Source organism: Diadema setosum, chromosome 12 (assembly GCF_964275005.1).
Source record: "Diadema setosum chromosome 12, eeDiaSeto1, whole genome shotgun sequence".
Lineage (NCBI taxonomy): Eukaryota > Metazoa > Echinodermata > Echinoidea > Diadematoida > Diadematidae > Diadema > Diadema setosum.
In genome coordinates this window covers 23,648,494-23,792,672 of record NC_092696.1, presented here as the reverse complement: position 1 = coordinate 23,792,672, position 144,179 = coordinate 23,648,494, and the positions used below count along the sequence as shown (strand labels likewise).

Here is a 144,179-nt window from a genome sequence, read left to right as displayed (position 1 = left end):
GGAATAAGGAGGTCCGGCTCGAGTTGCAGAGACAAGGTCAAACTGCGCAGTGCGCTGCGCAATGGCAAAGGATGATCTGAGCCAGAATCAGCGTTGCGAAAGCCCGCATGAACGCTCTTCCACTGAGACCGTGATTTGAAACGCCGTTTTGAATCATGATTCATGTTTGTGATTCTGGCTATGAAATTCGCATGAACGCGGCCTAAGACGCCGTAACAAAACTTGGAGGCTGTCTGTAGCAGGACGCGATTGAAAATATTGATAGTCTAGCCTGACCAGACCCTGTGACAGCAGCCTCTCTGAAAGCTATGATGTATGTTCATCGGGGCGAGGACTGGAATGAACAAGGCTAGAATGTGAAGGGGGGAAAACAGGAGAATGTATCATGTACCCAAGGCAAATGGGGCTGCCGTGGCCGCCGGGAACATGGTGTAAACGCAGCTTTAAAGTTTTGGTGCAGCCATCTCTGGATGAGAAGACTACAACCCTTCTAGGCCTACACAATTCTCGCTATTGCCAATGACGTAAAAAGTACCCGGATGTTGATTTAAGCGTCATTTACGGTGCATTATGGGATAGTCCGGTAGCAAAGTCACTTCCGTTCGTACGCGCGTGATACGTGACTAATGCTATTTACACACACAACCGACTGTATTCTATGTGCACTTCCTGTTTTCTCGACTTGAATTACAGCTTTAATATGATTTGAAATTTCTCCATTCTTAAGAAATTGCTGTTAATACGACTATTGGTTGTTGCTGCGAAGCTGCCATGTGTTGTTCGCACGACAATAAATGAAAAAAATCTGCAGAAATAGGACCCTTACTGCCATGCGAGACGTGACGTGGCCACGTGGGTGAAGTTTGTGGGTGACTCCACAGCGCAGTACGTGCACGCGTGACTTACTAGTAGTGGTAGTACTAGTAGGCCTAGTGCCTACATACAATACTTACTTGGAAGAAGTTGCTTCGGAGACAGGATTAGTTCGAGATCATGGTTCGTTCCCGATTGTGTTCGCGACAATTCGATAGAGAACAAATAAAAACTAGAAATGTCGCTATGGCGACTGATGCCTCCGCCAAAATGCATGATTCTCCCAATAGGCATATAGTACAATGTCTTCACAATGTGTGATCCATGACAGTTTCACATAACTGCCAAATATTGAAATGACATGTTTGTCAGAAATGTCTTGAACTGGGTTTGCTATAATTTTCTAAGAGTGCAGGTACACATATTTGGGGAATTTTGGGGAAGTTTATGCATTGAGTAATTTCCAAGGTATGAAGAAAGAGTGTGATGATGGTACATAATAGATTTGTTGTTGTTGTTGTTGTTGTTGTTTTTTTTTTTGGGGGGGGGAGGGGCATTGAAACCTGGCCTTTGACCCTTAACCTTTGACCTTCTGGCTGGAAATTTCCCAGAGAATCTCCATTAGGTAATGCATGCACACCAAGTCTAAAAAAATACCTTTGGGCATTGCATAGATATGGGGGAAATTGCAACATTTGTAGCATTTGACCTTGACCTTTTGACCTTTGACCTCTTGCCAATGTCACTAAAATCTACTCAACTAATTGTCCCATCATACATCATCCTTGGACCAAGTTTGGTGAAAGCTGCTTCATCCAGTTTTGAGTTATCACGTAAACAGATAAATTTTAGGATTTGACCTTGATCTTTGACCTTTGACCTGTTTGATTTCACTGAAAAACTAATCAAGTAATTGTCCCATCATACATCATCCTCCAACAAAGTTTGGTGAAATTTGCTCCATCCAGTCTTGAGTTATCGCGTAAACGGATACAATTTCATGATTTGACCTTGACCTTTGGGTAATCGTGTAGAAATGCACACCTACCGTTCGCTTCGCTGTTTGTCAATCAAATTTTGTGCAGCTATTGGAGATGCTAAATTGAACCATATCAGAGAGTTTTCATGGAATTAGAAGGCCGAAAAGGTAAGAAAAATGAGAAATCGGAGTTGAAAAGTACGTCGGTCGCGACCATAGTCTCCGACGTATTACTAGTGCACCGATTTCGCAGAGAACGATGTCAACGATTATAATCGATTCTGGTAGTCTCTAATTAGCCGCTTACTAACAATATCGAACTCGACTCCTGCAATACGTGTAGCCCCAAGGCCCTACTTTCTTTTTCGTATTTTTTTTTTCTTATTGTTAGCTCACCCGAGTCGAAGCAGGGAGGCGTGGGACCACCTCCCTGGTCGAAGGCTCAAGTGAGCTATTGTGATAGTTCTTTGTTTTCATTGCCACTATCATGATTACCACTGTTCAAATTATTGATACGATTATTCATACCAGGATTAAGACATCGATCCTTTCTTTAAAAATTGTGGCAAGTATTGATTTTATCATGAAAAAAGTTGATAATAATTTAGATTAAATTATTTAATTTGAATAGTATTGAAGGGAATAGAATGTGGTTGAAGGAAAAGTGGAAGAAAAAGGTTGGGCTATTAGGGAGAGAGAAAGAGAGAGAAAAGAAGATGAGAAGGAAGTTGAATTCAAAGGGGATTTGTTTCTAGTAATTTTCATTATTCATAGGCCTAATTTAATAAATTAATGAGAATAGTATTACAAAAAGTGTATGTTATACAATCATGTATTACTATTCTGGACTTCTCATAAAGTGCTCATTTTACCTAAAAAGAAACAGAATATTGAAATTGAAATGGTAATATGTTTTCGATTGATAAGTTCAACTTACAGTAGAAAGTAATTGTTTTTATGATAGTATTTATTTTTCCATTTCATTTTTTTATTATGTATACAAAAACAGCAACCCAGTATTTGCTTTTGTTTTGTAGAAATCCATTTTATTGTGCAATATTCATGATGGATAATTCCCATTTTTTCATATATCTTTTACTGTTTTGTACACATATTATCCGTCCATCATTTAGTCAGCGAAAAATGTTGACAGATATACAGTCACATGCAGGAGAAAATTAACTAAAACAATAAAAAAGAAAAAAAAACAGACGCATCAAGATCACTTTCTTTTTTCCACATTATACTGTCGAGCCGACGTAATTATTGTGGTTAAACACCAAACAAGCGGCTGTATTACAGACTACAACGATCGATTATTCTCGTTATATCGCTCTTTCACATAATCGATCATCCATCATGCTACGCTCGCAATCATATGCTAACAACGACAGTCGTCGATCGGCGTACTTTCGAGTCAAAATTAGCTACTTTTCTTCTGTAATTGACTATGAAATTTCATGAAACTGTCAGATATGGTCCATCTTGACATTTCTGATAGCCACAAGAAATTTTCATTGACAAATTAAGGAAGGAAATGGTAGGTGTGCATGGTGTGCATTTCTACATGATCCGACCTTTGACCTTTGACCTTTAGCCGATTTCACCCAAAATCTAATCAAATAATTGCCCCATCATACTTCATACTTGGACCAAGTTTGGTAAAATTCCAGTAAATATTACTCAAGTTATCGCGTAAACGAAAGCGGACGGACGTACGGACGGACAACCCGAAAACATAATGCCTCCGGCACCACTTTGTGGTGGAGGCATAAAAAAAAGATGGGCATTCCACGACGATATCCAGGTGGGTGAATATACGGACGTACGGACGGACGTACGGACGGACGGACGGACAACCCGAAAACATAATGATAATGATAATGAATAACATTTATATAGCGCTTAATACTGATGTTTCTAAGCGCATCAAATCGGGGAATAATAATATATATAACGTAAAAACAAAATACAGCATTATGTACATATTATGATAACGACAGCAACAACAACAACAGCAAGATTAAGGTTGTGTAAACAGATGAGTTTTCAACAATGACTTAAACCTATCAACATTTTCAGCGTTACGAATATAAAAAGGGAGTTCATTCCAAAGAAGTGGGGAAATAACTGAAAAGGCCCTATCACCATAACGTGTACAGGTGCGGGGACCACGTGATAATTGGAGAGCAGAGGAAGAACGAAGAGAACGGGTTGAAGTGGAGGAGCGGAAGGAAATTAGATCTTTAAGATAAGATGGGGCAAGATTATTACATATCTTGTAAACAATAAGGAGGATTTTAAAAGTGATACGTTGATGGATGGGGAGCCAGTGGAGGGATTGGAGAACTGGAGTAATGTGGTCAGATCTTTTTGTAAGGGTCACAAGCCTAGCAGCTGTATTTTGAATTCTTTGAAGTGGTGCAGTACTTGAAGCAGGGAGACCAACAAGAAGGGAATTGCAGTAGTCAAGATGAGAGGAAACAAATGCGTGAATGAGACGTTCTGTGGAAGACTGATCCAATAATTTACGTATTTTACCAATTTTACAAATACCCCAAGCAGCAGAACGACATGAATTCTTAATATGTTGTTGAAAGTTCAGATGCTTATCTACAATAACTCCGAGATCTCTGACGGACTGAGAGATGGGGATAGTACTATCTTCAAAGGAAAATTCTGTTAGAGAGCTACCCCGCCTGAACTGAGAATGAACATACAAAAATTCCGATTTAACACAATTCAATTTCAAATAATTATCGTGAGACCATTGCTTGATATCATCAACGCATCTACTAAGTTTGCAGAGTGCTTCGACTTGGGTATTTGGTTGTATGATTATGTAGATTTGAGTATCGTCGGCATACATAACATGTAAAATATCGTTATGAGAGTTGATTACTGAAGACAGAGGGGCTGTGTATAGAAGAAATAGTAAAGGACCAACCACAGACCCCTGGGGGACACCATGTCTAAGAGGGAACGACTGAGAAAATGCACCGTTCACAGTAACCATCTGGTGGCGGTCGTGTAAGTAAGATGCAATCCATCTCAAGACTGTTCCCGTTAGACCAAAATTAGTCTCCAATCTGTTAAGGAGAATTTCATGATTGATAGTATCAAACGCAGCAGAATAATCTAAAAGCAGAAGAGCAACTTCATGGCCTTTGTCTACTGCTAAGAGGAGGTCATTGAGTACCTTCAATAAGGCGGTTTCGGTGGAGTGGAAGTGTCTGTAGGCAGACTGATTACTAGGAAACAACTGGTGTTCATCAAGATGATCTCTGAGTTGGCGAGCAACCACTTTCTCAAGAACTTTACCAAGAAAAGACAGATTAGCAATAGGGCGAAAATTATTCAAATCATTACGGTCTAAACTGGGTTTCTTTAGAAAGGGCAATATGAGCGACCTTTTGAAGTGCTTAGGAACTACGCCTGATGACAACGAGAGATTCAGAATGTGAGTTATTGCAGGAAGAAATTCATCTAGACACTCTTTTAGTAGCCATGTGGGGAGAGGATCAAGAGAACAAGACTTGGACGGAAGAGAATTGATGAGACGTTTCATTTGTGACTCAGTGACTAAACCAAACTCAGAAAATACACACTCAGTGTTTAAATTTATGCGAGAGGAATTAGAGAGAGAGATTTCAGGAGACACCGGGAATGAAGATGCAATGGTACTAATCTTGTTGTCGAAAAACTCAGCAAACTGATTGGCAAGTGCAGGATTTGAAGTATGGTCAGGAAGAGAAGAATCTGGATGTGCAATTGTGAGTCTTTTGATGATGTTGAAAAGTTGTTTGGTGTCTGCAGCAGCAATCTCCTTTCTTAGGTGCCTTGACTTGGCGTCAGCAAGGTGGCTGTAGTAGGACTCACACTCTTGCCGATACAGCTCTCTGTCAATGCAAAGACCAGACTTGATCATGCGGCGCTCTGCACGGCGTCTACGCTTCTTAGCCTCCTTCACTTCTGTCGTGTACCAGGGATTATTTGGCCGCACTGTTACAGATCTAGTCTTGAGCGGAGCGTACTTATCAAGAAGTCTTGTTACATGAGAGTAACAAGACTCCGGCACCACTTCGTGGCGGAGGCATAAAAAAAAGATGGGCATTCCATGACGATATCCAGGTGGGTGAATATTTTCCAGCATATTTTCAGCGTATGCAGAGATGACTGATCTGTGATGTGCACATCGCATGATCAAGCAGTACGCTGTACCAGTATGTGTTAGCTTTTGCGTGCAGTGGTGCATGCTAATGCAAGTTAAGGCCGGCCGCCGGCCTCATAGGGCAATGCATGCGGGGACTACAGTGTACGAGTATGACAGGCCTGGCCACTCGCTGGCTCGGGCGGTACAGCCGCCTATATACTGTACTAGTATCCGTGGTTGGCGCGGCGCTATAGGTAAGGTACACGTACGCGCACGCTGGCGCTGTGCAAATTATGCCCCGCGCCGGAAGTGCCCTTGCTACGAAGTGCACTTAATCTTGACGAAAAAGCCACATCCGGGTACTTTTTACGTCATTGGCGATAGCGAGAATTGCAGGCATAAATTGTAATAATGTATGGTATGATGAATACTTGTCAAGAAAAAAGTTCCCAAATGATGGGGACTGTAAACAGTCATGGAACAGAGTATCTGGGGTGAGTCTGGGGTGACTCTGACGATAAAATTGTGTCAAAAAAGGACATTGGTGGACTTCATTAGTTCTGGCGCAATTAGGTTTCTCTCTGCTTCCAATCTATGGAGGATGCTGTTGAGTTGCCGCTTGCGGAACTTCAGCTTTGTTGCCTGAATAATGCCCTGATGCATGGGTTGGGTGACTGAAGTCATATTTGAGGCCCACTCACTGGCATCATCCTAGCTGTTGTATCCTTAAACCATTCATATACAATGGCAATGAGTTCTTCATTTCCAGTCTTCCTCAGTTTCCATTTCATATCATGAGGAGCATTGTTTTCATACTACTCAATCCACTCTCGTTTCCTCTTGATGATGCTGGAAATCTGCGTCTTGCCGCATGGGTGTCCCTTAGAAGTCAACATTTCTGTGATTGCACGAGCACTCATGCATTGTTTTTTATGCACGCTGATGACTTCAATTTTCTTATCTAATGAGAGCTGGTTTCTCGATTTTCCTGGGTTAGCTTTTGAAGCCATCGCTGTTAAATTTGCTGTAAATTTGGTGAAAGTGTTCAAATTGAGGGTCTGAATACAGAGGTTTAATGCCTGCTGTCAGTAACATCCATCAATAGCAAGGTAAGAATGAAGCTTGCATGTGAGCGCAAACTTCCTCATGAAAAAAAAAATGAATTGCGCATGCACTGAATCCACGCAAAACATGATTGCTGCACCGAATGCGTACGCGCATCCACGGTTACTGCCCTGCATCCAGGCACCTGAATTTGTTCGATCATAGTGCTAAAATCTTTACTACACGTATGTAAGCACATGCATACGCGGCCAGCGGCCAGCGGCCAGCGGCACACGGCCACAGTGCCGTGAAAAAGGTAGGCGTTTACGTGGTAATGTTCACTGAGATCTCTATGTAAAGATCTGTGGGCAATGTTAGCAGAGACGATCGACCAACTTTATTTGTTTTTATAGCCATTAAAGTATGATTTTATCAATGTAATAGGTCACTAAAAATCATTAAATAATCATAACTGTCTACAATTATTTTATGTTTGATTATCTCATCGCTAATATTTGCAAAACTGTTTTTTATAACATAACTTTTATACATTGTATTGTTACCAATCAATAACCCGGATCTTCCATTCATTCTGTGTATGTAGTACACGTTACGTATGGATTGGTGTAGCGCTCTCATTGTGTACAACAATGCAGCGTTCCTCATCCGCAAGAACTGGCTTAGTTTGCAAAGGCCTTTAAATGCTTATTTTTATGAGTTTGTGATCCATTTTCAAGGTATTTATGGGCATTCTTTCGTAGAGAAAAGATGTCTCTTTTACTGAAGAGCTGTAAATCACGCAACTGGAGAATCGTAGTGCGGTACAATGGTATTACTAACCGTTGTGTGCAGATCTAAACTGCTGAAGGGATATCAATCTGGTGGCCGCTGGCCGCGTTAGACAGATGGCCATTGTGTACGATAACAATAGCATGGCTATATTTACCGGAGGACATTTTTGTGGCCGCTATGTCCGTTCTACAGAGATGGCCGCTACTGCAGATTTGACTGTACATGTTATTGCAAGTACTGATTTTATTATGTTGACTTTGAATGAGATTGGAAATTAAATTGTGTTTATCATCCAAGACAGTGTCAGTAGCTTGCAGTGAGTGAAAGCATGAGCAAGTATGTGTTTAAAACTGATGTATCTTACATACACAAAAATGAAGGAAAATTGGCGTTGGGATCGTTATCGCTGCACTGATTTATGCCAGCGCTGATGATGATGACAAAATAGTCACCACAACAACATTGCACAACTGTATGATAATGGACATGAGATGGCGCTACACAACACCGTAGCCCGGGTTATGACGGTACCCCGGGGTATAAATCACATGCAAAATTGTTATCTTGGTAACCATGTGAAACCGTTGCACAATACCAGGCAGTGGTCTGAAAGCACCCTATTCAACCTGTTCCTTTGAGGGATGTAATGCTGACAAGTCTGGCTCTGTGCTGTTCGCGCTGAATTGTTCTTGCAATTTCGGCTTCTCATACGTAGGCTAGTATTAGCGCATCAAACATAGCAATGATCGTGTGTTAAATGTATGCGCGCGCGCAGTATATAGTAGTGTGATTTTTGGCCTTCCATACTGGGCTAGAAAGATGGCGCACGAACCGACGGTTTGCTCGTTTGTGCTTCTGGCAATTATGGAGCAATTATGTAAGATTATCTCATGATAATCACAGAATTCCGGATGGAAGTCCTTCATCTGATGGTTCTGCGTAAAGTTTGTAGCTATTATTTTGATGACAGTTCTCGATAAAAGAAGATTTGAATGCTTTTTGTCTGTCCAGATTTCATGAACGGTCTAGCGTAAGTAACGCTAGTGTAGGTTATGTATGGTGCATATTGATATAGCGCAGGACTGACTACTACGCATTGTGTACTGTACGTTGCGTGTAAAGTTACTGTAGTTGTAGCGCCGTAGACTCACATTGGCTCTCTGTGCTATCACTTGGCCGTGAGCTGATATGACGTGTAAACCAGTATTCAGAACTTGGTTTATATGGTGGTAATACATTCAGAATTAATTCACAACTCCTGTAAGATAGAGTTTGATTCATACAGTCGAGTACTTTAGTTTGTTGAGTAAGACTTCCAGGTGAAGATTCAAAAGTAGATATGAGGTTGGATTCGATACTAGTAATGATGAAGATTAGTGATAATTTTGCTCTGTGGACAGTTTCAGTCTAAATATTGCATTTAGACGTCAGGATGAATAAAAGACTGTCTTTTGTGTTTTTGTGTTTTGACATAAGTGCTTTACGTATTACATTCACAAGTATGTCGTCCTATAACGGTATCGTGTAGGCTGAAATATTTTTACATTTTTATGTGATATGAAGTGTACGTTATTATAGCATCTTAAGCAGCTCTGGCTTAAGGGAAAGTATTATTTACCTTGCTTAGATGTATGAAGGCAAGCGTATAGTGCCACAAGTAGGTATATAATGTGTGATGTAAGTTATTTTGGATTTTCCATACAAACCTTTGCAATTTATTGCATCACTTCACAGCTTGGGACAGGATCACAATCCGAATGCATTCAGAAGGGTAAAGCTTCTAGGCTTGGAAGATCACAAGTCTCTAAGTCTGGTATAGGGTCTTTACATATATATTACAGCCTCTAAACAATATATATATATATATATTTTTTTTTTGGTTGATATTGCAACAGTGTACAAAGTGTATTAACATTGCTATAGTGTAACAGTGGATGGATAATGACATTACAAAGCTGCCATTTCATGATGTGTAGTGAATACATGCATGGATACAAAATGTGTATGTATAATGATGCAGCACAAGACAGTGTACTATTGTTTGTTCAGAAGAAGCAAACTTTTTTGTGTGTTAATGGAGAATTATATACATACATTCAACCTATATTGTGATCCAAGAAATGTATGTTTGATATCTTTATAAAGTGTATCATTCATTGTTTCACTTACAGTTTTACCGTTTCACATACATGCGCACACTCACCTGGGCTTGCGCATAGACAGCAAGGAGGAGAATTGATTAAAGACAAAGAGTGCAACGTTCGACTCGACTGTCTGCAATTTTATTCTTGTTGTGCATGTGTATACGGTTGGCTGACTGGATAGGATCTAGTGCTACCTGTACCTAGAAATCCAAGGCCAGCATAGGCTCCATCACCTTTCATAAACACATATACCTGGTGTCCCAAAAAAAGGGGAACGGTGGATTTTCAGTACCTTTTGTTCTAAAAGTGATATATTTTTTGACATCATTAGAAAGAGCATCTTCTGCAGAAGACAATGATGCCAAAATCATTAAATTTGGTTCAGTACTTTTTATTCTACGCCAATTTCGGAAAATGCAGTCATTTTCAAATTTCGCCGGATTTTTGCAACTTATGAGATAATAATTTGAGTGCGACACGCGATCCATACGGTGAATATTGTGTAAGCTCGGTGATCCATGTCAACAAAAGATACAGCTTTCACATTGGGCACGGGCCAGGAAAAAACTGTGTGTGTGTGTCTGTGTGTGTGTGCGCGCCAAATATGAAAGCGTTATCTTTTGTTGACATGGATCAACGAGCTTACACAATTCACCGTATGGAACGCGTGTCGCACCCAAATTACTATCTCATAAGTCACAAAAAAATTGAAAATGACTGCATTTACAGAAATTGGCGTAGAATAAAAAGTACTGAACCAAATGTAATGATTTTGGTATCATGGTCTTCTGCGGAAGATGCTCTTTCTAATGATGTCAAAAAAATATCACTTTTAGAACGAAAGGTACTGAAAATCCACAATTCCGCTTTTTTTGGGACACCCGGTATTATCCACCCCCTCCCCCCCCCCCCCCCCCCCCCCCACAATACAGGGCATGATCTGGTAAACATCTTGCTTTTGGTGACTTTGAGATATTCGCATTTGAAGTTTATTTATGCTTGCTGATTTTCATATGAGTGATTTACATAACTTGAAAAATTTGTGTACAAAAGGGAACTGATATGTAACTCAAAACACAACTATACATATCACATAGGTCTACAGCCTCTAAAGAGATATTTTACAGTTTTTTCAAGAGATATGTAATTTTATAGAATGGGTAGCGAGAATCCTGCGATCTCATTGGTCGAGAGCTATGTGTTGATTTTGTACTGATTTCTGTTGATTTTTTGCACTAAGCAAGCGTTCGCGCACTCAGTACGAGACGCCTATTGCCTAAAACAATCATGCATCAGTTTTTACTGGATGCATGATTCTGAAGAAAAACCATGAGTCCTGTAAAAAAAAAACTGATGCATGGTTTTCGGGCTCTTGTCTACGGCAAGCCAAAAGGAAATGCATCCAGTAAATTTGTCATCGGGTAACACAATTTAAAAATGGGTTTTTGGCAAGAAAATTACCCATTCTATAACACAGATGACGCACATGTCTTTTCGTGCATCAGGCGGAATATAGTGTGCATGCGGTAACTATGGAATTTAACTTAAAGCATTCCATTTAGCATTCCATAGTTACCTTATGCACACAATTCCGAGTGACGCACTCAGACCTGTGCATCATTTGTATATACTGTCAGATCAATGCAGGCATAATCACCAGCATAATGATCTGGAAAATCTATGTACATACTTTTGACATACTTTTTGTCAGATCACACCCGATCATTGCCATATTATGCAAGCGCTTGCGTCTGGCTTTAAAGGGGAAGTCCGGACGATTATCAGCCGTTTCCCGTGTAAAGAACAATATTTCATGAATCTCTCACCCTTTTCCCGACGAGAAAAGACCATCAGATACATTTACTATGATTTTTTTGAAAAATAAGGTAATTCTTCATGTTCGAATCCGTCGCGAGCAGCCCTTCGTACTATCTGTCCCAGTATGCATTGCGCGTGACGTCACAGACTCACTTTCCCCAGCGGAGTACCGCGAGCACAGCCCAGCTACGCATCGATCTCCCATTGCACTGCTGACTGCGGCGTGGTATCTGCATGCCTGCTGAGGCTGCCTAGTTGGTGCTACCGCAAGAGTCCGTACACTGTTTTAGGAGTGCTGTTGCCAAATGCTGTATTCCTTTATTCAAATGATCTTCGGTATATATCTATATAAAATCCCTCAAAGATTAATGTAAAATAGTCGCAATGTTATAACATTTTCATTTTATTGAAATATTATATGTATTGTAATACTGCCGTACTTATTAGTGTCCACCCCATCATTTACAAATCATTGGCTATTGTTGTCATCAGAGTGATCAGACATACATTTACGTCTGCTGCTGCCAAATGCTATCACAATCCGCGATCGTTTTTTTCAACTTCTGAGTGTAAACAATCTGAAATCAGTCTGTCAATTTCAGAATTATTGCCTCTCTTGTTGTTCGAGACTGTTGAGTATGTCTGACGGTGGTAAATTACGACAGTATAACTTGAACCGCGGAAGAAACGCCAGCACCAGCGTCATCATAGTACCGCCGCCGGTAACTGCGACCAGCAGCCCCATACACATAGCATAATAGGACTGCGTACTGTAGCATTCAGGATCATGATCGGGTAGCATCGCGGATAAATATCAACTTAGAATCGAAATATTTCTTCAATTTTAAGACTTAAAAGTAAAGTATTGACAACAGGCTTTGGGCAACGTTTGGTTCTGCCAATAGTCCTTTTCTGTTCAAATTGATGACTTAATGTGACTCGGTCGAGAGGAACCTTGGAGAGCTACACTGAATTATTGACGGCCAGCACAGGCGCACACACAAAGAGACATCTCTGTGCGCACACATCTCCGGTTATGCGCTGGCCGTCAATTCAGTGTTGCTCTCCCAGGTTCCTCTCGACTGAGTCACATTAAGTCATTAATTAGAACAGAAAGGGACTATTGGCAGAACCAAGCGTTGCCCGAAGCCTGTTGTCAATACTTCAACTTCACTGGTAAGTCTTCAAATTGAAGAAATTTTTCGATTTTAAGTTGATATTTATCCGCGATACTACCTTATCTTGATCCTGAATGCTACAGTGCGCAGCCCCATTAGGCCAAAAAAAAAAAAAATTGTTGCATTGGCGTAACCCGCCCGACCCTAAAAATTCCGCCGACCCCATGTTTTTTTATTATTTTTTTGCTATCGATATCAAATATCTTGTTGATTGCGATCGCGATCGCACAAACCCGGAAGTGGAAACGGCTCTGGGGATATCGGATGTACGAGGGAGAGATCTAGCGCCTCGCATAAGCCTTCCTTGATCAGTACGTCATCTGTTTCCAACACGGACACGTACTCTAACAAGATTTATTCAGTGTAATTACGTAGCATTCAGACTGCGATGTATTGTGCACAGTTTTGCCATAGGTTTCTTGTGTGGAGAACTTACACGAATCTGTATATGTGGGACTGTAATAGAGATCGCCGTGTGCGATGAAAAGATCGTACATATGGGTCAATTTGCATCTATCTTATCTAAGTCAAAATAGTAAAATATGAAGTGAAAACATTCAGGATAGGGATTTCAACATCTTTAAATTCTGTGAAGGGGTATAATTCCAGTAATATCGGCCTCATAAATGTTTTGTAGAATAGATGAACACAGCACATTCGGTGCAGCAGTTGTAACTGTTTACTGAGCTGAGCACGAGTTTTACACGTAAAATGCAGGTAGCAAAAAAAAAAAAAAAAAAAAAAAAAAAAAAAAAATCCCCTCCCCGTTAAAGATTGTGGGACTGTAGAATGTTACGTGATGATCAATCGTGCCTTTCGCAATCATATTTTCCAACAAGCTGCATGAGATTCAATCTAGTGTGGAAGATCAGTGTGGCCCAATGTGTCAATTATTGATAACTGATTATGAAACTAGAAATGTCGCTATGGCGACTGGTATGCCTCTGCAAAAATGCACGATTCTCCTAATAGGTCTATAGTACATGTGGACCATGTGTGATTACATTTTCACAAAATTGGCAAAATATTAAAATGACATGTTCGTCACAAATGTGTTGAATGTTCACCTTCCTTGACCTAGGTTTAATTGGATGAATGGGAGAGCATGTTTCCACACTCCAGTGGAAACAACAAATTCTAAGCTCAGCGCAGCGGTGCCGTCCCTTGAAGGAACTGTCTACAAAAATTGCGACAGATCCAATTTCGCTTGACACCAGTTTCCTCTAAGAAACAAAAGGGACAGCAGTAATTTCGGGACCCCACAAATGGCACTGAACATTGTTTATGCACGAGGAAGCAACATACGCCAGCACAGCCAGTTCTGCAAGCCGCCCAGTGCTGATACGCTGCTGACCCCTGGCCCGGACATCGGTGAGTGAGACGCGCCGCCGACCTCGACTGCGGTTATCCTCTGATGTTACATGTGCGGCTCGTTGCTCGGCGTGTTTTTTTTTTTCTATAGTCAATTGAACAGCGTCAGAAATCTATAATCATATACGCAGATTATAACGGCTAAAACGGCTCTTATAATTCCAAGATTCTCTACAATATGGGGCACACGTGCCTAGTTGCCCAGTTCAGTTGTGTCTCGAGAATGTACTTGTTGTTAAAATGCTGTTTCTAAACAATCCTTCTGCATTTAGCAAACTTGACTGGTGATGAAAGGTTGGTTACACCCCATATGCCTTTTATCTAAGACTATCAATTTTTACCAGTACTTCTGACATTTTTATCTGTGGCATTTTGACCACTGACAACTTTACCTCCGACATTTTTACCTCTGGCATTTCTACTTGACATTTTTACCTCTGACATTTTTACTTCTGGCATTTTTACCTCTTTGACATTTTACCTCTGACATTTTTACCTCTGACATTTTTACTTCTGACACCTCTGACAATTTTACCTCTGACATTTTTACTTCTGACATTTTTACCTCTGACATTATTCCACCGAACCGTATGACAACCCGGTTTGATCACCAGATGTTCTGGCAATAAATTACATTCAAAAGGTAATATCACTAGCTTTTGTTTATTTTGTTTGAGTACAAAAAAAGGCGAGTCCATACGTGAGGGTCGGGGCTGACATGTTTGTCCCCGGCATGTCTGAGCATGTGAACATTTACACCCCCACCACGGCCTCAACACTAAGTATCCTCAAAAACACATACAGAAAAATAACAAAGCTGAGAGTCTCTGTACGTGCCAATGCAGTGACTAAATGTACAGTTACAGGGGTTGAATGCAAGTGCCTACTTGCCAGAATTCAGACACCAACAGGCGCTGCAACATCCCTGATGAAACCTTGCACCAACGAGTGAGCACTGCGCATTTTTCAGCGGCCTTATACGCGCACCGACATGGAACGCGCATAGCACGTGTCCCGATTCTGGAGAGGCCGGATGGATTCTGGTGGATTATGAAGGTGATAATATTTTGAGATTTTATAAAATTCAATGATGTGTTCAACAAAATCAACACTGAGGTAAAAGAAGTTCAATATACATGTATTTAACATAGATTCTACACGCTTCTATAATAAATTACTTGTACTTTCTTTGTTGTAATCATGATTTTGTATGTAGGGGCAAGCATGGTATTACCGGACGCATGGTATTACCGGACACGCACATTTTTGCGTACTAATGACATTCTGTACACGCGAGACTTCGTAGATTAGCCTCACAGAACTTTGTGTGGAACGAAATCGCAAAAAACGCCACATAAAAATGTAAAAACACGAAAAAATTCACATTTTACCTCAAATTTATAGTTGAGTGACCCGCACCTCGTCATAGTTAATATTCATGCATGTTTGAATCACATTTCGCGACTGAAATTCTATGAAATCCCACTCACATACAGGAAAAATGCTGAAGATTCTACTTACAACCAAAAGTTCACTGATCAATATCGGAAATTTGTAGCTATCGTCCTCAAACGCGAACGATGCAGAATAGTAGTGCGCTAAGGGGCACGCCACTCATCGCCCGCGCGTGCAGCTCCCATAGACAAAGCACGTATACTCTAACCAGTTGTCGATTTCTCACCAGGTTTTATTGCGTGAACTGTTCGAAATGGTCAAGACAGACATTTTACTGTAAAATACGAAATTTGAGCCTCATTTGCCGATTTTTTTTTTGTCATCCGCTCGGTGAGAATGTATACGGTGATTTGTTGGATGAATTGTGATTCTGGTGCAAGGATTACAATTTTTGTAGGTACGAAAGACCTCGATTATTCGATTACGAAAATCGCGTCCGGTAATACAATGCGATTTTGCACCGCGCAAAAACCCACTATTTTTAGAGGGGTATGTTTGAAGCATATTTTCTAAAAACTGGAACGAAGAATTGACATAAGTTGGCTGAATTCGTAATTTCCATGAGTCTGTGAATAAGTGGTGTTATTTTTAGCCGAAATTTCATTCTATGAGTACGGAATTCAAAGCCACAAAGAAAAGCGTCCAGTAATAGGATGTGCCACCCTATCAACATTTGAGCTGAACAAATACTGCAGAAAAGCTTAAGTGTCCAAAAACTGGTGACCCGGTTTCTACAAGTGTAATTCTAACGTCAGTTCAGGAGTTCTAACTAGTCAGACTAGTCTATCTACATTCATGACAGTAGAATCTAGATAGGCCCTAGAAGTAAATTAGGTTTCTACCAGAAAATTATTAATGTAAGTTTATCTAAAATTAACGAGATTCTGATTCATATTTTGTCCCAACAGTTAGAAACCTAGATTCACTTTGCCCTGCCCTGAAAGAGAACAGTCTAGACTGTCTATATTATAGATCTCAGACTCCAAGCCCAAGCATTTAACATTAAAAAGCAGAAGGGTCTTCTTATTCCATTTACTACGTAAACTTTTTACTTTGTAGATAGAGATTGTCTAACTGTTACATATTAAATCACGATAATTACCTGTCAATCTTATATATCACCGCAGCTTAGTCCTTCTTCACCTACGAGTCGCAAGACGGAATACAGAGCACCAGAGTGCAGAGGCAAGATATAGAAACCTCTAGATGAATACAGTTGTCTGAAGATGTACCCGAATGTGGCATGTAGCCGTAGGTCATTCATTCCATCGTACGATGCATGCATGCGGTACAAGCGGTATACATACGACGACAGTGCGCAGACACTTTCTGGAGTAGAACACTATTCGTCCTCCAAGGAGCCGAGACCTCTTCTCACTACACACTATGCATACGAGGGGGTACCTTCCACTACATTAGATGCCTTTAATAAACTTTCCCAGAAGAAAAATCCGTACACAACAGAGCTTAAAAACTAATCAATGTGAAGACGCTGTGTACGACTGAAAGAACAGCTGACGACTACAGTCATTCTTCCCCGTCAATAGCATAGAACATGGGTGCCGACGATTAGGTTCCTACTCTTGAATGCAAAACTAAAGTGAAGGATCAGCCGCACTGTGCCGTGCACTATCACAGCTCAGCAGCAACGAGCGTACAAACCTTTGCTGATAATCTTCATCAGGCATGAGCGAGCATACTACGAGGTGTATTATATCACCGAGAGATGGCGCTGCTTTTTATAGAACTTGTCTTGGTTCTGCTGGAATACTTGTATTTTGCCTTCATGGTAACTTCTTAAAAACATAAAGGAGAGATTTGGGGTTCATCAAAATAGTCCTGATAAGGACTTGAGGCTGAGAGAGAAGAAATGAGGAAAGTGAAAAAAAAGGATGAAAAAAAAAAAGGAAGAAATGGGTGAGTAGAATGTTATTTTGCTGGAAACTAGTGAAATATGAAAAGGACAGATCACCATGTCGATGGGCCTGTTTTTTGTTTTTGTTTTGTTTTGTTTTTAAATCAGGGCTTTCCACATGGCTATCATATTTTGTCTTCCACGGACTTCACCGATAACTTAAGAAAGCTAATAATACGCAACGGCCCTTTGGACTATCCACTCGAGTGCCGTAGGCCTATATATCCACACGTTGTTCCGTCCTCTCAGGACTTGTTTGAAAAGATTTTATTTTCTGCATTTCATATTTTCTTTCAGAATAACAAAAATAACAAAGGCAGGTTCAATTACACAAATACAATTCTGAAAATTATTGACATATTACAGAGTAAGTCATATTTTGTATGTAAAGACAAATGAAACGTTAAATAACATACAAAATGTTTATATGGCCAATAATGACTTAATTCACAGTACAATTTATAATGTATACATATGATGCAGAGGGCCGCCGTTATAAGCCGTGCTTGAACAGACAGACAGCCAGAGTTAAACTTCACCATAGCGGACAGGAAAATGACAAACATAATTGTATTTGGATACCAAACCTGGAATATTGTAAAATATACTTTAAACCTGGATGATGCCGATAAAGTAGGCCTATAGGAGTTTTCCTCATTGTCAGAATATGGTAGTATAGGCCTAGACATACCAGCGAGAAAGTCACGTGTCATGAATAGATACTCACCCCGGATGACCAAGGAGACTACTACATTAACTTAAAGACAATGAGACAAGTTGACAGAAACAGCTAAAAAGATATGCATGTATGTTAACATTTTGTATGACAAGGATAAAATTGCAATTGTATTTTAAAAAGCGTGCATGATCATCCCATTATAACTCCGAATAAGAGCTGCAACAAAGGATTATTACATCAAGTATGACGAATAATGGGAAGAACATAAGACGTTAAGAAACGAATTTAGGCCTACTTCGGTGATTAGGAAATCAAAAAAGAATAACGTTAAAAAAAAAAGAGGTTTGTAGACCGATCTCTGTTCCTATAATCAAACCATGGGATGTATTGAAGGAACCGAGTCCTCATCAGACTGAATTCTATGTCTGCATTGAGATCAGTAGAGCAGACCTAGTAAGTTATTCGATTCAGTTGATAATAACATTAAATAAGCTAATGGTTATTTTGCAAATATCGACGCAAATCTAGCATCACGAATTCCTCATGTGCAACAGTGTATCTTAAATGAAGTTCAAAACAACTAGTTTGGCCCTACTTATAGTCATCTGAGGATTCAAAGCCAAAAAGTCAACTGGTCCACCAGATACGGACATGTAAGTATCAGCTAATATTTTACGATAATATTCGTGTGGTATGTATATTCATAAGTTGACTTATAATTCGATCACCAATTGTCAGAGAGTATCATCCCTTATCCTCGGAAATGTGCAAAAATGATACCAATCTCAAAATCTGATGGAGACAATTCCCTCGCTAGCAACGATAGGCCGATTTCAGTTCTTTCAACTCTCTCTGAAAAAGTCTGGAAAAGATTCTGCAGTACAACTGTCTAAAACAGCTACTTAAAACATAACAACATATAAACCCAGGAATAGGCTGAATTCAGGGCAAGACACTCAACTGTCACATCATTGTTAAGGCCACTGATGACTGGTATCGGGCCGTAGATGACGGTTGCTATAATGTCGTCAGTCTTGATTGACCTATATGTAAAGCGTTAAAGACTGTGGATAGAACTTTTTTTTTTCAGAAGCTTTAGTTTAACGAAGGATGTTTACAAATGCTCTCTGAAGGGACGACATTTTTGTAATGAGATTTAAACTCGTCGAGATCACAATTACAGCATACCATAACACATGGTGTACCACAGAGCTCTTTTTTTTTTTTTTTTTTGGCCCGCTGTTATTCAGTGTTTGATGATTTGATTTCTTCAATAAACATGCAAAATGATTCGGTGTTGTATTGCTCGTGGAAAAGTCTAAGTCAAATAGACTGTCCGTAAATCCTGAGTTGCACAACACTTATAACATAAGTGGATGTGTTTAAAGAAGATAAAGTGTTGATTGTGAAAGAAAAAAATATGTTATTTGGTTCTCGATATAACCTTAGTAAAATTAATAAATTGAAATTGTATATTTCTGGAAAAAGACACAGAACAGAAGGATACTGCAAAAGATAATAATAATAATAATAATGATAATAATAATGATAATAATAATAATAATGATGATAATAGTAATAGTAATAATAATAATAATAATAATAATAATAACAACAATAATAATGATAACAATAATAGAGAGACACTTACAAAGCGCATATACACATTACGTATAGTGTAACCTATAAACAACAGAGTATCAAAGACGATATTAATGAACAATAAAAAAAAAAAAATATATATATATACATATACTCTGTAAATGTAACCGAGGGAAATTTTTCTTCTAATTTTAAGCGAAACGTGTACGAGTGAAATTTCACACTTTTTTTAAAGCTAATGCTGGGTCCCTGGGGTCTTCCACGAGCCGACTTGTACCATGAAATTCTTTTCGCTCTTTGAAAAGGGGCTGTTTGTTGTGACGCTTGTCTGATGAGAATTCTCATTTCACTCGGTGTGGAGAGTGAATAATGAAGCACATGCGCATATCGCACAGGTTGACGGGTTTCTCACTTTGATTTTGGTTTCGATGTCGCCAGCTTGTGTTTCCTTTTTAGAAAATCACTCTTTTCTATCGCTTCATCTATTCCTAATTACCATTGCATTATGCTTTTCGTTATATAATTATCTGTGTATTTATTTCGTATTATGTTTTATGACTTTACTTGTATTTTCAAATTGTTCAACAGTATCAATTGACAAAAGACTCTGCATGATGTGTTACTTTTTGTGTGATGAAAATAAAGTATAACTGAAATTGAAAATAAAGGAGGAAAATGCAGACTCCTAGACAAAACATCCACTTTCCCAGAATTGACTTACTGACTGAATCCGCATTGCTTATTGCAACCATATGACAACCCACTTCATTTAAGGTAGTGATGTACAATAAAGATTGATTTAATATTTTCTCATGTTTCACCTCAGATTTTGATTTCATATAGGTCTGCTGATGTGCCGCTACACAGATCAGTATGGAGTTGAAATTGATCAATCCCAGAAACGACTCAAAATTCCTTTCAAGCTGGGGATATAACAGTGCTTAAGAATCTGTAGCAGCACGTACCCCGTTAGTTTGACAATAAGTCCCCGGCCGAGAGAGGGAGCTATTCCAATCGGTATTTTAATCATGTTAATCATTTTAATCATCTTTTGTATTTATCTCAGTCAATCTATTTAAAATGAATGGAATATCCTGTGTTTTGCTTTGCCCGCTCCATATACTGGTTCCTTTTCTCTGATCGTCATTATTAAAGCTTAATTATCTGGTTATGAATCTCCATTTGCCTATGACCCAGAGAGATATTAGTTCTCATGATGTTTATAACTGGTGAATAGATTACATTTTGAAGATTTTGTAATTCCATCACCTCTCATATTTCTTGTACAGTGTATTTGTTTTAGATAAAATCTTTATTCAGACTGGTGACTGAATCATGTCAAGTGTGTACAATTTATTAATGTTCAATCTATATTTTGCACAAACCTTTTTGTTGTCCGTCAAACAGTGTAATATAGATATTTTGTGTCACTACAATGTAACAATGTTGATTGGTCTGAATAAAGGCTATAAAAAGCGTCAAAAAAAAAAAAAAAAAAGATGTTACTCTCTCCGGACGCTCTCCCGATGGCAAAAAGAAACAAAAGAGGTAATTTTCGCTGACCAGTCTTTTGACCACGGTTATGTAAAAAGGAACACGTAAGCTTATCCCATAATACTTGCCACGTAGCCCCTTTTCCCAACATTAACCGTGGACTTAGCTCTAACTCACACTCTGGCTCCTCAACCTCCAAAGGAGATGGACATAAGCCCATCGCTCTCCTGCGTCCACTACAAAAAGGAGATGCAATTTTCCAGAGTCAATTCCATTCCTTGTTAAGGCAGTTTTGTTATCATTCTTGAGGTTCATACATGTATGCACCACATCGGTGAGGTGCTTAGTTCCAGCAACGTTTAAATGGTATTGGAACAATTATTACGGAGGAGGATTTGCCTTCCTGTCACACATGTGGACGCTGAGGCAATTGCATCAGAGATCGACTCGCATCTCCTCTCATTCGTCAATCCCGTCGTCAATGACTGAGGGTGAACTTTATCCATTTCCAGCTCACGACGAATTAGCGTGAATGTGAATCTCAAAGATGGGATCGCATCATTAACATCGCATTAGTGTCAGCGCTATGTGAGTTCCAGACGACGACCCGTTCCAGACAGTACACGTCAGCATCTCGGCCCGGAGCTCGTCGGTGGCAGTACGCACTGCAGTTCGCGATCGCGATCGAGGCCACCTTGGAGAGTGACGTGGCCAAAATATTTCACCAAGGCGACCTGGGACTCTACTCGGACTGTCGCGGTGGTTCGTACCTTGTGCACCTACATGTATTTGTAATTACCGCTCCTTTACTGTATAATCAACTCACTGATTAATCAATAACTCTGTTGAAAGCACCTGTAGAGCCCACTAATGTCAAAATCGACCACCAATGTCAAAACAACCACTAATGTCATAACACGTCGACGACAACTTCATAACAACCACTAAATGTCATAACACGTCGACGACTATGTCATAACAACCACTAATGTCATAACACGTCGACGACAACTTCATAACAACCACTAATGTCATAACACGTCGACGACTATGTCATAACAACCACTAATGTCATATTCAGGCGCGGTGGAGCACCCCAATTATCTCGCAGAAATCCATCGGCAGCCGAGCCTCATTTGCATAAAGTAGGCCTAAACAACATGTACTCGCGTAGTTGAGAAAAAGTAAACAACTTCTCAAGCTAATAACAATTTAAGGAAACCTATTTTCGGATTAAAATTGAGTTAGTTTGAATTTGAAAACATGTCCGAATATGCACATATAACATATGAAAGGATTTGACAATGATAAAATGTGAAATTTTAGCGAAAACCTGGCGAGCAAAATTACCAAAAATATGCCTCGAAAATCATCCTAAATTTCACAAAGTGTGATTGCGGAACCAAAGCGCCATTCGAACAAAGTACACCGAAATTTATTTATCTGCTTGCATTTTAAATGTCATACCGTGATATTCCCGGCCATGGTTGTGTCGGAAAAAAACAGAAGGTGATGTCAAAAATGACACGAACGCAAAGCGTACAGGTCGGTCCCATATATATATAATCGCGTGACTGTAGCGTTGCATGTCACAGCACACACAACGCTTTGCTGCATGCAGCGTGCGCGGCAGCAGCTCAGCAGTCACCGCCGTGCGACATCACTCAGCAAAATTGACTGCGTCACATGCAAACCAACAATGAGCACGAAATCCTGAATTTCACGTACCACGCATACGGGAAAAGAAATGACGTCATTTTCAATTGTTTCGCTTACTACAATTTTCTATTCCAAACCCTGTAGAAACATGTTGATTTCTCAAAAAGTACAGGTGGAACCAAGCGAAAACTTTCACCATATATGGATTGAGGCCTGACAAACTTATGTTGCCAATTTCGGACACATTGGAGCCCGGCCATAGTCCAGTCGAAAAAAACCCAGAGAGCATGTTTTGCGAGAGGTCATTTTCAAAACGCTTTATTATCTCAAGTTCTAGTGCAGCAAATTTCATAATTTTTTCATCAAAAGGAAGGTTTTTAAAAACTTAGATAGTGTGGGAAGTTTGAGTTTACTAGCGGCACGCATAGCGGCACAAGGAGAAGGTAAAGATTTGACTTTTTCATGCACACAGTTTCGGGCAGCCGTGGATGCCCGTTGGAAATTCAAATAGAACGGGGCGATAATGAGATGCAAATTGGGGTGCTCCACCGCGCCTGTATTACGTCGACGACAGATGTCATAATAGTAGAGCAGATAAGCAGAAGAATTGTGCAAAATTCGACTAAAGCATGAAACTTTCACCATTGTTAGTACATGCTGTAAGATTAATTTTAAGATCGGGAGGTAAGTCTGAATTGACCTCTGATGACCTCCAGAGGTCAATGACCTCAAAATGTAAGAAAATTGATATTTTGCGTCATTGGTTAATGATAAACACAGTAATGATGTACTAAAACTGATTTTTTTTCCACAGTGAAATTGTCTTTATGTTCAGTAGAGCCTTGACAGGTTTCTACCTTTGACCTCTGACGACCTCTAGAGGTCAATGACCTCAAAATGTCAGAAAATTGATATTTTGCGTCACTAGTTAATGATTGACACGGTAATGGTGTACTAAAACTAAATTTTGTTACAGTGTAATTGTTCTCATGCTCCACAGAGCCCTGACATATTTTTACCTTTGACCTCTGATGACCTCCAGAGGTCAATGACCTCAAAATGTCAGAAAATTGATATTTCAATGCGTCACTCGTAACTGAAACACGATAATTATGTACTAAAAACTAATTTTTGTAAGTGGAATTGCCTCAATGTTCCACAGAGCCTTTCAAGTGAGGTATCTACCTTTGACCTTTGATGACCTCAGATGACCTATGATGAGGTCAATGACCTCAAAATATCAGAACATTGATATTTGGTGCAATTGGTTGATGATAAACATGATTAAGATGTCATATTCATTTGTATTATAATTGAATTGTTTTCCTATTGCACAGAGCAAGAGAAATTACTCATGTGTCTCTACCTTTGGCCTGAGGAAGGTGACAGGTCAATGACTTCAAAATATCAGAATATTGATATTTTATGTATAGTCAGTGGTCAACTTATACCCGATGTACAATCATGCATTATGCTATTAGCATTTATACTATAATAGAAGAATCTTGTCATTCCATGGAACATTGGTCACTACCCTGTGCATTATATCCAACTTTGACCTCTCAGGACAATGAGAGGTCACTGACCTTTTAGAATATCAGAATATGTGTAGGCTTACCTTATTGATGTTTGGTTTCATTGGTTTACTCGTAAATGCTTAATCATGTACAAATCACATCTTGACGTTTTGATCAAAGTATGTATGCATATTCCACAGAGCATTGGTTTATAGTAAAAGGTCTCTGGAATGTGAGAGGTCAGTTACTTCAGAAATAAAGCTTAAGTGTCTTGAGTGATGGCAGTGACCTTAAATATAAATCTTATGTTTGGTCTAGTTATGTACAATGTAGACTAGCAAATATAGGTAAATTATTATTTAATGATTTTTAATTATTGGCAAATGGCCATTATCTCGACACTCGAGGAAAGCAAGGCCCACGAGACTGACATACATCAGAGCCTTTAGTCTATTCAGTGTAGGTCTCATAGACCTTTTCCCCCATGTGTCAGACTCATTATGGGACTGGTTTGCCTAAAGTGTCAAGCTCATGGGCAATATTTGCATAGTTTCCAGCTGGTGGCCTGTATTGGCCAGTGTCAAGCTGGTGGGTTGTTACAGTATGACTGAGATGAATGACTCATGGTCCTGCGATGGAGTATACAGTCCACAGCTGCGACATCATGGACAATTTTGAAAACTTCGACATACTGTGAGGCCCAACATGCATTCCACATGAAGCAATCCTGTGTTTTGCAACCAGCTATTGCCATCTGAGACCTACCCAGGGAATAGATAAGCATTCGTTGCAAACCATGGAGAAAGCGGATTGTGCAAAATATTTTAAAGTCTACTCCAATAGGAAGCTCAGCTGGAATCACATCGCCACAGCAGCTTAAAAAGGCTATACTTCAACCAACGACTTTCTCCAGACGAAGATATCATAAAGAAGATATCATAAAAAAAAAAAATACAATGGCAATCCCTATAAGAAAGTACAGCACAGGCAAATTCAGCGATGATGTTCTGCATCAAGAACTCCACAATACCCACTCCACAGGAAGTTGTGGCTCCATTGCCGCATTCTTCAAAAAGGGCCAATGACCAGAAATGTCAGGCATCATTTGCAAGAACACAAAGTAGGCCTACTCCAAAAAAGTTTTTTTTTTTTTTTTTTTTTTTTTTTTTGGAAGTCGCTACCTCTTTGAAACACTTCGGAGAGAGATACTCAATATCTAGTTCTATTAAAGATACAGATGTCTGTCTTTGTTCTTGTTTTTATTTGTTGGTTTTTTGTTGTTTTTTGTTTTTTTGCTGCATATAGCTCCTTGGATACCTTTTTTTAACCAATTAAGAAAAGGCTCCACGGCAAATTAAACAAGATTACACAGTATAATAAACAAGAAGAAGAAGAAGAAGAAGAAAAAGAAGAAGAAGAAGTAGAAGTAGAAAGAGAAGAGGAAAAGAGATCTGCTGTCAATGATGCAGAGCCAATAGCAATCAGTTCCATGGTAGATCTTAGTCGGCACTGCAAAGGTTCGGATGTCTCTGTTGGCAAAGGATATTCTAAAGCTCCAAGTAAGTCCTTGGGGTGGTTTACATTGTCTGGGCATAGAGGGTTGGGTTGGGTCTATGAGGATATGATGCTTTGTTATAACAATTCGGTCTGAGATATCTTTTTTTTTAATGTTTGTTTGACCATCCGGCATGGATCTCCAACACAAAAGAATGGTAATGTGTTAGACCCAGTCATCACTATGTTTTTTTCAATAGATTTTGATATTACAGTGTAATTGAGAAAAAAAAGTAACCTCTCATTTTCCTAGATGGAAGTCAAAATTGAACAGTGTGTGGAATACTCTGCATACAATTTTGGACTCACACACACATACACAAAATGCATTTTTTTTTGTTGGTATATTATTTCATAAACAGCTGGCCATTACAAACCAATGAGACCAGACATCAATATTCTTACATTTCGATGCATATTTTTCAATATCCTCCAGATGTCATAGGATAATCGCTAATGTTCATGTGAAATGAGTACACGCTTTTTGAGTTGCTCACTTTTATTGCTATAGAAATACACAATATGTGCATCATGTCAATCATTCAATAATGTATAAGTTTCATTTTCAGTCTTGGATTATTTTTTTCTACGTGTACAAATAGAATCATGGCAAAGTGAACAACTTTCATATCAAAATATAAACGAGAATACTAAAAAAAGAAATAGATGTAATAACGTGCAAAGCAAATACCAGGCCTACATCATCTTAACGTATACAGATGAAGGAAATCACCTTATTGATAAACAGTTTACTTGACTGGGATAGCACCCTGTATTTCCTGAGATGCAGATTTTTTTCTTCATTTTTTTGACAGAAAATAAATTGTCTGAACATTTCACCTATAGTATGCACCAGGTTAAAAGGCAACACCTCCTTTGCATACCCCCTCCCCCACATTATCTTTCATTAGGTCCCCTTCCATATACACTTAGTGCTTTTGAGATTAACCATTTTTGTTTCTATATAATCAAAAAGTATGTACTAGATGTTTAATTTCAGTTCCAAAATATTAAAGAAACTCCCTCTTGTTGGAGGGGGTAGAGTATCTTTCAATTAACTCTTCCCTCCTCGGTTTCTACCATTAGATTAATGCCAAGCTCCCTCGCATGGGAAGGGTTGGGGGACAGCCCCCTTTACCACCCTCTCGCTATATCAATCTCCCCTCCATGCATTGATTATGGCTACACATTTGGGGATGGACATTTTTTTTCTTCAAAATGGTAGTTCAACCAAGAATGAGTGGCACGAGATCATTGAATTGCAAACAAAAGAATGCAAAAGCTCCATAATGTGGGAGGGGGATACCTCCACTCACATTCTTCTGTCGATTGGTCTCCCTCCATAGATGGCTGACTTACTACATCTTTCTGATACAAATTTATTCCTTCAAAAGTGCATGTGTGTCAGATCGTTGAATCTCATTTCTCAAAATACAAGAGCTCTCTCGAATGGGAGTGGAATACCCAACCCTCGCCAACGCTGCCCTTACTGGGTTCCCATCCATATAGACTTTGTACACTTTGGCGATCCATAATTTTCCAAATACATTGTATTCCCCAAAACGTATGCATCAGATTAAAAAAAAAAAAATAAAAACTCCATCTTCGGGGGGGGGGGGGGGGGGAGGAATGAGATGCGCCCACACTCCATCAGCTTCCACATGACGCACGCGTTAAACAAGAGCTTCACTAAATCACAGATTTCAGGTCTATAACTGCAAAAATCCAATCCCCCACCCACACCCTCTCCCTCCCCCTCCGCTCCACTCATTTGCACCATGGACTTATGCTTATTGCAATATCAATATTAATATCCTCACATTTCACTAGAGGTCTTTGACCTTGTGTGATTTTCATAGGTGAAAGGTAATGGCTCGTTAATAAGCAGCTAGGGCCTACGAGTGCTCTCTAGAACATCATCATGTTTACCATTGATGATGCCAAACTATTCTGATACTTTGAGGTCATTGACCTCTCGAGATCATCAGAAGTCAAAGGCAGAAACTCGTCTGTGTGCCTTGGAATATGAAGATAATGTCACTGTTGTCACAATGCGACCAGTTTACCCCCACCCTTCCTCCTCTCATTTGCATTAGGATCATGCCTGCTCACATCTTAGCTTTATTTCGAACACATTAGATAGGGACTATTATAAGGAATAGGATAAGGTACCAGTCTGACTAGCGGGTCAATAACACATAGCCCAGGGTTTTAGCATAGTTCAGACAGGTGGGTTTAATTGGGTAGGATGCAAAATCTTTTGTGTTTGTGTATGCAAGTGAGTATGAGAGTGCCCAGTTATGAGAGAGAGTGTGTGAGAGTAGACAGATGATACCAAGAGCTCCTTGCAGAAGGACGAAAAGCTGAGGAGCTGCAACCCAGGCTCCTGTGTAGCTATAGGGAATTGGGAAGGCACTGAGGCTGAGGCACGCCCTAATTCGCAAGTTGGTTTTAGCATGGCTGGCAAAACCACAGATTTGCAGGCAGCGTGACTTCTGGCAGCACAGGCCAGGAGGAGCCCATTTCAGCGCAACTTTTGGCAGCACAGGTCAGGAGAAGCCCCCAACTTCCCCCAGCTCGACTCACCCCTTCCATGAACTGGATGAGCTGGGCTTATGAGCTGAGCTCACGACAAAGCTCACGACAAACGTCTAGCCCGCATCGCTATATAACGCGACATCCTGCACTCATCAATCCCGAGCTGCTATTCAGCACGCAGCATCCCCGGCACTCGGCATCACGCCACCCGCCAAACACTCGTCGACATTCGGCATCTGTCGGCGTCGTTCGTCTCGGAGCCCCGTCTTCGGACCTACTCACCGTCTTCGTCCTCCGGTGTGACGCACCTGCCCGTCGTCCGCTCTCCCGCGAGTAAGACCCTTGGACGCCCCAACTTTGTGAACTTCACGCGAGTGAACTGAAGGACTCGGTAGCTCGATCCGCACACCCCCCCCCCTTTCCAGGTGCTATTTAACTATTTAAATCCCATGATTGGGTGTATGTCTGCCACAATGTGATTTGGTAGGACAGTGATTTTTGCAGCAATACTGTTCGTTTATGTAACCCTTTGAATTGTTCATTTTTTGTACTACTTGATTTTTATTTCATTTTGACGAGCCGGAAAGCACCGAGCTTCGTCAATAATAAACAATTTATTTCACGGAATATATTTGTGCAACGCCGCCTTTCTTCGGAGTTTATAATCTATACCATTATACCACTGTAACAGGACTTAATCTATCGTCAGCCAGACTACTCAGGGCCAAGAGCTGACATAAATGGCGACCACGAAGGGACTTTTTCTTTTGATAGGTTAGGTTGAAATATAGTTTGGTGTAGTTAGCAAGTTTTGTATGTGTTATCAATTCTCATGCAATGCTATACCCATGTTATATGCAATTCTCATGCAATGTTATATTCTATGCTGTATAGGTAATTCTGCATGGTAACAGTGTGTCAAGTGGGGAAAAGGAGGCTTCATCAGCTGTGCCTGTCTTCACTTCAATTCTGTGCAGCGCGAAATTTATTTTGGTAAGTGTGCAAACTTATCCTCAGTGCCTTACAGTATGGAACGTGATAAATTCATTGCACAGGGAAAAGAATTTGGGTTTAGTGGCAGTGAGTTGAAGGAGTATGTTGATGAGTGCATTAAGGAAGCCAGAGATGAGAGAGCAGAAACTAGGCGAGCTGAGACAGATGCTAGGAAAGAACAAGCAGACTTGATAGCCCAACAAATCAAACTAGAGGAATTGAGGAATGCTAATGGGATGGGACACAGGCCCAAGGTTGGGAATAAACCGAGCATTCCCCCTCTGCCCGTTTTTCAAGAAGGAAAGGATGACATAGATAGTTACCTTTGTCGGTTTGAAAGACATGCATCCTGTGTTGGATGGGATAAGGAAGATTGGGCGCTAGCACTGTCAGCTTTGTTATCTGGTAAGGCCCTTGACATTGTCTCTAGGCTTACATCAGAGCAGGTGCAGGACTATGAGATTGTAAAATCGTCCTTGTTGAAAGGTTATGACCTCACCCAAGAAGGTTATAGGTTAAAGCAGTCTAAACTCCGCCAGGGTGAAACATTTGTGCAGTATGCTTCCCGAGTCGAAAAGTATTTGGATAGATGGATTGAGCTTAGTCCATACAATGATGATGTTCAGGGACTTAAAGCTTTGTTGATCCAAGACCAAGTATTTGATGCATGTAGCAAGGAGTTACTGATGTTTGTCAAAGAACGTCAGCCCAGGAATCTGACAGAGGTTCTATCACTTGCTGATCAGTATCGGGATGCCCACATGGACCCTAGGATTAGGAGGATGAAAGACAAGCCCATTCATTCTAGTGGAGCCCAGCAATCCAGTTCATACACTGCTAATACAACTAACAGTGGTACTAACAAACCTAATTCCTCCCCAGGAGCAGTACCATTTAGAGGAAAGTCTGGTCAATCTCAGTCACCCATGAAAAGGTCAATGAAATGTTTCAATTGTTCTCAATTTGGTCACTCCTCTTGGAATTGTCCAGATAAGAAAGGTCGACAGGAGAAGGGTGCGAGTTTCACAGAGGGCAAGCCAGCAGCAGGTCATCCCCAGGACATGGGACCCGCTGAGCCACGACGCAAGGAGCCCAGTGAGACAACCCACCTGCCGGAACAGACGGGGATGTGCCTCATCGTGGAGCCCTCACCTATCGTGAGGGAGAATCTCACTGACAATGGAGCTGCAGTGAAATTGGCAACTGGTGGCACACTTCCTGTACTGTCAGCGGCTGCGTGTGGATCACGCGGAGATGCTATGCCAGTGTGCCAAGGCATGGTGAATAGGCGGCGTGTGGAGGTACTTCGCGACTCGGGTTGTTCAACCGTTGTTGTGCGACGCAACCTTGTGTTGGAGGAGCAATTCACTGGTGAGCAGAGGACCTGTGTGTTGATCGATGGAACAGCGAGGACATACCCCGTCGCAATTGTTGAGGTAGACACACCATACCTAACGGGCACACTTGAAGCGTTGTGTATGGATTCGCCTGTTTATGATCTCATCCTCGGAAATGTGAATGGAGTCCGCGAACCAACGAATCCAGATGAGAAATGGGAGCCAGAAAGTCATCAGGCCAGTGCAGTGGAAACCAGAGGACAAAAGAGGCAAGCAAAGCGTGCACAACCGGCCCTTTTAGTGCCTGAACCACTGGAAAGCATTGTGTCAGTGGATGGCTTGGTGCAGGCTCAGAAGGACGACGAGTCGTTGAAATCGCTGAGAAACCTTGCGGAACTCGGGGATCAACGTGTGACAAAGCAAGGCAACACTACGTCGTTCGTGTACAAGAGCAATGTGCTCTACAGGAAATTCCTTGACGTAACCCCAGGATCAGATGTGGTGATGCAAGTCGTTGTGCCATCAAAGTTTCGGAATCAGGTCATGAAGCTGGCACACGAATCCATTTTTGGAGGTCATCTGGGAAACAAGAAGACCTGTGACCGGATTCAGTCCAACTTCTTTTGGCCTGGGATGCATGCCGATGTGGGACGGTACTGCCGTTCGTGTGGGCCATGTCAGCGAACCGCTCCAAAAGGTAAAGTAACAAAGGTGCCCCTAGGATCAACCCCCCTCATCGATGAGCCGTTTAGACGGGTTGCTCTCGACATCATTGGACCAATTGAGCCTGCAACCGGAAAAGGGAATCGCTTTATCCTCACTGTAGTTGATTATGCCACGCGATACCCGGAAGCGGTAGCTCTACGCCGGATTGACACACAGACAGTCGCCGAAGCATTGGTCAACATCTACTCGCGCGTCGGAATTCCACGTGAAGTGCTAACAGACCGCGGAAGCCAGTTTACATCGGATGTCATGAAAGAAGTTAGCCGCCTGCTCTCCATCCGGCAGATGACAACTACACCCTATCATCCGCAATGCAACGGCTTGGTCGAGCGCTTTAACGGTACGTTAAAGGCCATGCTTCGCAAAATGTGTGAAGAGAAGCCCAAAGACTGGGACAGGTATGTCAACCCCCTACTTTTTGCCTACAGGGAGTCGGTTCAAGAGAGCACAGGATTCTCACCCTTCGAACTTCTATTTGGAAGGACGGTTCGAGGTCCTCTCACTATTCTTCGTGAGCTGTGGACAGGAGAGGTGGAGGAACCAGAGACCAAGACAACGTATCAATACGTTCTCGACTTGAAGGACCGGTTGGAGGCAACATGTAAACTTGCCCAAGAGAATCTCGGCCTGTCAGCCGAGAAGTACAGAAAGCAGTACAACCGGAAAGCGAAGCATCGGAAGTTCGAAGTTGGTGATGAGGTCCTGCTCCTACTGCCAAGTGACCGCAACAAATTGCTCATGCACTGGCAGGGACCATTCAAGGTAGTTCAGCGAGTGGGATACCTGGACTACAAGATCGATATGGACGGAAAGGTAAAGACCTTTCACGCCAATCTTCTGAAAAGGTTCTTCAGAAGAGATAACCTCGACGAAAATGATGTCGCTTGCGTCTCAGTCGTGGATGACGGCACGATGGATGAGGACGATGGGGAGAACATCCAGCCTACAGCTAGGAACAACCTACTGCATCTACCAACATTAACCCCCACTGAATCGATCCAAGACGTGCAGATTAATCCCGAACTGGATGAAGGTCAGCGCGGGACTATTAACTCTGTGCTGGAAGAGTATCAGGAGACCCTGACTGACATGCCTGGATTAACAACTCTGGGAAAGCACGACATCAAGCTACTGAGCAAAGAACCGATCAAGAGCAAACCCTACCCACTACCCCACGCACTGCGAGGTGAAGTCACAAAGGAGGTGAAGAAAATGATTGACCTCGGAGTTGTAGAGCCATCTTTGTCACCGTATGCATCTCCTATAGTCATGGTCAAAAAGAAGGATGGCTCCATCCGGTTTTGCTGTGACTATAGGAAGCTGAACCAAGTCACAGTGACGGATGCAGAACCGCTCCCCGATCAAGAGGAAATCTTCGCAAAGCTGGCTAATGACATGTACTTCACAAAGATCGACTTAGCAAAAGGGTATTGGCAGGTGCCGCTCACAGAGAATGCCAAGGAACTCACAGCCTTCGTGACCTCAGATGGCTTGTACCAATTTTCGACAATGCCGTTCGGGTTGGTAAATGCGCCAGCAAGCTTCAGTCGCATAATGAGGGACTTACTCCGTGGCCTGAGTAATGTGGATAACTTCATAGATGATATCCTGATCCACACGGCTACATTCGAGGAGCACATCGTCACTCTAAAGGAGGTACTGAGGAGACTGAGGCAGGCGAACCTGACGGCAAGACCGACCAAGTGCTTCATCGGGTACCAGAGCGTCGAATTTCTTGGTCACTGTGTAGGACAAGGCGAGCTTCGACCAGTCCAAGACAAGGTAAAAGCCGTCCAAAATGCACCACGACCGAGGACAAAGAAGCAGCTCCGCTCCTTTTTGGGCCTTGTCGGGTACTACCGACGATTCATCCCGAACTTCGCCGCGATAGCCGCCCCATTGACGGATCGCACAAAGAAAGGAGAGCCCACAGTCATTGGATGGGGAGACGCGGAGGAGATGGCCTTCAACACGCTAAAGAAGAAGCTAGAGAAGGAGCCCATCCTCCATCTTCCTGACTTGGATGCACCCTTCATTTTGAGGACAGACGCCTCTGACATTGGCCTGGGAGCTATCCTCCTACAAGAACGAGATGGAAGGAAATTCCCAGTCGCCTACGCCAGTAGGAAGCTCCTCCCAAGAGAACAGCGCTACTCCGTAATGGAAAGGGAGTGCCTAGCCATCATATGGGCAACACAGAAGTTTGAGGCCTATCTGTTTGGTAAGCACTTCGAACTCGAAACTGACCACCAACCTCTCAAGTGTATCGCACGATCGAAAGTGGCAAACGCCAGAATCCTACGATGGGCGCTAGCTCTTCAGCCATATCGATTCACCATCACTGCGATCAAGAGTAGCGAGAATGTAGGTGCTGATTACCTCAGCAGGATCCCTGAAACCTGAACTTAGGACTGTCGCCTAAGCAGGGAGACCTGTTTTCCCTTTCTTTCAGATATATTGACACTGAATTTCCACCCCAATGTGTATTTCACAGGAGAAAGCCACTCCGCTAACACAAACTAATGATTTTATTATGTTCTAATTTACTAATGTTTCTCCCTTTTTTGAAATTATAAAAATTTCTTGAAGGAGGGGGAGATATGTCAGCTCTTGGCCCTGAGTAGTCTGGCTGACGATAGATTAAGTCCTGTTACAGTGGTATAATGGTATAGATTATAAACTCCGAAGAAAGGCGGCGTTGCACAAATATATTCCGTGAAATAAATTGTTTATTATTGACGAAGCTCGGTGCTTTCCGGCTCGTCAAAATGAAATAAAAATCAAGTAGTACAAAAAATGAACAATTCAAAGGGTTACATAAACGAACAGTATTGCTGCAAAAATCACTGTCCTACCAAATCACATTGTGGCAGACATACACCCAATCATGGGATTTAAATAGTTAAATAGCACCTGGAAAGGGGGGGGGGGGTGTGCGGATCGAGCTACCGAGTCCTTCAGTTCACTCGCGTGAAGTTCACAAAGTTGGGGCGTCCAAGGGTCTTACTCGCGGGAGAGCGGACGACGGGCAGGTGCGTCACACCGGAGGACGAAGACGGTGAGTAGGTCCGAAGACGGGGCTCCGAGACGAACGACGCCGACAGATGCCGAATGTCGACGAGTGTTTGGCGGGTGGCGTGATGCCGAGTGCCGGGGATGCTGCGTGCTGAATAGCAGCTCGGGATTGATGAGTGCAGGATGTCGCGTTATATAGCGATGCGGGCTAGACGTTTGTCGTGAGCTTTGTCGTGAGCTCAGCTCATAAGCCCAGCTCATCCAGTTCATGGAAGGGGTGAGTCGAGCTGGGGGAAGTTGGGGGCTTCTCCTGACCTGTGCTGCCAAAAGTTGCGCTGAAATGGGCTCCTCCTGGCCTGTGCTGCCAGAAGTCACGCTGCCTGCAAATCTGTGGTTTTGCCAGCCATGCTAAAACCAACTTGCGAATTAGGGCGTGCCTCAGCCTCAGTGCCTTCCCAATTCCCTATAGCTACACAGGAGCCTGGGTTGCAGCTCCTCAGCTTTTCGTCCTTCTGCAAGGAGCTCTTGGTATCATCTGTCTACTCTCACACACTCTCTCTCATAACTGGGCACTCTCATACTCACTTGCATACACAAACACAAAAGATTTTGCATCCTACCCAATTAAACCCACCTGTCTGAACTATGCTAAAACCCTGGGCTATGTGTTATTGACCCGCTAGTCAGACTGGTACCTTATCCTATTCCTTATAATAGTCCCTATCTAATGTGTTCGAAATAAAGCTAAGATGTGAGCAGGCATGATCCTAATGCAAATGAGAGGAGGAAGGGTGGGGGTAAACTGGTCGCATTGTGACAACTGTAAAACAGATATGCTTGTTTTGTACATCTTTACCATGTTTGACCTTTGACCAATGATGTCATAGCTCAATATTTTGATATTCTGAGGTCATTGACCTCTCAAGGTCAACAGAGGTCAAAGGTAGAAACCTGTCTGCTCTTTAGAACATGAAGACAATTTCATTGTAAGACAGATATGCTTGTTTTGTACACCTTAATGTTTACCATTAGCCAATGACATCACAGATCAATATATTTGCTCTAAAGGTCATCAGGGGTCGAAGGTAAAAACCTGTCAATGCTCTGTGGAATTAGAAAACGGTTTCCCTGAAGTATAGATGCATGTTTAGTGCATCATAACCACATATATCATTCACAAATGTCTAAAAACTTCGATATTCTGATATTTAAAGTTCGTTGACCTCTGGAGGTCATCAGAGGTCAAAGGTAAAGACCTGTCAGTGCTCTGTTGAATCTGAAAATGATTTTTCTGTAGTATAAATGCATGTTTAGTGCAACATAACCACATCTATCATTCACAAATGTCTCCAAACATCAATATTCTGATATCTAAAGTTCATTGACCTCTGGAGGTCATCAGAGGTCAAATCAGACTTACCTCCCCATTTTAGAATAAATCTTATGGTATGTACTAACACTGGTGAAAGTTTCATGCTTTAGTCAAATTTTGCACAATTCTCGTAATTTTGGCTTAACCGCTCTACTATAATGACCACTAACAGGGGCCGATCCAGAAATTCTGTAAAGGGGGGGGGGGGGGGGGGCGGGGAACGTGACTAATATTTCTGGTGCCACTTCCGGGTTTCATTTCGTTTTTTTTTTCTTTTTATTTCTTTTGTTTTTAACGAAAAATAAAGGGGGGGGGGGTGGGCCGGTTGCGCCCCCTCTGGATCCGCCACTGCACTAATGTCATAACATGTCGACGACAAATCATGCCAAAATCGGATTAACCACTAATGTCATAACACGTCGACGACAAGTGTCAAAATTTCCATTTTTACTGCAAATGTCATAACACGTCGACGACAAATAATGTCAAAATCGGATTAACCACAAATGTCATAACACGTCGACGACAAATGTGAACATTTCCAAATTTACTGCAAATGTCCTAACGCGTCACAAGGGCGGATCCAGGAATTCCGTAAAGGGGAGGCGCCTTTACAAAATCAAATGCTCGCGAGACCCCCCCCCCCATTTTCTTATTTTTATTTCTGTTGCGTTAACAAAATATAGAGAGGGGGCACCAGAGGGAGATGCGCCCCCTTCTCGATCCGCGATTGCGTCAACCGCAAATGTCAAAATTGGATTAATCACAAATGTCATTACGTCGACCACAAAAATGTCATAACGCGTCACAGGGGCGGATCCAGGAATTGCGTAAAGGAGAGGCGCCTTTACAAACTCAAAGGCCAGCGAAACACCTCCCCTTTCTTTTTTCTTTTGTTTTAACAAAAACAGAGACGGGGAGGGGCCGCCGCGCCCCCCTCTAGATCCGCCACTGCGTCAACCACAAGTTAATGTCAAAACCCATTGTTTGCATTACAGAGGCGGATCCAGGAATTCCGTAAAAGGGAGGCGCGTTTACAAAGTCAAAGGCTTTCACACCCCCTCCCCATTTTTTCTTTTTATTTCTGTTGTTCAAAAAAAAATAGAAGGGGGGCACCATAGAGGGATGCGTGCCCTCTCCATCCATGTTAACCACAAATGTCAAAACCCATTGTTTGCATTAATACTTGCATTTCTTTTTTTTTGAAACATAAATAAAAAGAAAAAAAAAATTGGGGGTGCAGTAGCCTTTAATTTTGTAAAGAAGCCTCCCCTTTACGGAATTCTTGGATCCTCCCCTATAATGTAAGCAATGAGTTTTGACATTTTGTGGCTGACGCAATCGCGGATCGAGAAGGGGGCGCATGCCCCTCTGGTGCCCCCCTCTCTTTTTTCTTTAGTTAAAACAATAGAAAAAATATGAAAAAAAAATGGGGGTGGGGTGCGGCAGTTCTAATTTTGTAAAGGCGCCTCCCCTTTACGAAACTCCTGGATCCGCCCCTTGGACGCGTTATGACATTTGCAGTAAGTTTGGAAATGTTGACATTTGCGGTTGACGCAATCGCGGATCGAGAGGGGGCGCATCCCCCTCTGATGCCCCTCTCTATATTTTGTTAACGCAACAGAAATAAAAATAAGAAAATGGGGGGGGGGGGGGGGAGGGAGGGTCTCGCCAGCCTTTGATTTTGTAAAGGCGCTTCCCCTTTACGGAATTCATGGATCCTCCCCTGTGACGCGTTATGACATTTGCAGTAAATTTTGAAATTTTGACATTTGTCGTCGACGTGTTATGACATTTGTGGTTAATCCGATTTTGACATTTGTCGTCGACGTGTTGTGACATTAGTGGTCATTATGACATTTGTCGTCGACGTGTTATGACATTAGTGGTTGTTATGACATTTGTCGTCGATGTGTTATGACATTAGTGGTTGTTTTGACGTTAGTGGTCGATTTTGACATTAGGGGGCTCTACAGCACCCCATAATTATTACCTGCGTGTGATACATAATGTACACGACAATAAAACGTGTATGTTAATAATTGAACGTAATATTCAATTGTCAACGACTGTTATTAGTAAATCGAGTGGAGTCATAGCTCAGGAAGTTGGAATATGGCTGTATAGTATGATGAGAGTGTGTTTGGTGCGCAATCCTGTTACATAACGATAATAACATCTTGTCACATATAACGTCACGAGGCCTACCTTCCAGCAAATGTTTCCCAGTAGGTAGCCCAGACTGAGGGCCTCATCTCACTGATTGTGCCACGGATCTAGGTGAGCGTAGCCTCATAACAAATTGAAATGATATGATTTAGTCACTAGCATCACAACAAAAACAACAAAAACATTGAACCATTTTCACTTAACAAGAGAAAGAGGATACTGAAAATCAGTTTCCCATCCTCACACCCATACACAAGTACGACAATCCCATGCATGTACTTGTTCTCCACTTGCAGAATGTGACCTGAGTTGTTCAACTTCTATATGTTTTGTTGGATTAAACACATAATATGTATCTGGGTTCATGTACATGGAAAAAATACACGTAACAAAAAATGTTCGTGAAAACAGAGAATACCCCACATGAATTAATTGCAAGGAAGACTGTATACTGAGTTTGTTGCCTGTCTTTCTTCTGTACTGTACTAATTTATTTCATGTGCAGATTAGTAATTTCCTCCATTGGCCATGTTAATGATCTTATGAATGCCTTTCTTTCTATCTCCCTCTCCCAAATTATTGTGCTTCCGAGATTGACTGTTGCCCATTACAGTAGAATGTTTGGCAGGCTTTGAAAGCATTTGGATTTTATGTGAATTTTAGGAGACCAAGGAGCATCGGTGCTGTTGACAAAACTTCTGCCAACATCCTGCATCAAGACAGGAAGGAAAGAGTAAGGAGCCAACAATTGACAGCGCGCTCCTGCATCTCTTTGAAGAAAAATCTGTGAGTTCATTCACTGTCTTCCCTGTGACATTAAAGGACAAGTTCACCTTCATAGACATGTGGGTTGAGTGAATGCAGCAATATTAGTTGAACACATCAGTGAGAGTTTGAGGAGAATCGGACAATCCCTTCGAAAGTTACGAATTTTTGAAGTTTCTGCTCACTAAAGACTGGATGAGAAGACTACTATAGCTTGTGATGTCACATGTGTACAACGATATAAAGAAAGAATAGAGAAAATTCAACATATTTTCACTTTTCTCGCACAACAAAAAGAACACTCGACTTCTCTCTTTTAGTAGGCAGGAGGAATAATATTACCCTTAACATTTGTCAGTAACAAGTCGAAGAAATGTGCACTTTATTCAACAAGTGAAGTTTTGTGAAATTCTCTCTTTATTTTCTTTATATCGTTGTACGCATATGACATCATACACTGTAGTAGTCTTCTCATCCAGCAGTGACTGCGCAGATACTTTAAAAATTCATAAATTTTGAACGGATTGTCCGATTTTCCCCAAACTTTCACTGATGTGTGTTACTAATATTGTTGCATTCACTCAATCCACATGTATATGAAGGTGGACTTGTCCTTTACCTACTATACGACTGTTGTTCTGAGTAATAAGAAACGTATGGCTCTTTAAAAATATCCAATTATTTTTACAGATGTTCTGAAGTATATTGTCTCACAGGCACATTGACGACTGTACATCGTTATCACATTCTATATTTTTACAATTATGTTCTAGTAACACCTTTCTATGCCTTGAAATCATGGCATCATACGTAAGAATATTAATGCAAATCTCTATTCATACACATTTTTTTCCCCTTGGTGGTAGAAACAATTATATTATTCAAAGTTTGTTTACAAGACATGGGAATAGTCCATTAAATTTACCAAATTGTGTTTCAAATTAAGATTACACAAGTAAATAATAATTATCATCTAACAATGTACGCTTTCTTGTGATGATCCAGTGTCATACAACTTAAACGAGAAAAAGAAAAAATAAATTTCAGAACTCTGGAGTTGCATATTTTCATGTTTTCATTTATATTGTTATACTCTATTATTTAGTCTCGGTACAGATAAAGATGCAGCAGCACAAGAGGACCAAGAGTTTTGCCAGCCCTTCTTGCTGTTTCTTGCTGGTGGGCAGGAGCAACAACGGTATTCAATTTTTGTTGACCAATCTTGGAGAGGAAGACATCTTTCAGGCTTTGGATCACCTGTTCACAAAGTCTTCTACACTTTCAATATGGAATTCCCAACAATAGGCTTTTCGATCACAGACTCTCGACATTTTCATATCCTTCATCTATGAATCCCCGTTGATATCAAGTTACCGGTGAGAACGTGTTTGTTTGTTCATTTCCATCTGAGAAGATGACGGGATAGCCCATATTCAGCTACGTTAGCTGGTCTTCCATGGGGTCCAGTTGGATGTGAGCGTGTCACAGCCAGATCGGCCAGATGATAGAGGTCAACAAAGGCACGTAATCATAATCATGTATGTCTTGTGACTCTGTTACTTGGATTTTCTCTTCTCCAGTTTTCTTCACAATCCACAAAATGTGTGATGACAAACATCTATTTTGGTGTCGGAATATGTATTCTGAAAGTGGTTTTCAATCTTGATCACTGAATGTTTGGATAGATGATCTCAATGCTTTATAAAATGTCTTTAATTTTGATACACTTGTACATGTGTTACGGCACATTTTGGTGAATTTACCAAAATGTGCAGGACATTGACGGCACATTTTGATAACTTTCTGCTCCTCCACAATCATCACAAAAACAAATTGTAAGTGCAGTTGGTTTTTGTCACCACCGAATGAGTTCGGCAGCCTAAACATGCTAAAGGCCGTGTCACACCTTTCCGGGCAAGCTACGCGGGCTTGTTGCGAGTAAGGTTTTCCCAGCACGCAGGAAAACTATCTCGCCCGTAGTTGCCCGGGGCTGCACACGCAAGTCCGATTTACCCGCAGCCAAAGATGTGACACGGCCTGTAAGGCCGTGTCACACCTTTCTGGGCAAGCTACGCGGGCTTGTTGCGAGTAGGGATTTTTTTTTTTTTTTCAGCACGCAGGAAAATGTTCTGCTGGCGGACAAGAATGTTTACGAGTTTCGCACTTGTGTCTTATTTGCTAGACGCGTGCTACTTACCGTCTACTTGCGTGTATTCCGTTTGACCCGCGTGAGAATTTTGAAACCGATCCGTTTTCTGTTACGAGCGACTTTAGGGTACTGCGAAGTACCTACGTTGGAGTTGTCTGCAAGGTGCTGCCGGTAAGGGTCTCCTACTGGTGTTCTGCGTGTACCCCCGCAACTCACTCATAACATATTTTGAACATGCTCAAGGCCTTGTCAAACTTCCCTGGGGAAGTTGATTTGCTACCCGGAGGATCTCCGCAGTTGGTCCGCACCTGACAGTTGGTCCGCACCTAGCGCGTATCTCGCCTGTATTTGCCCGGAGGTGCGCACGCAAGTCCGATTTACCCGCAGCTAAATTTACAGCATGAAAAAAGAAGAAGAAAAAAAAAACAACAACTTTTTTTTTTTTTTTTTTCCGGGTGAGTCGTGGGAATTGCCGCAGAGGTACACGCAGAACGCCAGTAGGAGGCCCTTAGTGGCAGCACCTCGCAGGCAACTCCCACGCATGTATTTCGCAGTCCCCGTATGCGGCCAAATTAATGACATTCTGTGGTACTTCTGCCATTCCTTCAGAAGAATTCCTTCACTGAGTTGTCAGCCCCACGCACCTGGCACGCATGTCACACAGCATACCCGCACGAAAAGCTATCGCAAAAGCTTAATCGAGCCTTCAGCTCGGGTGAGCTAAATAAGTGTCTTGCCTGTCTTTACTGCTGCAGCAGGACCATATCACCTTCACTCCTTGACCGTATTACAGATCTCAAGTCCATCCATGGGTTTTTAGTTCCACTCTTAACTGCACATTTTGGTAACAGTTGATCCCGTCAGGTAGGCTCCTATAGGTGACTATCGCCACATTTTGGTAAATTACCAAAATGTGCAGTTACCAAAATGTGCCGTAACAACATGTATGTTGTTGTATTTTTGTACACATGAATTTAAGGATATTGCATTCTTTGAGTAATGTTCACATGGATTTATATGTACTTAGCAATTTAAACTCTAACATTTCCTTCATATAATCTATGTATTTAGACATTTAGATTTCCTTTGCAAATTCCAGCAAATTGGCAAAGTTCTTCAAGTAGGATGATGTGATTGACTTAGGCAAATAAATTTTTGTATACAAGGGAGAAAAATAGAATATTAATGTACTTTTTTCCGTAGTATAATCATACAAAATAATGGTTCAATAAATTTAGACAGTTACCAGTAACTTTCTAGACCAGAACTAATGAAATTCACCTCAATTCCGTGTTTCCCACTAAGATAACAAAAAAAAAAAATAAAATAAAATAAAGTAAAACAAAATAAGAATAAAATTAAATTGTTTAAAAAGTTCAAAAAAATGCACAGTGCACTTCTGTTATAACGAATACAGTTTTAACGAAATTCCGATTACAACGAAGTAAAAATTCAGGCCTCAACATTATCCGGTGTCTGTTCTTTATTTTGTTCTGTTATAACGAGATTTCGATATAACGAAAGAAAACTGCCGTTTACGAGGACTTCGTTATAACGGGATTCCACTGTGTACATGAATTATTCTAATTGCTATGGTCAAAAATGATATAGCCCTATGCTGCAATTGAGGAATGGTGGCAATTTGACACGTTACTGTTGCTGTAAAATTCATTGTCTTGTTCGTGTATGTGCATTTTATGCAGTTATTTCAGTCTTGTCCATCGAAGAGATAGAATGATCCAAAACATACACATATTTCAGCTCTTTCAAATCAGGGGGTTGCATTGGTAATTAAGGCTTTTGAAACACCCGCCAAATTTCAGTGTCTGTACGCCGCCATGATAATTAGAGTAATTGCTAAGTATTGTATCGTTGTCACGAAGAAATTTACCCATATCTCTTCGACAGATGTCTCTATTACTCAGCGACTCATTTATTTGTGAATTCTTAAGTGCGTACATGCACTCCTTGTATTCCAAGTTTGGTTTTCAATACTGCACATATACAGACGAATAGATGTACCCGCATCCTATTTGCATTTCAGGTTTTAATGTCATCAGATCTGATTTATTATTCGCTTAGTTTGGAATTGCCCTCAAACACAGAATGTTATTAAATTTGTTAAATATTGTACAATATTTCACCTGTTCAATTGTCTAATATTTGACGAAATTAGATGCAAATAGTTAAATATTTGATCAAAAGGCCACTATTGGAAATGTATTCACATTGTTTATGGATGTTTCATTTCCATGAACTTACAGGAACTTTAAATGCTTGAAGCCACTCTGCATAATACATATTAGTATTTGTTGTGAACAATATCTCCGACATACCAACAAGTTTACTCTAATCCCATCTTGTCCGTATCAATTTGATCTAAATACATATTATGTACTATTCCGTCTAAATTGAAATACAATGTAATTTTGGTCTAATCATACTAGCGGTCTATACCCATTCGGTCGGATGCACGTCACTAGACCGACACCCATGAGTCATGCAGCCCAGGAGTCATAAATCCTTCGAGTCATACTGCCCTATAACTACACAGCCCACGAGTGAAACATTAAGTAAACAAAGCCGATGAGTTCGACATCAAGTAAAATGGGCCCACGAGTTATAAGGTCCACCAGTAGGACACTAGGAAATTAAACCCACGAGACCGACACTCGGCAAATAAGGCCCATTTTGTTCGACACTAGGTAAACAAGGCCCATGGGTTAGACACTACGCAAAACAGGCCCACGAATTCGACACTACGCAAAAAAAAAAAAAAAAAAAGACTCACGAGACTGACACTAAGCAGATAAGGCCCATGTGAGTGCGACAGGATAAAGCGCCATCTTTAAACCAACTAAAAAATGTACAGGGTGTCCCGATAATGGCATAAGGAAGAAATAAGTGCGGGCAGAGGGGGAGGGGCTTCGACCGTTACTGTAACCATGCTCTAACGGGCGCTAGAATGTTACCATGGCCGCAAGCAGCGGCACTTTTCCTCCCTCATCCCCCTGAATTTTCAAGAACTTTAGGCCTATTTGTGTGTGTGTTTGTGTGTGTGTGTGTTTGTGTGTGTGTAAAAATTAACAAATTCACTAAAACTGTGCACCAGATCTGTCTACTTCTGTTCCAAAAGTGCAAAAGCACCCTAGATTGGGTATTAAATCTTCGCGATCTTTGCTTACCTCCCCCCCCAAAAAAACAAAAAACAAAAAACAACAACAACAAACAATTCTGTATACGGCCATGGTTATTATAGTCAAGTGGGATTTTTTTTTCGAAAATTTTCATTGCTAGTGGCGTTTTAGATCAAAAGTTGGATATCGCATTCGAGTATTCGAGAATGCTGATTAAAAACAAACAAACAAACAAAAGAAAAAAAAAACGATTCCCAAGCGAAATTATCACTGCAAGCCCATCTAATTTGTGTAAACAAAATGGCTGCCATATTATTATTTATTTTTTAAATTCTTGTAGGCTATTACTTCTCGGAAATTCTCGACAGACCCGACAAATTAACACTGATACACTATATCTCTCATTGTTCAAATTACTCATGACACCTATTGATAACTTGTCTTTTTCGATCTATCAGAATATTAAAAGTTGTCTATAGTGACTATATAGCAAATTTTGTTGCGCTAGTTTTAAAAAAGATCATAATGAAATGAAAATGATGCCTTCACCGCCCATTACTAGTATTTTTGAAGAGGTAGAGGACTACTAGTATCCCCCAGCAAGCGCGCCGGAACACTTCTGGTTTTTTGGGGGCAAAATCTCAACGGGGGCACATTATGTGACGATGTGAGATCCTCGCCTCGGCACGGGAGCGAAGCGAGCGAGGGGGGGGGGGGGGGTGGCAAGGGGGATTACCCCCCCCCCCCTGTAGGGAGCTTTTGTAAAACAGGGTACAAAAGTCGCGTTTATAGACCATTTAAAAGCAAATTTCTAAGGAATTAAACATAGTGAAAAATAATCAGTGCGAAGGGCTATGATTATTACAACTGTACATCGGGAGTACATAATAATGTGATGGTGTGAGATCCTCGGCGAGGGTGTGGGATGGGGGACCCCCTCCCACGTTAGGGACTTTTTGTAAAAACAGAGTATAAAAGTCGCGTTTATAGAGAATTTACAGCAAATTTCTAGGGAATTAACATATTGAAAAAATCAGTTGGAAGGACTATGATCATAACATACGGGAGTACATTAATAATGTGATGATGCGAGATCCTCGGCGAGAGACCGAGCGGGGGGAGGGTTTGGGAGGGGGGACACCCCCTCCCACGGTAGGGACTTTTTGTAAAAACAGAGTATAAAAGTCGCGTTTATAGAACATTTAAACGCAAATTTCTAGGGAATTAACATTTTGAAAAAAAAAATCAGTCGGAAGGACTATGATCTTAACATACGGGTGTATATTATGTGATGGTGTGAGATCCTCTTCGAGGGAGCGAAGCGACCGAGCGGGGGAGGGTGTGGGAGGGGGATACCCCCTCCCACGGTAGGGACTTTCTGTAAAAACAGAGTATAAAAGTCGCTTTTATAGAGCATTTTAAATTAAATTTTTGAGGAATTAAACACAGTAAATGAAATGACTGCGAAGGACTATGATAATAACTTATGAAGACTTTTCATTCTATACTATGAGTACGGGCAGAACGAGCGAGCCACTTTCACTTTGCAATTAATCTGAAATGTACTCATTAAAAGCTTAAACATGATCGCATCGTTCGAACAATAAAAAAGTATTTTTATACTGCTAGAAAGTAAAGAAGAAAATGAAAATGTAAGGTTTACTAAAGGTATGTTTCAGCGAGCACACTCGAGGATACGAGGCTACCATCTATACACTAAATTTACTCATAAGTTACTATTAGTGTATAGATACAATAATGTATGTTGTTAGTGTATTATAATTTTCGCCCCTTACGGGGCGAAAACTCTTGCATTTTCAGTTATGAAATTACAACATTTAGAACATTTAGACAAGAAAAATGCCTTTATTGTTCATTTTGGTCTTCGAATCAGTGATTAATTATTTGTTACAGGGGGCACTTGGGGGGGGGGGGGGGGAGGCAAAAACTCGTTTTGCCCCCCCCCCCAACATTTTGTTTGGGGGGGGGGGGGGGGGCAAGTGCCACCCCTGCCCCCCCCCCCCCGCTTCCGGCGCCCTTGTCCCCCAGTCGTCCCTTCCCGCAAGACATGTATACGCTTACTCAGAAAAAAAAAATGAAATGATGTGCAATTCAGATCAGCCTACTTGGAAAAATAGTGAAATGAAGAAGACGGGAAAATGTTTCACAAAATGGTTCAAGTCGAATGCCCACCTGCTTCGCTTTACATGATCCGGAGGAGGTGTAATCATTAACGAAAGTGTATTGTCACAAATGTACACACAAGCAGTTATGTACATGTATCAAGGCTGTATGCATGGTTGTTTTAGTGTGTATGTACACAGGGTGACCAGATTAATGGAGAACATTCTATATGATATTAGATATAGTACATACAGGCTGACCAGATCAGTGGAGAATTTTCTACGTGGTATACAATGTAGCTTCAGTACATGTATGCATGTGACAGGAAATACATTATAGCTCACTCAATCTAGAAGGATTTAACCCATTCCAGAAAATTCTGGGAAGTGCTTACATATTTGGATGAGTGAGGCACTGTCCCTGTAGCCCAATGTGATTGGTAGTTAATTTTGGCAATGATGTTATTCACATTGTTAGGCAGTGAGTCATCCAGGATTCCTGGAATTTGGACTTGCTAGTATGTTCAGGTATGTGACCCCAGGTTGGAGAAAATTACAGAATGTACTAGAAAGGGGTGAATGGATAGTATATAAGCTGGAGAAATTCTGCAGTAGGCAGAGTACCCAACACCTCTGCTCTGAGAGTTACGTCACTTCTGGCTCTGAAGCGACTTGTTATAGTCAGTCCTGTGTTACCTGCTGACCTGCTATACAAACTGTGTTTGTGGAGATAAGGCCTGGGAGACATTTTGCCTGCAGAGAATTAATTTGCCTACATTGGAGAGAGACTCCATATTTTAGTGTCAACGGACATTATTACGGCAAAGCTGTGACGGGCTGGATTCCTTGCTGGACATTATAAAGTGAATCATCATTCAACGCATCAACTGGACGGGGTCGTCATAACATTTGGATTCTGCCCGTTTCCTGTGGATTCTGCACGTTTCGCTGTGGACATATATCCTGGATTTTTACCCCGGATTAATACCGAGGATTATCACAACCTGCGCCTTTGGATTTACGTCTGAGGTATCATTCATCGGTGCATCGCGGATCATTCATCTGTGCATCGAACATCGTATCTGGACACTGTCAAAGGATTACTTGCTTTCAAATTTGGCTGTACTACGTGTAAGTGATTCCACTACCGATTTATAATTGTTTCTATTGATCATTATTGTACTGATGTGAAAACCGATTACGAGTCTGTATCCACAATATCACTGTTAATAAACCGCCTGAACATTAGTTGATTGTTTCTTTTGTGCAATCATTCTCAGAGTGATTTTGGTCGTAACAGTATATTTAGTGTGAAATTCGCAGCAGACAATGAAAGCGTCTATCAAGATATTTGTAATGATTCAGGAAAATAAGATGTGTCCATGTAAATAGCTAGCTATTCCTTTAAAATCTACCGTACCAAAAATCTCATTACACACTCAGCAAAAAAGAAAAAAGAAAAAAAAAGAAAAAAAAAAGAAAAAGAAAAAAAAAGAAAAAAAGAAAAAGAAAGTAAACACTCTTTCAAGTTTATATTACTCATAGAATATTGGCTAAACGTTAATGCATTATATACCACATGAAAAGTAATTTAATTGGCTATCAACCTGGTAGTTCAATAAAAAAAAACGGAAACTTTACACACAAGTGAACACCTTTGTTTTTCTCTTCCAAGGCACAAGAGTAAAAATTGCAAAAATGAACAAGTTGTCATTCATGCATAATTACTCTCCCAAGTAACAATAAGAACAAAAGACAAATTTGACACAACAAAAAATATGAATTAAGTTGCAAAAATAAACCTATGATCTTTATATGATATGATATCTTAGAAGCCCAAATGATCAGTAAAAGGCTAAAAATAATGGAGGGAAATGAAGAATCTTCTGTCAAATCCAAATTCAAATGAAATGAGAGAAGCAATATGAACAAAAATGGTACAAATTTGAATTCATTTCTCAAATTAGGAAAATTGTAATATTTGGTCCTTGAATTTGTCTCATGAATTCTTTAATTACAAAATTAAAGAAATGCTCATTTGCTCATTTAATCATCTTTGTGCCCTCATTCCATATGTCATTTGAAGTTTGAGTTTACAGAAAATTCTTATTTTCCTCCTTTAATTTCCCACTTTGATTTTGTTTGAGGTTACAAGGAGATGAAGAGAACAAAAACCCATCTTTTTGCTATTTCATTCATGTCTCTCACAGTGTTAAACTAGTCTTTTGTTGTCATTGTTACCTAGAAAAGCATTTGCAAATGAAAGACAACACCAATTTTTGCAATTTTTACTTTCGTGCCTTGGAGGACAAACAACAAATGTGTTTACTAATGTGTGAAGTTTCCTGTTAAATTGACCTACAAGATTTATAGCCAATTAAGTAACCTTTAATATGGTATATAATACATTGATTTTCATTGAAATCTTCTACGAAAAATATGAACTCAAAAAGGTGTTTACTTTTTTTTTTTTTGCTGTATATATATAAACCTTCCTCATTATTACTGAGGGGGTGCTTGTATTTCTGCATCATTTGCTCTTTCAATGATGTGTCCAAACAAAAGTCATATGAAAATACTTACTTGTGTACAATATAACAGTAACCCTTGTAGTGAGCTGCAGTGGCAATGCAAGTTCTACACAATGTCCCCAAAGCACATGATACATGTACTCTTATTCTATATTCTACTCTCTATATATGCTCCCTATATTACAGTGAGTGACTAAGGACAATTTCAGTGGCAAGATGGCTGCAAATATGGTGGACATCAAGAGAAGTCCTTGTGGCTTTAATAGTGAATAAGCCTGGGTTCTCACTAATGAAGTCCATGGTTCAAGTTTGTCTGTGCCCTATGCAAGGCATTTTGTTCTCATTGCCTACTGCTTCTGCTGGGACTTCAAGCTGTTGATCCCTTGGGAATGTCCACATAGATATTGAGTGTTTCTTTCAGTGGTTACATGAAATAAATATTCTAACAAAAAATGGATCCAGCAATGGGAGATATCTACTCCTCACGATTGATGTTGCTGGTATTGTTTTGTGATTTGTTGTATTTCTTGCTTGGCCAAGTAAGTTGAACTTTGTGTATTCTTCATTCCACAGAAGCAAGATATTGTATGGTGGTACATGCACTATAACAAGCATTTGCATGCTTTCATCATTGTATGTATAAAAAATTCCACCTTTACGGTATTTTTCCTCCAATTTTTGTTTTTCTTTCACATAAATATGCATATGCAACCAACACAGTCATGTTAGGTGGAAGTATTTTTACCAAGAAAACTCTTCCCAACCTAGTATAAAGGTACTGTACTCATGAATATGGACAGTGTACAGACTGCCCTATCGCAAATTAAAGCCTGTTGCAAGTGCAGCTTATATAAAAATCCAGACATTTTAAATATCCCTGACAACTTGTGATCTGTAGCTTGAGCAGGTGAGACAAGGTTATAGTCTGTATATGAAGGGATTTTTACATACAATTATACAAACACAAACATGCAAACACACACACATATGCACACAATTATTCTGTTACAATCACAAACCCCAAGCAACTGCCATTGTCTCATATACTGTTACATTGCATCAGATACATGTACACATAATTATTTTCTCCTTTTCTTGGAGATACAGTATTGTGTATTTTACAGATGTTGACTGGTATTGGAAGGAACACACAGAGAGGGCCAGTCTGAAGATTTAGAAATGCTATTGAGGAATGTTCATATTAAAGTCCTTCAACTTTGTCTCTGGAATTTGATCATTCATAAAACAGAAAGCCCTGATGTCAGAATATATTACCTACCAACAACAAATATTTTGCCAACAATAAACATTTGGCCAATGACAGAATCCATTATCTCCATATTTCCTAGAAAATGAACTTTAAGTGTGTAATGCATACTTTTCCCAGTAATTTTCTGTGATAGCCATTTTCACACCATCAACAATACCTCGGTATGTAAAATCAAGGAGGTACGGTAAAATGCAGCTTCTGTTGTTTACAGATTTGCACCTCAGCGAGTACCAAAAGTTGTGAACCTTTTACACTCCATTAAAACACAAATGTATGTTTCACAAATCATCAGACACTCGGGGGTTTTTAGCTCACCTGAGCCAAAGGCTCAAGTGAACTATTGCAATCGCCCTTCGTCCGGCGTCCGTCGTGGGTAAACTTTTTACATTTTCATCTTCTTTGTGAAAATCCCCAAGACCGATTTTCATCAAACTTGGCAGGTAGCATCCCTAGGGGGTTAGGAACTCAATTTGTTAAAATGGGCACCATGCCCCACCCAGGGGGCCCCCGGGGGGGGGGGGGGGGGGCAAACCCCCCAAAATTAAGGAATCTGTAAAAATCTCCTTCTCTAGAACCAGAAGTGATAGAGCTAAGTTAATACTATGAGTTAGTACATTGATGACTGTAGTTTCAAGTTTGTTCATGGCAGAATCAGGGGTGCCCCCCTTGGGACCCAGGGGAGGGTGTGGGGAGGGGTCCTAATGGGGCCTAAATTGTACATTTTCATCTTCTTGAGAACCCCATGACCCATTTTCACCAAACTTGACAGGTAGCATCCCTAGGGGGGGAGGATCTCAATTTGTTAAAATGGGCATCATGCGATTGATGCCCCACCCAGGGGGCCCCCAGGGGGGCTCAAACCCCCCAAAATGAAGGAATCTTTAAAAATCTTCTTTAGAATCAGAAGTTATAGAGCTAAGATAGTACTATGAGTGAGTACATTAATGACTGTAGTTTCAAGTTTGTTCATAGCAGATCAAGGGGTTCCCCTCTTGGGGGCAGGGGTTGGGAAGGTCCAAATGGGGGCCTGAATTGTACATTTTCATCTTCTTCCTGAAAACCTCACGATGGATTTTCGTCAAACTTGGCAGGTAGCATCCCAAGGGGGTCAGGATCTCAATTTATCAAAATGGGCACCATGCCCCATCCAGAGGGCCCCAGGGGGCCCCCAATCCCCCCCCCCAAATTAAGTAATCTTAAAAAATTTGGGCCCTTATTGTACATTTTCATCTTCTACTTGAGAATGCCTGGTCAAATTTTAGTAGAGCTGTGAATAATTTAGATTAGTGACTGCGTGAAAGGTGAACTTGCGATACTCAGGTGAGCGCTAGACCCACGGGTCTCTTGTTGCTTTGTAGATTAAAATACAATTGTTCTAGCATTTGATATCATTTGCCATTTGTTCACTTGAAAATGTAGTACCATGGTTACAAATAGTCAGCTATCATGTGATCACTATTGTTTCATTGCAGAGGTGTTTTTTTGGTGGAAAAACAATATTTCCATCTTTCCTGCTATAGACAATTTGGGAAAACAGTATTTTCCATGAAGCCTACTTTTGGCAACCCCCCCCCCCCCAAAAAAAAAAAAAAAATGTACAGCAATACTAAATGGTATCTCAGTAAATTGCTTTTCATCTCTCTTGCTTTCCATTGATTTTGAAGAAGCCTTGTACAATTTAGATTTAACAACACACAGTACAATTTGTCAGTACACGAGATGTGTTCAATTGGTTGCTTTGCTTTGTTTTGTTTTCTGCACATGTAACATTTCAAAATGGCTGGTGGCAGTACATATAGCTTTGTCATTTTTCTAACAATATTTTCTTCAATGCACGCAGCATTAATACTAAGTATTTTTAATGGCTGTCTAAAAAATGGGGAAAAAAAGGTAGAAGTTGTTGAAATGAAATACATTCTATTTTAAATAACATTTACAACCAATTAATCAAAATCCTGTATTCAGGACTTCCATCATATCTTTAACTTCAGTAAAACTCCGGTTTGTAACTTCAAAAGTGACCTCACTCGCTCTGCAGAAGAGACTTGAATATAACTGTTTGAAAACAAAGAATAAGTGCAATGCAGATTTATTCATTATCCAACATTAAGCAAAGAATTATAATTTACAGAAATTTGTCACTCATACAATTTGAGAAGTTCTTGGCTATTTACAATGAGTTGCCTTCTCAAATGAAAATTTGCCAACTATAAAGCAGTTCAATGCTTCTATATGTCAATATCTTTTCAGTAAGAGTAATTTGTGAAATCAGACACCAGCTGAAAGGAACCCCTAGTCCTTAGACTCACAAGGGAAAAAATTAAGACATCAATATTTGTATTTTGCTTCTGAAAAGTGCCTTTCATGAGAAAAGAGAGACTGTGTAGTTGGTAATTTTGAACAAGAGGTGTCTCAATTCCCCCTCAAAAAGTAGGAAATTAACTAAAAAAGAAAAAAAAAATGCTTCAGGACAAAATTCAACAACACACATTTTACCCTGCAACTGAAGCATAAACTTTCAATTTATAAACTATGACTTGTTACCTCTGATTATGAGATAATCACTTCAACCATATAGATGGCAACTTCATCATGAATTTGTGTGTCTTTTTTCATTCTCATTACTGAGCTCTGTTAAACACAACAATTGATACAACAGTGTAGAGACGTACAGTATTCACTTTGCTTAATGGTGACAAAGAAACATACACTTTACTCAATTTTTTTTTTCTTGAAAGCATTTGTTTTTTTTTTCACTCAACTTTGACCATAACTTTTTCATGTAAATGCATATGTATGCATATGTATAACAGACATTTGTTGAGTCATTGTTTCTCATTACAATGAGTCTATCCCTCTTGCACTGTCAATGGTCCCTGGAAATAATGGCTTTTAGTGCCAATCCAAGTTTGCTCACATGATTTCATAATCCACATCAAGGTTGAACACACAACACACGAAAACCTACCAGAATTGATGCTCTGTTCAAGTCTTGATGTTTTCCTCTTTTTAAAAAAAAAATGATCTTACCTCTTCTCTATGGATTTAACTAATGCCAGGTTGACTGAAATCAAGTCTCTCAAAATGCTTCACAACACAATCGCCCTAAATGGAAAAGCTACAAACTTGACAAAAATCTAAGAAAGTGTAAGTTCAGTTGCAGCTTTCTTTGGGTACCACAAATGAGGCAACAGATGCACTGTACAAACTGCTTCTGGTGTCGGAGTCATTCGACCATAGGCCTACAATGTGTGGTAACTACTTTACATTAAAGAGTAGCACTTTTTTTTTTTTTTTGGGGGGGGGGGGTGAAAAGTTTGGTAGCTTGGTTGAAAGAATACTACATTTTAGCAAACTTTCTGTTCCTGAATAATCATGCTATCATTTCACAAGCTCCAATAAAAAAAAAGGAGAAATACAGTTATCTATATACAAAAAATATGGTCATATTTCACAGAAACGCAGAAGAAAAACTCATACTGTACTAGCCCACACTTTTAAATCCAACTGACTTTAGAAAAAGCAATGATATAAAATAAAGTTCATTTGACATGACATGCTTACAGCATCCCTATGATTTAACAAGATATCATTCACCTTCAATCAAACAATTAAGTATGGCGTCTCAGACTGACACATGATCTAGTGATTTCAGGTAAGGCAAGTTGGAGAAATATCTGACATACTCATTTTAAATATGTTGCATCATCAGAAAGAATGCCATGATTCAGTCGACCACTTTCAGAGAAATCACTTCTTTCCCCTCAGAACAGAACTATGCCCATAGAATGCTTTCAAATAAGCATTCAAGAATAACTGTTTTGTACTGTTGCGAAGGGCTCCAGCATACCGTATGTAGATACTATGTATTTTCCCATTTTCAGAACACACTGATGTTCATAAATTAACAACACACTAACACATTGCCTCCTGGAACAGAAATGTAATGTACCCCATCTCCAAGGTGAGAAATTGCTACCTAACTACTTGAAAAGGGATAATACTGATTTCTCATTCCGTAGATGTAGTTCTTGATCTTGAATTTAACCACCGAGATCGCTCTACGAACTTTGATTAGCAAACTATCAGACACAAAAAATATGTGGTGAATGCAGTAATTAAACAAAATATTCAATGTCTTGACACACGAAACAATATTATCAATCAATCCAGCATCACCATTGTTAATAAAGACTAGTACCTAGGCATGGTTTTGTATGCTATCTCCCATGATAATGAGTAGAGATTCTAGCCTGACAGGTGTCTTCATCTTCATGCCTTTCAACAAGAAACTCACAGGACATGGTCACTTAGTGAATCACATCAAACATCTGCTTGATATGGAGCTAACGAAGTGTTCAAAGCACTATTTTTATAAAGTCAATATCCCTTCTTATTTGTTTATTTTCTCTTGTCATGTTTTCCCCCTTAGATTCTAAGGTTATATTTATTTCCATCATTTCATGTGGGATTGTCAACCAAACACATAGTCCTATTGATTCTACTTCATGCCCACATCAATCTAGCTAAAACATCATGAAGACCAAGTTCTTTTGCAAACTTCATTGTACACTACACAAACAACACAGCTGAGGCTTCATCCTGGATTTAAGTTTCCTCTCTCTTCTGACTTATTTTTCTTGGATGTTCATTTTGCTAAGAGTCCTTTTTTTAATGGCCAGAATCACATGATCCGCATTTGTCCAGATTTGTGTAGCTAAATGTATACATTGGGTTCACAAACATTAACTGAATCATTTATCCTCAAAACATTGACATTTCACACAGAAATACAGAAGTTCATTTCATTTTTTCATCCCAACATAAGACGAAAATATGACCTGACACTGACACACTTTATTTCATTCAAAAATTGAGAGGACATTGCAAGTAGGAATCCCCAAGTGAAGAAACATAAAACCATCCATCATGAAGATCTTAGTGACAAACTTGTACTCTGCTTGAAAAACGATAGCACTTACATAAATACAGGGATGCAAACCATGTACCTGCATTGCAGAATTCTGAGGGCTGAAAAGGTATATTTTTCGTTAAAAATAAAGTATTTTCACCTTTCCTGCAATGTGTAGTAATACAATTTGGGAATAACAGTATTTTTGGCAAAAACAACAACAGCAACAGTACAGAATACTGCAAAAAAAAGTAACAGTTGGCATCTCTGAATATAGCCATCAGAAACATTACATTAGCAAAGGAAAATATTTCCACATTACAAGAAAAAAACAACAACAAGCAAACAGAATTTACACTGATTTTAAAATATTGACTACACATTGGCAAGCAACAAACTTCTGAACGTGGCTCATACTCCATCAATGTTGCAGTCTGAATAAAAGATGTGAATAAAAACAAAATGTTCTTGAAATGTCCCTTCTCACAACAAAAGCATGAATATTCTATGTGATGAATCCATACTTGTTGATCTTGAGCTGGTGAGTTTGTGCTGTGTACCAGAAAGAAAAGCAATAACGGAAGACAGTCTATTCCGATGCTCTGTAAGCTTACAGCTGGAACTTCTAATTCACATGTGTCTCCTACTGAACATTGGATTTCCTCTTCAGTCTCTCTCTCCAGTCACCCTGAATTTCCTCAAAGTTGGCATTGAATTTCGTCTTGCCCCTGTAACGAGAATGATGTACAAAGGAGGAAAGATTCTTTTTCAATAAAAGTAATAAAAACCATCATTGATCTCTTTTCCAAACTGAGCTTGTTGGTTTCCAAATCTTGGGTAAGCTTGGTTGTATTTGAGTGTCTCTAACAATAAGATTTGCACCACAATATGTTCAAATGTCCTATGAAATAATGGCTTATGGGTGTATTTAAAAAAAAAAACCACAACATTTAAATATCTGTTGTTGCTTTCTGAAATAAAGTGCTCTTTCAATCTTAAGGGTACATTTTTCTAATAATCTGATTAGTGTGTCTGAGTGCATTACTGCAAAGTTTGCACAAAATCTTTCAAAGATTATAGATATCATCTTGTGAATACCTTATAACCGGACAACAGCTTATGTGAACCGAGTCTTCTTCATGTATCAAACAAAATTGAGGCAACGATTAAAGCCAGTAAGAAAGAGAAAAATAAAAATAACTATAACTATCACTTATTGTGATTAATATACTCCCATCTACAACTGAGGGAATTAGCTCAACCAGGATTATTTTTTTAAAAAACTTTTTACTGGCACTGCACTGTTCAACAGTGAATAAATGTATTGCTCACTGTTAGTCACATGTCCCACATCTCAAGTCAAGTGTTCAAAAACTGACTGAGCAAGATAAATAAAGTGATGATTTCTATGGTTTTCATTAAAAACTGTGTTACCATGGCGACACAATGTTGGACATTAGGAAAAAATGAAGTTTGCACAACTATATATATCATAGCTGTCGCATGTGCCAAATTTCAAGCCAAATGCTAAAAGGCTGAGGGGCTTAGTTAAATTCACAATATTAGTGTATCATTTTCATTCAAAATATACTGTTACCATGGCAACACATTTTCAACACTGACAAAAGATTTTCTGGCACATCTAGGTAATGTAGAGGTAACATGTGCCAAATTTGAAGCCAAAATGCTCTAAAACAGAGAGCGTCAGGAGAATCGAAATGTTTGTATGATTTTCATTCACAATGCACTGTTACCATGGCAACACATTGTTCAACAATGATGAAATATGAAGTTTGCATATCTCTGTACTATACTGGTTGCATGTGCCAAATTTTAAGCCAAATGCTCAAAGACTGAGGAACTAGCTGAATCCAAATATCTTTGCATGATTTTCATTCAAAATATGCTGTTACCATGGCAACACATTGATCAACAATGACAAAAGATTACGTACAGTTAAACTCGCCTAAGTCGACATCGCATATGTCAAATAATCGCGCAAGTCGATAATTTTAAAAAGTCCTGATTTTTCCCCATTGACTTACGTGTATTAATTCACTCATAAGTCGAATTTTTTAAGTCGAATACTCGCTTAAGTCGATGAAATTCTAAGAACACTTTCACGGAAAAACCATTGAATTCACTGTGCCTAAGTCGAATAAGATTTTATTGTGTAATAAATCACTGTCAAAATCACGAGACGCCAGTTTTTGTTTACATACAGTATATACCAAAAGAAACTGCGTAAACAAACATTAACGTTTCATTAACGCAAGCGGTTTCACCTGAATCGTTAGTAACGCAAACTAATGATCGGGAAAATTAACGTTTCGGTAGCAACGATGAGTAACGATCCCTAGCGCAAATTAACCATGTTTCGTTAACATTAACGATAGGTAACGCAAGAACTCGCGCGAGATTTTGGTTTTGTAACGAGACCTGGTGAAAGGACGACGTAGCCCCTGCCGAGTGTAGCGATCTATGCCTTATATTTAGCGGAGTCTTTTCGCGAATCGAATCACGATTTCGCGAATGGTTAATTTGCGACCGGGGTCACCAAAAACGCACGCCGGGCCACCAAAAAAGCCGAATGTTTGCCTTCAGTTTTGGAAATGAAGCGGTAACAATCGGTTCCATAAGATGCTGAATAAATGTCAGATGTTTGCTCTTTTAATTTTGGAAATGAATAACGGTAATATTCGATTCCGTATAATACTAAAATAAATGTCGGATGTTTGCTTATACTTTTGGAATGTCAGAGATTTGATTTTGCGTTCGGAAATGAATAAGGATAAAAAAAAAAGTATCCGGAAGATGCTGAAATAAATGTCGAATGTTTGCTTTGACGTTCGGATATGAAAAATAATGATGTTCAACTCCATACGATGATAAAATAAATGCCGGATGTTTACTTTTACGTTCGAAAGTAAATAACAATTACATTCAGCTCCGGAAGATGCTAAAGTAAATGTCGAATTATCCCTTTGACGTTCGGAAATGAATAACAATAATAATCAACTTTGTACGATGATGAAATAAATGTCGGATGTTTACTTTTACGTTCAAAAGTAAATAACATTAACATTCAGCTCCGGAAGATGCTAAAGTAAATGTCGAATTATCCCTTTGACGTTCGGAAATGAATAACAATAATAATCAACTTCGTACGACAATGAGATAAATGTCGGGTGTTTGCTTTTACTTTCGAAAGTAAATAGCAATAACATTCGGCTCCAGAAGATGCTAAAATAAATGTCAGATGATTGTTTTTACGTTCGTAAGTGAATAGCAGTAATATTCTTCTCCATACGATGCTAAATAACTGTCGGATGTTTGCTTTTAAATTTCGAAATGAATAACAGTAACATTTAGCTGCGTTTGATGGTAAAGTTAATGTTTGATATTTGCTTTAACGTTCGGAAATAAATAACAATAGTATTCAACTCCGTCCGATGATAAAATGAATGTCTTATGTTTGCTTTTATGTTTGAAAGTAAATAGCAGTAACATTCAGCTCCGGAAGATGCTAAAATAAATTTTGAATGTTTGCTTTGGCGTTCGGAAATGAATAACTATAGTATTCAACTCAGTGCGATGATGAAATAATTGCCGAAAGTTCGCTTTTACGTTCGAAGGTAAATAGCATGTAACATTCGACTTCTGAAGATGCCAAAATAAATGTCAGATGATTCATTTCACTTTCGGAAGTGGACAGCAGTAACATTCGGCTCCTTACGACCATAAAATAAATGTCGGGTGTTTGCTTTTGAATTTGGAGATCGAATAACGGTAATATTCTGCTCCGTACGATGCTAAAATAAGTAACAGATTGTTTCTTTTACATTTGGAAATGATTAACGGTATCAATCGGCTCATTTAGATGATGAAATAAAAAGCGGATGTTTGCTTTCAAGTTCGGAAATGAATAAGGATGATATTCAGCTCCGTAAGATCCTGAATGAATGTCGGTTGCTTGTTTTTACATTTGAAAATGATTAACGGCAACATTCGGCTCCGGAAGGTGTTAAAATACTTGTAAATGGTGGATGATTGCTTTTACAATCAGAAATAGATAACGGTAACTTTCGGACCGAACGTAGGACCAATTTAGTTTTGCTTGTTTTTTTTTTTTTTTGTTCGGGCCACCAAAAAATAAAAATCAATCATTTTGGGGCCACCAAAATAAAAGTTAGTGTGGAGCCCTGGCCTGCATCAATGTGGATAAAGTGTCTTGCTGAAGGGCAAATATCGGGCACACCGCTCCAGTTCTCGGCTCCAGAGTAGACAACATACATGTACATTATACATATGTACGTGTGGTGTAACTTTAAGTCGATTTTTCTCGACTTACGTACAAGTCGAAACTCGCCTAAGTCGATGTGTTTTGCTCAGTCCCGAGAAGATCGACTTATGCGAGTTTAACTGTATGCACATCTACGTACCATAGTGATCAGGTGCGCCAAATTTCAAGCCAAATGCTCAAAGACTGAGGGAACTAGCTGAATCCAAAATATCTTTAAATGTTTTTTGGTGAAAAAATGCTGTTACCATGGCAACGTATTGTTCAACACTAATGACAGATTAAGCTTGCACATCTATATGCTATTGTGGTCACATGTGCCAAATTTCCAGCCAAATGCTCAAAGACTGAGGGAGTTAACTGAATCCACAATATTTTTGCATGATTTTCATTCAAAATATGCTGTTACCATGGCAACACATTGATCAACAATGAAAAAAGATTACGTATGCACATTGAGGTACTATAGTGGTCGCATGTGCCAAATTTCAAGCTAAATGCTCAAAGACTGAGGTAGTTACCTGAATCCACAATATTTTTGTATGCATTTTAGTGAAAATATGCTGTTACCATGGCAACACATTGCTCAACACTGATGAAAGATCAAGTTTGCACGTATATCTCATATATGCTATAGTGGTCACATGTGCCAAAATTTCAAGCCAAATGCTCAAAGATTGAGGGAGTTAACTGAATCCACAATATTTTTGTATGATTTTTATTCAAAATATGCAGTTACCATGGCAACACATTGATCATCACTGACGAAAGATTACGTTTACACATCTGCGTACCACAGTGGTCATGTGTGCCAAATTTCAAGCTAAATGCTCACAGACTAAGGGAGTTAGCTGAATCCACAATAATGCTTTTTGGTAAAAAAAAGCTGTTACCATGGCAACGCATTGTTCACCACTGACGAAAGATTAAGTTTGCACATCTATAATACAAACATATTATACTTTAATGGCCATGTGAGCCAAATTTCAAGTCAAATGCTCTAAGACTGAGGGAGTTAACCAAATCCACAATATTTTCGTATGATTTTCATTCAAACTTTGCTGTTACCATGGCAACGTATTGATCAACAATGACGTAAGAGTAATTATGCACATCTACGTACCATAGTGGTCACATGTGCCAATTTTCAAGCCAAATGCTTGAAAACTGAAGGAGTTAGGTTAATCCACATATTTTTGTATGATTGGTAAAAAAAAACTGCTGTTGGCAACAGATTCATTAATGCACACATCAAATGTGTTTTGCACAACCAATACATTACATTGATCGCATATCCCAAATTCAAACTGAATTGCTACAAAACTGAGAGAGTAGTTTGATCCACAACATTTTGTAAGATTTTTATGAAAATCTGCCGTTGACATGGCAACGCATTATGAAATACTCATGAAAAAGGTGTCTTGCACATCTGCCTGTGATAGCAGTCAAACATGCCAAATTTGAAGTTTTTTGCTCAAGAAATGAGAAAGTAGTTCGATCCTCAAGTTTTTCACGAAAATTTGCCGTTGCCATGGCAACGCATTATGCGATACTAACAAAAAAGGTGGCTTGCACATCTACCTTTTATAGTGGTCACACATGCCAAATTTGGGGTCAATTGCTCAAAAAATGAGAGTAGTTCGATCCACAACATTTTGTATGATTTTTTAAAAATTTGCCATTGCCATGACAACTCATTATGCAATACTTACAAAAAAGGTGTTTTGCACATCTTCCTTTGATAGTGGTCACACATGCTAAATTTGGGGTTAATTGCTCAAAAAATGAGAGTAGTTTGATCCACACCTTTTTTAATGAAAATATGCCGTTGTCATGGCAACGCTTTTTAATGAAAATATGCCGTTGTCATGGCAACGCATTATGCGATACTAACGAAAATGGTGTCTTGCACATCTACTTTTGATAGTAGTCACACATGCTAAACTTGGGGTCAATTGCTCAAAAAATGAGAGAGGATTTCGATCCACAAGATTTTGCAACGGACCGACCGCTCGACCACCCGCCCGACTGCTGTCTGACCGACCGACCGGCCACCCAACCTCAGAGTGATTCCTATATACCCCCCCTACACACTATGTGTGGGTGGGGGTATAATAAGCTTAGGAAGCATAACAATGGTTAATCTACAAACAAATCTTTTCAGGCAAAAGCTGGACAATATCATCACCTAATTACTGTCGACTCACCAATGGACATTCACAGAAATTATGAAACTAAGAGATGCTGCCTTCCAAGTTATGTTTCTTCCATGGTACAACTTAACCATCTTCTATGCCTCCACCCTTTCATAATTGTTCTTAAAATCTGACTTGTCTTAAGCAATCTTGACTATGCCATACACAGGCACTGGGTCTAGGGCAATTACCCCCTGGACAATTACCCTAGACCCTTTCCCTGGCCCTAATCCTAATCCTGAACCTAATCCTAACCCTAACTCAAACTCTAACCCTAATCTTTACTCTAACCTTATCACTAACCAGTATCTAGGCAGGGGGTAATTGTCCTGATACGCAGGCACCATCAATGAATACCCCTAACCATTATCCTCACTCAGAATGAAATTTCAGCTTATAAACTGACAATAATTGTAACATGGCAATATGGTAATGAAGGAGCTGTCTCTTACTTTAAAAGTTGTTCCTTCTTCCACTCTGCAATCATCTTCTGGTTCCTGGTCTCCACATCTTCCTCTTCTTCTGATTCACTCTCCTCCATCTCCTTCTCTTGCTCCTCCTTGATCTGAGCCCACTTGGAGACCAGTGAGTGTGGCAGCTTACTCTTCACTGACTTGCTCTATTAACAGTCATGTCACAAAACACAATCATGATGTCAACCAATAACTGTGACTTTCTTCAGGTGAGTGATTCACTAAGTGTCATTTAACCTTATCCAAACTACAATCAATCCACTCTCAATGTACACAAACTACTATCAGATATGTGCACTTCTACAGTGCATTGCATGTCATAATTTAACTTGAAATGTCGCTATGGCGACTGGTATGCCTCCGCCATAATGCATGGTTCTCCTAATATGTCTGTAGTACAATGTCTTGACAATGTGTGATGCCAGTTTCACATAATGGGCAAAATATTAAAATGACAGGTTTGTCACAAATGTGTTGAATGTTCACTTTCCTTGAACTAGGTTCAAATGGATGAATGGCTATATTGTCTAAGAGTGCATGTATTTGGGGATTTGAGGTTTTTTACTTGACTTTTGATCCTTTCATAAGTTTCTGCATTGCGTAATTTTCAAGGTATGGAGAAAAAGTGTGATTTCAGTATTAAATAGAAAAACATTAGCATTTTAACCTGGCCTTTGACCCTTGACCTTTGACCCTGTAACCCTAAAATTCCCAAGAGAATCACTGTCAGGTAGAACATGCATAAATATGTACTAAGATTCATGATGATACATTGAGTCACTTTCGAGACATGGAGGAAGAACTGAAATTTAGCACTTTCACTTGACCTTTTGACCTTTTGGCAAGAAACCTCCCAGAGAATCTCTTTTGGGTAATACATAATGTATACATTAAGTTTCAAGAAAAATCCTGCAAGAATTGCATTAATATGAGAGAAAAAGTGAAATTTTTAGGAGTTGACCTTGACCTTTGATCCATGACCCCTAAATTCCCTAGATAATCACTGCCAGTCAGTACATGCATATGTATTAAGTTCCAGGAAGTTACCTTGAACCATTTGTGAGATATGAAGAAAAAAGTGAAATGTTAACATTTTCACTTGACTTTTTGACCTCATGACCAAAAACTCTGGAGAATCTTCTCTCTGGAGAATCTTTATTGGGTAGAACATGTATACACTACGTTTCAAGAAAATACCTTCAGGCATTGCATAGATATGGGGGAAATAGTGAAATTTGAGCATTTGACCTTGACCTTTTGACCTGGAGCATGTGCACCCAAAAGTTGATAGGCACAACTTCGCCCACTCATACATATACATGCCAAGTTTCATTAGGATACCTCCAATGGTTTTTTAGTAACGCTGTCCACAAAATTGATTACGGACAGAAGGACAAATGGAAGGACGGACAGACGGACAACCCAAAATCGTAATGCCTCCAGCGACACTTTGTGGCGGGGCCACAAAAATAGGACCTTAAAGGTACAGTTTACCTTTGGGAACAGTGATTTAAAAAATTTTTGAGATATCACATTTGATGCATATGTGTAGGTCTGTTGTATCACAAAACATTCTACCACATAAAATTTTTGTAATAAAGCCTAAAATATATGGAGATATCGGTATTTTTCTCATTAAAACATACTGTAGACGGTTTAGTCTGTACTTTGTAAATTTTTACAATGGTTGTTTCTATCTCTAACTCACTTTTTAGAACTATTTTAAAGCACTAAAGCTTTTTTTGTTTCATCTGCAAATGGTAAATTATGCCTTTAATCTCTGAACACCTGCCCACTCTCAAGTTTGTCCCAATCTATTCAATCGACTGCCTTTAACAAGCACCAAACTGATCAATTTACTTTTATCATTTTTGTCTTGTATGAATAGAGTTATTACAAGAATTTCCCATGACTATCTGAATATTGCCCATGACCCTATTTCTGCTCCAAATTTTTGTTAAAGTGGAAATAATTCCCATATAATACTTTCCCCATCAGAATCATTCCATTAGAATAATAAACTATGAGCTCCCAGAGTAAGAAACATTTAGAACAAATTTATATTTTCTTTTCTTTACTCCCAGATTTGATGTTTTTCATGCAGTGATTCTTGTACATCTAAAACACCACCTAAATATGTATTCTGATCAAGAAAGAAAGAATACGTAAAAAATCATGGGAAGGTACCTCTTTTTCCTTCTTTCGCTTCTTTTTGACCTTGGATTTGGATGGAGGTGCTGCTGGCACAGTCTTTGAGGCTTGCAGTGTGGCATCTGATGTTAGAGTGGCCCTGGTAGGTGGTGCAGAGAGGATGGCTGCACTAGCAATCACCGGTCCACTCCTAGTGGCTGCTGGCGCCGAGTATAACACCTGAGGTTTGCCAATAACAGTGCCAGCATTCTCCTTGGCCACAGTGGGTGGTGGAAGTGGAGGCTGAGTGGGGAGGTCCATGCCGGGTAAGGGGGCAAGGAAGGGTGGAGGGGTGAGAGGGCGGGACGGGTCTGTATCATCTGGAGGTGGAGCTGGTGGAGTGCTTGGTGGGGGACTAGGGGGTAAGGGAGGGAGGGGAGGTTCTTCACCTGGTGGTGGGGGTGGAGGTGGGCCCTCTGGCAAAGGAGGGGGAGGGAGTGGCGATTGTCTATCATCAGAAGGCATTGGTGGTGGAGGGGGCTGATCAGGAGGCAACTCTGGGAGCTGGATTTCTGATGGTTTGGGGACCGCTTGTGCAGTGTCTGCATAATAAACATTGAAAAAGAAGATAAGCGTCACATCACTTATTCAGGAACAAACAACTGAGCCCTACTCACACATGGTGTGTATTTGCATATTTTATCACACTGCCATTAATACCTTTCACAATTTTGTATTTAATTTGACCATGCATTTGCAAAAAGAGATCAAGATGTGTAAATTGGTCCCCAATTTGATCCCAGAAATATAAATGAATAAATACATAAATAAATAAATAAATAAATATATATATATATATATATATATATATATATATATATATAATGATACTTGTAGTCTGTGTGTTGGTACCAGTATAGACTAGAAATGTTGCTATGGTGACTGGTATGCCTCCGCCATAATGCATGGTTCTCCTAATAGGTCTATAGTACATGTGGACAATGTGTGATTACATTTTCACAAAATTGGCAAAATATTAAAATGACAAGTTTGTCACAAATGTGTTAAATGTTCACCTACCTTGACCTAGGTTTAATTGGATGAATAGGAGAGCATGTATTTGGAGATTTAAGAACTTTACCTTGACTTTGATTCATTCATAAGCTTATGCACTGAGTAAGTTTCAAGGTATGGAGAAAAAGTGCAATTTCTGTATTGAATAGTAAATTGTTGCCATTTTCATCTGGCCTTTGACCATAAAATTCATATTAAGATAATTACTGTCAGACAGAACATGCATAAATATGTAGTGAGTTTCAAGATAACTTGAACCATTTCCTAGATATGGAGGAAACAGCTAGTTCAGCACTTTCACTTGATCTTTGACCTTTTGACCTTTGAGGCAAAAAAGAAAAAGAAAAAAAATTAACAGAGAATCTCTATTGGGTTATACATGCATACACCAAGTGTAAAAAAGATAATCCTGCTGGCATTGCATAAATATGAGGGAAATAGTAAAATGTTGAAGTGTTGCCCTTGACCTTTGACCCCATGAACCCTAGATTCTCTAGATGATCACTGCCAGTCAGTATGTGTATATGTTCCATGAAGATACCTTGAACAATTTCCAAGGTACAGAGAAAAAAGTGAATTTTTAATATTTTTACTTGACCTTTTGACCTTTGACCTCATGACCCCAAACTTTCACCAGAGAATCTTAATTGGGTAATACATGTATACACTAAGTTTCAAGAAAATATCTTCAGGCAATGCATAGATATGGAGGAAATAGTGAAATTTTATGTATTTGACCTTGACCTTTTGAACTTTGACCTTGAGCATGTGGACCCAAAAGTTGATAGGCACAACTTCACCACCTAAGACACATACATACCAAGTTTCATTAGGATACCTCAAAAGGTTTTTTAGTTACGCTTGCCACAAAATTCATTACGGACGGACGGACGGACAACCCGAAAACATAATGCCTCCGGCACCACTTCGTGGCGGAGGCATGAAAAGATGAAAAAGTAGAGTGGTAATGCATTTTGACAGTCCAACAGTGCTATTTATTCAGACCAAATTTTCGACGAATACATTCGTCTTCCTCAGGGTCGACAATGACAATTCTGAAAGTAAACAAGGTGACTCTATTCTCTATATAATAATACATAAGTGGTAACCATATGAATGTTTATGGCAACACGCGTGTGGTATCTAAGAAGAGGCATAGTGCGCGTCTTATTAGCATGTGCACTTGCAGTCGAGGACAATAGTGTGATTATGACGTAATGATAATTACAATAAATAATGTGGCAACCACATGAATATGTATGCGTAACCAAGCAGATCATCAAAACAAGTAAGTTATAAGTGTATCATACTAATGTTTTTGTATGATACACTACTACTTACTCTTAGCATTACCTTATCTCTATTACTTCTGAACTGGTTCTCGAGAAGGTTTTTACAGATTCTTTTAGAAAAGGGGCTTTTACAAAAGTAATGTGATGGTGTACAGCCTTTGCCTTCCAGGAGATATAACTCACAGAAATGACTTCATAGCACTTTGTGACATTCAGAAAATAACAAACTTGTATGCTGCAAGCCAATTTTTGGAGAAGGTCACAACATGAGTGAACATGCAATGGTGTCAAGGTAGGAAATCAAAATCTCAAAGCTGGTCCAATAATCCTAGAACAAGGCAAGTGCCGAAATGTGTCTTGCCCACAAATGTACCACAACACATTTGTAAAAATCAAACTTTGATTGTTATAAAGTGGAATAAAGGCAAAGTGTTAGTACAACAAGAGCTTTGTAACTTAAGCCTAACTTACCTGGGGGGGGGGGGGGCCATAATGGCCCCCCCCTCGATGAATTCCGCGACCATTCCGGCGCACAAAATTTTTTGACTGCGCCGTTCGCTGACTTTTTAATTTCAAGTCTCGCGCAACTTTTGAGACCAAATTTGTCGCGCCCGGGCATACCGTTCCAAAGCCACGCCCCTTCGAAAAACTTTCGTCAACCCCAAAATTGCTCAAAAACGTGATTTTGTGTACAAAGTCAATACAAATTGTGTTTTTTCAATTAATTCATATAAAGATTCATATTCTTAATTTTAATGGCTGAAATCAATTTATTTTAGTACAATCATGCTTCAAAAAATGTGTGTGACAAATTCCGCTGAAAAAACAACAAAAACAAAAGTTCAAAAAAACAAAGAAATACATAAAGAATTCATAAAACAATAAAAAACATAAGAAATTAATTTTGATACTGAAATTTTTTTTTACGCACAAATGTTCGGAATGTCACTAGGAATATTTACACCAAAAATCAGCATTCCATAAGCTTTTATAAGCCAATTACAGATGAAAATTAGTTTTCTTTTGCATATATTTGCATAATTAATTGATTTAAAATAGAAAATGCAAATTTTTTTGAAAATTTAACTTAACAGTCTTGTAGATTACATCCGGCTTTATCTTCATGCAAAATTTTGCGGCGATCGCGCGATCAACGGCCTAGATCTGAAGGGGGGGCCATAATGGGCCCCCCCCCGGAATTCAAGCTCGCTAAATAGCCCAGGTAAGTTAGGGTTAACATTGGCCCCTTAACCCTAACTAGGCCGGGGGGGGGGGGGGGCCTCCGAGGCCCCCCCCTCGACGTTCCGCGCGATGTATCGCTAACGCGAAAAGCTATTGCCGCGACGTTTCATGACTTTCTTCTTTCAAGTCTCCCGCATCTTTTGACACCAAATTTGCGATGCCCGGGCGCGCGGTTCCGAAGTTGCGCATAAATATGTATGTGCATGTCAGACCAAAAATTGCTCAAAAACGTGAATTCGTGTACAATTTCAATGCAAACTGTGCTTTCAGGCAAATTTCATAAAAGCATGATTATTTTGGGGTTTTATTGATCGAAATCAATTCATAACATATTTTCTTCTTCGGAACAATGTCGCGGACAAGTTTCATCGAAAAAACAATGAAAAACATAAAGTCGAAAAAACAAAGAAATACATAAGAAATTCAAAAAACAATAAAATACTTGAGAAATTTTTTCTAATGGCGCAATTTTTTTCTCTTATATTTGCTCAGGACACTAAAAAGAATATTTGCACAAAAAATGTGCCCATTTCGAGCTTTATTTAGTGATTTATACCAAATTGTCTTATTTCATGCATCATTATGCATAAATTAGCATAATACAGTAAACCTCGCATGAGTCGAAGCTCTCGGGACTGACAAAAATGCGTCGACTTAAGTGAAATTCGACTCTCGCGAGAGTCGATTTTTTTTCGACTCACAGTTATGTACATGTATTATAATACATTTGCATGCATGTGTGTGTGTGTGTGTGTGCGTGCGTGTGTGTGTTTGCATTCAAATTTGTCTGTTCTTGAAGATAATGTTCTTATTTTGTTCTAAATTGAACATAAAATTTGTATCAATACTAGTAGTTAAACGTAGTTCTGAGAATGTCTGCGCTAATGTGGCAATGTGCATGTGCTATGTCTATGGTGCAACATAGGTAGCCATCTCTGTCAACCTACCCTGAGACAAACACTCTCTCAGGCCCATCCCACCTCCATTGAACAAAACTACTAGTATACAGCCAGCCGGGCACGCACGAACAAGCTCCGCCCACTTGGCCTGTCACTAAAATATTAAAGCAGCGATTGGTTGACCAAGGAGTTTTGGCTTGACATGGATAAAGTATGGATGTGCTGTGTGTATGGATAAAGTATGTGGATCGATGTGCTGTGTGTATACATGTATACATGTGTATGTATTCGACATGCGTGCAGAGCGGTACGGTGAGTGTGCATGCTTACCTGCAGCAGGCCAGGGACGGGGATCTGCGACATGCCGATTTTTTTTTTGTTCTCCTCTAAATGTCATGAGAATGCCAGACAAATCTTCTTCGGCTCAAGTGATGTAAACTACGTGTATTTTGTACAAAAGGGACTGAATGTTTTACTTCGACACAGCCGAAATTCGACTCTCGTACTTCGGCTTATCCAAATATTTCTAAGAGAAAATACATAGGGAAAAATCGGGACTTTTATTTTGCTTCGAGTTAAGTGATTTTCGATTCACTCGACGTCGACTTATCCGAGGTTTACTGTATAGCATAAATGATTATTTTTAAAAAATCTAACTTCGTGGTACTTTAGATTACATCACAGGCAATGTGTGTGCCAATTTTCATCGCGATCGCGCGGTCGACGGCCGAGATCTGGAGGGGGGGCCTGGGAGGCCCCCCCCCCCCCCCCGGCTCTATGATCTACCTAAATAGCCCGGCCTAGTTAGGGTTAAAGTTTGTTGACCCCTGTTTGTGACCTTTGACCATGTGGTGATCTTCAACTCCCCAAGAGACATCTACCACCAAAGTTTGATCGCAAATAGTCCTACCGAGCAAAAGTTATGTGCCATAATCGAAACGCGCCGTAAAAACTTAACATTGTCCCTAAAAGTTCATTGACCCCTGTTTGCGCCTTTGACCTTGTCATGATCTTCAACTCCCCAAGGGACACCTACCATATAAGTTTGGTCACAAATAGACATACCAATCAGAAGTTATGAGCCATAATCCAAACACGCCGTAAAAACTAAACGTTTGTTGACCCAATACTGTGACCTTTGACCTTAACTTCCTGTTTGGTAACATGTGTAACTTTGCATTAACACTCTTCACCCCAAGTTTGACATTGAAGCACTCAGTACAAACTGATTTAAGTTTTTGTAGCGTCACGGATGAATGACGGACGGTCAGATGGATGGACGATGGATGGACAGACGCTTCAGGCAAACCCTCGTCTCCCCTCACCGCCAGTGCGCGACAAAAAGGAGACAAAGAAGGCTCCTAGGGACAAATGAACAGCCTTACCTAGACTATCTCTTTCATCCATGGACTCTTCTCCACTGCTGGCTTCTCTGTCCCCTGACATCCCACGGTCAGCTGCACTGCTAAAAGCACTGCGAGTCTCTTTAGTGTTGCTTGTTGTGGAAGTTGTCTGTGCATCTGCTGCGGCAGCCTCGACTGGGTACTCCCACTGTGACTCATTTGTAGACATGTTGGTGTAGTAGTACTGCTTGTGTGTCCTAATCATCCCCAATCCCAGGTACAGCATAACATCCGTTGAAGAGGAAAAAACCCAAGTAGCCGAATGGAGAGAGAATGAGAGAGAAAGAAGAGATAGGGGGAAAAAAGGACATTTGGAATTAATATCTGAACATGGTGACAGGTACATACAATGTAACTTTGCGCATATATGGTGATAAACAGCAATAAAACATATACAATATGAAAGACAGAAGTGACAAGGAAAGTCAGTGGATAAGAAGGCAATTGAAACAATCTTGTCCAGCAATGATCACTAGATTCTGCTAGAGAACATTGTGAACAGAGAAGTTTAGGCACTTCAATTTTGACTTTAAACCATATTTTCAAAACTTGGGGTCTTCACTGCCAAATATGCACATCTATATATTTTGTGTGAGCATTTTTGACAACAGCCGCACTGATGATATGGAACAATTATATTGACCTGAAATTGGAATGTCCAGTGTTTACACACCTCTGTTGATTAATGTAAGCGTTCTTTCGAAATTTTACTCTCCTTTAAAATTTCATACGAAAGGCATAATGGCAAATGATACATTAGATTGAAGTGCCTACGTTCACAATATTGCCTATACTGACCAATGCCTGGATCAAATGCACATCCAAACATCTTGTCAATATCAAGAAAAACAAGACAATATTCAAATGCTGCACTTTCTGGTTTGTTGTAATAGGCTTCTTAGGTCAGGTGGGTGTTTCCCCTCAGTCTGTATCCATGTCTGCCTTGCTGGTTTGTCTAGAAATTCTCCTCCATCCCTGTTTCTATCAATTACCTCTTCTGTATACATGTATGTGTGCACTGACCATGTCCCCATTCCAAAATCTTAACTGAACTTTCTATCTCCGTCTCTCTTTTTCTCTCATTCCCTTGAATTATTTCCCTTGTTTTACATAACTTGCACTGTTTTTTTTTTTGTTTCTCTTCGCTAATTTACTTTACTTTTGACAACCTATTGACCTAAGTTTACATCCACTGTAATTTTGGTGTTTGGCATTTGATACTATGAATTAGCAGTCTTCTTTAAAGGCCTCTATTTGTTAGTTAACAATTTTGTCTGATAACCAAACCATGTGGAGCTAAAATACTAGCATACTTCTCTCAACAGAATACTCTCAGAACCAGTTGTATGTTTCACTGCTATATACCTGGTTCTGTTAACAGAAAAATTCATAAACATGACCAGCTGACCATGAAATGGACAAAGAGGGGAGAATGTTACCAGGGAAGTGCAGCATTTTCACACCACTATATATAAATCAGAACATATAAAATACAATACGACAAATGTAGATGAATACTGAAAATTGGTAGAAGAAGTTTTGTTTTGACTGACCAGACCGGTATCTTCATCTTCCTCCCAGAATCTGCCGTGCAGTGGTTCCACTGGGAAAGACAGCAGCATCACATCTCAGATCGGTGTCTCCTGTTGCACCATGGAGGTGTCTTAGAAACTCTTTTTTTTTCTCACAAATATACATTTTCTTTTTCGTATTGTTTGGGAAAAAGAAGAGTCCTGTTTCATGGGTGTTGAAAGATGAGAGAAGGAAAAGGAGGGGGAGGGGATAGTATGGGGTAGGGGGTTATTGAGGGAGGCAACATGAACTATGACAGGCTGTCTACACTGATGCACTTTTGGGGCTATGTAACAGCTCAGTTATCTATATGATTATTGATATACATGATGTATGTTAGCACTGTCTTTCTCAATTGAAGATTACCACCACTGGCAATATGTAAATAACTGGAAAAATGAGTCTTATCAAGACAAGTGCATCTGGTGATGTATCTTTGCACTGTAAATATATCATGAATAATGAACTTTTTCTCTTGCCCATATCTGACCAAAAGACTTCTTTTTCAGTAGTTTATGCACTGAGTAAAATTTGAATGCCATAATTGCTTATTCTAGCGGCGATTTGTCACAGATTTTATGATCACTTTTGTGGTGGGAAGACATTTTTGTTTTGATACTGAATTCTCCTACTAATAGGGTTTTGCTTCTGAAAGGGCATCTAATTTTCACTTTGTCTGAAAGTCAAGAAAACCTCCCTCCAAAAACTAGATAGATTGTGGGAAAAGATATAGAGGTGATGGGACATGGTGATTGGGTCTGGAGAAAAGAGTGTTCAGGGTTGAAGAGATGTGTTAGCGGTATGTCATAGCAACAAGCAGTCACTATGACAACAGACAACAGACAAAAAAAAAAAAAAAAGGAAACAGTCCATTGCGTCTTGGTCACAGCCAGTCCAGGTCCATTTCCACCCATGAGCAGAAACCCAAAGATGTTGATGCAACCATTTCTCTGGCTTAAAGAATTCCTAGTGTTCTTGTGTTGACACTTTGGACCCTTTCTTTGGTTCTGTCTCTTTTCGAGGAGAAAAAAAAAGTTGGCACAATACTCTTTGTCTCTTGTTATCTATTAATTCATCCTGCCGCCAACAACAAAGGGCACTGTTGAAATGCAGAAGTCTTTTGTGCGTACCTGTCCCACGAGCACAGCCAGCCACTGGGAGCCGCCTCAGTCTCATAGCGCTGGAGCTCCCAGTCTGATAACTCTAGTCTCTGCAGGAGATGCTTACTGTCCAGGAGGCCTTCTCGCCAGTCTTGGATCCGAGTCTGGAAGTTCAGGATTCAGAATTGAATGGTCATATACAGTAAACATGAAACTTTGGATGACACTAAAGAAAAGCCACACACTGGTATTTGTTACTCCATACATCATCAAAATGACCCTTTAAATTGTGTCTGACTTTCATGTTTAGGTTCTGCAAACATATTTGTGATATCTTTGAAATCAGAAAAAAAAAAAATGATATGTCCCAGCATATACATCATATTTTCCCAGCCAACACCCTTTCTACTACACTCTTCATTAAAAACTTTCATCTGAGATATTTGTTAGCTTGAGCAGCATGGGTCAAAGTTTTCTATGAACAACTTTCATGGTCAGCATTGAACACTAATATCACAATGTCCAAATAATTCATGCAAACATTAAATAACATTTATTGAATAATATCTTATATCAAATATTGACTTCTTGCCTACCCCCCCCCCCCCGAAAAAATATGGCCTAATTAGCACACCGAATATCCCCTTCCCTCAATGTTGTACATCAGTAAACATCAAGTCCACACCTGAACGATAAACCCCATACTCACCAATCAGACACCACATGGACCCGAACCAAACACACACCACTACACTACTGACAAAGATAAATGGTAAAAGGCAAAAGGTAATTTTTGCTCTTGATTCATAACTTTCTGATTCCACCATATACCAGTAATCTAAATAATCTAGTCCTGTCTAGCTGGATGCTAATATCCGTTTTAGTGCATTTTTGCTTATTCCAGTCAATTCTTACTTGACCATGTTCTGTATGTTATACACATGTAATCAGGGAGGTGTTAGAAAAGGAGAGACAACTCTTCGTAATTCATGCAAACACAATGTTTGGGTTCAAAGCGTTACAATGGGATGTCTAGCATTCCACTATACGCTTTGAAGTCATGCTCTGTTTGTGCAGTTTAATGCTTCCAGGTTAGCGTTCCTGGTCAGTGACGGAGCATTAATCTGCACATTACTTGAATATGAGACCATTCTGAAGCAAATCATTTTCACACAACAATAGATATACAATGAACTCTTGAATGAATCCCATAAGGATTGGAACAATCATCTCCCAGCATTTCCACTGATTCCCACTGATCAGTTACTAGCCTTCCCCTTTAAAGTACGTTGTCTGTGAGAATTACTCGCCCCAAAGTGATCTCATGTCTTAGTAATCATGCAATAATGGTTTCGTACCAGAGCCGTCGCCGTACAGCGTCGATAAATACTGTACGAAACCACTGACTGTGACCAGCAGCGTGCAGCCCATTGTACGCATAGCTAACTGCGACCAGCAGCCCCATACGCATAGCGTAATGGGGCTTCGCATTGTAACATTCAGGATCATGACAGAATTAGTATCGCGGGTAAATGTCAATTTAAAATCCCAAAATTTCTTCGATTTGAAGACTTACCAATTAAGTTGAAGTATTGAAAACAGGCTTCGAACAACGTTTGGTTCTGCCAATAGTCTCTTTCTTTTCGAATTGATGACTGAATGTGACTCGGTCGAGAGGACCTTGGGAGAGCTACATACACCATGGACCGATGCATACACTGACTACTACGGCCAGCGCATGCGCACACAAACATCTTATCCGTTGATATGGGATTTGAAATTTGTGCGCATGTGATGTGTTCGCATGCACTGGCTGTAGTATTCAGTGTACATGGTGTATGTAGCTCTCCCAAGGTCCTCTCGGCCGAGTCACATTCAGTCATCAATTCGAACAGAAAGGGACTATAGGCAGAACCAAACGTTGCCCGAAGCCTGTTTTCAATACTTCACCTTAATTGGTAAGTCTTCAAATTGAAGAATTTTTGGGATTTTAAGTTAACATTTATCCCGCGATACTAAATCTGTCATGATCCTGCATGCTACAATGCGAAGCCCGATTACGCTATGCGTATGGGACTGCTGGTCGCTATGCGTATGGGGCTGCTGGTCGCAGTTAATGGCATGATTACTAAGACATGAGAGCACTTTGGGGCGAGTAAGTCTCACAGTGTTAGTTATATGAAAGGTACTTTAACCTGAAACACAAACTAAGACAAGGAAATTTTTGAGGTACCAAAACTTTTTATTATCTTTAATCTGGGATATTTTGATCTTTCAAATAAAGTACTCCGCCAAAGCGTGCTCCAGCGTGCTTTTAAACCATTTGCTGTTAAAATTGTCAGTTTTACACTGCATTTTGATTCGCTGCTCCAACTCAAGGTACACAAATTCATTGTTGCCATCACATTGAAAGAGAGAGCGAAATGCAGTAGGGGCAAGTATTTCTAGATGTGAGAGCGCTAGTCCCGATTATTGATGCTCTCTTTTGTCAAAGCACCTGATTTCCACCTGTAGTTAAGCGCATAACTTCTCGGCGGTGCCGCGCATGACTTCAAAGGAGAGCAGGAGTTGTCTCTCCTTTTCTAACACCTCCCTGATGTAATTTACCAAGCACCCACAAAACAGCTTCGAGGATGTTTTTTCTTTCTTACTAAACAACTGATCAACATAAACATGTACAATGTAAGGCCCATTGACTATCAACTTTGCCTCTCACCAGCCCCCCCCCCCCCAATTATTCATGGGTCCAGCAGTTGAAGTTCTATGTAATGCTCAGACCTTGCAAGAGTTATTAGTTTGATATCTAATAGTCCAACACAGGATGAAAATAGACGTACCTCCATCTCAATCAACATGACCTGGAACTTATTGAGGCCCTTGTTGGAGATGCCCAAGAACTCCAGCTTGTTCATCATTGTTGATACCAGCTCCACAATTTGGTCCTGTATGACGACAGAGTCAAACGAAAATACCAAAAAACAATGAATAAATCTGCTGTAGACAGCACTGGGGCTAATTCATAGTGACCTACTCTGCACTGATTCTACTGACAGAATGGAAGTAAACTGTTAAACAGCCTCACAATGAAGAAGTGCAACCTGAAGAATGCTACACCTGGGCCCCATTTCATAAAAAGTTGATATGATAGCAACTCTTGCTGGAATGACAATTGTCATGGTAATGCCAAGAATCCAGCTTCCCGTTTGTCATTCCAGCAAGAGTTGCTATCCTAACATCTTTTATGAAATGGAGCCCAGATCACACTGAGTATATTCCATCAGATGCAATTTGAATCAAAGAATCAACCATGAAGAGTGTAACACATGCCTTGTCACTGGTGCACAACTAGAGTACTCGAGTAGCTAGTGCAAGTGTCTGCAGAATGCTGTTTGGTGATTTAAAACATTAAAGACTATAGTGTGTGTGTGTTTTTTTGAATATCTATATCTTCAAACAAGCATCCACTCATCTACTGCTTGTCCCTCTGCATTCACAAAACATGCAATGCTTCTTGAAAGGTAAACAATTCGGATTTACCCTCTTAACCACACAAGTTGCAATTGCAACTTGGCATCACAAACTTCACATGTGAAAATTATGTGAAGATGTAACACAGATGCACTGCATATCACAGTAATGGAAAAAGTTAATGTGATACAGTTTTCTTTACAGACTGCCATTCTCCATCAAAGAGTTCTTGCCATCAATAATGGAGGTTGATGATGTGCTTACCTTTTGTTCTGCTTCCTCTTTGGCTTTTTGTTTCTGCTTGATTTTTTCCTTGTCCTCTGGACTGATCTCATCATCCAGGTTACACTGGGTCCCAATCTCGTGTCTCCCAGATGACTTTTGCCGCCCTGCAAGGTTCTCCAGCCGCTTCCTTTTAAAGCGGGAGAGGTCTACTCCTCCACTCTCATCTAAAGTACAAATGAGACAAAGGGACATCTCTTGTACGTAATTTTCTCGTAAGCTCTAAAACTGTATGTACTTGCAGGAGAAAGGATTCCCCCCCCCCCCCCAAAAAAAAAAGAAAAGAAGAAAGAATAGTATTCAGGGCCAACGGAACGTTTTCAAAAGCATGGGGGCCCACTTCCGGGTTTTTTCAGCTGACAAGAAAGAAAGAAAAAAAAAAGGTCTTCAGTGGAAAAACATAAACTTACCGCACTCACACATCAAGATCTCTATCTATTTCTATTTAGTGCCACTTATGTACTTCCGGATGAAAAAAAGTGTGGGGAGTGATGACACCTTATGTATTCCTTTGTATGGTGCACAAAAAGTGTGGGGGCCCGGGCCGCCACGGCCCCCACGGTTCCGCTGGCCATGGTATTATCATCATAGCTGCAACTAGTACTCTGAATAATGACTATTAGAGAGTTTTGGTTTATATCAGGATACTGCATTCTATGTGAGCTGTCAAAAACAGCTGAGCAGTCACAGGAACATGACCTGTACTGCATAGAACTATTTCTTTGCTTTGTACTTAAAGGACAAGTTCACCTTCATTAACATAAGGATTGAGAGAATGTAGCAATATTAGTAGAACACATAGTGAAAGTTTGAGGAAAATCGGACAATCCGTTCAAAAGTTATGAATTTTTGAAGTTTTTGTGCAGTAACCGCTGGATGAGAAGACTACTGCTGTGTGTGAATAACTTAGATGTCACATGCGTACAACAATATAGGGAAAATATAAAGAGAATTTCACAAAATTTCATTTTTTAAAAAAAGTACACATTCCCCCGACTCGTTACCGACAAATGTTATGGGTAATATTATTCCCCCTGCCTTTAGAAAGAGGCAAGTCAAGTGCTCTTTTATTATGCGAAAAAAGTGAAAATATGTTGAATTTTCTTGACATTTTCTTTATACTGTTGTACGCATATGGCCATTTTTACAATCAGTGGTGTAAAACACGGTTTTGGCACTAATTGGTGTATAACTTTCTTATACACAGACAGATATGCATTATTTTTTCTCATAAACTTACCACCCACAGTGTCTACCTTGGGTACCTTAATGAACTTTCCTCTCTTTTTCTTTCAGATGTGGCATGCATTTACATGCTTGAAATCCAACACTTTTGGTGTATGCACTCTGACATGGTTTTTTTGTCAGACCTAGCATATTAAATTGTTTATTCCTTTTCATTATTTTTGTTGTTGTGGTGATAGACAGGTATCCAAACTTAAGAACTATTATGTTTACCAGGTTCTGCTTTGTCTTCTTTAAAGACTGAAATTGTCCAAACTTTATGTTTCGGAGGTGACATTTTCCGTTAACAGTTAACCCCTCTTTTGAGTTAGCTCTTGCTCACAATTATAAAATTCAACTTTGCTAATTTCCATCAAAACAGAATAGTAATCAGTCTGACTTAACTTCGATCCAAAGATTATTTGATTCAAATAGCTTATCATTTTTTGGTGAGTGTTTATAAATTTATGCAACTTTTCCGTTAACTTTTCTGTCACCTCCGAGACAACAGATTTATGTATTTGATTTTTTTATTCTTGACATCAGTTATACATTACATTTACAAAAATGTAACATATCCCCTCACATTATCTAAGAAGGAAGATAGTAGAAATATAGCCTGTTGTTTTCATTTCAGAGCAATTTACAATTTTCCGTTAACACTTGTCACCTCCGAAACAATTGTCACCTCCGAAACAACAAGCGTATTATATTTGATAATTTCTCGAAGACAAAGCAATTTTGTTTGATTCTGTCCAATTGACAGGAATCTCTTTTGGATGAAAATAGTAATATGGCAACAGGAAGTGAGAATTTTCTAGAGATTAATAAAAGATCTGATAAAAACTAAGAATTACTGTTTCGGAGGTGACAAAACACCGTTAACAAGAGTTTTTGCTCATTTCTATTGAAGAGAAACCATATCATGTACACCAATGGTTTCATTTATTTTAGTAACATAAGTCTCAAAGTGGAGAAATCAACTAACACACTCTCACTCTTATTTTTATTACTATACTGTACGTTTTAGTGCAAATTTACATTTTTTCACTTTTTTAACAAAGAGAATGCACAAAATACACCCATCTGTTGTAAATATAATATTGTAATCAAGATCAATTCTCCTGCTTTAGTTAAGTAAACATATAGATGCTTTCATCTTAGAAACTTGATTTCCAATTTAAGCGATTTAGTTGTGAAGATTTACCAATCACAGCTTTCCATGTAAGTTGCTTTTTCTTGTGTTTCGGAGGTGACATTGTTTGTTAACACCATATTGTTATGTGATAGTGAAAGGCAAGACTTCAGTTCCTTTTCACTATCTATTAACATTTTCAAATACATTTAATATCTACAAAATCATCACAGTAGAAGTGACTTTTGTATACCTCGCTCACCAGAATTCCCTTGATACCAAAGTGATACATGTGGCAGTTCATGCATGCCCTAGTCCACAATCTTAAAAAAATCATAAAATAATCAAACTCCACAAAAAGGCCACATGCCTATAGCTGGTGCACAACTTGTTCTTGAATTCTTAGTTGTTGTTTTTCCATGTACAACGTGGTAATCATAAACAAAATTATGTGATTTTTTTTTTTTAATATGACAATAATTATTACATTTTCCAAGTTGAACCAACTGTTTATGACATTGTATTTTTAAATATTATTGAAGTTATCTGACAACTAAAGTGAACAGAGGAACAAGTTCCCAGGACTGGAAAGGGAAAGATCCAAAAACAAGATTTGTAGTTCTATCTCAATATAATTTTGATGACGTGTTTACCTTGTTTTGTTATTATGTTTTATCTTAGAATTTGGCTTTAAGTACTGGAATTTCAAGGAAAAGAAAATGGTTTCTTAAAGGACAAGTCCACCTTCATATACATGTGGATTGAGTGAATGCAACAACATTTTACACATCATTGAAAGTTTGGGAAATTGGACAATCCATTCAAAAGTTATGGTCTTTTTTAAATATCGATGCAATCACTGCTGGATGAGACGACTATGACAATGTATGATGTCACATGCATACAGCGATAAAAAGAAAATATAAGTGAATTTCACAAAACTTTACTTTTTGAAAAAAAGTGCACATTTCTTCAACTTGCTACTGATGTATGTTAGGGCAATATTATTCACCCTGCCTTCCAAAAGAGAGAAGTCAAGTGTTCTTTTGTTATGCAAGAAAAGTGAAAATATGTTGAATTTTCTTGATACTTTCTCTATATCCTTGTACACGTGTGACATCACAAGCTATAGAAGTCTTCTCATTCAGCTTTGACTGAGCAGAAACTTCAAAAATTCATAACTCTGGAACGGATTGCCTTATTTTCCTCAAACTCTCACTGATGTTTTACTAATATTGCTGTATTTACTCAACTCTCGTGTCTATTGAGGTGAACTTGTCCTTTTTCGGTCCCTTATAGGGTTATTTGAGACCAGTTTGTGTCCGGGACCTTCTGAGAAGTTGATGGGTAAAATTACTGAACTAAAAAAAATTTTCCCCATAAGTTCACACAAACGCATTATGCTGCTCTCTTCAGCTGGGAAACACAAACTGTTGTCTTAACCAAACTGTAAAAATTTGCTAAAGATTAGTATGAATTACAATCTAAAACAAAATATGAGCTGGTATCCACTATCATGAAAGAGAATAACTAAACAAAATAACAAGTAAGAACTGAAAGAAAGAGCTTATATTTGAAAATTAAAGCCATGAGGAAAGACATGAATGTTCACAATTGTATTAGCTAACACCTGAGAAGTTGGGTTGTCTCTGTGTTGTGTCACCTCCAAAACAATAAAATGATTTTTTCTTATCTTATACTTTTTACTCTCAAAAGTGACTAATATATATGATTTGCTGTTAATTTTCAAGCAATTCAGAAAGATACATAAAATATATTTTAGTAATGTCAACAGTTTAAATGAATCTGGTATATAGAAAATTTATCCCAGATGAACCAAACACCTTTCACCAGTATTATAACATTTGTATGGTGGCTATCAAGAATGATGAAGAATTCATGAACATCCTTGAATTAATCTATTTATAATACTATGTGCAAACAAAAACATAATACAAGTCAAATAAGAATTTTTGCTTTGGGCATTCATAACCTATGTCCCCACCAAAAAATTACAATGGTACCCTCCGCAACGATAACTTTAAAGATAGTGAATCAATCTAAAATACAATTTGAGGGATTGAAACTATAACTCATTGCCCACACCTTTAATACAGAAAACCCCATTCAATTTGCTTCAAAGGTCAAAGACAAATGAGGATTTTTGTAGAGCATGTCAGGAATCCCTTCCCTCCAAGTTCTGTATATTGTGTTTACACATTAATATGCAGTTCCAAGAGCATCCAAGTGCTAAACTTGGAAGAATCAGACTCTTGACATCCTTTATAACAATCCACATTTCTTTGAGACCACTTAACCAAATTGACTGGGGCTTTCTGCAAAATAGAGCTAAGATGTTATAATTTAAGACCCCAAAGTAGATTTTAGCTGATTTAATCATATTGGGTGCTATCAATGCAAAAGTCTAATTGTACATTTTTTGGGGGGACATACTATATGAATACTTGAACACAATGTTAACATTGAATGTCACCTCTGAAACAAAGTTATTCTTCCCTGGTGTTGTGGAATAAAATGTTCTGAGAGCAAAGAAACTAAAATTACTAAAATGATCTTACACCCTCATTTCAATTTAAGGTAGAAAATGGAATGCCATGTTTCTTCAGGTTACAGTATCTAGCTTATGTCCGTCATATTCTTACTGTAAATGAATATTTAAACACAATTGTTAACATTGAATGTCACCTCTGAAACAAAGTGATTCTTCCCTGGTGTTGTGGAATAAAATGTTCTGAGAGCAAAGAAACATTACTAAAATCATCTCACACCCTCATCTCAATTTAAGGTAGAAAATGGAATGCCATGTTTCTTCAGATTACAATATTTAGCTTACAACCTTCGTCCAAATGGAAGGCAAACTACCGGTGCCCATGCTAATTAATGAAGTGTAAAAAAAACACTTGTTCTGTGTGGTTTATCTGCTTGAAACAGGAGTTAATTTCTTGTTCTCGAGTTATAATTATCAAAAACATTGATAAAAAAAAGAAGTTTTGTGTTATTGTCACTTATTCTCAAAAAAACTGAGTGTTAATATTAATGTCACCTCCGAAACATTCTATTATGTTAACTGTCACCTCCGAAACATCCATGTGTGAAAAATCCAAGATTTAAAGAAATGATTGGAATTTCATTTAACCTACATAGGAAGATAGCCCTTCTTAAAGACTTGTTATAGTATAGAGTTTGACCTGGCTTGCCCTCCAATAAATAGTTAAAATCTTAAAAATTGCATGTCAATTGGTATTTTTACCAAAAATTTGTAAATCTCATGTATTTTTTTTTTATTCACTTTATATTCAACCCCCAAATAGTTTTGATTCACAAACTATATATTGTTGTTAACCATATAAACTTTGCATGGTGAAGTTTGACTACACAGTTTTGTCATTATGGTGCAATTCATGAAAACAAAATTTTGCTTAAATTTACTTCAGGTGCCAGGGTTTTCCTTAAATTACACCAATAACTCTTCAGCTTTAAGGTCTGAAATGTTATTTTTTCAAAAATTTGAATACTTTCCAACAGGAATCAAACAGAATAATGAAAAAATATTTTGTTTGAAATTTTGACCCTCTGAGTACAAAAGTTACACCACTGATCGTAAAAAAGGCCATATGACTCACAAGCTGTAGTAGTCTCCTCATCCAGCGGTTCCAACACAAAAATTTTAAAAATTCATAACTTTTGCATCGATTGTCCAATTTTCCTCAAACTTTCACTGATGTATTCTACTAATATTGTTGCATTCTCTCAATCCTTATGTTTATGAAGGTGAACTTGTCCTTTAACACGGCCGGTCCATTATTTTTTCCTTAAAAATTAATCTGGCACCTACATATCAATCCACTTGGAAGTGGTTTGATTAACAATTAATACTGACAAATTGGTGATGCAAGAAAGCTGTGAATAGGAAACTTGTGCAAAATTGTACAATCTCATGCCATCTAACATCTTTCTGAGGCCTCAAAAATTGTGACTGAATAATACGAGGAATAAACTACCAGTAAACATACCATAGATACTGGACATATCAGCTGTGTCAGATTTCCTCTTCTTTCCCTTCTTGTCTTCTCCTTCTGGGGATTTCTTACTTTCAGCATCTTCAAGCTTTTTTAGTTCAGCCTAAAATACATAGGGAAAAGATAACAAAACATGTGCTGGATAAGTTTTCAGTCATTCTGTCAAGCCAAATGTTGGCCTGATACAAGTACCGTTAAATTCATGACACCAATAAATTCATTAGTAAAGATCCATCTTATTACGACTTCAAGCAGTACAATTAAGCTACTACAGTTCAAAACACTGCAAATTTATGAAAGTGGCACATCTCTTACACATTTTTTTCAATATGTCTTCATTGATTATATTTGTATCCAGCCTACAGAGCTACCAACAGTTAGGTTTAGATGAAGGTGCCCTATCTTGAAGTTCACTTGTAGTAGTTTAATGATGGCAGTGCCTCAAAGGCCTCTCACTTTAAACGTTAGGGACAATGTGAACAGAACTTGCAGCTAGCAAACCTTAAGTTAGTGTGAAGCTCCTAACTATCAGAAATCTTATACAACATGACTTGTCCTAGTACACTCTCTTGTTTCTCTTGTTAGAGGTACTGATTTTGCTTAAAATCTTGTGGTATCTAAAAAAAAAAAAAAAAAAAAAAAAAAAAAAATCAGTGAGAAATTTGATTCCTCTACGACTCTAGCACACAATTCTAATGTCCATGGTAGGTCTTGGAAAAGTTGACATTGAATAATGTCAATTTTTTGAAAATTTTGTGAAGTATTTTGAAAGTCATGCATGAGTACATATTGAGAGGGCCAGCAATGCGTATGAGAATTGCTGCATGTATGAGAAATTAATGCAAGTCAAGAAATTATTGTGATGTTTTTATATGTGGTGATTGACTTCCAAGAACTGAGAAAAATAACAAGTTCGAATGAAAACTAGGAATGTCGCTATGGCGACTGATGCCTCCGCCATAATGCATGTTTCTCCCAATAGGCGTATAGTACCATGTCTTCACAATGTGTGATCCATGACAGTTTCACATAACTGGCAAAAAACTGAAATGACAGGTTTGTCAGAAATGTCTTGAACTGGGTTTGCTATAATTTTCTAAGAGTGCAGGTACACATATTTGGGGAATTTTGGGGAAGTTTATGCATTGAGTAATTTCCAAGGTACGAAGAAAGAGTGTGATGACGGTACAAAATAGATTTTTTATTTTTTTATTTTTTTTGTGGGGGGGGGGGGGGGGCATTGAAACCTGGCCTTGGACCCTTAACCTTTGACCTTCTGGCTGGAAATTTCCCACAGAATCTCCATTAGGTAATGCATGTATTAAGTTTTGAAACTAATAATGCAAGCATTGCATATACTAGTATATGAGGGAAATAGTAAAATTTTGAGGAGTTGACCTTGACCTTTGACCCCTGACTATTGACCCATGACCCCTAAATTCCCTAGATAATCCCTGCCAGACAGTACATGCATATGTCCCAAGTTCCATGAAGTTATATTGAACCATTTGCGAGAAAAGTAGTATTGCAACATTTTCACCTAACCTTTGACCTTTTGACCTTTGACCTTATGACATGAAACTCTCTCTGGAGAATCTTTACGCAGTAGTACATGTCCACACCAAGTTTCAAGAAAATACCTTCGGGCATTGCATAAATATGGGGGAAATTGCAACATTTGCAGCATTTGACCTTGACCTTTTGACCTCTTGCCAATGTCACTAAAATCTACTCAACTAATTGTCCCATCATACATCATCCTTGGACCAAGTTTGGTGAAAGCTGCTTCATCCAGTTTTGAGTTATCACGTAAACAGATAAATTTTAGGATTTGACCTTGATCTTTGACCTCTGTCCGATTTCACTGAAAAACTAATCAAGTAATTGTCCCATCATACATCATCCTCCAACAAAGTTTGGTGAAATTTGCTCCATCCAGTCTTGAGTTATCGCGTAAACGGATACAAATTCATGATTTGACCTTGACCTTTGACCTTTAGCCGATTTCACCCAAAATCTAATCAAATAATTGCCCCATCATACTTCATACTTGGACCAAGTTTGGTAAAATTCCAGTAAATATTACTCAAGTTATCGCGTAAACGAAAGCGGACGGACGGACGTATGGACGGACAACCCGAAAACATAATGCCTCTGGCACCACTTCGTGGCGGAGGCAAATCTTGCTCCAGAGTAGGATTCAGATTATGATCGTGATCATGCTACATCACACAATTTTTGGTGCTTCAATGCAAAATATTATGATAATCATTATCACATTATTTTGGGCGGTGCAACACCAACTACATTGTAGTATTAAAGGACTGGTGGCAGGTTTATAGTCTTGGCATTCTTTACTCCACTTGCCTTTTGCAGCTTGCAGATGACAAATCCACATTTTTCCTGTCTGCTTTTAGCAACTTGTCAATTTCATGTGTTTGTAACCTGCTTCAAAGGAATAAGTTAATGTGTGCTAGGTTCCTTTCACTAAACTCACTGCAGTCACAAAGTTCACAGGAGCCCAGCACTAAATTTAGGCTGTCTTCTGCCATTACACTGAAATTCTACGATATCCTCACTCTGAATTCACGACTTCAGGCACAGCACATGAAGTTTTCATCAGGACATACCTTTTTCTTTTCTAAGGCCATCTCAAGTTGTTTGTCAATGTCATCCATGTCGTCTGCAAACATGTCAACTGAGTAGGGTTCACTGCTCTCCTTCTTCATCTCTTTTTTGATTTCCTTCTTGACTTCTTTGGCTGGCTGGACTGGCTCAAGGCAGAGATCATATCTTCCATCATCAGACTCTTCATCTTCATCCTCACCCTCTCCATTTCCTTTTTCATCATCTGATTGAGTCTCAGTCTTAAGCTCCGCTTGGGTAATGGACCCTGGCAAGGTTTCACTCTTTGAAAAAGCAGAGAGGTAGCTAAGTTTTGAGTCCTTTGAACCTGGGGCTGCACCCACCTTTTTTGTTTTCTCCTCCTCAACCTGGTTGTCCTCAATTTCATCCCTAAGATCATCCTTGACAATATCTGCTAGCTCATCTGGCACAGGGTCCAATGTGTACCTCACTTTTGCTGCTCCATATACTGGCAGTTTTTCCATCTCCTCTTTCACAGCCTCAGGTTCAAGGGCCCATCCCTGCACAGCATTATCCTCCAATTTTCCATTTGGGATTTCAATGCCATCAATATCTCCATTCATGGAATCAGCAGCCACATCTCCATCTGTTGACGGTTGCAGTGCAATCTCTGTCCCATCAATGTCCGCTGCAGTTTTTTCTTCTTCTATGGGGGTAGAGCTGGCACCAGCTGATTGCTGCTGCTGCTGTAGTTGTAGCTGTAATCTGAAAGCATCGGGCATCTCCCATGTCACTTCATTAGTGTACATGTTCCAGTAGTACACGCAATTAGTGTTTTCATCGAGCAGTTCTTGCCATTCACCGACAGCTGTTGAGGTAGAAGAGATGAGGGGACACATTGAGAACTATTATAAGCAGAACACTCATTAAACCCATCAGGGGAGGTCTCACACTATCACTATGACTCATGCTGTTTATATATTTAACAAGCAACCACATACTATCTACAATAATGAGTGCACTTAGTATACTTATCAACTGCCACATCTTATAGCAAGGATTTCATCTTTCTAGCAACCCACCTGTGAGCTCGGTGTTAGGTATCAGACTTGATTCTACAAGGGCAGAGTCTCCTGCTCCTACCTCTGGTCCCTCAGACACACCCACTGTCTCCTTGGAGTCAACTGGTTTACCATCAATGGCTTCCTCCTCCAGGGGTTTGCCTTCTCTGCCATCCTGGTTTGGACTGTTGGAAGCAGTGTCCATGGCATCAATCTCCTGTGCATTTCAAGAAAATTATTTTCCAGTCATAAATTGAGAAGAACTTATAGAACAGTCAAACTGAAATACCAGTATTAAACACTGGTATTGTTTTGGTTCTAAGCAGTCCTGCCTCAAAGTTCTTCTGGGGATCAAATACAATGAAACTTAAAAATGATTCTGTATTCCTTAACAACCTTAGAAGAGCAAATCCACATCTTGTTCAATTTGGTTTCAATGTATAGAGTCAGTAAATCAAGATCAGATAAAAAGAACACAGAGGGTTTCATCAAAATAAGACCTACAACATGGTACAGAATTAAAGGGGGGATGCATACAATATGACCGAACTCCTACTCTTACCAGTAATTCTAGCTAAATTATATCTAAATGTGATCAAACATTTAAAGGGAGAAAATTCATATTCTAATTGTAATCACTGTGCCCCTACAAAAATTGTTTTCTCATGGGTGCCCCATTAAGTCAATAATGCCCCTGTCAAGAACAATGTTCTTCATATAAACTCCTCAAAAAAAGTCCTGCAAGTCCAATTTGATGTATCATATTTCTCTTAAAACTACATCATTTCATTCAAATGCGACATCATAAGAAAGCCTGATTAATTTTCTTTACAACGACAACTCACTTGTTTACATTATGCATTCCTGGAATGCACAGTATGACTGAGTATGAGGAAAGGTCAAATGTGAAATGTTGCAAAATAGAGCAAAAGTGTTATGTTCAACAGTATAATTCCCATTTGCTTTGTCATTTCAGGGAAGGAATGTGCTTGAAAAGAATGTATTGTGAGATTATCAGTTGATTCCAGGCTTCATCCATGAATTAAAAACTGTAGAAGTATCTGCAAATTAAAATCAAACTTAAAGGTTGACCAAAAAGTCATCTAATGTCTAGGAAATGGGAGTCTTTGAAAGTGCTCTCATTTTTGCTTATTCCTGTGGCCCTTTTTCATCAAAACTGTACATTATCAATGGCAGAATTGTTGTGACTTTTCACTTTTGATCTGTCCCCGTACTCGGCTGTTTTGCACAATCCAAGAACACCCAATCATAGCAAATGAGGTGTCATTGTAAAGATAATTAATCAGGCTTTCTTATGATGTCATATTTAATGAGGATAATGTGGGTATAAGAGAAATATGATATATCAAACTTTAATTGCAGAACTTATTTTGAGGAGTTTATAAGGGTAACAAAATGACTTGGTTGTACCACTTCTGGATCTGGAATATATCATTGAATTTCACATAGGTGTGACCATTTTGGGCCTTTAGCTCATATGAGCTGAAAAGTCAAATTGAGCTGAAAAATCAAAAGTAGTAAATGTGTATGCAGATATATCTGATAATGAAAGATGGAATTCCTCATCTGCATGCATTCAAATTATTACATAAACTTTGAATACAGCATAAAACAACGACCTACTAATGGACATAATTCACATCAATACTTTTGCAGATTTTTTTCAGCTGTATGAAATGTGAATATCAAGTCATGCTCATAAATTGAGAATACAATACCTTGGGTATCTGTATTTCTGAGTCGACAGTTTGATTTGCACCATAAAAGTGATCTTTGAAATAATTCTTGGTACATACAGTCAAAGTTGTCTATAGCGGCCACCCAAGGGAGACGGAAAAAGTAGTTATTATAGACAGGTGGCCGCTATAGACAGGTTCTTTAACATGCAGTTTTTCTCTTGGAGGGAATTATTTTTAGTGGTCATATATGGCAGGTGACCGCTAAAGACAGGTGGTTGCTAAGACAGGTTTAACTGAACAACCATTGCTTCAAAGAAAATGGACTGGCAAAGAGGAAAAATGTGCTTCCTTATTACAGATTATTGTAGAACAGGTGCCTGTGTTCATGTGTCTGTTTTGATCTTAAAAGAGCACACAGACTCACAGCCATAAAGTCAGCAAGCTTGGCATCCATCTCTGTCTTGGGCTTTCTTTCTGGTTCTCTTGCCTCCACCTGGCGGAAGTCAACATACTGTGGTGGGGCAGCCTCCTGCTCATCATCACTGTCTCCATAGTTGGCCATCAAACCTCTTAATGCATTTCCTCCTGAATTCTGGGCATAACCTGAACACATACATGGTAAGGGAGAATAGACTGATTGCAATCATAAAGCCTGAGCAAGAAACAACTACCTGGGTAGGTAAAAGGCAGAATAAAGAGAAAAATGATGATGTATCATGATGGCATAAGAAAAGTAAGAATTTATTTAATTTCATTACCTGCTTCTATTTCTGTCATTTTTGACACAAAATATCTGAAGCAGATATAAAATTTGGCACTATCCTTTCCAAATGACTGAATTATAGGCAAGCATCAGTCAATTACATGTATCCTGAGATAAGTTCTGCAGGATTAACCAGTAAGTGTATACTGATTACCTTTTAATACTTTCGAACATTTATCTCTCCAAAGGGGATAACACGTGCGTAACAGAGACAACACAAGATTTACTTCAACTAAACCTTTTAGCCATCATGAATCCCCAATAGCTCTGTCCTCCAAAGTCAATAAATTTGGCAATGGAGATGAAATCAGCATTTTAGAAATGTCCTATAAGATTCATGAAGTTCCATTTGTGGTTGATTGCACAATGGCCGATGAACTGCTTTGTGACCATATTAAAATATTTACAGAGAGATATTTTTTCCCTTCTCTATGAACATAATCACAATCTACTTCATGGAACTTGTGACTACATGTACATGCCAGATTCAGGGTATGATAATCTCATCCCACTCTCACCTTTCTTACTACTCATAGATGAACCACCATCTATTTGTAGGACAGTCCGCCTCTTCCCCATTCCAGGCACTGCTCGATCCTTCTTTTTCCCCATGGTATCTCCTCCTTTAAATCTCAAGTTACGAATGTGCACTCTCTTTCAGGACATCATCATTACCACTGTATCTGATGGTTCCTGCAGCCAAAGATCAGAGAATAAAGCAGACATTGACAAAATTAGAGTAATTGTCATTCATCGCTGCAGACCGACATAAAAAATATTAAGAGAATTCAATGTATTTTCATTTCTGTAACATAATGAAAGAGCACAACATACAGTGTACATGTACAGTACCTCTTTCAAAAAGGAGAATAATATAACCCATCATATACACAAAATTAAGAATTCACCATATTTTCATTTTTGTAGCACAATAAGGGAACTTGAATTACATGTACCTCTTTCAAAGGCGGGGCGGGGGGTGGGGGGATATTAGTCACCTTATACAGTATGTCTGTAGTTGATAAATAAATCAAGGGAATGTTTTCTCATAATTTAAAGTACAATTTTGTGGAATTCTCTTTATATTTTTGTTATAGTATCATTGTTTTGCAGTGACTTTACACACTATTGTAGTATTATCATTCAGCGACAGCAGAATCCACACCTTCAACATGCAATACTTTTCAACAGATTGTCCAATTTACTTCAACTTCACTTGTCCTTTGTATACATGTTCCACTGATATTGCTGCATTCACTCACTCTACACACACACACGGTATATCATTTAGTAATTTAGTAGTCTCGCATTACACAGATGGCAGATCATATTTATCACCATGCAGCACAATTCAATTTTCTTTGTACCCCATCATACTGCTTTACAGTTAGCAGTTACACTGACCCTATTCAGGCCAGTAGATCATGTGCCTTTTCCAAACAAAACATTTAAGGTAGGTATTTTGTATTAATCTGTAGTATACAGATTATATGTGAAGTTGAGGCTGTCATGGCCTTTGTGCAAGTAATTTGTTTTTACTATTTACAGCAGTACATGCAAAGACTTGTCCTTTCTATTCTATTTGTCTCACAGTTGGTTTGTATTGGCATATTGTTGAGAAGTTTACATGTGACAAGACCAAAAATGAAAAAAAAAAGAAAAAAAAAGAAAAGAAAAATGAGAATACAACTACATGTACATGTGTGTGTTTTTACCATCCAGCCACATGCATATGGTTGTAGCCATGAAATGAATTGCTGGATACAGCCACATGTTTGTGTACTACCGGTACCTAAAATGTGCCCATTTTTTTTTTTAACAAGACACATCTTAAAACAGAAAGATCTCTATTAGAATATCTATATCAGTCGGAGAATATTCACATTATATTGCTTTGATGATATTTCATGGGGGTACGAATACAACGCCGACATAGTCATAACCGATATGAATTCTTATCGAAGCGGTTTGTGAGAAATGCCTGATTGAGAGATATTTTGATAATAAATCCAAGCCATGGAATGCGTTCTGGCGAGAAAATGCACACAGAAAACTCTTTCACATTTGCTGTGTGGACATTGTATTCGTACCACATGAAATATCATCTTTAAAGCAATAATGTGAATATTCTGCGACTGGTATAGATAATATAGATATAGAGATCTTTCTGCTTTAAGATGCGTCTTGTTAAAAAACAAAATGGGCACATTCTCCCCTTTCTTTTTTCCGTGTTGCAAAACTTACCATTATTACCATAGTAGGCGAGTACATATCTGCGCCGTCAAGCTGCACTGTTTTGCATGCAAACTGTAAATGCTCCCGTGCATGTTCAAGGTTGCTCTGAAAATCTCGCAGCTTGCGCGCTGTCAGCGCTGGATGCTGCAGGACAATTGCAGGCAAAGCGCCAAAAGTCTAGTGGACATTGGAATTCATGAAGAAAGTTAACCCGTAGTAATACCTACAAAGTGATCAGTTTGCTTTCAAATTTGAGTACCTACTCTATAAGTGTGGAATAGTAATTTGGAATATATGCACAAGATCAGGTTAGTTCCGATTTTATTTTTTCTCGATACTGATCTTCAGCTTCATGGGACTGATTAGTGCATGGAGAGGTGAGAGCCGCAGAAAAAAGCACCGAAAATATTTAGTCGGATCAAGCCGCTAGGTGCGGCAGCCCTGCACTGAGCGAACCCGCTGGCACCTGTGTTTTGATGGGTCGCTGTGCATTGGTTGATTAAAACTTGATAAGTGTAAAAAAGAGCAGATAGAATTTTTCTTCTTTTCATCATGGAGAGTGGACATGTGTGTGTAACAAAATATCACCATGTGAAGTTGCCACAATGACAGATGTGAGATGAATGAAGAGTGAACAAGGAGGCTCATAAGTTGCTCTCCCCGAGGGCCTCATGAGGTGGGCGGAAAGCCTCATGAGGCAGAGGGGTGCTCATGAGCGGGTTTTCCCGGACTGATATAGGGCTGTAAAGTGCACAATACCCGGCAATTGTGCACTTTACAGCCCTATATTATCAGTGCGAGATTTTACCCTAATTGAGCAGTGCGTGCGAATTAGAGTACCTATCAGGCACCGCGGATCTGCCAGCGTGTCTTCCAGCACTGTTCTGTGTGCATGTGTGTGAGATTTCGTGTTGGGATACAGTGTGTGTGTGAATGTGACGACATGTGTATGCGTGATGAAAGCACTTACGCCACGGTACGCCACGTGGTTGCTCTAACGCTCTTCCCTGCGCGGCACGGCGTGACCAAGCGCGAGCAGACCCTACAAACGGTGCTGTGCATGTGCATCGGCACACAATCAAACGGAATGCAACGAGTGGTAAACTTTTGTGATCCATGCTTCAATCAGCTTTTAAATGAATGAATTCTGTGTGATATCTTAAGCAGGGGATCACTTATTAACCTATTGCAGAGGACATGTTTACTCCCGACCTTGGCAAAATTATTCTCTGAAATAATGTTTAAAAAAACCCCAAAATTTAAATTTTTTATCCTGATTCATCAGTATGTTAATGTTTATTTTGTCTACTGACCACACGAGTGCGAAGTGTGTATACATATTGTAGCTACCGATTTACGGGCAGCCACTACATGGACACACACAAACACACAAGCCTCACCCGCATGGCTGGTTTGCGCGATTTGAAATGGGGTCAGATCGGGATGGATGAAGGAGGCATAAAAATATTCACGTAACTACTTACTGTTGTGGTGAGGTGGTGTAAGCTAGAATGTTCAAAAACCTGAAAAATGCAATCTATACTCCTATTGTATCGCAGACTACTACTGCCAATTTTTTTTCACACTTTGCACCATGATCATGGCAATTTTCTGCGATGCACCATTGTACTAGTAAAAAGGCCTAATGTTAGGCTATTTATGTAAAGCTCAAAAGTCCTGCAGCGGAGAGCAAAGGCACGCGAAATCGTGATTGCACGGTGTTTGATGTGTCAGCCATGCGCCACAGAACTCTAGTTTCTACACCCAGAGCAGAGTTCTGTGGACTGTGGTGTCAGCTTCGCAGAAGCGCAAGTGAGTGAGGCGGGCTTTTAGTGACTTTATCACTTGTCAAACGGCATGCCATACAGCAAGAGAAGCTCGCCAGTTGCTCAGTCAGTGCATGGTGGTTCATGGGATATCACAGTAAATATTATAAACCTCAGTGGCACTGCGACTATTAAATAGATAAATTTACCAGTATTTCTATATAGACATTCTAATGAGTCCTCAGCATGAAACAGTGCTCAGTATAACAGTGTTACAGTGTTATACAGAGGGAGGGGGACCAGGGAGGAGGGTTTTTGGCAATTGTGACTGCTATGACGATGAGAGGCACAGTTAAAATTATGGGCCCAAGGTGATGTGAAAACCATAACTATGCCCGAAGCGAAGCTGAGGGCATAGTTATGGTTTTATGGTTATGAAGCTGAAGAATCGACCAATGACGATGACTTCCCCATTCTCAGAGAAGAAGTAGAGGCTGCCATTAAATCCCTGAAGAATGGAAAGGCTGCAGGAGTTGACAACATCCCAGCAGAACTGATCAAGAATGGAGGTCGTAGACCTAGTACTCACAACAATCTGCAACAAAATCTGGCTGACTGGAGAATGGCCATCTAGCCGGACTCAATCACTCATCATCACTCTACCAAAGAAAGGTAACCTTCAACTGTGCAACAACTACAGAACAATCAGCCTCATCAGCCACGTCAGCAAAGTGATGTTGAAGGTCCTTCTCAACAGACTGAAACCACAGGCTGAAGAAATCACAGCCGAGGAACAAGCAGGATTCCGCAGCAAGAGAAGCACCACAGAACAGATTTTCAATCTACGAGTTCTGTGCGGGAAATACTCACAACACCAACAAGACATCTTCCATGTATTCATAGATTTTAAAAAGGCATTTGACAGAGTCTGGCACGATGCACTGTGTTTAGTCTGTGGGCTACCATGAAGAAATAAATGGTCAACATGGGAAAAAAGCTTGCTCTCACCAACACTCATCCTCACTTCAATATCTTCCTTGAGAGGATCATGACGGAAGCCCTTCTTGCTTGACCACCAGGGCACAGTCAGCATCGGAGGAAGAACAATCACAAACCTCCGATTTGCAGATGACATCGTGTGTAGCATGTATGATGATTTATAAAATGGGTTCAAGAATGTAGCCAATTGGAAGCGCTGAAATGAGTCACGTGTGCTTGTATTAATTTCTCACTAACATCCGGATCCACGGCCGACGTACGTCACAATGTTTGCGCTAGCAGTGCGCACTCAATCAGTTGTTACAAGTGCGTCGCGCGCTACTATGCGCGCTGTCAATCCTGTAAACAACTTCTAGTTCGGGCTGCCGGCCGGCCGGCCTTTCTTGTGTGCATAACAATGTGTGGCGTACGTACTCTTATACGTACAGTACTTATATGTGCGGGATTACCGAGTGCAACGTGTTTGGGACGAACATCTTTGGACATCTTGATCCACAAAGGTACGTGAAAAATGTTGTTAGTTTTCGACCCATTCTATAAAACAAATGATGCACAGGATTATTTCGTGGCGTTAGTGGAGACGCAGCTCACTCTCGGGTATTTACAATGTAGTGCAACATGTACTCGGCTTCGCCTCGTGCATGTTTCACAATTGTAAATACCCTCGAGTGCGCTACGCCTCCACTAACACACTCTATCCTGTGCATCATTTGTATAGTAGCAGTCCAGTAATGTCTGCATTCTGCAGTAGATACTGTTGATAGGTCTAAACGTTGTGGTATTAGGCCCTACATGAAACTGAAACTTGTGTAGCATGTAGCAGTCCAGTCACAGTGCATGTCTTATGTCTGCATTCTCAGTTCGGGAAACCCACTCACAAGGGGGGCCCCTCCTTATAAGTAACCCGTCCCCCTTCGTAAAGTAACCCCGTCCCCCTTATAAGTAACCCCCGGGCACCCCTTATAAGGAGTCTCCACGCTTTTTTGCAATGCAACGCGAAAATGAAAGGACTGCGGCAATTCGCTTGATTATGTCCATAAAGCTTCACAAGTTTCCTAGTTACTCACGAAATTTGAGCAAAATCGGTTTGAGGCATCATATCTAAAATCATGGATTTAAATGCGATGTCAAACGACCCATGCGAATGCTGAAATGCGAGCGATTACTGGCGTGAGTGTCGCCAGGCGCGGCGGCGCGGCAATGCTTGAGTGCAGACGTGGCGACTGAGTACGGAGGTCAGTCGCCACGTCTGCACTCAAACATTGCCGCGCCGCCGCGCCTGGCGACACTCACGCCAGTAATCGCTCGCATTTCACTTCAGCATTCGCATGGGTCGTTTGACATCACATTTAAATCCATGATTTTAGATATGGTGCCTCAAACCGATTTTGCTCAAATTTCGTGAGTAACTAGGAAACTTGTGAAGCTTTATGGACATAATCGAGCGAATTGCCGCAGTCCTTTCATTTTCGCGTTGCATTGCAAAAAAGCGTGGAGACTCCTTATAAGGGGTGCCCCGGGGGTTACTTATAATAGCGATGCCAGACTGACCGCTCTATGCGCGTGTCCTATTCAGACACTACACAGTGAATGCTTCTTCAAGTCCCTCAATTCAGAGTTAATATCTCAGTAACTAAGTGAAGGGGAATGTAATAACTCACATTTTTCGTCAAAAATATCCATATGCTTACTTTCCTTCGTGGTTATTTCGACGAATAAAGTTGATTTTACCCCAAAAAATATCGTTTTCTGTGTGGCTTATTTGCGTACCGTGTCGGGTTTTGTGCATCATCGCTGATCGCCGGCAGTGGAGCTGAAGACACGTCGTCCGGGTTATGTTGCAGGGGTCTCGTGAAATCGCGTGTGTCGCGAGATTTTGTATGTTTCCAGTGATGCAAGATGGCTTCTACGGAAGGTAAGATTATTCCCTTTCGATTTCTCGCCAAATTATATTTTTAGAACAGATTTTAATATAATTTCAATATCGTACAAAAAGGTGAAAAATTGATGATATTCTGGCCGCGTTTCAAAGGCATTTATCTCAAAAAGTAGGGGTAGTGACGAAAAAGTAACCGTCTAATTTGTGTTCACTGAACTCGTAGCTTTTCAATGCCATACAACTTGTGGCCAATTACCATTGCGGAAATCTGCGGGAGCGGGTATTTTGAGACCGTGTCATCATATTTGAAATTTTTTGCGTGGCCGCTGATGTTCTAGCGCCACCAACGGTGGGAAAAACATGAAGTAGTGTAGTCCCACCCATATAAATTGATGTGTTAGCTGTAGAGATGTTTCCATTTTTGGTCCGGTTTTGATACAAGTGTGTTGGTTGTTGACTTACTATATTTAATATATGATTAAAGCTTTTCTAAGCTAAAGAATGATGAGTGTCACAGTTAGTATTGAAGGCAGACAGTGTGATTGATCCAGGCACTGGCCAAAATTTCAACGTTAGAAGGCTTTTCTCTAACGTGAGATTAGTCTATACTTTTTAACTCATTCTCGCTGTCAGAGTTGACCAACACAGAGTCTTGACTTGAATATTATATATATATATATATATATATATATATAAATTGCAGTATCTTAACATTTGGAGTGAGAGAATGAGTATGTACTTTGATGGGTCAGAATGTCTGGTTAGGGGTGGAATGACCTTGCAGTTACCTTTTTGATGTTAAAAAAAAAAAAAAAAAAAACTCCCAAAAACAAAAACAAAATGACTGAGAAAAGAGCGGGGGAGGGGAGGACCACAAAGCAAAAACGAGATTTTTGAATAGGGTAAGCCTCTTGCCGGGTTTTTTTTCTTCATATTCTCCAATCTTTTTTTTTTTCTTTTTTTTTTAAGTGGGGAAGGGGGATAACTAAGCGGCAGGCCTACAGTACGGTACTTAAGTTTCATGAAAATTTGATTCTAAATTATCAAGCCTTGTGCAGGCAAAGATTTCTTTCCTTTCCAGGACCATGGCTTATCCATGTTTTTTTTTTTTTTATTTATTTTTTATTTTTTACTTTGCATGAATGGGAACTTGAAGATTGATTAAAAAAAAAAAAAAAAAGATAAGCTAGATAGTGCTTGTATTTGTTGAAGGGCTTAGTGAGTACCGGTATTATTGAAGCCATGTTTGGTAGATAATGGGAATATGTAGTGGATCATGCAAGGGGCAGTAAAAGGGTATATTACTCTTCAAATATGAATTTGATTTCTGTAATTTCAAAAATTTCCTTTCTCTATTTCGTTATTCTAAAAAAGCATTTCTTTTCAAAATGAAATAAACATTGCAATTCTATTATACATGTATTATAGAATTCATAACAGCTTCCATGTTTTTTTTTTTTTTTTTTCTTCTTTATGAATGAAAAATTCCAAGGTTCATCACAGGGTCCTAGCAGAATCCTTACAAACAAGGACATTTTTGAGTTATTGAAAAGTAGGTCAAATTCAGCTACTGCAAAGCAACTCAAGGAATTGTATACCAGTCCTGAAAATGAAGTATCCGTAAATAGCTTCATGAAGGCATTGCAAAGGTTAAAGCAAAAGCGTGAGCGACTCCAGAAAGACAGAACTCCAGATGGTGGCTTATCACAAACTTATAAAGAATTTCTTGAGCAAACATTTGAGTGCCCAGTTGCGACTCCAGCTTTAAGAAAGCCCCACACTTCAGGAATTTGCCAGCAGCATTCTTCATCAAAATGTGCCTTTGAACAGGTTACAAAGGAATTGAGTGAAGATTTGAAATTGAAGACAGAACATCTCGAAACTGTACAAACAAACCTAGATTATGTAACAGAGAAAAATAAAGATCTTCGCGTTTCCCTGAAAAGGTGTAGAGATAGGGAGAACTATCAAGCGAAAAAATGTAAGAAAATTGAATCGAAACTGAACCATGAGGAATGTGAACGCAAAAACGTTGAGTTGGAAGAAGAAGTATCACAACTGAAAGCAGAAGTTGTTTCACTGCAGCATGCCAACAAGGAATTGTCTGAAAAGCTGAAGAAAATGGAAAATCAACAAGTAGAAACATATGATCATGAAAACCGATGTTTTAACTCTGCATTAACAAAATGTGTATATGAACTGTTGAACAATCACGTTGGTGTAGCAAAAGTTTCCCCATGCATCAAAGCAGTAATTCAAAATCTAACTGACAAAGAGTGTGAAAGGTTGCCCTCAAAATCGACTGTAGAAAACATGAGCATCCAGAGGTTATGTGTATCCCAACAGCAAATTTCCTGTGAGCTTTCAGAAAAGAAAAACACAACTTTGTATACAGATGAAACTTCAAAATATGGTGAGAAAGTGATGGGGTATCATGCATCAGATGAGGATCAGCGCTACTATGTGCTAGGCTTGAGGGATATCACAACAAAGTCAGCGGCTGATACATTAAGTACATTCAAAGAACTACTTGCTGATTTGGATCAAGCTTGTGAGGACTCAAAAAGTGCCTCAGGGAAAAAAATCCTCATGAATATTAGAAATACAATGTCGGACCGTGCGTCAACGGAACTTAAGTGGCACGAGCTACTTAAAAACTACAGATCAGAAGTTCTGCCATTATTGATTGACAACTGGACAGCATTAAGTGACGAAGAGAGGGAGCCACTTGAACAACTTTCATCTTTCTTCTGTGGCCTGCATTCGTTAGTACAGTATGCTGAGGTTTCTGAAAAGGCAATCTCAGCTGTGGAAAAGGAGCTCTTTGATGGCAAGGGTTCTGGAGCAGCCAGTAAGGGACTCTCCTTCAAGTCTGAGGGCAATGGGGTTCTACGTCTGGTTAAAGGAGCAAGTAAAGCCTTTGCACGTGGAGGGAGTGACAAAGCAGGTGTTCATGGCCCTTTCAAAACATTCTGCAAACCTTTTCTGGAGGAAAGTAGGATGAAAACCCTTCCAATCATTCCATTCAGAGGTTCCAGGTTCAACATCTTGTTCTTCAACGCCGGATTTATCTATTTCTTGAGAGACCAAATGATCACTTTTCTACAGAAATTTGGTGCCACAAACAAGCTTCTGAAATGTGTTCAAGCGGACTTGGATGAACCTTTTTATCTGGCAGGATGCAGAGCTCTTGGTCTGGTGAGCAAGATAATCACATCACCCTTGTGGCGCTGTCTTGAGGACAAGGCCATTCATATCCTCGACCTCCCCAAGATCTATGACAACATCCAAGTTGCTCTTCACAGAGGAACCCAGAATCCCCATGAGTTCATGGATGGCACTATCAACCCATTCGATGTAAACTTCCAGGACGATGTCGTCTTCAGAGCACTGACAGAGCCTGCAGACTATGATGGACAAACAGAGACTGTCTTGCAGAATGTTCTCCCATCACTAGCAAAAGTGATGACCGCTCATTCTCAGCACCTCCTTGATACTGCCGAATGTGAACGTGAAACAAGCAAGAGTGTTGCCAAACACAACAAATTCAGTGAGAGGGTGTTCGCGTACATGGATCAACTGATGAAATGCCGGCCAAATTCCACAACTCTTGTTCATGAGGCAACAATCATGTTTTCACTAAACAAGACAGATGAGTGGCTTGGGGGAATGTCAGAAGAGCAAACAAGAAACATCATCTCTGAGGCGAGGAAGAAGGCAAGGACGGTTCACAAGAACTTCAAACGGAGAGCAGACCTCATACTGGAACAAAAACAGGAAGCCCTGCGGAAAAAAGAAAAAGAAGAAAAAGAAAGAGCAGACAGAAAATTACATGAGCTTGAAAAGTACACCAAAGACATTCATTTCCATGGGCTTTGGCAGAGCATTAGGGAAGTTGATGAGATGCTGACATCAATTCCACCCAGTTCTGGAAAAGTAAATGCTTTAAAAGCTCAACTAAGATTTAGACAGCACGTACTTAGACAGACACATCCAAATGGTGACATCTATGCCTTCAGTGCAAAGGGCTCTCCACATTCATGGGAACATCTTGCAGAAAATGTGAAGTCCCTAATTGCACACTCATTCTCCCTCCCTTCAACCTCAATGCCTGAGGATGCACCTCTTCTCGTTGGCAAAAGGGTGAGACTGGCATATAATTTCTGTGCTGTATTTCAAATGAACAATTGATTTCAAATACATGTATCACGGTGGTTGAAAAGTACTGTGCAATTACAAGTTTGTAAAAGTTACCTGCAGAAAAAAGAAATAGAAGAAAAGGAAAGAGCAGACAGAACATTACATGAGCTTGAAAAGTACACCAAAGACATTCACTTCCATGGGCTTTGGCAGAGCATTAGGGAAGTTGATAAGATGCTGACTAAAGAAACACAAGATGACATGCCGACTTGCTGACTAAAGAAACACAAGATGAAGAATATCAGTTATACATGTATATATTCTATGATATTATATGAACGTTTGTCATGAATGCACCATAACTGCTTTCTGTTCCTTCCATACCTTTAGACTCCAATCATTGTCAGTGAAATGTCTCATTTGTATAGTTTTGTTGCACTACAGAGGAATAAATAATTGAGAAATATGGATCTGCTTGCTGTTTTTCATATGTGCTTATCAAGGCTGCCGAGTTTTTGTTTTTATGATTTCAGGTATGTTTTCATATTATTTCCTCTTCACATATATTTTTCTATGCACTGCTGTATTCCTAGACTATCAAATTTAGTTGAGTACCACATATTATTTAGATTTACATTTATTCTTTTGTATATTAGTTTGTCTGTTTGTAAGTTGTATTATGATTCCATTTCTTCACCTGAAATGGTGATATATACATTATTACAAGCAGCAGTTTTCACTTCTCTATGAGTTCATGCATGGCCTACCATTTTGCCAAGTACTACAAAGCTTTTTTTTTTTTTTTGTACTTGTCAGTTTTGAAAAATGTATGTCTTTGAAATTATTTTGTACTTCACATTATTTTCATTTCTGCGGCCTTGATAAGGATTGATTTCAATTTTGAACTTGCAGAAACAGGGTGCATTATCGACTGCTCTTACCAGTCTCACTTCTCTATACCCAATCAGATACAGCATCGCTTTGAAGCTGATGAATTCAAGGGCCGAGTAGTATCCCAAGTCCCGGGATACCCGGAATGGTATAATGTGAAATATGACGGTGACGAGGCTATATATTCATATAAGCTGCTTGACGATTATGCGGAGGGGGACTTAAAAATAGTTTGCTAAGGTAAAAAAACAAAACACTCATTAAATGTTGGCTTATTCTGTTTATATTTTGTTATTTTCAAATAATTGTAGACTATCACTTTTTCATTTTTTTTCAGAGTTGATCAAGACATTTTCTGTCTTTCAACTTGTAGGCCTGTACCGAATCGATCCTGGTGCAAGTCTCAATGCCACAGCTGATCAGCAGCATCACTTCACTTTCTTGCTCTGCTACAGTCTTGCTGCTGTTACTACTACTCCTGTTTATACTAACTTACCATCACTATTGGAAGCCAGCTGTGAGAACAGGTTGATACACGTAAATGACAATCAGTAAGATTTTTCAACTCAAAACAGTGATATGTTATGGATTCTTTATGAAGACTAAAAGCATTCATTGTGTAGTGTTCGTCATCAGGACCCTCTGCTGTCACTGGGACGTCAGTTTAGCATTGCCACCTTTTTCACCTAGCCTGAGGCTGTGGGGGAAAAATATGAAAGGGTAATTCACACATTCATTACTGCATATAGCAGGTTCATTACATGTTTTACAATGTGTGTAAGTTTGCCGAGAATTTAGCTCTTAAAAACAGCAGTTTCCAAGTACACAAAAATTTGCAAGTTACATCGTGTACATGTATACTGTATACATTTATTCACGCCGATGTAATATCAATTATGCAAATTTGTTCAGATTTATTATCCTCGTTCGTGGTGTCTAGATATGCTTTTTGTAGGTCTAGTATGTTGGAATCTGACTTCTGACTATATTTGATTGATTCACTTTCCAACTTTACCAAACTTTTTCCACCATCCTTTATTCTGGGACAGACCGGTGGAAAATATGCGAATTTGCATCTCATTAAATTATGCGCCAATTTGCATATGGTTCCTCAGTGCTTTAAAAAATATGAAAAGGTAATAAAAAAATATTCACTATTGCATAAAGCAGGTTCATTACTTGCAATACATGTTTTACAATCTGTATAAGTTTGCCGAGAATTTAGCTCTTAAAAACAGCAATTTCCAAGTACACAAAAATTTGCAAGTTAATCATGTACTACCGTATACATGTCTTTTTATAATATTGCCAATGTAATTATGCAAATTTATTCAGATTTATTATCCAAGCTCTTGGTGTCCAGATATACTTTTTGTAGGCCCAGTATGTTTGAAACTGACTTCAGGCTGTATAATTGATTCACACAGTTAAAATAACAACTTTACCAACTTTTTCCATCAGCCTCTATTCTGGCCGGTGGAAAATATGCAAATTTGCATCTCATTAATTATGCGCTAATTTGCATATACGTCCTCAATACTAAAAAAAAGTAGTCTTATTGCGTGGAGGACTTCCTAAGCTTTAAAATGAGTGGTCACTTGATATACTTCTGAGCATTAATTACAAATCATCTGGCATCGCTACTTATAAGGGGGACGGGGTTACTTATAAGGGGGACGGGTTACTTATAAGGAGGGGCCCCCCTTGGCCCTTGTGAGTGGGTTTCCCGAACTGTTCTGCAGTAAATACGACCGGTGCCCTAGCCTATATATCATATGCCTAATACTAGTTTACATGTTAATGGTTTAGTGTTAGGCATATTGCCATAGACAACTAGAGCTAGTGTAGGTTGTGTAAACTTAATGCCAAACTTGTAATAGCTAGACTACATCTTCAGATCTTGTACGTTGTAGGTAGGTTCCTACAATGCATGTATGACACGACAGGATCCAGCAATAAACCCGAATAAAACAGACGTTTTAAATTCAAATACGATAGCTTATTGAAACTTACGTACAATTATACATAACACACAACCGGAAAACAGTTATCATCCGCTATCCATTGAAACTTACGTCGAGAAATATCCACATTTGTATAAGTTTCCTCTCCAATAAACGTTAAGTGAACGTTCGCGCAGAGCATGCAGAGTATGAACAAACTGCTAGTAGGCCAAAGATGATACAGTCAAAGATAATAGAGCGCCGCGCAGTACAACAGTAAGGCAGCGACGCTGTATCATTGATACAGCACCCTGTACAGCTGCGCGTTGCTCTATCATCTTTGGTATGCTACTTGTATGCATGCAATGCTGAGCGCAACTAGTCCTACACTGTACGTACCTAAGACAAATCGACACAACCTAGCGAGACCTCCTTCCGCGAGAAAAGCGTACCGATATTGTCATTGGTCGTTGTGTCGTGCTTTTTGGTACGTGAACGAATCAGCTGCTGTGTAAATTCCCGGTTTGTTTTCAGTGGAGCCTTACATAGCTAGCTCAGCTCAGCTCAGAGCCTATCGTATCCCGTAATCTACATGTAATTCCTATGCCGAATTGGCCGAATTGGTGATGCAGAATTAAGGCTCTTTTCTTAGCAGCAGCAAAAATCTAGACGTCTAGCAAACTCTTTGTTATCTTCATTGGAGCTGGGAGCCAGCGAGAGCACTCAAGACCGCAAGTGTAAATTTACCCTTTCGCAAGGTGCATGCAGTCTCACTCATCTTTCTTATCATGCTTATTTAGAATTTTAATAAAAACCATGAATGGTTCTGTTGCATGTTGTAGATTCTGTTATTGTACTGGTTATTTAAAGGTGTTACTGTAGAGATGTCACGATCACGTCTAACACTTAGTAACACTAGGTTAACTGTTCTGTTGTTTGCCTATTAAATGTTAGTTTGACCGAAATATCGGCGTTATTATCGGTCTTTAGTGTCTGTATCTGGTCGTCGGGATATAGACCTAGATCTATGATGTTCCGCGGAGACTGCGTCTGGCTTCGTGGAGAGCGACAACGACAAAATAAATAACGTTAAATAAATAAATAAATAAATAAATAAGAAATAAAAGACTCCTTCGGACAGACAGATCTTCTTGTTTAAAAATTTACTGTAGCCCAACAGAGGATCTAGATCCTAGTACAGTCAAACTCGGATACCTCGAATTCGTCGGGACTGAAGAAAATGGTTCTACGTACGCGAATTTCGAGGTACGCGTACGTCGAATTTTCTTCGACTTATCCGATGTTTATCGATGTTCGACGTTTATCGATGTTCAACATGGTGTCTGTTATCTAGTGCCTACTGATGTTTGCATGCTTGTCAATTTGAATTGAATCAACTTTTATATAAATGAATTGAGTGAAAATCGGAAATGAAATCAAAATTTCAGAAATAAAGATTTTGGTGGCCCGATCGCGCCACCAAAAAAAAAAAAAAAAAAAAAAATCGGATGTTTGCCTTTACTTTTGAAAATGAACAGCGGTAACAATCGGCTAAGTAAGATGCTAAAATAAATGTCAGGGGTTTGCGTTTAATTGTGGAAATGAATGACCTTAATATTCGACTCGGTATGATACTAAAATAAATGTCGGATGTTTGCTCATACTTTTGGAAATGAATAACGATAAGACTCAGCTCCGCATGGTGCTAAAACTAATGTTAGATATTTGATTTTGCGTTCGGAAATGAATAAGGATAACATTCGGCTCCGGAAGACGCTGAAATAAATGTCGAATTTTTGCTATGACGTTCGGAAATGAAAAACAATAACATTCAACTCCGTACGATGGTTAAATAAATGTCGGATGTTTCCTTATACTTTCGAAAGTAAATAGCAATAGCATTCGGCTCCGGAAGATGCTAAAATAGATGTCAGATGATCGTTTTTATGTTCGGAAGAAAATAGCAGTAATATTCTGCTCCATCATGTCCATATGATGCTAAAATAACTGTCTGATGTTTGCTTTTAAATTTCGAAATGAATAACAGTGACATTCAGCTGCGTTTAATGGTAAAATTAATGTTTGATGTTTGCTTTGACGTTCGGAAAAGAGTAACAATAATATTCAACTCCTGACAATGATGAAATAAATGCTGGATGTTTGCATTTACGTTCGAAAGTAAATTGCAATAACATTTAGCTCCGGAAGATGCTAAAATACATGTCGAATGATTGCTTTTACGTTTGGCATGTTTGGAAGTGAACAGCAGTAACATTCTGCCCCATACGATGATAAAAAAAATATTGGATATTTGCTATGGTACATTTCGAAATAAGTATCAGTAACATTCAGCTATACGTTTCATGGTCCAAAATGTCTGTACCGGCCGCACAGAAACGCTGTTAGTGGGAGGTTTGTTAGCGCTATCAAGTCACTAACAAATCAGCCACTAACAGCATGAGCACCATGACCGCACAGAAAGCGTTGTTAGAGCGCTGTTAGACACGTGCGCTGTTAAGGCGCTGTTAGTGAATTTAGCCTTAGAGTTAGGCAAAATCTACGCTGAGTCACAGTGGTAAACATGTTATCGCGCACTTGTAGGAAGAGTACGCGCACTTGTAACAAAGGTTCGCGCACTATTAAAGCAAGCGTTCGCGCACTCAGTATGAGACACCTCGACAAGTGGCAATCATCACTAAAAAATGTGTCGAGGAAAAAGTCGCCCTGAGCCAACGAGTGCAGAGAAAAGAACGGGGGAAAACGGGAGGAGGGGGAAAATACAGCAGTCGATGATCCTGATGTCCTCGATTCCTTGAATGATGATGAAAAAGAAATACTCTCAGTCATACCCCCAGAACAAATAATAGGTAGGACCCTTTTCCAAATGATGTTCCTATATCTACAGTGCTTCACAGAAGTTCCTATATAAGACTATAAAAAGGCGGACTAGGCCTAACTGATATTATCTTTTCGATTAAAAAAAAAAAATTACCAGCTAGAGATTGGTTGAAAGAGCTTAACGTGATTTTAGACATTTTTAACCATGTCAGAAAGTTGGCATGTGTTGACACTGCATGAAATGTTTATTTGTAAAATAACGTCATTTCTATGATGACATAGATTATTTGCAAACATTATGTCGCAATCAATTCTGAAATTGTGCGTAGTTTTGTACACTTCACTCCGAAATACAACACTTTTTAAACATATGACATAGCAAAGCAATTCGAACAACGCGCACTGCGCTGTACACTGTCACTCTGTGAAATGTAACACTTTCTAACCAAACAATTGCTAAGAAATGATCCGTATCGAAACCGAGAAACTAAATGTCATGAAAGAAACGTTGGAAGTCAAGCAATATCTACGTCTCCTGCAACCCGCAACAGATCAATTATTTGTAGTTCTCGGGTCAATTTCGGGCGAAGTAGGTTTACTTGGGAGACAACAACAGCGCATGCACTCAGCGCGCACGCAAGATCAAGAAGCACTAACATTGCCACTATCGGTGCCCCTGGCACTGTTAGTGAGTTGATAAAACAGCACCACTGCTGTTAGCTTCTGTGCGGCCTCACGCTGTTAGGCTAACAGCGCTGTTAGTGAATTTGACTACCAGCACGCTTCTGTGTGGCCAAATCGGCGCTATCAGTGCTGTTAGTGTGCTGTTACCGCTAACAACCTTTCTGTGCGGCCGCCCCTGATGTCTGCCTTGACGTTCAAAAATGAAAAACAGTAACATTCGGCTCCGTGCGATGATAAAATAATTGTCAGATGATTCATTTCACTTTCGGAAGTGGACAGCAGTAACATTCGGCTCCGTTCGATAATGAAATAAATGTCGGATGTTTGAAATGAATAACGGTAATATTCTGCTCCGTACGATGCAAAAATAAATAACAGATTGTTGCTTTAACATTTGGAAATGATTAATGGTATTAATCCGCTCAGTTAGATGCTAAAACAAAATAGCGGATGTTTGCTTTCACGTTTGGAAATGGATTAGGATAGTATTCAGCTCCGTAAGATTCTAAAATGAATGTCGGTTGTTTGCTTTTACATTTAAAAATGAATAATGGTAACTTTCGGCTTTTTACAATGCTAAAACAAATGTCGGATGCTAACAAATGTCAGCAAATGCTCCCATTTTCTCATTTCAAACGTAAGTTTTGACCTCAATATAATGGGCATCAACTTTTTAAATAATCTCTACGCCTATTTGTCAAATCTTTAAACACAGAGTAAGATGATTGAATTTTCTATTCATTTGTTTTGGACATGGGCATCTGTATCACTTCAATAATGCTTAATATTAATTTGTCTATGTTTAGTAGGACCAATTTAGTTTTTCTAATGTTTTTCCTGATTTTTTTTTTTTTGTTACCAGGTTTTACTCTCGACCACCAGAAAATAAAAATCAATGATATTGATGGCCCGATAAAACTTTTTTTTTTTTTTAATGTTTTATTGAAAAAAATTATACAGAATCACACTATTTACAACAATTAACTTGATTAGAATAGGCCCGATAAAACTTAGTGCGGAGCCCTTTGTATTCTATTCTTCATTGTGATCGGCCTATACTTCCAGATTTTCATAATCGCATTGCTGGAAAAAAAAAAGTTTCAGTGCTTGCGTTCTCGGGGAAGTAAACTTCGTGAAAGGCAAGAAAAAAAATAGTTTAAAAAAAGGCACTACGAGGGAGATTGATGTTTTGACAGTGGAGCGTATTAATGCCAAAGATATCATTGTCAACGTAAGCAGGTGCGCCCCGACAGTTGAGAAATCTACGCGCACGGTATGACTGTCTCGATCAAAAATCAAAACACAGTGGTTAAAGAAAAGCAAATGATGGGGCAGCGCGTAGTGCCATCGTAAAGCACTCCATTGGCACGGGTGCTATGTGCATACCATGTACGTGTGTTGGTAGGTGTTGGGGATTTTCCTTGTCAGCTGTGTATCGGGTATTTCTTCTTGGGCGCGCGATTGTTCTGGTCTCAGAATATTTACAATTGAGTGTGAAAACATTTGTGACATGTCTTCGCTGTCCACGCGCGCTTAATCGGAGATGCTGAGTGATGTTTGCAATTTCGATTCGAGCAACATGCTGGGAAAAACAATAAGTTAATTAAGATCTGGACATTAGATTTCCCTTCGAGATAACCGAACTTCGAGTTATCTTTTTCGAGCTACGCGAATTTTAATACACGGAAACTCCATCGGAACAATCGGGACTTTCATTTTGCCCCCGAGGTAAGTGACATTCGGCTTATCCGACGTCGAGGTATCCGAGTTTGACTGTAATTACTTTTCTAGAGCCTAACGTTAGACCGAGTTTCTAACAGTTAGTAGTATTTAGTAATAATAGTAAAATTTAAATATATAACAGTTAGATCTAGTTATAGATCTAACGTTAGTTAGATCTATACCAGAGACTCCAACTCTCCAGCTTTCGACAAGACTTGAGATCTCCCGCGGAAAGCCCATTTTTGCAAAATCTCCCATTCTCCTGCTTGAGATGCAATTTCTCCCACCCTGGCTCTGTGTCTCCCGCTTGAAATGATCTCTTTAACGTTAGTCTTTAGTGTCATTGTATGTCGAAAAATAAGCCTGAGATAGCACAAGAGAGCATGTGGAACCCTAGAGCTGGACACATAAAGTTGGAGTCTCCCGTTTGCTAGGGGTTTCAGGTGGGAGAATCTCCAGATCAGAAGGTGCTTGGGGTTGGAGTCTCTGCTATACTTGAGTGACTCGCACCTCATTATAGTTAAATTAATGTTTAAACTTTAGATTTTATGCATGTTTAGAATAGATACTTAAGTTCTAACGTTAGATCACACTAAAGATCAGTGACGATTGTAACGTCATTACATCACTGAAATTCTATGAAATCCCACTCACATAAAGGAAAAATGCTGAAGATTCCAATGGAACTAACAACATCGTTACAAGTTCAATGATCGATCTGGAAATTTGTACCAATCATCTTCAAACGTGAATGATGCAGAATAGTTGTGCGCCAAGGAAGGGGCCTGCACCTCACCACCCCGCGCTTTGAACATTAGACCGATGGTATCTGTCTCTTCACGGTGGGCTTCTTATCTGACCTTTTGGACATGTATGGTCAGCCCTCCATGGGCTGACCCAACCCCAGGGCACTCCTTGTACACAGTAATACCCGAACGCTTCTCGCGCTGGGCTGACCTAACTCAGTAACTGCAACCAGCCCGAACGCGAAGCATTGCTCCCACAGTAAACTGTGTGAAGGAGCTCCCCGGGGTTAGGGCTGACCATACATGTCCCAATGTCAGATAAGAGGAAGCCCATCATGAAGAGACATGGTATACAAACCATCGGTCTACCTGTGCTCCAGTATTACATTGTATATATAGAAACTAGCAGCATCTGTGGAAATTCACGAGTCTGAGGGCCTCATATTTTTTTAATCTATTCATATTTCTTTCGCCCCGTTTTATTAGTTAAAAAGAAAGAACTTCCCGTTTTTTCCTTTTTTTAAAAATACATGAGTCCTGAGTTCTTTGGGCCCCACAGACACACATTTTTCTCTTCATTCGAAAGCTTGAAAGTAGCTTACATTGTATGTCATGATTCATACTTCTTTTACCACATTTTCATTAAAAAATGATTTTCCCACCCAACGCAATCCCATCTACATGTAGCATGTACATGTAAGTGAGTTGTCGTCCGTTCCTATTTAATGTTGATACGCTTGTTTGATTGATCATTACACACACATATAAACACACACACACACACACACACATACACCTTTTCGGTTCATTAAAAAGATTTAAATTGGTTATATCATCATTTATATTTCTTTTCCCACGTTTTTATTTGAAAAACCCGTCTGTGCCCCTTCCAACCAATGACAATCTCATCTGAGGGTTATGACTTGTTCCTGAAATGCATTTGATGGATCATTCATCGTTTGTCCTCTCTCTCTCTCTTTCTTTCTGATGTTCTTTAATTCCCTCTAGAGAACATGTGTCAATATAGACAAAATCAGACTTTTCATTAAACCACCCGTTCATGCGACTCGGACTTTTGTTGTATTTTTTAACATCATTTTTATGCCTCAGCCACGAAGTGGTGCCGGAGGCATTATGTTTTCGGGTTGTCCGTCTGTCCGTCTGTCCTTCCGTTCGTCCGTCCGTCCATCTGTAATGAATTTTGTGGACAGCGTAACTAAAAAACCTTTTGAGGTATACTAATGAAACTTGGCATGTATGTGTATTAGGGGGTGAAGTTGTGCCTATCAACTTTTGGGTGCACATGCTCAAGGTCAAAGGTCAAAAGGTCAAGGTCAAATACATAAAATTTCACTATTTCCACCATATCTATGCAATGTCTGAAGATATTTTCTTGAAACTTATTGTATACATGTATTACCCAAGTAAGATTATCTGGTAAAAGTTTGGGGTCATGACTTCAAAGGTCAAAGGTCAAAAGGTCAAGTAAAAATATTCAAACTTCACTTTTTTCTCCGTACCTTGGAAATTGTTCAAGATATCTTCATGGAACATAGTATACATGTATATACATGTACTGACGGTCATTGATTATAGAGAATTAAGGGTTCATGGGGTCAAAGATCAAGGGCAACACTTCAAAATTTTACTATTTCCCTCATATTTATGCAATGCCAGCAGGATTTTTGTTTTGTTATTTTGTTATTTTGTTTTTTGTTTTTACACTTGGTGTATGCATACCGTATAACCTAACAGAGATTCTCTGGAAACTGTTTTTTTTTTGGCCTCAAAGGTCAAAAGGTCAAAGATAAAGGGAAAGTGCTGAACTATTTCCTCCATATCTCGAAAGTGGCTCAAATTATCTTGAAACTTACTACATATTTATGCATGTTCTACCTGACAGTGATTATCCTATGAATTTTAGGGTCAAAGGCCAGATGAAAATGGTAACAATGTACTTTTCAATACAGAAATTGCACTTTTTCTCCATACCTTGAAAATTACTCAATGCATAAACTTATGAATGGGTCAAAGTCAAGTTAAAGTCCTTAAATCCCCAAATACATGCTCTCCTTTTCATCCAATTAAACCTAGGTCAAGGAAGGTGAACATTCAACACATTTGTGACAAACTTGTCATTTTAATATTTTGCCAATTTTGTGAAAATTTAATGACACATTGTCCACGTGTACTATAGACCTATTAGGAGAATCATGCATTATGGCGGAGGCATACCAGTCGTCTTAGCGACATTTCTAGTTTTATACATTTCATATTTGTTTGTGTTCATCAAAAATTGTAGTGTTTGTGTGTGTGTGTGTTTATAGAATTGTCACTGGAAGTACGCTAACTATTCCACTGCTCAGTTGTACAGGATATAAATAGAGTGTGAGAGAGGGTGAGAGAGGGAGAGGAAGAGAGAGCTGGACAAATTTCCAGAGAATGTTTTCTGTCCTCTTTATCTGCCTTTTTTTCTGATAGCATTGTTTTTTTCCCGGCCCTTTCGAGAAAACGTGTCTGCATCAACGAAGAGAGGCCTTTCAGAAAATGACCTGACAATCTGATAGTTGCTGTTTTTTTTTTTTTTTTAACTTCAAATAATTTTTATTTATCTTTTTTTCTATTTCCTTATTTTACTAATTTTCGTGTTTTGTTTTGTATTGTCATTTTTTTCTGTTTTACCCCCCTTTATGTGGAGGAATAGGGCCGAGAGGCATTTGGATGTGCCTAAAAAAAAAAAAAAAGAAAAAAAAAAAGAGAACAAAAGTATGTTAAAGGGAGGAATAATTATTTTAGGGAAGGGAAGGAAAAAAAGTTAATTCGTCCATGACACATGTCCGACGTGTGATACATGGAGTCGTCTCACACCTCCCGTGTGTACGTTCGTATTCATACAATGTTACTGTATACACTATCCATCCGGAGCATGCAGGCGAATCACCAAGTAAAATCTTGCAAGTCTCGGATCATGCGTACACAGACAGCTGTACTGACCAACACCACGATTCTAGTGCTCATCACTACAACATCCGTATATATTTAGTGAATAATTCTGTGGATTTGTTTAAAATTTGATAAAATACCAACATTTAGATTCGCAGTTCATGTCCAGCAACTTTCTCACCGGCTGACTCAGAACAGTTGCAGGGCATTTCATGAAGGAACTTGTCGGATAAAATGTCCGACAAGTCAATTATATCCGACAAGTTCAGAGAAATCAGCCAATCAGACTAAAGAATTTCTCAAAACTTGTCAGATATAATTGACTTGTCAGATATTTTGTCCGACAAGTTCCTTCATGAAATGCCCCCCACTGCTCGTTCCACATACAGTACAAAATATTGTGTACACTAATGGAATCTTCTGTTCAGATTATGCAGCGGTGTGATCATTATTGCAATCCCTTTCATGAAAGGCAAACACATTAAAGCCATACCAATGCATAACAATGACATCTGATGTGAGAGTAAACTCAATGACTCACCTGAGATGCAGAGGATCAGTTGTACGAAATAAAATACGGCATTCATTGCTTCCTGTGTACCGAGAACTTATGATATGCAACGTAATTACAGGTCACTCTAAGCGATAATCTCTTTGCCCATACTCGGTGTATCCATGCATAGTGCGTATATTATACAGATATTGACTTACCAGAGGTGGAATATAACATTTGAGATCCTCGCGGGAAGTTATATTTTTGTCGAGGGTTATTATATTTTTCCCAAGCGCATAGCGCTGTGGGAAAATAAAGTATTCCGAGGCAAAAATATAACTTCCCAAGGGAAATGAAATGTTATATTCCTACCGAAGGAAAAAGTCAATAGATCTGTCATATTACAATGTATATGACCTACAGTACAAGAAATAAACTGCTGTGGATGACTTCTCATGATGAACGCGCATGACAACAGCGCGCTAACTAACAATTCACTTGAGTCATACGTAGATCTAACTACGATGGCTTTTGCGTATCGGTAATTTGTTCTTCCGTGGCCGGCCGTGCAGGAGCACGACAGCCGCAATATCATCATTCCTAGAACAGTTGCTTTTCAATCGTACGTAGGGCCTAGTTTCGTAGCGGTACCTTAGAGCTAGATTTTGTAATGACAGTTGTAAAAATTGTTGAAGACTAACGTTAGGGGGGTCTACAACTGCTGCTTTTGGTCTAAAGCAAGCTTGTTGAGATAACATTTGTGGTGATGTATGAGAATGTGAACTTTCTGACAATGTAGGGCCTAATCTCATCTGTCTTCGGTCACTGGTACAAGAGCTGCAGTGTAGACTACGGACCTGGCCCTGGATAAGGCCTGGTCCAGGTCCTGCATTAGTAGCATAGAACTACCATCATTAGGCCTATCTAAGAAACTTACTCAGTTGAGGCGCTGGTACATTGTAATGTACCGCTTGTTGTAAAAATGGGTCACTGTTAGATCTGCGACGCCTTGCAGCAAAGACAAAGGTGCTGGAAAGGCTCATTCTTGAAGTTCTGTTGGCAGATGATTGTGCTCTGATGGCACATTGAGAGAGCCACCTACAGTTGATCGTCAACAAGTTCTCTGAAGCGTCGAAGATGTTTGGCCGTACAATCAGTCTCAGAAAGACAGAAGTCCTCCTCCAGCCAGCACCGAACAGTGCACCCTGCCAGCCAAGCATTACTCTTAATGGCATACAGCTTAAGAATGTCAAAAGCTTCAAATACCTGGGCAGTACGCTCTCCAGTGACGGTACTCTTGACAATGAAATAGCAGCAAGAATACAGATGGCCAGCTTGGCACTTGGAAGACTACGCACGAAAGTCCTACAACACAAAAACGTTCGCCTTTCAACCAAACTCAAGGTGTACAACGCAGTTGTCCTGTCGTCCCTGCTCTTCGGCTGCGAAACATGGACCCTGTACCGCAGGCATACCAAAAAGCTGGAACAGTTCCACATGCGCTCTCTGTGGTCCATTATGCATATTCGATGGCAAGATCGCATCACAAACCAAGAGGTCTTGGACAGAGCCAGGACATCAAGCATTGAAGCCAAAATCCTCCAAGCTCAACTCCGATGGTTCGGTCATGTCATCCGCATGGAAGAGTCAAGAATCCCTCGTCAGCTCTTCTATAGTGAGCTGACACAGGGCAATCGCAATCAAGGCCGTCCCAAGAAACGTTATAAAGACAATCTCAAGGCCAACCTCAAATGGGCGCATTTACAACCCCGTGAATTTAAGACAGCTGCTGTAGACAGATATCGATGGCGAGCCTTAACAAAGAAGGCTGTAACTGCCTTTGAAGTTAACTGCCGCCAATGCCTTGCAGTTGCTCGGGAGAGACGGCATCAAGCTGCATCTACCTGTGTCCCACCGTCTGGCATTCCATGTCCCACCTGTAACTGCATGTGTGCCTCCAGTTTTGGACTATGTAGTCACATGCAAACACATCAACGAGGGCGCAACACCTAGTCTTCCTCGGACTTCGAGAGACAACCAAGCAGAAGACATTGTAATGTAATGGGAAATCCCTTGGCTTCCGGCCCTGTCACGACTGTCTAACATTAACTGGAGTAGTAGGCTCTATAGCTTCCAGCACATTATCCAGTTCTTTCTCTCTCAAGCGAAATGCAGCTACAAGTTTGTAGCTGCTCATCAAAGCTGCCAGCAGTTACAACAGTTTGACCAATGTTGAAATTTTGCAATTCTTGCTTGTACTGAGTATGTATTGTAGCGCGTATAGTGCTGCACTGTGCATGTGTGATGCTCATACAAAGAGGTATTTAGGTTCTATAGAACCTCTTTGTGCTCATACCGCTTGTGCGCTGTACTGTGGTGCATAAAACTGGTCACGATTGCATTCGTGTGTGCAAAGCGTCTCTGTGTACAGTTTGTATGTTCCATGCATCATAACAATTGATTTTTGATTACGTCACCCCTCCAGACATAACGCCATTTGTTTAACGTAGTCGCTGTCCTATTACATGGTTGTACGTAATTTATGTCGTGTCATGAAAATATAACGCTTCTCATCCTTGTGACCATGGTCACGTGACAGCATTTTGACCAATCACACATTGGTATCTAGAAAGGTCCTATAATATAATCCATTGTCTCCGCCACCGATCAGCGAGAGAGAAAAGCCGCAGAAAGCCCGCTGTGCTACTACAGAACTCCACGCATAATGCGTGATGGCCTAAATAGGCAAGCTCCAGTGTACTGTATACATGTACAATGTAAGGTACCGTGCATACGCTTTCTGCGAGCAGTAGGCTGGGCGATCACGAAAGATGATCCAAGAGTTTTCGCTGCACCCCGTTATCCCACTGAAGCAGGGGTCCAGCGCAATCGCTTCATGTTTTTGTTTTTAACTCACTTGAGCCAAAGGCTCAAGTGAGCTATTGCGATCGCCCTTCGTCCGGCGTCCGTCGTGCGTCGTGCGTAAACTTTTTACATTTTCATCTTCTTCTTGAAAACCCCAAGACCGATTTTCATCAAACTTGGCAGGTAGCATCCCTAGGGGGTTAGGAACTCAATTTGTTAAAATGGGCACCATGCCCCACCCAGGGGCCCGCCAGGGGGGCCCAAACCCCCCAAAATTAAGGAATCTGTAAAAATCTTCTTCTCTAGAACCAGAAGTGATAGAGCTAAGTTAATACTATGAGTTAGTACATTGATGACTGTAGTTTCAAGTTTGTTCATGGCAGAATCAGGGGTGCCCCCCTTGGGACCCAGGGGAGGGGGGTGGGGAGGGATCCTAATGGGGCCTAAATTGTACATTTTCATCTTCTTCTTGAGTTCAACCCCTTGACCCATTTTCACCAAACTTGGCAGGTAGTATCCCTAGGAAGTTAGGATCTCAATTTGTTAAAATGGGCACCATGCCCCACCCAGGGGGCCCTCTGGGGGGCCCAAACCCCCCAAAATGAAGGAATCTTTAAAAATCTTCTCTAGAATCAGAAGTTATAGAGCTAAGATAATACTATGAATGAGTACATTAATGACTGTAGTTTCAAGTTTGTTCATAGCAGATCCAGGGGTGCCCCTCTTGGGGCGCGGGGGAAGGTCCAAATGGGGGCCTGAATTGTACATTTTCATCTTCTTCCTGAAAACCTCATGGTGGATTTTCGTCAAACTTGGCAGGTAGCATCCCTAGGGGGTCAGGATCTCAATTTATCAAAATGGGCACCATGCCACACCCAGAGGGCCCCAGGGGGCCCCAATCCCCCCAAATGAAGGAATCTTAAAAAATTTGGGCCCTTATTGTACATTTTCATCTTCTACTTGAGAATGCCTGGTCAAATTTTAGTAGAGCTGTGAATAATTTAGATTAGTGACTGCGTGAAAGGTGAACTTGCGATACTCAGGTGAGCGCTAGACCCGCGGGTCTCTTGTTCTTTGTTTTTTGCGCCGCTCTCGACGTTGACATGGAGGTGGAGCACGGACGAAACCCGCACCGGGAATAGAAGAGACCCTCCCGCTGCTGACGGCACCGGTCTCGGGGGCCCGGAGCCGACGGCTTCGGAGGAGATAGCCGCACAAAAAAAGCACGGGAAGGCATGGGGGCTATCCTTCCGCGATTATAAATAATATAGGATACTCTAAAGCACATAAAAGACATGCGTGGGTGACCGTGATGCTGATATTACCACACACGTATTCTATAAGTTTGTATGAATTTCAGATTTTCAAGAAACACTGCTTGGCTTTCACGTCAGTTTGCTTGGTTATAATAACCGTGCAAAGTTTCAAGCGTACTGAACACAGTCCCGGGTGTACATTTTAGTTTAGTGCGCTTGTAGACAGAAAGATCCGTCTGTCCCGAGGAGTCTTTTATTTTTTTGATGTTATCGCTCTTTTCTGGAGGGGATCTATGAAGCCAGACGCAGTCTCTGTGGAACATATCCCCGACGACCAGCCTATACAGACCGATCTTTCGGTCAAGTGCGCTTGTAGCAGTTTTACTCAGGGTGACGATATTACAGCCCCTAACGAGGTGCATGTACCTCGCTATATAACGCAGGGTGCCTAGTACTAGAACCTACATGTATTATGTTAGCAGTTAGGCCTATTAGTATTACTACTACTACTAGGGTCTACAAATGGATTCTATATTTCTATGTGCAGGCTGTAGCTGTTGACCAAGACAGAAAAATCTGTCTATCCAGAGCAGTTTTTTTTGAAAATCATTTTTTGACGCAACAGCTCTCCTCTGTATGGGATTCTGTGAAGCTGCCAGGTCCTGAGATTAATATCCTTCTTCAAAGTGGTTGAGGGGTTGGTCCCATCCATACCTATTTGTAAAATGATGTCAGACTTCACTTAATTGGACTGTTTTGTGCGTGGAGAGGCGAGAGCTGCAGATAAAAGCACAGAAAATTTTGAGTCAGATTAGGTTGACCCAGGTGTGGCAGCCAGAGCTCTGCATCGAGCAAACCCGCTGGTGCCTGTGTTTTGGTGGGTTCCTGCACACTGGTTGATTAAAACACTATTTTTTCCAAAAGTGCAGATGGAATTTTTTCTTCTTCTCATCATGGAGAGTTGACACATACTGTATGTGTGTAACATTAAAAAAAAAAAAATCATCATGCAAACTTGCAACATTTGTATGTCAGATGTAAGATGAATGATAAGTGAACAGGGGGCCTTATGAGCATCTCGCCCCTAGGACCTCCTGAGCATCCTGGCCACGTTCATGAGGAGGAGGGACATGGAGGTGGAGCACGGACGAAACCCGCACCGGGAATAGAAGAGACCCTCCCGCTGCTGACGGCACCGGTCTCGGGGGCCCGGAGCCGACGGCTTCGGAGGAGATAGCCGCACAAAAAAAGCACGGGAAGGCATGGGGGCTATCCTTCCGCGATTATAAATAATATAGGATACTCTAAAGCACATAAAAGACATGCGTGGGTGACCGTGATGCTGATATTACCACACACGTATTCTATAAGTTTGTATGAATTTCAGATTTTCAAGAAACACTGCTTGGCTTTCACGTCAGTTTGCTTGGTTATAATAACCGTGCAAAGTTTCAAGCGTACTGAACACAGTCCCGGGTGTACATTTTAGTTTAGTGCGCTTGTAGACAGAAAGATCCGTCTGTCCCGAGGAGTCTTTTATTTTTTTGATGTTATCGCTCTTTTCTGGAGGGGATCTATGAAGCCAGACGCAGTCTCTGTGGAACATATCCCCGACGACCAGCCTATACAGACCGATCTTTCGGTCAAGTGCGCTTGTAGCAGTTTTACTCAGGGTGACGATATTACAGCCCCTAACGAGGTGCATGTACCTCGCTATATAACGCAGGGTGCCTAGTACTAGAACCTACATGTATTATGTTAGCAGTTAGGCCTATTAGTATTACTACTACTACTAGGGTCTACAAATGGATTCTATATTTCTATGTGCAGGCTGTAGCTGTTGGCCAAGACAGAAAAATCTGTCTATCCAGAGCAGTTTTTTTTGAAAATCATTTTTTGACGCAACAGCTCTCCTCTGTATGGGATTCTGTGAAGCTGCCAGGTCCTGAGATTAATATCCTTCTTCAAAGTGGTTGAGGGGTTGGTCCCATCCATACCTATTTGTAAAATGATGTCAGACTTCACTTAATTGGACTGTTTTGTGCATGGAGAGGCGAGAGCTGCAGATAAAAGCACAGAAAATTTTGAGTCAGATTAGGTTGACCCAGGTGTGGCAGCCAGAGCTCTGCATCGAGCAAACCCGCTGGTGCCTGTGTTTTGGTGGGTTCCTGCACACTAGTTGATTAAAACACTATTTTTTCCAAAAGTGCAGATGGAATTTTTTCTTCTTCTCATCATGGAGAGTTGACACATACTGTATGTGTGTAACATTAAAAAAAAAAAATCATCATGCAAACTTGCAACATTTGTATGTCAGATGTAAGATGAATGATAAGTGAACAGGGGGCCTTATGAGCATCTCGCCCCTAGGACCTCCTGAGCATCCTGGCCACGTTCATGAGGAGGAGGGACATGGAGGTGGAGCACGGACGAAACCCGCACCGGGAATAGAAGAGACCCTCCCGCTGCTGACGGCACCGGTCTCGGGGGCCCGGAGCCGACGGCTTCGGAGGAGATAGCCGCACAAAAAAAGCACGGGAAGGCATGGGGGCTATCCTTCCGCGATTATAAATAATATAGGATACTCTAAAGCACATAAAAGACATGCGTGGGTGACCGTGATGCTGATATTACCACACACGTATTCTATAAGTTTGTATGAATTTCAGATTTTCAAGAAACACTGCTTGGCTTTCACGTCAGTTTGCTTGGTTATAATAACCGTGCAAAGTTTCAAGCGTACTGAACACAGTCCCGGGTGTACATTTTAGTTTAGTGCGCTTGTAGACAGAAAGATCCGTCTGTCCCGAGGAGTCTTTTATTTTTTTGATGTTATCGCTCTTTTCTGGAGGGGATCTATGAAGCCAGACGCAGTCTCTGTGGAACATATCCCCGACGACCAGCCTATACAGACCGATCTTTCGGTCAAGTGCGCTTGTAGCAGTTTTACTCAGGGTGACGATATTACAGCCCCTAACGAGGTGCATGTACCTCGCTATATAACGCAGGGTGCCTAGTACTAGAACCTACATGTATTATGTTAGCAGTTAGGCCTATTAGTATTACTACTACTACTAGGGTCTACAAATGGATTCTATATTTCTATGTGCAGGCTGTAGCTGTTGGCCAAGACAGAAAAATCTGTCTATCCAGAGCAGTTTTTTTTGAAAATCATTTTTTGACGCAACAGCTCTCCTCTGTATGGGATTCTGTGAAGCTGCCAGGTCCTGAGATTAATATCCTTCTTCAAAGTGGTTGAGGGGTTGGTCCCATCCATACCTATTTGTAAAATGATGTCAGACTTCACTTAATTGGACTGTTTTGTGCGTGGAGAGGCGAGAGCTGCAGATAAAAGCACAGAAAATTTTGAGTCAGATTAGGTTGACCCAGGTGTGGCAGCCAGAGCTCTGCATCGAGCAAACCCGCTGGTGCCTGTGTTTTGGTGGGTTCCTTCACACTGGTTGATTAAAACACTATTTTTTCCAAAAGTGCAGATGGAATTTTTTCTTCTTCTCATCATGGAGAGTTGACACATACTGTATGTGTGTAACATAAAAAAAAAAAAAAATCATCATGCAAACTTGCAACATTTGTATGTCAGATGTAAGATGAATGATAAGTGAACAGGGGGCCTTATGAGCATCTCGCCCCTAGGACCTCCTGAGCATCCTGGCCACGTTCATGAGGAGGAGGGATCCTCAGGAGCAGGAGCCCTCCTCATAAGCAGGTTTCTTGGACTGATACCTTAGTCCTTGAATACTTAGATAGCACTTAAAAACTAGCTGCCCATAATTTGACCATAACGCTATCCAGAATTCGACTGCTGGCTAGATTCTATTGTTCTTCTACATGTAAAAACCTATGGCTTTTGCACGCAGCTGAATTTTTTTGTAGGAGGTTGAACCTTGGTGCAGATTTTTTACTGTTGTGTTGGGTTTAAATACAGATGAAAATTTATGTAATTCTGACATGTTACAGTTCTCAAAAGTGCCACTGGGAACCAACTTTGGCAATCAATAATGAAATTATTGCCACATTGCTGGATGCCTATAGAAATTGCTTATTTACAGATTCGCTTCTCATTCACTATGAAACCTGACACCAAGTCCAAGGTTTGACCTCCTGTGCCAAAATTTGACCGCATGAAAAAGCATCTAAGTTTTTACATGTAGGTGGTGGTCAAATTTTGGACAGCATTATGGTCGCATTGTGGGTGGCTTCCTTTACTTTCAGTACGAATACTATGTGCTTACACCTAGTGTATGCACATCATCTACTGAAACCAGCCAGTGACTGATGGAAAGCTGAAAGGACTTCCGTTTGATTTTATTTGCAAATGTCTTATCAAATGCAACTTTACATTTGATTTTGATCAAATGCAAAGTTATGGGTGATACTATGTTTGATACAAAGTTGTATGTTATCACACTTAAAGTTTTCTAGCAATGGGCCCCACACCAGAAATGTAGATTACTGTTTAAGCTGTTATTTTCGCAAGGGTTTCGTTTGTGTGAATTTCGCGAATCACTGTTGAATCGCGAATTTGACAACATGCGAAAATGTCTCCCTGCGCTATGGTATCAGTGCATTTACATTAACATCGCATGAATTTGCAAAAATAGCATCTCGCGAAAATGTCTATGACCTCATTCGTGAAAATGTCTGTACACGACAATTCACCGCATTTAATGGCTAATTTCAGCAGATTGTACTGAACAGCAGGCATTCGCATACATGAACATGCATACGATGAGTAGTGAGCGAATCTCAAACTAGTATTTATTTCTGTATGCACTCGGAAATGTTTATTGCAATAATTTAATATTCATTGCCACAGTTGCAATGTAATGACTTCATACTACGGTATATTAATAGAGAAGCTGAAACGTGAGTATAAACATGTAATTCTGTAACTCAAAATATCACTTAGAATCATTTTGAGGTCAAACCTGTGTATAGCCCCCAAACCCATGGATTGCTGTAATGTGTAAAATACTGCTGTGATTTAAAGGGTGTGTACAGTTCTGGCCGAGGTGAGGATTTCGCTTTTGACGTTTTGCGAGATATTCAGAAACCATTCTATGAGATGTCAAAGAACATGCAATTCTAAGGGGTATCAAAAGTTTATTTGATGAAAATTGGTTTTGAAATGGCTGAGATATCCAAAAACAAGGTGAGACAAAGAGATCCTAATAAAAGGCGTGGCTTGTCGCCTTTTATTATTATCACTTTTTTGGATATCTCAGCCATTTGAAAACCAATTTTCATCAAATAAACATTGAATCCTTCTTAAAATTACATGCTCTTTCATACATGTATTTCATAAGAGGTTTCTCATTATCTCATTTGGGAATGTTCAAAACATGAATCCCCACCTCAACCAGTACTGTACAGTCCCTTTAAACTTGGAGTTCAGTTGGTAAAGATGAACATGAAAATATTGTTTGAATAAAAAGGTGCATTGGAAGTAATTTGCAAATCTCAGAGCATACCCAATCATGGTTACTTCTTTGTGAAAAGTACAGTCCACCTCCTGGTGTATGAATTCTGATTATCAGGCTCAGTGTAGTGTGTGCAGTGCGATACCGGTAAAGTAAATACGGGGGTGCAAAACTGGTGATAGTAAAAGGAAATAGCAGAACTGGATTTGCTGGACCCCTCGTTTGAACTGGTCAGCAGATGGGCAGTTAACCAGTTCTTTTGGCTAGAGTGTTCCAGAAGCAGATAGAGTCTTGGAAAAAGGAACGCTGGTTGACAAAAGTCCTAGCATAAGGGATGACAAACTTCTGAGGATGACCTCTTTGTGAATTGTGGTAGGTGCTGTTTCAAAATAGATGCTAGGAATGTTGACAAGTTGATGAATAAGTTTATACAGTATTTGTAACTGACCTGGCCATTTCTGTAAAGTACCGGTAGGCCACTGGAGTGGTTGGATCATGGAAGAGACACTGCTTGTTCATCTGAAGTCATTAAAAATAAGCAGAGCAAAGCGGCGCTGAGTCATCCCGAGCTTGTTGATGTTTTTCTGGGTTGCTGGATCCCAGACAATACAAGTGTACCCCAGGATAGGTCTGAGGAGTATCTTATAGCAAAGCACCCTGGTCTGGCGAGGACACGGCCCAATGTTACGTTTTTAGGAAGGCACTTGCCCCATTGGGTTTTTTTATGCCTCCGCCACGAAGTGGTGCCGGAGGCATTATGTTTTCGGGTTGTCCGTCCGTCCTTCCGTCCGTCCGTCCTTTCATCCGTCCTTCCGTCCGTCCGTAATGAATTTTGTGGACAGGGTAACAAAACCTTTTGAGGTATCCTAATGAAACTTGGCATGTATGTGTATTAGGGGGTGAAGTTGTGCCTATCAACTTTTTAGTGCACATGCTCAAGGTCAAAGGTCAAAAGGTCAAGTAGAAATATCAAAACTTCACCTTTTTTTTTAACATGACATTTTCAGTCAACATGTCTCATGATATGGTTTTCATGACAGTAACATCTATGACGTCATCTAGGCGCCATTTTGTGATTTTTGGACCATGTTACATGATCGATCATAACTTCATAACTAAAGGTCATTTCTGTATCATTTTTGGTGGACATAAAGTTCAGGTCACGTTCTATCTTACTTTTTAATGCTAATTACCTAGGACATCATTAAGCGCGTGTCAAACTTTTAAAAGGCTCAAAACAATTTTCCAATGGGAAATCTTGAAGTTTCAGATAATTTTAAGCGTTCCGCGCGTACGCGTCCGTCCGCGCATTTTCGCGTAAGCAACATGAAAATGCACATTTTTCGACAGATTTGGATTCCTGATACATTAGGTAACAATATCCATTGATTTCCGATCAATTTTGACCTATAACAAAGGAATGCACTGGCGTCAAAGTTGAAATTACGTGTGCGCGTCTATGTGGAAATATAGCGAAAAACATGTCTTTGTTTATTTCGCCATAGCTCTTTAAAACGCCTGGTGACCCTATGTTTTTATTGCATATTACAAAAGCATATGAATTGGAAATAACGTTTCAAGTATCAATATTTCCATTTTAGTAAATACAGTATGACGTCATCATATCATCATCTGAAATAAAAAAAGTGGAATTAATTTTTTGAGGTACTGTTTCTGACATTCATTTGCTCGTATCTCTGTTGTTTAAGCTCAAGATAATCCCAAATTCAGATATGTTGTACTTTGAACATTTGCCTTTTAAGTCCATGTCATGGTTTTGAAATTTGACGACGTCATCATACTTTAAATTGTGATTAAAGGTAAAGATGCAAAATCGGACAAGTTTACGTGTTATGTCTATGGGAGGTGATTTTTTTTTTTAAAACCATGCATTGACTTGACAACGTTTAAGCACCTTTATCTCAGCTGATTTTGCTCCATTTCCTCTGAAACTTAAGTGTGTTGTAGCTCAGACAATAAGCTGCAGTAATCATGCATTTTATTTTTTCAAATATTTTCATCAGGTTGACAATTTTGCAGCTTAAAACTGAAAATGAGAATGGAATGTGGATGAAACGATTCCTGATTCATCTTTCACATGACATAAGTTTACGTTCCTCATATTTTCTCGTCGAGACGTATGGGCGAGTGGTTAAAGGTGACGTCTCAGAGATGTGAGGTTGCACACATGCGGGTTCGAACCCCATATGAGTACGAAACAAAATACTTGTATCATTTACTTTTTTTTTTCTTCAATGGTGTATTACACATTCGTCCATGCAGAAATCACGTTCGTATATAAACGCACCTATACACACACACACACACACACACACACACACACACACAATATCCCTTTGTTTTGTGTTGGAGACCACATTGCTTCGACTTCTGCAAAATTTTGCAGGCTGGCTTTGTCAAACCGATCAGAACCTATGATGATGACGACGGAGGTGTTGTACTTTGAACAATTGTCTTTCAAGCCCATGTCAGTGTTTTGTAATTTGATGACGTCATCACTCTGAAAATTGTGATGAAAGGCAAGGTATCAAAAATAGCCGATTTTACGTGTTATGTCTACGGGACGTATTTTTCCCCAGTTGCCAGAAATGGCATAGTGCCGTTAGTTGTTACAAGGCCTCATTGCCGTCTAGCAATACAGTTTGTTCATGCGGCCACGTTTGTTGAGCGGGCATTGACTTTTTCCACCTGTTATATCTATACATTGTTTTTTGTCTTGCCTTTTCCGTTGATGTTCCGTGACCGAGTGGTTTGAGTAACGGTTTCGCATGCACGCATTTGAGGGATCGATGTTCCCAGGACACTTTCGTTTTTGATTATTGTTTAACTCTTTTCAGGTAACGTTTCATATTCATATTCTTTTCGTTGTCGACCACGGATGACCGGTATCTAATATCAACCCAGCGTATCACCAACTCGTCTTAAGTGACGAGTTTCATGTCTTGTTTTCTTTTGTTTTTGCCTCAAAGGTCAAAAGGTCAAAGATCAAGTGAAAGTGGTGAACTAAGTTTTTCCTCCATATCTCGGAAGTGGCTCAAGTTATCTTGAAATGTACTACATATTTATGTATGTTTTGCCTGACAGTGATTATCTTATGAATTTTAGGGTCAAAGGCCAGATGAAAATGGTAACAATTTATTATTCAATACAGAAATTGCACTTTCTCCATACCTTGAAAATTACTCAATGCATAAATGTATGAATGGGTCAAAGTCAAGGTAAAGTCCTTAAATCCCAAATACATGCTCTCCTATTCATCCAATTAAACCTAGGTCAAGGAAGGTGAACATTCCAACACATTTGTGACAAACTATTAGGAGAATCATGCATTATGGCGGAGGCATACAAGTCGCCATAGCGACATTTCTAGTTTTTTGTTTGTTTGTCACAATGTTGGTGTGTTTGTTCCAATTCAAATCTTTTAAGAGGTGAACACCAAGATACTTAGCATGTTTTATATTTAATTGATTTTACATCAGTTACATATCAGACCATGGGCATAGCAGTTACCATCTTGTGAGAGTAAATTGCATGCGATTCAATTGTTCTTAATGCTAGGGCACGACACTATCATGTACTCTCATCCTTCTACCTACTCACTAGTCTACTGAAAACGGAGGGGGCTTCAGGGTTTTTTTGTGGCATGTGGTATGAAAATGATGATGGAGTAGGAAACTGTATGAGCGTCTAACTCACAAATGTATGCTCGACTCCTGCAATGTCCCTGACAAACATTGTCATGCATTGACATCGTCATCATCATGAGCTACTGTATTAAGATATAATGCGAAAATTTTATACGGCAACAGACGTACACATATATGCATTAAATGTCATATCTTGAGTATTTTTTCAAAATCACTGTTCCCAAAGGTAAACAGGACCTTTTAAGGGTTTTCTAATTGTTTTACTGTTGATCCACATACAGGGAGAAGTAGACCCTTTATCGTGCTGGCTACCTGTCTCATTGTGAACTAGACGTTTGCATCTTGTAAAGCTGTCATGAACACACTGCTTGTGTCAGCAGTGCCAGCATTCGAGTCTGGAAATGAGAAAGAAATATGTAGCAAGCTGCAGGAATTCACAAAAGAGGTAAGGGGTAAAGTCCTGAAAATGCCAGCTTTTTACAGAGTGGATGAGGGACATTTTTTTTTTCGCATAAAAAAGGTTAAAAATTATTCTCTAGAAGGTGAAAGATCTTTTATAGGCCATTTCTTAAACATTTATTTTTTTCTGCACTCCTTAGGTGTTATTGGATCAGAATTTTCCATATTTGTGTAAAATAGCAGAATTGAAAATCTCAGCTTCTGACTGTGTTATTGTCAGTGTGTCATTTTACACGGTGTTGTTGGTTGGTTGTTCATAATGACAGTCTTGAGTATAGATACTGAGACATCTCTTGCTTAAACTGTTTGAAAATGACCTACACCGAAGCAAGATTTCTCTCAAATATCAACATCAAGATACAATGCACTCCCGTTATAACAAACATGGTTATAAGGAAATTCCGGTTACAGCGAAGTCAAATTCAGGCCACAACATTATCCACTCTATGTCTTTCTATTGTTTATATGTTTGGTTATAACAAAATTTCAATATAACGAAAGAAAACTGCCAATTCCGAGGACTTAGTTATAACGGGAGTCCACTGTACTTCATTGTAGTGTAGTATTCACCTGACAAAGAGGCTATTTCCTCATAAGGACAAGTTCACCTTAATACACATGTGGCTTGAGTGGCTGCACATCAATGAAAGTTTGAGGGAAATCAGGCAATTTGTTCAAAAATTGTGAATTTGTAAAGTTTGTCTGGATTATGTACTAAGGTATTAGATGCAGTAACATTTCTGTTTAGTTACACCTTCTGTGTGTATTTTCTTTTTATAGAATGCACATACTTTCTCCTTCACTGATGTCCGAGTAGAAACCAAGAAGGTAAGTTTAAACTACAGGTATCCTCAAGGTCTCATTTATAGCAAAAATTTCAATGAAGTACATTTATGTACGTAACATGTATTTCCTGCATTCAAATAGTGAATAACTGCAATGAGTTGATATCAGCCAGAAAAAAAACTTTATACCATTATTGTAGACCCTTTGAATTATCACAAAATTAATATTTGAAGATTGCATATATGGTGCCGTAATGATTCTTGTCAAACCATAGCTAAAATACCTCCTGCTTTTGGTTCGTGGTGTAAGTATTTCTTGAATTGTACATCATTTTCTCCGTACATGCGTACATGTAATACAAACCAAGTCACAAGGATAGAAAGCAGTCTAATTTGAGTGTTGCAAGGTTATAAAATTGATACCATGGTATGCATTGTATGTGTCTTTCATTTGAATTGAGAATTTTGATTCACAGTGAAAGTTTCCCTATCCCACCTCCAATGTCATTGCAAAAGAGAGTTGCTTTATCTGAAGGATATATTCACTAGAGATGTGCTATAAGAATAACTTACTAGTACACATACTACAATTCTACTCACCAAACAATAGCCATTTTACTCTTCAGTTTTAATCCATTGTATTTGTAGCTGTTATTAATTATTGATTTTTTCCCTAGAGGTAGAGATATGACTTCACATGTCATTGACTTTTAAAACAACTCTATCGCTCATTCTGTTGCAATACCAAGTGACTTGTTGAGACAAAAAGTCATGGATGTGTAGAAGGCTTGTAGAAGTGGCATTCCGTCTTGAAATATCAATACTCTTGGTTTGATATGTGTGTTATTCATGGAACAGAAATTCATGGGAGATGTTGTGCAGACCCTGAGTAACACCAGCAGCCCAGAGTGTCGGCTGCTGTGCCTGGAGTCCCTCAAGATTTTCAGCAGAGATAAACGCAACATGTTACAGCTGGAGCAAAGAGAGTGTATCCATCTACTCCTTCAGGTTGCTGGCCTTAGTGAAGAGACCTACCAGCTCAATGTCAAAGGTACACTGTAGTTCTTACCAAGATTCACACCATTCATCAAAGTTCTCACACCCCGTTTACAGTGCGAGGCTCGGCCGTGGCTCGGCCGCGGCTCGGCCCAGCCCTGCTTCAGTGTAAACGCGCAAAAGGCCAAATGTGGGGCCAAAATTGGCCTCGCATTTGGCCTCGCTCTGGAGGTAGTCTCGGCCGCGGCCAAGCCGTGGCCGAGCCCGGCCTTTTCTCGGTGTAAACGTAAACTGGGCCAAATGCGCGGCCAATTTTAGTCTGGCTTCCAGACCCTCTGCCCGTACTATTTCGCTATTCAGAATATTAACCCCCTCAATGTCGAAAACTAGTATAATTTAAGGTGGTTTTGTCCTGCAAAGGATTTTTCCTTCGGCAAAGGCCTTTGCCCGAACGGCGACTTTGTCGCCACGGAATCCAGTTGGCAAAGGGTCTGAAAACCAGACTATACCAAATTGTGTTTGTTTACAAGCAGAGCCCCACTACGACAAAATATTAAAAGGTTTGAATTAAAAGCGCGGCCGAGCCCAGCAGTGTAAACGGACAAAATTGCGAGGCTCGGCCCCGCACTTTAAACGGGATCCGAGTTCAAGGCCTCATTTTTCCTTTCATGTGATAATAATTCAAGATGCATTTGACTTTCATTTGTTCTCAGCTGTGGCTATTTTCAGGCCACAATATAGCAATGTAGATCTTTGATATTGTCTAAACAATTCAGTAATATGGTATTATTTGACAAGTTTTGCAATTGTAAATGTCTTAGAGGAATCTTGCAATATAGTGCAGATATGAACCACATCTAAGTGCTTCATAGTATGTCATGTGGAAAGATCAAAATCAAAGGCATTATTTTGCTGTAACATTTCTTGATTTATGGATGTATGTATGTATGTATTCATTTATTTATTTATTATTATTATTTTTTTTTGTGGGGGGGGGAGATTTCTTAATCTGAACCAGGACTTTGTTATTAAGTGAATATGAACTGTGATAAGGTTTTGTGACAGTGTAATTCATTGAGAGAATCTGTAGCATTATGTGACCAAAATGAAGCATTGGATGTCTGAACTGGAATTTGTGTTAATAAAGCAAGAATAGATTCACATAAATATAGATTTATCACACTTAGGCTGCGTTTATCTAACTTGAGAGAGAGAATCACATTTCAAAACACGTTTGGAACGGTGTTTACAAATGTGGTTTGAAACGCAATTCTCGGGGAGCCGCGCTTATCTAACCGTCATATAATCGTGATTCGAGTGGTGTCACTGCGCAGCTGCTTTGCACTGTTTGACCCGGGAAGTAAAGGTCAACTGCATACCACCAACCATGCCTCCTCGTTCACACACAAATAATGGGTAGAGAGCACAACCGGAAACAGCTGGGATTTGACCTTGAGATATAAACGAGTTTCAAAACGGCATTGCGTTTATCTACTCACAGAACGGCGATAGTGGTCTCAAACGTGTTTCAAAATGCCCTTTGAAAGACGTTTCAAAACGGCTTTTCTAAACGCGTTTGAAAACATGGTTGCGTTTATCTAACCCCTGAAAATGCCTCAAATGCGTTTAGGATCGTGATTCTGCCTCAGAAAGATTTTAGATAAATGCAGCCAAAATGCAAGGATAAAAAGTATGGAGTTACTTTGATTTCAGAAATAAAAGTTGTCTGCAAATAACAATAATTGTTTTCATGCACCCTCACTTCTTCTGTAAAATATACCCAGAGCCAATGAAAACAGTTTGGTATGTGGAGGCATGTTCAGTAGTCCGGATTGTGACGATGAATCTTATTGAACATTTCTGTCTTGGGAATATTTGCAATTGTCTATGATAAATCTTTCTGTGTGTTTTGCTTATTGTCTGTCTCTTTGTTGGATGCAGTCATTACAGAAGCTCAAAAGTGCCTATGTAATCTCATCTACAATAACTCCAAAGTACGTTCAGTATGCAGGTATGTGCATTGATTCTTTTTCATTTCTCAGTTTAGGCCAAAAAGTTGTCAAATCATTTGTGATAGTCCCCACACATTGTATCAAGTAAAACCCTTAGCTCCCTTCCATTCTGTAATCATGCCCTGTAGGGAAGATGGTTGTGAAGTTTATACTTTATATACAATAAAACATACCTATGTATTGTAGCAGTATGCTATCTTTGTTGTTTCAATCATTGTAAATAATATAATTATCATTATTGTTAATATTGTTATTATTGTGATGATGATGATTATTGTTGGTATTATTATTGCCATAATTATCACCATCATCATCAGTATTTTTATAATTATTGATATGTATTTATTTTAGCAGTCACACATATCCATGAACAGACATCAGAAGGCAGTGGCAGATCCAGGGGGGAGTGCACTGGGCGCGCCCCCTTTATTTTTTTGTTGAAACAAAAGAAATAAAAAGAAAATTGGGGAGGGGTGCCTGCACCCCCTTTAAGTTTGTAAAGGCGCCTGCTCTTTGCAGAATTTCTGGATCTGCCCATGGAAGGATTTATACAAAAATATAATATTACAGAAATTCTCAGCAACCCACCCCCTTCTTGGCAATGAAAAAGAACAAAAGCTGTGACTTTAGAGGTCTCCACCTTTGAGGGATTATTTCTGAAGGAGGGGAGATGGGGAGGGAGCATTAAACCTTGACTGAACCAACCTTGAGCACTGACACCCCCCCCCCCCAAAAAAAAAACCAAAAAACCAAAAAACAAAAAACACCAAAAATTGGCAGCCCCCAGCCTTGTCCTTTGACAGGTATGGCAGAACAGTTGTTTGCTGGATAATAGCTACATAGAGAAGGACTGAGAAAACCTGCGGTCTGACAGTTTGAATCTGCGTGATGTATGATAATGAATTGTTCTTGGAGGAATCTTTATTTGTTTCAAATCTGGCTCTATCTTGCAGTGAGAGTGCATGTGTACAGCAGATCATAGCTAGGACAAAAAACTACGGGGACAAGTCAGTAACGTGGGACATGATGTTCTATGACATGCGACTCCTCTTTCTCCTGACAGCATTAATACCTGATCTCAGGTGAGTTCCTCGCGGGTGGTGACTAACGGGATAAATACAAGAAACATTAGAGTCAGTTGGTACTACATTTTCAGCCTCTAGCTACTTACTTAGTGATATCAGTGCTTTTATATTTACAGTACCATGTATATGTACCAGCACATATCCGGGCAATTACCCCCAGAGGGCAATTACCCCCCCCCCCCCCCCCCGGCTAAATACTGGTTAGTGGTAAGGTTAGAGTGAAGATTAGGGTTAGGGTTAGGTTTAGGATTAGGATTAGGATTAGGATTAGGGCCAGGGGAAGGCTCCGGGGTAATTGCCCAGGGGGTCGCGCGATCGCCGCAAAATTTTGCCTAAACATAGAGCCGGATGTCAACTACAAGATTACATGGTCATACAAAAGAAAAATTTTGATTTTCTATTTTTAGTAAATTAATTATGCAAATTTACGCATGAAATAATATTTTCACCTATAACTCCATTAAAACGACTGAATGATTGCTAAATTTTTGTGTAAGAGTTCCTCAAGACACATTGAACAATTTTCTTGTAAAAAAATAGCACAATCAAAATCAGTTTCTTTTGTTTTTTATTGTTTTGTTAATTTCTTATGTATTTCATTGTTTTTTTACCTTTTGTTTTCTATTTTTTTTTTTTTTTGGCCAAAATTTGTTGCAGGTACTTTTTCAAGCTTATCTACATTAAAATTGATTAATTTCAATGGTCAAAAGTTGAAGTAATCTAATTTATATCAATTTAACCAAAAAACACAATTTGCATTGGATTTGTACACGATATTATGAATTTGAGCCATTTTCGGGTTGACATGCATAATATGCAAAACATTACGTAACTTCAGAACGGTGTACCCGGACATCGCAAATTTGATCTCAAAATATGCGGGAGACTTCAAAGAAAAAAGTCATGAAACGACGCGGCAAAATCTTTGCGCGTTGCGGAATCACGGCTCAAAATGTCGAGGGGGGGTCAAATTGACCCCCTCCCAGTTAGAACACGGTTAAAGGGTCAAAAGTCTTGGCCAAAGATCACTGAACTGTCACCAAAAAGACATTTTCCCACAATGACTTTACCTGGTGAAGTCCAATGGGAATGTAATTTGGTATGATGAATAGAAATAAATTGTAAGTATCTTTGTTGTCCAACGAGGATAAAACATCGGTCCTTAAGGTTAATGGTCATGATCAATGAACTTTTTGTAAATGAAGGGCCAGACATTTGGCAGAATTGTGATTACATGAGTGAGAAGATGGAATAATCCAAGCTGACATGTCTTACATTGTGCTCTTCAGAAATTGGGGATGGGAATGTTATGTTTTATTGACACATTTCTTAGAATTTCATCTCAATTTTCTTTTCCTTTTTTTAAGACAAGGTGGTTACATTTCTCAGTCTTCCACTCCCCCCTATCCTGCTTCCTTTATTCTTTCTTTATATTTAATCTGTCTTGTTTATCTTGACTTTCCATCTCTCATGACCATGAGAAGTTGTCATATTTTGTCTTGTACCATTGCATGCTTTACTAGAGCACAGGTAAGGAAGGATCACTCTGGCGTGGCCATTTTGACAGGTCTCCTAGAGACTCAGGTTCTCTGCAACATCACTGATAAAGAGAGCATAGGGACACTGGGGGCAGCAGACAAGCGTGAAGTCATCACTGTTGACCAGGCAAACCTTGCTTGTGAGATGCTAAAGGCCTTCTTCAATGTCATTGTCCATGTCAGGCTGGAAGAACTTGAAAAGGTGGGTCTGTGGAGCATCTCTTTGTTGGTTGAATTAAAAAATGAGACAGAATAACATCTTGGGAAGCATATTTTAGAAGAGAGTGAATGCAAACAGATATTGATACTCTACAGTGCATGTATTCCTTTGTGTTGCAAGAGAATATCTTTGGTTTTAGTTAGAAGGCTGTCATGAATATGTGCAAAATTTCCTTTCAATGATTTACTTGATAACTTTATGCCATTTCAGAGTAAGTTATGATTTGCTTCTGTAATTGTCGGGTGCCGTCAAACTTACCTATTTGTTTGATTTTTGGATGTATGTGTGATTTTTAAGTTTATACAACCAAGCCAGGTTATTGTCAGCCCACCAAATGAATAATACATAGATCAGTATCATAGTATGCAGTGTATTTAGTCATGCTGAATGAGTGCAAACACCTCATTCTCTCCACAGGATGATGAAAAGGTGTGGAAGCGTTTAGGGATTGTCTTTCGCGCCCTCCTCCTCTCTGAGTCAGAGAATGCTGAGAAGACAGAAGAATACCATAGGTGAGAGTATGTGACTTACCAAGTAGACTTTGGAAGTGAATGGGACAATGACATCAAGGCTCATCACTTCTTACCATGTATTGCTAGTGGTAATGTAATCTTTCTGGAAGTAAAGCTGATATGCATATCCTGGCATATCCATTCAAGAGATTACTGATATGTATTTTCTCATTTACACAGTGATAAAGAGAAAAAAAAAATTCAAGGAGTGTTTTCCTCTCAGTTTTCAGTCTAAGTATCTTCCATTCTTTCTGTATCACACAAATTATTTGCCTTGATTTGATTGCAGTTATTGATGTCAAAGGGGAGAGAATTATCTTCCAACCTTCAACAGATACTTTCCATAGGTCATGTACCCTCAGTTCGTGGAATTTGTGTTTAACAGGATTTTATTTTTATTTATTTTTTTTTTTTTTGGTAATCAGGAGGTGTGGAAACCAGGGAATCCTTTGCATTTCCAACAAGTCAACCAAGGTTAAAAAAAAGAACTGTTTTGATCAAGCAGAACAGTTTCTGGTTTCTTGCTTCTAACTTAAGAGGGCAACAGTTTATAGTGGTGAACTGTTCTGCTGTGCATTTCTTGAGAAAAGTACTCTTATGCTGACTACTCAATATCTATAGTCACTTCATGCGAATCATTATGTTTAAGCTGTCCTACTCATTTTTCTCTTATCTTCACATGAAACCACCTGGTCATCACAGCCACACGATTAACATGCTGACTTGCACATTACCCAAGGCCTGTGTAACTCAGCTCATTCCAGAACCCACAGGGGCTAGTGGAGGGGCAGCGGTATATCAAGGGCATAGCATGGACTTCATCACTGCCATCCTCAAATTTCTGGAAAAGAGAATAGACAAGGTAGAGTGGAGTTGAGGGATGTTTGCTTGGGGCTTATACCACACTCCTTCCTTTCCTCACATTGGTTTTAGAAGAACAAACAATATTTATACACATGGAGACTAAATTGAAAAATAGTGTAATTATGAATTGATGTTTAAATTGTACTTGTTTACATTTATGAACTCAGTAATTTTGTGGTAGATCAATTGCATTGGGTTGACCTGTTTTTGTTCATGAAATTGTTCCAAAAATCATTCAAAGTGAGGAGGAAAGGAATGTTGCAATGTAAAAGTGACTCTTTTCTTGCAAAATTAACCTATATTAGTAGTATACACGGCCAGCGCCGTGTTTTAAAAAGTGGGGGTGGGGGTGTGGATGGGGCCCAATTTATATTTCTGGTGCCCAATTTATATTTCTGGTGCCACTTCCGGATTTCATCAGCTAACAAGCAAAACAAAAACAAAAAAACCCTCTGGTACAACACAAAGTCTTAACCACCTTTTTTTTTTTTTTTGGTTTTTTTTTTTTTTTTTGGCCATTTCCGGGATATAAAAAAAAGGTTTGACCCCAAATGGTTAGAGCCTATGTATTCCTATATATTATGTTATAAAAAAAAAGGGGGGAGGGCAAGTTGCCCCGACCCTGGTATATAATGTAAGGAAATTTAATTTCTTATGCTTATAGTCATTATTTGTTGCTGTTTTTTTTTATGTTATTACATTTTTCACTGAGAGTGACCTAATGCAATACTGGTGTTATGTGTCTATAATGTTTCAGTGCAGGTTAAACAAAATACAACAAAAGTACCCCCCCCCCCCAAAAAAAAAACAAAAAACTATTTCGTCTGCATCTGTGTACAGAGAACCATGCATTGCACATAGTTAACCAGCGGAGGCTTTCTTTGTGTCCACTCTTTACTGCTGTTCTCAATCTGTAGTTTGCCTTAGATAAAAGATAATACAAGTTGCAATCCAACCTCAATTATCTGGCCATGTCAAAACTCAACGGACGTCTGGAAAAGTGATGTTTATTTTTCTTGTACAGTGTGAAATTTAGATTATGTTGGCTGTTTGGCCTGTCAATCAATCTCAATTTGATATTTACAATTAATAGTAAAACTCTGAAAGTGATTGTACAATACTTTGTAGAAAGTTTTGATTGTGATGAATACTCCATGAAAGTTTGTTCTAGAAGTCTTAGAGGGTTCTCTCTTGTCTATCTTCCATCCCACAGTGTACAGCCAAACATGCCAAGGACCAGTCACTGGTGGAGCAGCTGAACCCTAGCATCAGTGCTCTGTGTGTGTTGGCCAGGAGTAATCGCTTCATCAGGAAGCATCTCAAAGAAGTGGTCAGTAACTGAAGGAAGCCTTTGTGCTAGTGCTATCAGAGCTTTACTTTCCATCCACCCTCTAATGGTTTAAAGCACTCTATTCAACATATAGATGATATGGATAGAATTTACTTCATTTAGTCCAGACTAAAGATGAATGGTGGAGGGGCTTCTATAGAGTAAACTTCTCCAGTACATCTCTTGTTACTCAATTGGTGTGTCATTGCATCACTGCATTTTCTGTAATATATCCTGTTCTGCATTGTAGATATTCAGAAAAAATTTACACATTTTCCAGTGAATGGCTGTAATTATCCCTGAAGGAGCCTTTTACCTCCTGATGAGGAGATTATAATCAAGGCTGTCAGCCTATTAGGGCTTGTGCCAGATGGTACATTTCACGTGTTCAAGTCAAATTGTTTTTCCTGTAATATTCCCCCAAATTGCTATGTTATGATGTGACAATTACATTACTCTGCTTGACAGAGAAATAGCTTGAACTGCAAACACCATGCCTTAACAGACTCCATGAATTTGCATTGTCCCATGAAAATGCAAAAGTTACTGTATGGGCTGTTATTTTTGCGATTTTACACTGCGTCTATCGTAAGTGCACTATTGGCGTAGTGTATGGCAACGTTTTCTCATGTTGGTAAATTCAAGATACAACAGTGATTCGCAAAATTCATGAAAATGAAACCCTCGTGAAAATAAGAGCTTATACAGTATCCTTTTCCCAATGAAGTAATATTCATCATTGTGTGATCATATATATCCTCCAAAATCCAGTTGGAAAGTCTTTTCTGTAAGTACCCACTTACTGTGCCGTTTGAATGAAGATCTTTAGATTGTCTTTAACTAGATGTGAGAAGTATCATAAAAGTTATGCAAGATGGCTGTGAATGATATGATGATACGTCAATATATTGGAAGATACTATGTCAAATTGTATGTTTGATGACTTTCAATCAAGAACATGCACATGTACAATAGGAAAATAATTTAAAGAAATGACATGTATGCAAGATGTGATTATAATTTGTGACTATCTAGTGATGTGGATTTTTCTTTATTTAGTGATTTATAGTGTGTCCTCATTTATTTTCATGGATATGTACTACATTCATAGGTTTTACCACCTTTGCGAGATGCCACAAAGCTGCCAGAGGAAGGTGAATCACTCAGAAACAAGTACGTGTTTTCTCTCTCTCTCTTTGCTACATATTGATCTCAAGTCCTTTGTAAAGTTGGACAAGTCTCACCATTTAAATACTGATTTTTTTGTTGTTGTCTAGTTTCCTAATTTGATACCGTCATTCATTATTCTGAATTCAGTTGAATGATGATAGTAATGATAATGATGATGATGTGGCCTTATCTACCAAGTGTAGCCTCTCCAGTATTAGCACTGTTCACTCCCTAAAGTCTCTTCTACTCCTGTCACTGCCCCAACATTCTCAGCAACAAATTTAGTCACCTGCCTTAACCTGTTCCATACTGAATTCTGAAATCCCCATAGACTTGATATGCAGGCCACCAGGTTCCCGTATGGAATGGGTTAAGAGGAACATTATTAGTAAACACATCTTGCCTAAGGAGGAGAACACTGTACATGAGTCAGTGTCTAGAGCTTCGTCCAGCAAAACATACCACAGTCCCCCACTGTAGGATTTAAGCCATAAATGAAGATTGTCAATGAAATCTACTAAATGGTAGGGAGACATGTCAAGGTAAGCAACTTTTAATGCATACTTGCTTTTACAGGTTGGTCCGTCTGATGACAAATCCCTCTACTGATATCAAGGAGACTGTAGCAGACTTCATATTCATTCTGTGCAAAGAATCAGGTTTGTAACTGGCAGCTATGTGGAGTAGTTGTTTTGATTGTTTGTTTGCTTGTTTGCCTGTTTCCATGTTGTTCAGTTTGTCTTCTATGTGAGTTGTGCACTGAGGCTAGATCCATGGAATTCTGAGCAAGTCAGCTCACAATGAAGCATGATAAGTCTGTGGCCAATAAGAATTGGACAACATGTCATTCAAGTTTCAGAGTTTTTTTTTTTTTCTTCTTTAATAATTGCAGGGTTTTTAAATCTGTTATAGCCAAGATGATAAAACAAATGAATTGTGGTTGTATATGTAACATATCAGTACGGTAGATTCACTGGTGAGGCATGGCAGCACATAGAAAAAAAAAATCATTTTCTGTTTACCCTCATGGCCCTGTAAGATGAACTGGGTGCAGACTGTAGTAGTTAGGTAACACACTGGTAATCTTCAGTATGTCACCAATGATTGGACGGAGATATATAGCTTGCCTTGATAAATGATGGCAAGCACAGGAGTCAACTTGGTATCTGCCCATGACTTATTAGGGAGAGCTCCCACTTTTATTAGTAACGTTGATTTTGTTAAAGGCATGTTTATGTTTTATAGCAGGGAATGTCAGGAACCATTGTGCGTATCACATAAATATTGTGCCTGTTATTGTATGGGGAAAGCCCTTTTGAGAACTTATGTGAGAGGCAAACATAGTCATGATTCCTGCTAAACAACTCTCAATATGCTGTCAAACGTTTGTATGTAATACACTACATCAACATCCTATCGTCTTGATCAGAATACATGAACCAAGGTCAACTGTCAACTCTCAGTGGATAATCATTTGATGAGAATAGCATCATGACATTTGCCAGTATTCAGAAACACAAAGAAAAGCCAGGCATACTCTACTGAACTTTGCTCATACTGGCTTTTGTGACCAAATCACCACACAACTTCCAGCTATGTTACAAGTGCACGAAAAGGCAATGATTGAACTTGCTCCCAAGACCCAGTTGGCTCCCAGTGTACCAATTGCCATCAAAACATGTGTATGTTATGGTTATGTGGTTGAACTCTGAAGTCAGGAGGAATCAGAAAAGATGATGTTTTTGTATTTCTTGACAACGCCAAATTCAATCCTTAATTTAAGCACCCACTCAAGTATACTCTATCAAGATTAAACAGCAGTCTGAATGTTACTGCACATACACTGTCTGTGAATCCAATTGCCTACCTGACCTGTACATGACCTTTATATTCATATATGTGTATCTACTGTGTAGTTGATCGGCTAGTCAAGTACACTGGATATGGCAATGCAGCTGGGATGTTGGCTAGGAGAGGCTTGCTGGCTGGTGGGCGGGGTAACACTGATTACAGCGATGATGATGATGACAGTGACACTGAGGAGTACCGTGAAGTTCGAGATAGGTAAGTAACTCATTTCACTCTTCCAATAACTGCTATGAGAGGTGACAAAATCTTGTCTCACTTTCCCTTCCTTCAATTAATCAAGCAAAGGGGACGTCTTTGTACAAGATACAAAAATTATTGGCAGTAGGCCATGTTGCTAAAGATAGAAGTCTTAGAACACATGCTGATGGCTGATGGCTTTTCGGGCAAACATCTGTAGCACAGTGAACTGTTTTTGATGAAGTGATTAATTGATAATGAAGTGATTCGTTTCTGTGTTAGAAGAAATGAGAATATGCGTAACTCACTTCAAGTAAGCTGAAGGCCATACAATTTGTGGCTTTGTATGTTGAAAAGAAGAGATCTGTGATAATGCCAATTCTCACATTACTTAATGAATTGGAAATTAGAAAGCAATGACACAAAGGCCTTCGTACACTGGATGCCAGACTGCTTCTTCACACTGCACCATGTGTGGTAATCCTTGAAAAAAAATTGAAACGATCAGTTTGTATTATGATTATTATCTTGAAAAAAAAAATGAGATCCAAATTGTACCCCTTTCATCTTTTCCTCTCCCAGGATTAACCCAATCACAGGCCGAGTAGAGGAATTCAAACCAGACCCCATGGAGGGAATGTCTGAGGAACAAAAAGAATTTCATGCCCAGGAACTTGCAGCCATGATCACAAAGATGTCAAAGTGAGTCTTGTGGAATTGCTTGTGTCTAGTAGAAGTGTGTATGTGGCAGATAATTGTCCTTTCTCTCTGCGAGAGTAGCTATGTTCAATGTGTATGATACCTAGAACAGATATCCTCTTGCTGTCATTGTTGCAAAGATGCTCAGTAGAAAAAGAATATAAAACAAAGTGTGTAGTCCTTACTTTTTTTCTTTTCTTTTTTTTTTTTTGGGGGGGGGGAGGTGGTGACAGAGTACATGTTACTTTTTCAATTACGTTACGCATTGTAACGCGTGTGTGTGTTGATTTGTTTTCGAATCAGGGTATACCATATATGATGTCAGTTTTGTAGCTACTAGGTGTTACAAAAAACATTTCCCACTTTTGATCCTTAATAGTTCAAAAACTACGTATCAGATAACACTGACATTGGTATGAGCAATAGCTGAATAGTGTACAATTTTGTTGGCGGTAATTTAAGAATAAGAGCATAAATCAGTTTCGTTAAATTCAAGATTTATTTGCAAGTTAGGTTTCAGATTTTGCTCTGTTTTCGACCCTCTGTACAAAATTTTCATTTTGCACAGGTGTCAATTGGTGCGTATGAGAGTGTGTGTTTAGCACCCAGACAATGGTCCTTAACAATGGCCAGGATTGGAATGCTCTATTACATATTCATGAGAAATTCCACTATACAGTTAGTCTTTATTCATCCTGAAATGTAGTGTATGCAAGCACATGAAAACACCTGCTTACTTTTTCATGTGCATGCATTTTACCCTTTGCCATGAATTCAGACTAGTAGTGCCCTGGGCAATCCATCATGAATCATTAACAAAGCATTCATGTGCCTTGGAGCTAGAGACCAGAAATCCAGTCAGCAGAGCTCTGAAAAGGTGGTATTCGTAGTATTCATGTCTATTGTTCAGGGTCATTGTAAACACACACTCACACACACTTCATTGGTTCCTGTGTAAAGTTCAGTTTTGTACAAAGGGTTGAAATTTGACCAAAATCTGGAACTTAACTTTAAAATTAATCATGGATTTAATGAAACTGATTCATGCTCTCATATTCAAATCACCTCCAAATAAATTGTACACTATTCAGCTATTGCTCATATCAATGACAGCGCTATCTGATGTATAGTTTTCGAATTATTAAGGATCAAAAGTGGGAAATGTTTTTTGGAACACCTAGTATAAACTGATTTTTGTGCAGTGTTGAGTTGTCACTTTAAGTTACTTTTGAAGAGAACCAGTTTGTTTGGGCTTTTGTAAAATTCAGCAAAGGGATGTCCAGTATGTCTGGATGTCAGGATGTCTGTCAGGTGTTGTTTTCTCTGACCTTTCCCCTTTCTGCCTTTTTCTGTGTGCCTGTGAACAGTGAGGGGGTGATTACACCAATGGCTGTTGGACAAGATGGTCGCCTTGTCTCAATGGAGGAGATGCTACACCGGGCACAGATCAGTGACCACAGAGACACGGCAGCAGGCAATACTGACTAGGCCAGACTTCTTGGGTCAGCATCAATAACATCCCACCCCCAAGGAGGCAATGAGGCAGTACTCCCTATTCCATGTCTCCAAATACTGTATACGCCATATATTTGGCAGGGTTTTTATTTTTGTGAATTATGGGAATAGGGTGTTATTCACGAATTAGATAATATGCAAAAATATTACCTCTGATCCCATCATGATGCGACCTACACATGTACATTTCTTCAGCCATTGCTGTACTCCATGATCTCAAATTCAACCATTCGCTAGAATGTTGGAAAGTCCTGATTAGGAACAATTAGACTTCCTAAGTATATGGCGTATACAGTACTCCAAAGCTACATATTTTAATGTGACAGGAACTTGTAGGACTAGTCCGCGTACCTTTTTTTTTCCCAGATGAGGAATCACTCCTTGCAAAGTATTACAGGCAGTTGAGTCAGGTACAAACAGTTAGTTGTTCTGTTCTGTCACATTGACCAGAATACAAGCCCCAAGTCTAGATTATGTGAGACAGTTAAATAGAAAATGAAATGTTGCTTAAAGTTTTATTAGAAAATGTAAGTACTTTAAGCTGTCTGAAAGTCATATCTGCTCATAGCAAAATGCTGTGTTATTGTAGCACTAGGAAGGATTTATACAGACATATTAGATGATCACCAGGAAATAGCAAAAAGAAAACAGTAGATTGAATGGTTAGGGTTAATGTTCCACAAATGCTGTAAAATGCACTGATGGATTCAATGTATTATGTCATTAGCATTTAAGCTTGACAGTGTAAGTTTTTACAGACAGCCAAATTTGTCAAGGGCTGTGGGTGAAAAGCTCCTACTTCACTCTGACTGCACCAATCAAGGTTTGTTTTAATGTAATTATTTATAAAATGATATGTATAATTGTTGAGGGCGATAGGGTTTAATATCACATCCTGTTAATCACTGCTGATGCAGCAATGTTGTATGAAACATGACATAACAGGGCATGTGTACATGTATGCTAGTAGGTAGGACAAAACTTTATGGCAATCTGGTGATTAGCATTTAGGGCTAAATTCTGAATATCACAATTAGTCCTATAAACTGACAAATTACACTCTGGTATATTTGACATCTTCTTTAATGTTTGTAGACTATTGTTACATTACAGAATTTTTGCAAAATGTAATTTGATCAGTATTAGGCCAAAATATACTTGTGGTAAACATGGCATATTGGTTACCCATATGTTAGCCATCCGTCAAGATTATTAGATGTCAGATATTTCAACACATCTTGTAAGATAAAAAGTTTATCATCTGAAATATTGTCTTTTACACAAGCTCATTTTTATTTGATTTATCCATTTATTATCATTAATATTTATTTATTTTTTACACTGGGTAATACTACAGAGATTAGATATTAAAGGAGAGTTTATATATCCTTTGTTAAGCATAAGACTGCAAGTAAATTTTATTGTGATCTCTTGGTTGATACTCTCACAGAAATCAGAGTTTTATAATTAAAAGATTTGTCTTGAAGTGGTTTAAGAAAACATTTACATAATTTTCTCCATTATCAATGTCAGGATGTCATCCAAATAACTTGCTTCTAACTTTTCCCATGAACAGTTTCCACATTTTTTCAAGGCAGTATAACAATAAACAATACCAGATATCCATAGTCATCTTCGTCGAAAGGGAATCGAGGTGTGTGCCTGTAGATCAACTTATGTTTCACAACTTGCAATTTGATTTTCAGCAGGGTTTTTTTTTTTTCCTCTCTCTAGATTATAGTTATGGTGCCTCCATGAATTTCTACCAGAGACATATCTTTCAGATATGTGATGATTGGTATCTGTTTGAGCATGACTACTTCTTGCCTTCACAATAATTGGAACTAAACTTGATACAATTCAGAAGCATGGGATGATATTCAGTATTATCTAGTGCAGCTTGAAGCTGTGGTGACACAATGCCCTTGCAAGATTTTGTGGAGATCTATTGAAGGTACATGTATGAGGAGAAAATGGAAGAGAAACTGATTGGATAGGTCAAAATGAGTTAATTAAAATACTATGGGGCATATACACTTATGTCAGCACCATGAAGTTCAATTTCATAGTATCTGAACAATCAATGAGAATTGACACTGCCTTGATCAATGGCAATAAGCAAAATTTTTTTGTATTGATATACAACTGATATATTAAGGAAAAGTTCTCAATGACATGCTGCAGGAAAAAGAAGCAGTTGCTTACAACACCATAGTTTACATGTATTCATACAAAGTTAAAAATCTAATGTTCTCCATAATACACTTATCTATGATCTCTCTTACTACAAAGTGCATATACATAACCATGTGACGTCACTTTGTTTTCTTTTTCAGTGGTTTGAAATGATACATGAAACATTGTCTGAAAATTTCATGCCGCATGTTAGTTGCTCAACAGTTATTAGTTATAGGGGGCAGTGTGACAGGAAGTGAATTTCATGATCCATTCCCTGCCATGACATAGTGTGTATAGTGAATTTCTGGATTCATTCCTTGCCATAATATTCTGTGTATCCAGGTGTCATTTGTTCTTGTAGAGGAGGCTTTGTCTTTGTCAGTTTGAAGAAGAAGTTTCTTGTGCTCCTATCCAGTGCAGCATCCCATGTGTATCATAAGATTGTAATGGTTGTACACAAACTCATAGAGAATTGTTCATGTTGTACGGCATCATGTCAAACTGTGTACATTGTAATTCAATGTAGATTAATGCATCAGTTTCTAGAAGGGAAAGAATAATCATATGTCATGTGAGATTACTTGAAATGCTTTGCAATAGATTGTAATTATGGCCTTTTATTGTTGCGTGAACAATTGCTGTCTGTGAAACAGAGTAGTGTTAGTGATATATAGTGTGCTGCATGGCAATACATTGCTAAGCACCACTTCTTCTTCCAGGTCAAATATGTATTGGATCAACACTTTCCATGCATAAACAATACACTAATTAACAGTTCTTGATAGAACGGTGATAGTAGTCCCAATTGCATGGAGACTACAGGGTAGATTAAAAGATACCATTATGACCCAGGGCTCAAAGCTCTCATGGAGTTCTGAGAAACCACAAGAAGAGATGTTGCAAAGTTGCTTTGTTTCATGCTTACAGAAAGGAGTCCACACGAGGTTCCGACCTGAAAATTGCTGAAAGGCTGAAGTATGTTTTATCTTACTACCAGAAAAAGAAAAAAAAAAAAGAGTGAAACAAACTTTTAGCTCACCAAAAGGCAGGGCAAAAAGGCCTGTACGTGTGTCAATTGCAAAGATCTTCTCCAGATCCAGAAATAGTCCTACCAAGTT

At 39.5% G+C, this 144,179-nt stretch overlaps 5 protein-coding genes across 5 annotated transcripts; 4 read left to right on the top strand and 1 right to left on the bottom strand.

Moving 5' to 3' along the window:
- Positions 1-29,733: 29,733 nt before the first annotated feature.
- LOC140235812 (uncharacterized) lies at positions 29,734-34,164 on the top strand. The gene has a single exon (XM_072315813.1). The coding sequence runs from the start codon at positions 29,734-29,736 to the stop codon at positions 34,162-34,164; it is 4,431 nt and encodes a 1,476-aa protein (XP_072171914.1).
- Positions 34,165-52,365: 18,201 nt separating this feature from the next.
- LOC140236124 (formin-binding protein 4-like) lies at positions 52,366-103,168 on the bottom strand. Its single transcript, XM_072316098.1, has 13 exons — positions 103,129-103,168; positions 89,662-89,836; positions 88,805-88,983; positions 86,702-86,897; positions 85,664-86,487; positions 83,028-83,136; positions 76,617-76,801; positions 75,722-75,826; positions 72,915-73,048; positions 70,195-70,409; positions 64,360-64,904; positions 62,152-62,318; positions 52,366-55,932 (listed from the first exon to the last, which is right to left on the bottom strand). Exons 2-13 carry the CDS (start codon positions 89,753-89,755, stop codon positions 55,848-55,850), a joined length of 2,838 nt encoding a protein of 945 aa, XP_072172199.1. The 5' UTR covers positions 89,756-89,836; positions 103,129-103,168; the 3' UTR covers positions 52,366-55,847.
- LOC140235629 (uncharacterized) lies at positions 98,447-101,292 on the top strand. Its single transcript, XM_072315637.1, has 2 exons — positions 98,447-100,165; positions 101,131-101,292. The coding sequence occupies exons 1-2, from the start codon at positions 98,447-98,449 to the stop codon at positions 101,290-101,292; spliced, it is 1,881 nt and encodes a 626-aa protein (XP_072171738.1).
- A 478-nt stretch (positions 103,169-103,646) lies between the features above and the next one.
- LOC140236213 (chaperone Ric-8A-like) lies at positions 103,647-143,934 on the top strand. The gene is made up of 15 exons (XM_072316179.1): positions 103,647-103,754; positions 125,934-126,097; positions 126,892-126,939; positions 127,755-127,947; positions 129,834-129,903; positions 130,858-130,986; positions 132,513-132,729; positions 133,165-133,259; positions 133,962-134,121; positions 135,337-135,453; positions 136,565-136,626; positions 137,200-137,282; positions 138,540-138,687; positions 139,252-139,371; positions 140,736-143,934. The coding sequence occupies exons 2-15, from the start codon at positions 126,008-126,010 to the stop codon at positions 140,854-140,856; spliced, it is 1,653 nt and encodes a 550-aa protein (XP_072172280.1). The 5' UTR covers positions 103,647-103,754; positions 125,934-126,007; the 3' UTR covers positions 140,857-143,934.
- LOC140235811 (uncharacterized) lies at positions 113,560-114,435 on the top strand. Its single transcript, XM_072315812.1, has one exon. It carries the CDS (start codon positions 113,560-113,562, stop codon positions 114,433-114,435), a length of 876 nt encoding a protein of 291 aa, XP_072171913.1.
- Positions 143,935-144,179: the final 245 nt, after the last annotated feature.

Bases quoted from the DNA above. Each gene is read 5' to 3' on its own strand.
- LOC140235812 (XM_072315813.1), top strand. From the start codon at position 29,734: ATGGAACGTGATAAATTCATTGCACAGGGAAAAGAATTTGGGTTTAGT.
- LOC140236124 (XM_072316098.1), bottom strand. From the start codon at position 89,755: ATGGGGAAAAAGAAGGATCGAGCAGTGCCTGGAATGGGGAAGAGGCGG. The intron at 88,984-89,661 runs GTGAGAGTGGGA...GTATGTGTTCAG, and splicing joins ATCTATGAGTAGTAAGAAAG to GTTATGCCCAGAATTCAGGA. The intron at 83,137-85,663 runs GTATGTCCTGAT...TATGTATTTTAG, and splicing joins TGGCCTTAGAAAAGAAAAAG to GCTGAACTAAAAAAGCTTGA.
- LOC140235629 (XM_072315637.1), top strand. From the start codon at position 98,447: ATGGGGTATCATGCATCAGATGAGGATCAGCGCTACTATGTGCTAGGC. The intron at 100,166-101,130 runs GTGAGACTGGCA...ATACCCAATCAG, and splicing joins CTCTTCTCGTTGGCAAAAGG to ATACAGCATCGCTTTGAAGC.
- LOC140235811 (XM_072315812.1), top strand. From the start codon at position 113,560: ATGTTTGGCCGTACAATCAGTCTCAGAAAGACAGAAGTCCTCCTCCAG.
- LOC140236213 (XM_072316179.1), top strand. From the start codon at position 126,008: ATGAACACACTGCTTGTGTCAGCAGTGCCAGCATTCGAGTCTGGAAAT. The intron at 130,987-132,512 runs GTGAGTTCCTCG...ATGCTTTACTAG, and splicing joins GCATTAATACCTGATCTCAG to AGCACAGGTAAGGAAGGATC. The intron at 136,627-137,199 runs GTACGTGTTTTC...TTGCTTTTACAG, and splicing joins GGTGAATCACTCAGAAACAA to GTTGGTCCGTCTGATGACAA.